General features: G+C 40.3%; 4 protein-coding genes and 1 pseudogene across 4 annotated transcripts; all 5 read left to right on the top strand.

Moving 5' to 3' along the window:
- Positions 1 to 9,381: 9,381 nt before the first annotated feature.
- On the top strand, positions 9,382 to 19,707 carry LOC125881119 (5-hydroxytryptamine receptor 3A-like). Its single transcript, XM_049564135.1, has 10 exons — positions 9,382 to 9,653; positions 10,296 to 10,456; positions 10,891 to 10,935; positions 11,049 to 11,158; positions 13,745 to 13,914; positions 14,018 to 14,178; positions 15,440 to 15,650; positions 15,754 to 15,918; positions 16,152 to 16,237; positions 17,906 to 19,707. The coding sequence occupies exons 1-10, from the start codon at positions 9,614 to 9,616 to the stop codon at positions 18,122 to 18,124; spliced, it is 1,368 nt and encodes a 455-aa protein (XP_049420092.1). The 5' UTR covers positions 9,382 to 9,613; the 3' UTR covers positions 18,125 to 19,707.
- Positions 19,708 to 24,153: 4,446 nt separating this feature from the next.
- On the top strand, positions 24,154 to 42,147 carry LOC125881279 (5-hydroxytryptamine receptor 3A-like; the record flags this gene model as incomplete). The annotated part of the gene is given in 12 exon segments (XM_049564367.1): positions 24,154 to 24,208; positions 24,991 to 25,151; positions 28,064 to 28,108; positions 28,253 to 28,362; positions 30,438 to 30,607; positions 32,024 to 32,212; positions 33,069 to 33,392; positions 33,486 to 33,662; positions 36,464 to 36,549; positions 36,647 to 36,793; positions 40,789 to 40,863; positions 42,124 to 42,147. Coding segments are annotated over 12 exon segments (1,563 nt in total), but the record flags the coding sequence as incomplete, so codon positions are not given.
- Positions 42,148 to 42,551: 404 nt separating this feature from the next.
- On the top strand, positions 42,552 to 51,067 carry LOC125881280 (5-hydroxytryptamine receptor 3A-like; annotated as a pseudogene).
- Positions 51,068 to 54,417: 3,350 nt separating this feature from the next.
- LOC125881281 (5-hydroxytryptamine receptor 3A-like) lies at positions 54,418 to 68,443 on the top strand. The gene is made up of 14 exons (XM_049564368.1): positions 54,418 to 54,508; positions 54,930 to 55,007; positions 55,214 to 55,291; positions 55,528 to 55,581; positions 59,192 to 59,352; positions 61,692 to 61,736; positions 61,919 to 62,028; positions 63,055 to 63,224; positions 63,431 to 63,591; positions 64,730 to 64,937; positions 65,058 to 65,237; positions 65,441 to 65,526; positions 68,084 to 68,218; positions 68,408 to 68,443. The coding sequence occupies exons 1-14, from the start codon at positions 54,469 to 54,471 to the stop codon at positions 68,441 to 68,443; spliced, it is 1,542 nt and encodes a 513-aa protein (XP_049420325.1). The 5' UTR covers positions 54,418 to 54,468.
- Positions 68,444 to 82,270: 13,827 nt separating this feature from the next.
- Positions 82,271 to 99,427, top strand: LOC125881141 (5-hydroxytryptamine receptor 3A-like). Its single transcript, XM_049564164.1, has 8 exons — positions 82,271 to 82,456; positions 83,958 to 84,002; positions 87,703 to 87,812; positions 90,890 to 91,059; positions 91,260 to 91,420; positions 95,308 to 95,518; positions 95,634 to 95,813; positions 99,320 to 99,427. The coding sequence occupies exons 1-8, from the start codon at positions 82,271 to 82,273 to the stop codon at positions 99,322 to 99,324; spliced, it is 1,068 nt and encodes a 355-aa protein (XP_049420121.1). The 3' UTR covers positions 99,325 to 99,427.
- Positions 99,428 to 101,467: the final 2,040 nt, after the last annotated feature.

Genomic DNA, 101,467 nt, shown 5'->3' on the forward strand with positions numbered 1-101,467 from the left:
AGAGGAAGCACATAAACTAAAGTCACACACACACACAGAGAAATGTATACAGCCATAGGTTACTGTGAACTACTAATTTCTACTAACAGGATGGCAAATTCTTTATTGTCTATAGTTTATAAGAACCTCATTTTGCAAAGCTGGAAACATAAGGGAGCACCTCCACTTTAACAATTGAAAGCTTTAATGAAATACTGTCTGTGTATCGAAAGGACAACATTGGAAGACGGCAACAAAGAGAAAAAATTTATAAAATATGGAGCCCAGTAGGGATGCACCGAATATTCGGTAACCGAATATTGCAAAAAAACACACATTCGGTATTCGGTGGAATAAGTTAAAAGCAAGGCCGAATAATAGTGGTGTGTTTTGATAACGCAATCAAACAGCACGCTGTGACGGGCGGAGTAAAATGTCGGCAGTGTGGCGATCCACCCGTCACCGCACTCGCATTTGCGACTAAAAATAGTTTTGAGCAAGCAAAATAGGCTTAAATCATTCAGCACGCTGTGCGAGCAGCCTACAGATTTCAACCAGCAGCAGAAACGAAAGGCGAATCCCATCGGTTGTGGGTTGAACAGGGGTCACAGACACAGACAGTACTGTATTCCTGTCAAATACGGCGGCCATCGGCTTACCGGCGACGGAGAAGTCAGCTCCAATAATATCCTCTTCTTGGTGTCATGACTGCCCAGAAGTACCTGAACAGCCGAGCCAGCCGAACACAGGTATGTGATGTGTCAGAGGAGAAACGAGCCGTTCACGGTCCACAAACCTCACCGCATTTTAGGGACTGTTCTTTACTTCTGAAGGGACTTGTCAGGGGAGGAGGGTGGCTGGTTGATTCTTATTTTATTTATTTATTTATTTTATTTTGATCCCCCCTATGTTCATCACTCATTGATGCTGAAGTATGAATAAGTCAGTAAGTAATTTATTCCATTGAAATATCATTGATGTATTATAGAAAAGTGATTTATCTTTTTATAAATGACAAAAGGCACATCTGCCTCATTTTTGCTGTGGTATCGTGATACTACTTAGAACCATGATATTTTCATTGGTATCGTACAGTGGGTCCCAATTTTGGTACCGTGACAACACTAATTTGGAGGGGGTTCATCTGCAAAAACTAATGAAAAACTAAACAACGGTATTCGGCCAAGCGTTTAATATTATTTGGCTTCGGCTTCGGCCACAAATTTTCATTTCGGTGCATCCCGAGAGCCCAGTTTATGAAGGCGGGTTTTGAGGCTCATGTAACCACTGCTCATACTGTGGAGAGTTTTATTAGTAAACTCTAACTATAAAATGAAAGGATGTTTTGCTGCCTCTTGCAGCAGCTGGAGTCGGAGAAAAGTTGATGACGTGAATCCATCAGCACACCTTAAATTTCACTGTGACAACTTTGACCATCACTTTAGTTTTTATATGACATACACTTTTAGTAATGAGTGGATCTTCAAGTGTTTATGTATTAATTTTGACCGGGTTATGTGAGCTGGGTCTAGGTACCATGTCTGAAGGGTTACTGTTGGTTCCGAAGGTATCATACTGAAAAAGTTTGGTGGGAATGAGGTTTCAGTGTGGGTGTCTGTATATGACTGCATTGTATTTGTGGATGGAGCCTTCCTTCTTCTCTTCATCCCTGCCCTTTGGTGTTGTGGTGCTTCATTGCTTCTTCAGTACGGGTTAGCTGTGCGTTCTCTCCCTCCTCTCCCTCTTTTAGCTGAAGCCCTGGTGTGTGTGTGTGTGTGTGTGTGTGTGTGTGTGTGCGTGCGTGTGTGCGTGTGTGCGTGCGCATCATGTGGTGTGTTTGAGCGCTCTCTGCATGCTGGTGTTTTCTGTTTGTGTGAGTGTGTGTGAGGGAGAGAAAAGAGTCGGGTCCATCCCAGAGTTTGAAGTTCATGTTCAGCGTCTGCCAGCTCCGAGCCGCTTTGCCAAACATCTGCAACTCATTACCCACCGCCCTCCATCTTCCCTTCCTCCTGTCCTCTCCTAATCCTGCTCCCTGCTTCCTAACACTCGGCGGGTCACTGTGATGAGAGCTCCAGTTTCTAAGTTTTGGGTTCAGACTTGCCTAACAGCCTTTAGCTCTGTATCCGTCTCGCAGCTCTGTTAAACCCTGATTTACCTTCATCCCCTCGAACCTGACGTCACCCCGTTGGTCTGTGATGGTGTGACATGTTTTCTCTTTCTGTGTCGTAAAAGTGTTCTGTTATCTCTCTGTTTCTCTCCTTTTCCCCCGTCATTCTTCACATCTTCTGCTGTCTTTTCTTGGACATTTTCCTTCCTTCCTTCCTCTCTCCTCTCCTTTGTCTGCTTTGTCTCTTTCTTCCTTCTCTCGCCTTCTTTTGGATGGACAGATGAGGAGTCGTGCCCAGTGCACATTGAGGACTAGGTATGGAGTTATGGCTAGATGGTAGATCAGACTTTAGGGTCATATATGTGGTTTGCATGCACAGTTTTATTCAAGAATTTCTCTCCTAAAAAATACAGTATAAATATTTTCTCATTGCACAGTGACAGTTGAAGTGAGGTAGCTTTCATTGCTGATGTTATTCATTATTCATATTCTCTGTGGTCCAGTCCTGAAAGTATCAATAATTAATTTTATTCACTGGCTGATATTTACCGTTATTCACTGTGAGTCAGGACCATGTTGGCTGATGAGCGTTTGAGTCGCTTCGAACTGACGTGACCCTCAGTACAGGACAGGAGCTAGAAATATGATACATGTGATTATTGTGAGTCAAAATTACAATAATTTAATAATTTCAACGAAGTGCTGTGCATTTTAAGGAAAGTAGAGTATCATGTACTGTGCAAAGGAACAAGTCAAGCAGCCTAAGTTTAAAGGGTGATAACTGATGATGTTTTTATCCAGATATGCACACTGGTCATTGTCCTGCCTTTAGAGAGTCCAGGCTGCTGGTTTCTGGTCTGCAGGTCCAAACAAGACTGCAGGATGAGTCAGCAGCCTTTGATTTATGAATACTGAAAACTGCTTTAATATATTGACGTGTGCCAACAGGTAGCCAAACATTTAAAGCAGAGACCAAAATGAAACTGTGCATTTCAGTATGTCTTGTAAGTGTAAGTGTTTGCAGCCAGAATTAATGAATTTAGAAGCACATGAGCTCATCACAGGGGCAAAAAGGCGAAACTACAAAATGGCCACTCTGTCACATTAGGTGACTTAAGTGCGTTTAATTCAGCCGTGACGTGGTGAGACACATGTCAAACTACATGTGAAAAACATGACCAGTCAGTGCGATCTTTAAGAACCTTAACATGGTGGTTGGGCAGGAGGCGTTAGAGACAAACATCTGGGATTAAACACTGTGCCGTAGGGCATTAACAGAAAAATCGATTTGTCGACGTCAGTGGCACAAGCCGACACCCCCCGGGAGGAGTCAACAAGTCGTGTGTTTTTCCCTCTCTCTCGGTGTGTGTTTGCTTTGTTGGCTTACACTGATACTTTATCCTTGACTAAGTGAACATACTCGGGTGTACTATAAGACTCAGCTTTCACAGTCGAGCGCACTTTCGCGTTGTAGTTTCCCGTAAAAATGTCCTTGAAAAATCCCCGCGATGTTAAAAATACATGCCGAGCAGTCACTGGTGCGCGGAGCGGAGTCCGCGCGGTCGTAAAATCTGAGCTTTGCGCACACAGGGCTTGCGGACGGCCGCTTTGAGTCCGCGTGGAAAAATCTAAATAAAATGTGAAGTAATGTGTTTATCTTCCACTGTCATGTGAATATCAGGAGTCGGGCGCATCAAGATCAATAGTTGGTGACGCTAACTCTACAGTTAGGTGTCATTATAACATTTCATAGGTAAAGGGCGACACTTGTGGAAATCATGATGTAAATATAACTTATGTTTGTTTTTAATTTATTGATTTAAGGGACATTTTAGTCTCTTCGTGGCTCTACACAGATCTCATGTTTTCATCTCTTCAGTGTTTGTTAAGGTCACACGCTTCAAGACTTATTTAAGTTTGTTCTTAATGCACTTTGTTGTATTTTATTTTTATTGAAACACCAGATTTTCCACCTCATCCAAGCTTAAAAACTTGCAATATTTCAAGTGCGTCTGCATTGGTGACACCCATGGTAGGAGGCATTGTGTTTTTGGTGCTCCATCAGTCAGTCCCATTCTAGTACAGTATCAACATTTAATGCACTATTAGCTGTTTCCTAGACGACACACTTTGCGGTGCATGAGGCGATAGTAGAGTAAGCATGTTAGTCTAGGTCAGCCTGCACCCTCCTGTAGAATACTTGATGATGGATCACTGCACACACAGAAAACCGGACCATATCCTTCTGCAGTGTTATATATCTGTTGCTGGCTCCCTTTTCCCTCGACCCCAAACTGTTAGGGTCAAGAGGACTGCACTACTATATCCAAGCTGCAAACAGTCACGTGATCACAGTCCGAATGTGTCGATGAAGCTGTTCTGTGGCACCGGTCGCAGTATGATATCAAAGGAATGGGTCCCAAATCTGTAAGACCTCCACTTTTCTAGAATTATGAGTGAAAATGTCAAAGAAAACATCAAATGGATAATAAAGTTTTTGAAACTAAACCGTCGCTGAGTGATTTCCTGTTTATTTTAAATGGGACAGATTCATTAATTAGTGCAGGATTTTGTTTCGGTTCATGTGCCCGAACATGAAACGCTGCTCTCAGATGTTTCCTTACATGGTCACCGTCGCTGAAAGCTGCTTCATACAATCATTTTTAAAAATATGCTCTGTAGCATTTTCCCACCACGGAGCTCAGTTTGCATTTATGTCACCAGTATAAAAATAACAGGGCTTAAAATGACCACCATTCCCACAGAGGAAATTTAATCATTCGTCTGATTAGCATTATTTGCATTTGACTCAAAATTGTTTTATTAAACAGTTTTATCAATCCCCTTCTCTCCATACGCACAGTTTTCTTCCCACTTTAATCTCCAGTTACCGAAATTTAATGTAAAAGAAAAACAATCACGGTAAAATGTTAAAACAAAGCAAACTGGTCCAGTATTCAGCAAGAGACAGGCTGGAATGTCAACACTCAAGGTGTGTTTGCACTGTCAACATATGTGCACTACAAGTACGTGTTAAGCCTTTCCACTGACAAGCTCAGATTATTATTTTAAGTGTCTGACAACATTATGGAGGAAGATCCTTTTTTTTTCACCAGAAATGGCCCTGAAATCATTGATGCCAAACTCACCAGACTCCATTTAAATAATCTGTAATTTTAGGTTATATAGAATCAGCATGTTTTTACATCTGAGTGGGTCAATTAAAGGTTTATTTCAACAAACCAAAGCCAGTGATCGTTGGAACAATGGAAAAACGAACGAAAGCAGTTTTTGTATTTTTTTTTCTATCAGCTTTCATTGAAGCGTGTTAAAATGCTATGTGCTAAAATTACTGATCATTTAAAGATAGTCTGGCTGGTTTGGTGATAGTGATTTCAGGGCTGTTTCTGGATAAACAAAAAGGATGTTATTCTTTAACAAAAAGGTCTGTCTCTGTAGGGATCCTTTTCATAATGCTGGCTGACACTTTTCATGATTATCTGAGCCTGTCAGAGGGGAAAACACGCACTTAGCGGCTGCTGGCGGCAGCCCTCTCGCTGATGACTGGATGAATTTGGACAAATTTCAAAAATTGTTTGCCCCATCAGCCACTTGGGTTGCCTTCACACCTGCCCCATGTGGTTCCCTTCAATTGAACTCAAGTTCGTTTGGGCAGGTGTGAACAGAGCAATCACACTCAGGTGCGCTCCAAAACAACCGGACCAAGACCTTCTTGAAGAGGTGGTCTCAGTCTGGTTACAAACAAACTCTGGTGCGGTTCGTTTGTGGCAAGAACGTGTTCCGACCTGGATGTGAACCAACTGCAGTCACATGACACATTGTTTGGGTTAAACATGAGCATGTTACAGTCCTGGAGGATTATTAATGTGCACCTCCTCCTGTACTGCCTTAATATGCACATTCAGCACATCCAATGCATCAAAACATTGTTTTCTAGTTGGAGCCGCGCCTCGTTTTCAAACTGTATGGTTTGACTAAAATGAACAATGACAGCAATATAGTCCACGATGAGCAGCGCTCAAATCAACCTGCGTAGTTGTCCCTCCATTGTGACATTAGAAAGTGTTGTATTTATCTTGCAAGTGTACTCTTCTTCAACGTTTGCTTTACTTCCTGGATTTTTCCCACATAGAAATTCTGACCAATCAAGAGCAGCTTTCTCACACAAGGCATTTGATCTGGTCCGCTTGTAAATGCTGCCTTTGAACTCACGAGGTGGCCACATACTTAATTCAAATTAAATGCTAATGTAGCTCTCTGTCTACTGGACATGTAAATACACAATCATCTGCTTTCATGTAACTTTATGAGGTGATAATATGTCAGTGTTGTAATGACATTGTGTAACGCTGCTCCCAAGTGGCCAAAAAACAATGTATACAGCTTTAAACATGGATCAGGTCTTTACATATGAGAAACTTCCCATTAACCGTATCTTAGATACTTAAAAAGGTAAATGTATTTCTTTCTGTTTCTTTATAGACGCCCAGATTATCCCAGGTACCAATGTTAAACTTACGTTCTTGTTTACGGGAATAACCTGGAGCTCTTTTGAGAAGTTAACCAAATGTTTACTCAAATTATTTTTATTACCAATCACTGAAGTCAGTAATCAAAATAGTGGCAAAGCACTGGCTGTGATTTCAACATCTTTAGATTATGAACTGTTGATCAGAGAAAACAAGCTATTTTGTAGACATGTATCACTATTTGCAACTAACGATTAATTAATGGAAAAAATCATTACTTTGTCAGAAACTACAGTGTGAGCACACAAGTCCATTAAAATACAAAACCATTCACTCAGAATTAAAACTGCATCAGCGAATTCACTTCTGGTCCAAAAACAGACTTTTTACATAAATAATAAATCAGCTTTAATGCCAGGCTGCCCGCCATGAGCCTTGCACAAGATGAGTGGGTTTAAATGGTGTCAGTGTTCATAATGTCATTACCTCGTCGTTTTAGTGATCAAGTTCCGCTCTAATTGAATTTTATCTTCTCATCTGATGCGGCCTGCCCCGCATATGGTACAGTAAATGTCTTGTTTTGTAACTCTGTGTCCTCACATGTGCAGACTGAGATTCTCTATCCTTTCGTCCCTGGTGTCAAATAAGATGTGAGCCAGCTGTAAATTCACATTATGTCTTGTTCCAGATGGATAAAGCCTCTCCACTTGCCTTTCCCTTAGTTTTATTATTTGTTACCTTCAATCTCACTTGCCTCAAGAGTCAAGCCAAGGCCTGATGTACACCACATGTCCCCCCTATCCAATCAGTGTTGATGTTAAATGCAGCCAATTGAAACAATACATTTCTCAGTGTGCGCAGTATTGACCGAGGAAACTGAGTTTTCTTCTTGCATGGCTGTTACTGCAGTGTCTTCAGGATGCATTGTGGCCGGGCTCCTGACGCTCAACCCCCAAATAGGCAGTAAGCGTTTCAAACTCTGTTTACAAAAAGTAAAGGTGTCTGAAATATGTTACTCCAGTGTTCGATGAGAATGTTGGGCAAAAAATGTATTAACAACAAACATGCCTTCTTGTATAGTGTCTGGAAGCTGTGTATCACCACCCCAGACAAGAGCTATTACTTTGGTGGCCAAAACATTGTGCTCGGTGAAAAAAGTACTCACTCAGGTGTTATCTGCCCTCTGAGCCCTGTCTTCAGGATCCTGAAGAAGGTCTCCAGTGATTTTCCAACAGGAAACAGTTCACCTAACAACCGGTTATTGCTGATATTAGGTGTTCCCCCCGGCCTAAGAATTTTCCTAGTTGACCAGTAGTCATCATTTAGGGCCATTAGTCAACTGGTCGCCCGCATGTTTACGATATCAATTTAATTATTAAATGATATATTTTGGGCGGGGGAACACAATGGTTTGAGTTGAAGGTGTGTGAAAGAATAGTGTCAGTAACATTGTTAACACTGTGCTACATTACAGAGAAATACAAACCGTACTAATGAACCTTCATTAATATAGGCCTGTATTTTATCTACAAGTGCACGTCACACACTGAGCGAGCCGCCTGTTAATGACGCTGTGGGCTAATGGGCATGTAGCTACTTCCATGTTTCAGATGATACGTCATGTTTGTAGTCGACCAATGACGATGAGTTTACATATCACCTTGGGTTTGTCCTTCACCTTCTCAAAATGATCCCACACTTTGGATTTCCTGCCCGACATGTTATTAACTAGCTTGTGGAATAACCGCAGGTACCAGCCCTGGAAATTAGGGGCCGCACACATGCTGTGTCTTTAACCGCCAGGAAAATGTGAGGTTGGGCGCTTGGACCTACTCTTGTGCCTTTTTTGTGCCAGTTTTCAAGAGCGTGGCGGCAGGTTGCATCTGAGGTTGCTAAGCAACCTTAACAAGCACCGTATAGCCTATTTACCTGAAATCCTGAGTGCAGAGCTGATCTTCTTCCAGCCGCTGTTTATAAGTGTGTAGGCCTGTCGTCTGTGGGACAGATGCAAAGCTCTGGGTAGCCCTGCACTAACATGATCAACTTTTCCGTATTTATCAGACTGAATATTTACAGAAGAAGGGAAAGATATCTGTGGGCTGTGATTGGTTTGTAGCGTGACTCCTGTCTACATGGTCTAGTCATATAGGTTTTGATTTATTTTAACAAGGCGCAGCTCATGTTTCATGTTTGGTTGTTGTTGTTTTTTTCTGCGACTAAGCGACCAATGAGATCTTGTGGACTAATGACCTTTCTGGTCGACTAAGGTTTGGTTGACCACCTGCACACCTCTGTCCAAGTGAGGAGCAAAAGTTTCATAGATAATAACGCAATACAGGCTCTTTGTGTTGTTGTCAGCTCTGTTTGAGCAAAGGTTCTGGAGGGTCGCCACAAACTGTATCCACATGAATGGCAAACACAGCTGCAGCCTCCGAAGCTCTCCACTGGATTGCTCCGTCATCTTGCCACTGCATTTCTTCAGCTGTGTAGTCTGGCTCGAATAAATACCTTGCCTGAGTCTCTGTCTATAACATCCTCCGCACTTATATCGCACGATGCCAATGTGCTGTTAGACACGCAGCTAGTTTGCAATGAAGCAAGACAAGAGGGAGGATTTGTTTTTGAGATGCATCTAGAGCACGCCCCCTGGATACCCAGAGTAGTTTTTCCGAGAACCAATGATGCCACTGGTTTGCAGAAGAACAGTTTGAAGCAGCCCCCAGAGACACACAGAGCATTAGAAATAAATATGTTTTTTTTTGTCACAGTGTATCTCTAAATCACAAATCTGAAGATAGGGTTGAAAAACAGTAAAGTTACTCTTTAACCGATTGCAACGTCAATCCTTGCTGTCCACTGTGGGAGGGGTTTCTCATCTCAGGCAGAGGTCATTCATCCAGCCCAACCCTCCTCTGCTCAAATCAAAGGACTGCATCACACAGTGGGTCTGGTCGTACAGCAGGGACACACTCTCAGCTGGAGGCTGCTCTAACACACACACACACGCACACACACTCACTCACTCACGGCTGCAGATATGATACATGTTGCTTTTCTCCTCCTGATCATCTTCACAGGTAAGACTTTGTGCTGCACAAGCATGTTTGATGTGTGTTTATGCCTTTGGACTTTGGAAAAGTGTCTAAGCAAAGTGTCGGTGATTGCTTTAGTTGGAATAGTATTTTCCATCGTGCCAGCACTGTTTATATTTGGGTTATAAACTGTTTAAGGGTGTGGAGGCGGTGAGGGTCAGTGCAAATCTTGAACCAAAAATGGTCACCTTTTCATCAAACTCAAACCATGTTATGACGTCTTTGGTTTGCCTGGTTCACGCTGCTGTGGAGAGAAAATAGTGCTTCATTTAAAGGAGGAGGGGAAACAGTAATGCAGATGACTCCAGAAGCCTTCCTCTTATCATAACATCTGTGTTTAAAAATAATGTACACAGAAGATTAGTCTAATTGCTCTTCATTAGCCAGCTTAGATTGCAATAGAAAGAATGGGTTTTTTTTTGTTATGAACTTGCAGAAGGAAAAAATCAAACAAATCTGAGGATAAAGAATCTACCCTGGTTTTCATACAGAATCAACTTTTGAGTATAAGATAAATCAAGTTAAATCAACAATAAACTAAAAAAAACTGCAATAGGTTCAACAAAAACTTCTTATTGAAGTTGAAGTTTTGGGAAGAAATTGTCTCTGATAACTGTTTTCATTCAGATGGGTTGTCCTCTGAGAAAGTGTGCAGTTACCAGGATATAGTGGACTACTTGAATCTTACCACAAATAACGCCGCGTTTAAACTGACCCGGCCTGTGTTGGACTACACGCACCTCACCATGGTGGAGCTGGACATCATCCTCTATGCCATCCTGGCCGTGGTAGGTGCTAGATGCCTTTATTTTGAGTTTCAGCCAAGTTTAGTGCCCCTGGTAAATTCTTGGCATCATTTATGGGCTTTTATTTTGAAAATCCAACCTGGTTCAGTGCCCCTGTTAAACACTTGGTACCATCTGGGGGCTTTTATTTTGAAAATGCAGCCTAGTTCAGGGCCTTGGTAAACTCTTGGTACCATCTGGGGGCTTTTATTTTGAACATCCAGCCTTGTCCAGGGGGCCTGCTGGTAAACTTCTATCATACGGGGGCCAAATTGCATCCTCTTTGACCAGAGCAACCACTGTGAGCTCGTTACCTGATTGGTCCATTAGCTGAAGTAGCGAAGAGCTGATACTGCCAGAAACACTGGAAGCTAAACTGTAATACTGGACATTGAGATGATTTGTTCTGATGTGTGTGTTTGTGTGTTTATCACCAGATTGAGAAAACACAAACTTTTATTCCTTTCATCTGGGCAACAATGGTGAGCTCTGATTTTTTTTTGGATCTTTTACATGTCTCTTTTATTTTATGTCAGCTGTCTCTGCAACAACCTGTCTCTTGTCTGTCTGGTATTTCACCTTTAATTTCCTGCAGATGTGGAACAATGAACGCATCTCGTGGGACCCGGCTCAGTTTTGTGGAATCACTCATATTTCAGTTCCTAAAGAAATGCTCTGGAGACCAGACCTCTTCATCTATGAGATGTGAGCCTGCAGCACACACGAACACACATGAAAAGTTACACAAAAACTGATTTTAAAGGAAGAGATGGACACACAGGCGGATTATAAAACAATAGGTCTCTGGGCTCAGATGCGTAAACCCCCACAGATGACTGAGCCATTTGACTGCGATAGGTGATGCAAAGTTGATGACAGCCCCTGAGCCTGGTAGGCCCATTCGATAATCCACCCATGGAAAGACAAAAATAAAATAATAAATATACACTCACCGGCCACTTTATAAGGTACACCTGTACCTAATAATCAGCCAATCACATGGCAGCAACTCAATGCATTTAGGTATGTAGACATGGTCAAGACGACCTGCTGAAGTTAAAAACTGAGCATCAGAATGGGGAAGAAAGGTGATTTAAGTGACTTTGAACGCGGAATGGTTGATGTTGCCAGATGGGCTGGTCTGAGTCTACTGGGATTTTCACACACAACCATCTCTAGGGTTTACAGAGGATGGTCCAACAAAGAGAAAATATCCAGTGAGCAGCAGTTCTCTGGGTGAAAATGCCTTGTTGATGCCAGAGGTCAGAGGAGAATGGCCAGACTGGTTCAAGATGATAGAAAGGCAACAGTAACTCAAATAACCACTGGTTCCAACCAAGGTCTGCAGAAGACCATCTCTGAACCAACAACACGTCCAGCCTTGAAGCAGATGGGCTACAGCAGCAGGAGACCACACCAGGTGCCACTCCTGTCAGCTAACAACAGGAAACTGAGGCTACAGTTCACACAGGCTCACCAAAACTGGACAATAGAAGACTGGAAAAACATTGCCTGGTCTGATGAGTCTGAGTGACGGCGCAGCCCCGTCACTGAGTGCGGGCAGTGCACACATACAGTACACATACACACAGACACACATGCTACGCGCTATGCGCTACACGTTACACCCCACTCATCAAACATTTCCGAACCCCGTTCTGGTCCACTACATTGGTTGCAATTATCGCCATAATTCACCGCCCCACTGTTCTGTAGTTCGCATGAGGGTGCACACTCGCCCTTCTGCACGCCTGTTCATACCCATCCATATCACATAGACACTCACCGCAGATGCCGGGTTGTCCTCCCCGCTGCCCTCTGTCAGACGCCAAATTCGCCAAACAGGGCGTATCGAGTTCCTGGGGTTTAAAGGGGACATAGCGGGAAAATAGTCACCTGATTAATTTAAATGTGTGTTTGCGCTAATTATGTTTATTTTGCAGTATTGGAGACTGTATGTTGACATGTTGAACAGTGAATATTTAAAGGAGGTATTTCTCTGTATGTAACTATTTGTCAATACATTTTTGGTTGTTTCTATTTGTAGGGAAACACTGATTTCAAAGTTAATTATTCTTTTTGTGTCATGCCCAGTGGGAGGGGCATATGATTTATAAGGCAGCCATCTTGTCCATGTTGGTGTGGAGAGTTGGTGGTACATGGCAGGTATTTGACAACAAGAGAAAGTACTGAGTGAGCGTGTTTTTGGACGATTGTCCTTGTTTTTCGGCCGGTGGTCCAGCTGTAATTTTGGTTACTGAAGAACTCTGAACCCAGGGTACCTTTTTGTAAATATTTTGTTGTTACTTTGTACATATTTTTTTTCACTGTTTTGGTTGGTTTGGTGGAATAAACACTTTAAAATGTATCTTCCCGACTATGCCACATTTTTCCCGGAAGAACCCCGCTACATTCTGGATTTCTGCTGCCACATTCAGATGGTAGGGTCAGAATTTGGTGTAAACAACATGAAAGCATGGATCCATCCTGCCTTGTATCAACGGTTCAGGCTGCTGCTGGTGGTGTAATGGTGAGGGGGAGATTTTCTTGGCACACTTTGGGCCCCTTAGTACCAACTGAGCATGGTTTAAACCCCACAGCCTACCTGAGTATTGTTGCTGACCGTGTCCATCCCTTTATGACCACAGTGTACCCATCTTCTGATGGCCACTTCCAGCAGGATAATGCACCATGTCACAAAGCTCACATCATCTCAAACTGGTTTCTTGAACATGACAATGAGTTCACTGTACTCCAATGGCCTCCACAGTCACCAGATCTCAGTCCAATAGAGCACCTTTGGGATGTGGTGGAACGGGAGATTCTCATCATGGATGTGCAGCCGACAAATCTGCAGCAACTGTGTGATGTCATCATGTCAATATGGACCAAAATCTCTGAGGAATGTTTCCAGCATCTTGTTGAGTCTGTGCCACCAAGAATTAAGGCAGTTCTGAGGTCAACAGGGGTCCAACCTGGTAGTAGCGAAGTGTGCTAGGTCCAGCACTCATTATGTAGCTGTTCAACATTAAGTAATTCAATAGCTCGATGTCTGCTGATTCCACACACCCTGTTTGTTTAGTAGGTTAATGACTTCACTGTGTGCTCACCTTTATTAGAGCACATACAACACTATTGTTAAGCAGAACAACAAGCAAACACATGGTCCTGAGGTGGTGCCATGAGGCGCTCCATCATTGATTAATTCAGTTCATGATTAATGTGATATACCGTGCAGTTTGAATGCACCACAAACATAACATGAAAAGATTTTGTGTGTTTGTGTCTCAGGACACAGAAGGATGACTCGCCTCAGAATCCGTACATGCAGGTGTCCCACAGTGGGGTGATCACTTTGGAAGAGGACATGAAGGTGGTCAGCAGCTGTGAGATGGACGTCCACAAGTTCCCCTTTGACATACAGAGATGCAACATCTCCATTGGATCTGCAATACACTGTGGTGAAGGAGCGAGTGTGTGTGTGTGTGTGTGTGTGTGACTGTGCTGAAGTCAGTGTTTTTACCCTCACCTCCTTACGCTCAAACTTTCGTCCTCTCTCCTCAGTTGAGGAGGTTCGTCTCTTTCCTTTCTCCAACTCGTCACGAGCCACACAGTTTTCCAGAGAGCTGATGATGACTCAGGGAGAGTGGGAGTTCCTCCAGCTGTCCGTCACCAGCCGCAATTTCAGCATTGACGATAAACAATGGGAACAGCTCATATACACTGTACGTTTGTGCGTATATTATTTTTATTATTATTGTTGTTATTATGAGACCACAAATTAAGTAATTCAAGAGCAAATCATTATTCCTCTGCACAAGTGAAGAAGTTTTTTTAAAATGTACTTTGGACACCTGGGCCCTGTTTCAGAAAACCGGTTTAGTGAAAACACTGACATAGTTGACCCTGAGATGAGAGAAACTCTGGGTTTTCTGTTTCAGAAATAGAGGTAACTTAAACTCTGAGTCAGTTACTGTGGTAACTGATTCTATGAACCTACCTTGCTTGCTGGCAGGTTTTCTTCTCAAAGTCAAGGAAGGATCTTTAAATGGCTGAATTTCAAGGAGGCTATATCATCAAATTCCGCTAAAGGACTGTTCCAATGTCAAGGATCCTTAAAATTCTACCGAGGACTGCGTCCTTCCTTCAGAGAATTTTCAAGGATGCGTGTTGGTGCTTCTCAAAGTCAAGAATGCTTCCTTTGTAGGTAGGGTCCTTCCAAGTTGGGTCCTATAGAGGCAAGGCAAGACTCCTTCCTAGCATTCGGTGAACACACATTGCAACAGGCTAGCAAGTGCCCAGGTGTGAGGCCCCACCTTCAGTTTTTTTTTTTTGTTTTGGTTTGTTGGTACCACCTAATGCTACCAGTAGTGACGAGGACATTAGCAGAACAGAAAACTAGAGAAGAATCAGTCAGGAAGGATAAGCACAGAGCAACTGTCTGTGGACACCACATGTAAAGCCATTCCCTTTTTGTAAGTTGTCTTGCTTTTGCCTCTCCATTGCACCTGTTGTCACTTTGATTTACACCAAAGGACCTGAAACTGATTCACAATCACTTGTGCTTCCTAAATGGACAGATTGATATCCCAGAAGTTTAACAGACTTGGTGTTAGACTGTGACCACAAAGTGTACCCTTAATTTTTCTGAGCAGTGTAATTAAAATATAATGTAGTTGTGGCCTAAATGATGAATTAATGGACATCACTGAATAAAACTTAATTGTATTAACTGACTGACACTTTTTTTAAGATGAATGTGTACAGGTCAGATATTTATACATTAATATTTCTATGCATGAGCTTAGCTCAGAGTTGACTGAACTGATTAAACACTCAGAGTTTTTCATCTCAGAGTCAGCGTTAAGGGTTAGACTCAGAGTTTGTTCCGAAACAGGCCCCCAGAGTAAGTTTGTAACTCCAGAAATTATAATTTCTGTTGTCATTTGGTCGATCTAGTCTGACCTTTGAACCTGTTTTTTCTAGTTCACCATGAAGAGAAGGCCCCTTCTCCATGTCATCAACTTCCTGTTGCCCATCCTGTTCTTCCTAAGTCTGGACCTCGCCTCCTTCTTCATTGCAGACCATCGAGGAGAGAAGCTGGGCTTCAAAGTCACCGTACTGCTGGCCATCTCTGTCCTGCTGCTCATTCTGAACGACATCCTGCCCTCCATGTCCAACAAGACACCACTCATAGGTACTGACTCCTGCTGTAAGGCCATATTGTTAACTGGACTATGATTCATACAGTCAGGAGCACCAAATATGAAAACACGTTATTGCCTTCTTCTTTCTCTCAGCGACCTACTGCATTGTGATTTTTGCTCTGATGCTGCTCAGCCTGCTGGAGACGATCTTGGTTACGTATCTTATGGAGAAAGACTCTGCAACCCAGGAGGGGCTCAGGCTGAGGGACGACTGGGAGGACAAACAGGAAAAAGTCAAAAAAGATAACTGTAACACAGGTGAGACCCAAAAGTGTTATTTGTTACTTTAATGGCCTTAAAACCAATTTTCTGATGACAGTTATTGGTTTGACTGCTTATGTTGCTGAGGACGCGCTACTGTTGAATCATATCCGGTCAAATCTCGCCCCTAATAAAATAACACAGATTTGAAACTATATTTTCCAGTGTTGTTGATAGGCAGCATGATTGTGAATCATATTTTCTGTGACTAACCTGCTGTGTGTTTCCAGAGGAGAAAAGACAGACCTGCTGTTCATGCATCAGCAAAGAGTCCAGTGGTGAGAAACCGCACGAACTGCTGCCCATGGCTGAAGAGGTACGTCATTAGAGGTTCTGATATTATCACAAGGTGGGTGGACAAAATTGTGTCGTTCTCATGGGTGTAATCATGTAGATTCAGATTAAGACACATTTATTAATCCTACCAGGGGCAATTTGTTTGAACAGCTTGCCCTGCACAGATTCACACCATTTACTGGTCCATCTACGTCCCAACCCTCACCTATGGTCATGAGCTCTGGGTAGTGACCGAAAGAATGAGATCGCGGATACAAGCGGCTGAAATGAGTTTCCTCCGTGGGGTGTCTGGGCTCAGCCTTAGAGATAGGGTAAGGAGCTTGGACATCTGGAGGGAGCTCGGAGTAGAGCCGCTGTCCCTTTGTGTCGAAAAGGGTCAGTTGAGATGGTTCAGACATTTGATCAGGATGTCTCAAGGGCGCCTCCCGTTAAAGGTGTATCTGGCTAGCCTGGTTCCAGACCATAGGCCCCGCCCACTCAACTGAGTAGGCTTGCATCTCTGGTCTGGCATACTTCAATGAATTTGCAATTTATCTCGTCCAAACGCTGGACGGACCAATGAACGCTGGGGGTCTAGAGATTAGCCAATCAGTGCCACACTGATGTCAAGCTGTACGCCGGTGGGTAACTGGTGAGGATAGCAACAATGGCGACCGCTACAGATCCTACAGACCACATTAACGATGCTATCGAGGTTTTTCGCCACTACTCGCGTTAATGGAGGACCAAATTAAGGAAGCTGCTAAACTGGATTTAACGGCGATGCAGTTGGGCGTGCACGACGACGGAGACATTTTAAACGGGCAACGCTCGCTTGTTATCGGCACCCCCGAGGCATGGATACTAATGACGTCAGATTGATCTCTACCGATTGGTTAGGGAAAAATCAAATTCCCTAACCCTTGTAAATCGCCTTCAATGGAAGCCATGTCAGACTGAAGGTTCTGGGAGCTTCAGTCTGACACTCAGGCTAGTATCTGGCACGTCCCACTGGTAGGAGGTCCCGGGGCAGACCCAGAACACGCTGGAGGGATTACATATCTCATTTGGCCTGGGAGCTGGAAAGCATTGCTGGGGACGTCTGGGGAGCTTTGCTTGGCCTGCTGCCCCCGCAACCCGGCCCCGGATAAGCAGATAAGGTTAAACTATAGACCAATGTTTGGGCTGTGGAGTCGGAAGCATCAGTCAACACTGTTTAGATAAAATGGCAAAATCCAACATGTTAACATGCTTTAAGGAGGCTGTTCTCATAAACTAAGTTTTCCTACCAAAGTAATGCACCCAAATTCGTACATATCCCTCCAGAGCAGTCTTGTGAGAAGGCAGGTTGGTGTGGTGGATTGGTCACAAAAGCACTGGCTTTCCCCAGAAGGCACATGTTCGAATTCGTGTGAACTTTGAGTCATTTTAAGATATGTCCTCACCATGTTTCCTTCCCTAAACCTAGCCACAGTAACTTTACATTAATTATATACTTTACATCAAGGACATAACGTCATTTGTGGGCCGCTGAATCATAGACCACACGAACCGTTCCATGAGGATATGTTGTTTTAAGAGACCCGATCCAGCCTGTTAAGAAACGTTAACTTCGGACACATCACAGTTTTTGTCCACCTGACTTGTAGGACAATAACACATGAATCAACCCATTCTAATTTGACTCTGTGTCTCCTGGTGTGTGCAGGTTAACAACAGCATTCAGTCACGAGAGTCTCGCGTGTTACTGCTGATCCTGGAGGAGCTGAGGGAGCTGCAGAAAACTCTGAATCTGCACCTCGGCTGCAGACAGGAAGGAGGGAAGTCCGGTCTTTGGGCCTCAAGAATCAACAGAGTTTTCTTCATTTTCTACATCACCATAGTGTCACTGTTTTTACCCCTCATCTTCATTGCATGGAACACTTAGAAATGTAAAATAACACCTTGCAATACTTTGGTTGTTGCTCTATTTCTACAGGTGATGTCTACAAGTGTCGTGTTGTGCTTTTAAAAGCATCTTGTGAATCTTTTTTTTTTTCCTGTGGTTTAGATGAGATCATTTTTGGACAATCCTGCAGACGTGTTGTGTCAAGGAAAGCTTTAGTCAGACATCTTTACTGTCAAAGCCAGTTCAACTGACTACCTTTGAATGATTGTATAATGTGTAGTGAATAATCATATGGATATATACCAGGATAATAAATGTTTAAAACATTAAATCCTAATACAAACCACTGAATGTTTGAATTTAGAAAAGAGAAAGGACAAACATTGTCTGCCTTAAAGCTACTGAAATCTTCGGCAGCAATTGTTAGTTCATGATCAATTTGTAGGCTAAAATAAACAAATAATAAATGTATAATCACAGTTATGATTCACTGGAGAAAAAAAGTCCTCACTGTGGCTTAACCCACAGATACATCAATAGCTGCATTGATGTCATAGCCAAAAAAAGGTGGATATAATTGTATAAATGAAGGTGCAGCTGTGTTCAATGACTCACAAGCTCCCAAAATCTTGTGTGCAGTGTAAACATAGACAAATCTAATCTGATGTAATCCAATCTGGACCATCGATTGTAAAAGATAAGAGGAAACTTTCCTGCCCCCTAGTTCAATTCTTCACTGACCTCACTGATGTCATGATTTACACTGTAATATTTCACATTATCTCTCCACTCAGACAAACAGATCTTTCCCTCCTGTCCTGTTTCAGCCCACTCTCAGGTCACAGCTCATCTGTCACTCAGACTTTAAACCAATCACGTCCGTCCTCACTGGCATGATAGTCTCTATGTTATAAACACATCATCAGAAAAGAGGGTCTGGTCTATCACTGGATGCTCGTCACGCAGGCTGCGTATAAAAAGTACCCTCAGGACTTTTACATGTTTTATTCTTTCACCACATCAAATCACAGTGGATGTTATTTTTGTTTAACCCTGTTAGCAGGCAGTGATGGTCCGTCTGTCCAGGCTGAAATATCTCAGCAGCTATTGAATGGATTGACATTCATTTTCTTAAGAGGATGAATCCTAGTAACTCAGATGAAGTGTAGATCAAAGGATGAGCTGTAATAACTTAAGAGGTCCCTTTTCTTTTCTTCTAGGGCCATCATCAAGTCAAACTTTTAATTTTTCCAGTGTTTTGGTTTACGACCAAACACATGCGGAGGTAAAGACGTTCTCATCAGCTGGACTTTGTTTCACTAATTAGCACATCCTGCCTGTCCGTCTCTTCCTCCAACCACATTCCCACTTCCCGTTCATTGCCATTCCCTTCCTGTCCAACAGATGCCCAGTGACTTTTCCCCTCTGCCCCAGTAACCTGACCTTCCCCACTCACCTATTATCACTTTCCTCATCAGCCCTGCAGATATTCAGCCAGTCCTTTCCCACTCTCTCCTTCCCAGATCATCAGAATTGTTGTGGTGTCTTTGTGCGCATGCCTTTGATCACTGCATCCTGTGATGCAGAAACTGTTACCTAATAATCCAGACCTACTTCTCGACTCTCACTTTCAGTTTGGACTTTAAACACATGCCAGTAAGACTATATAACTACACCTTTTCTATGAATCCTTCCTGTCTGCACATTCTGGTGATATTATAGAGCAACAGTGTCCACGTAGGGAGGAGGTGGACGGGTGAATAAAACATTGTAATGTAAATTTTGTTTCCTGTTTCCAACTGTCAGTATTGTTTTTTTTTTTTTTAAAGCAAGCATGGTGACGACTGTTTCTTAACCCTGCTCATGTGTTTATCGAAACCATGTGGACAAAGGTCCCCTCAACTTAATGACCTTAACCCAAGCCATAATCTTTGCCTAAATCTATCCAAACTTTACCCAAAGTGTTGTCAAATGATGAAGTCAACACATTCTCACTCCGACCTCGTCACATATTGAGGTTTGGGTTATGGACTTTGCACGTCAGCATACGATGCCAACGCCAACAACCAACGCACCCAGGGTGGTTGCGTTGGTTGTTGGCGTTCTGGGACACTGTTTCAAGTTAGGGTTAGGGTTCTTTCAAGATACACTTCTGTTTTCACTGGAAATTTAACATTTACATACAGTCTCTTTCAAAATAAACGCACTACGTTGGTACACCACTGCGAACACCGCTCTCTCAGATGAAAGTTGGTGTTTCTTGTACCCGTCCACCATCCCTTCCGACCTGCCCCAATTGGACTTTCTCCGCCGTAACTTCGTTCTTGTCCTGCCACGTTTTCTCCTGACACCGCCGGGCGCTGTTAAACTATAAGACCAACCGGCCATGTATCATGTCAAAGGACACGTTTTTTTATTTGGTTTCACTGCCCAAGCGCCAGATTTGAAGAACTTCGGAGTGAGACTGTGCTCATAAAACAGATTTATTTTTCATTAGTGGCTTTTTAAAAATTATTTTTGGAAGGCACGGACTAAAGATGTTCTTCTGCTGACTGATGCATCAGATCAGAAAACTCTTTCTTTGTGTCTTTCTAGAAGGCACGGCCATTTTATGGCAAGAAGCAAAGTTGGACTTGAAGGACATCCTTGTCAACTTCCACACTTTATACCACACAACTATAACAGGGACTGTTGTTATTTATGAGGGGAGGAAGGGTTAGGGGGAAAAGGGGAAGGCATGACAAATAATTTTTTAAGCACTGGAGAGGAACTGAAATCTCTAGGGGAGGAGCATAAAAATTTAAATGATTTTTATTTTGTATTTATCTTACTTAAAGAACACATGTAGGTTTGAACAGCATGTTCTCTTTAAAAATTGCCAAAATGAAAATTTCCTCAGCTCAGTAAACCTTTGACCAAAAAGGAGTCACGATGTTGACATGATCAACAGAAAAAGACTTATTAAAGGTAGATTATGCAGGAATGGTCGCTTACCCTAACCCCCTAACCCTAACCCTAACTCTTTGTAAACACAACATTTAAACTTGCAACATACTTTTGTCAAAATGTTGTATTTGTTATGATGGCAGGGCCGATAGTTTAGCAAGCTAACTGAGTTGACCACCGGCACCTACTGTCCAAAAGAAGACGGGCCAACTCTTCATCGCCATCCTCTACTTAAGTGCTCGCCAACAGGTAACAGCCAATCCCAGATTCACTCTTGTTTTTGAATCAGCTTTGTCTGCTTGGTTTTTCTTCTTGCTGTATTTGCTTTTTTTTTTTCAAACACAGTAAAATAAGCATAGAATGAGAAAATACAGAGAGTCTCTGCAAGTAAATACATCGCCACACACTTGTTATAGGTCATAAGTGATGAGATTTTTCAGGAAAATAACAGTAACAATAACTTTATTTATACAGCATATTTCATGCATAAAGTGCAACACAAAGTGCTAAACATAAAAGACAAAACATTAGTGACAGAAAAAAAGGTAAAAACATGAAAAAGTACTGCATGGTTTATCTTTTAAACACAAAAAGCTCCACAGTGTGGGAAGTGATATAATTAAATATTTAATTAAATTAATTTTAATTAAATTATATTAAAATAAAAATATATTTCGAAAAACAGTTGTGGCAAATTAATACACATCCTAAAAACATCTCTTTTACACTGCACATATGTCTTGAACCCTTGTGAATTTTTTTACAAGTAATTCCAAATTTCCAGCAGGCTTTTACTAACCAGTCCCTGACCTCCTTCACATATAAAACCCAGCAGCGTCTGACAGTGTCCATGAGCCACCACAAGGTGGTGACCTTTCCTTTTTGCAGACAGACGGCTCCAGTATGAGCGAGATCAATTTGATGATAACAAAAGCAATGCTTCACTGTAATGGCAGCTCCAAAATGTAAAACAAAAGATAACTATACCTTTAAATGCCAAGTTTAATCTAACCTCACTCTCTTAATGACACACGACTATCATTCAAGCTTTTATTTCCTGACAGTTTGACAACTGTTACAGTTTTAACAGGTAAAACAAAAGGCGACAGCAGGAAATAAGAGCAGATTACTCCAATTTTAATGTCCTCACAATGGCTGCCAATCTGTTAGGATTGACTTTAAGATTTTACTTACTACTTTTAAAGCTTTTTATGGTCTCAAAATATATATCTGAACTGCTGTTCCTTCACCTGGAACCGGCTGACATGCTCAAAGACTAAAGGGGAGAGCGTTTAGGGCTACTCGGATGTGGAACCTTTCTGAGAAACTCTGGCTTGCCACATCAGTATCTCCTTTTAAATCTTTTGAAGACTTTATCAAGAGGCTTCATGTCTCCTTTAAATTTGTAGATTTGTTCTTATGAACTACTGAGTTGCACTGTACTTTATTCTTGATGGTGCATGTAAAGCTACAGTTTTATAAAAATAACTTTTCGTCATATTCGCTGAAACCATCTTAATATCCACACAGTAGTACATGAGACAGTCAAATACGGCAGTGATGATCAAATATGAGTCACGATTCTGTTACTACATTGTCTATTTCTAATCTTAAATGTTTTCAGAAACATAGCTTCGCAACTCGATCTCACGCCCAAATGGCCAGATACCAAAGCTTGGTCAGTGGCCTGTCGCTGTCAGACACTGACGCACAGAGGAACACTTAAGCAGCGATATGAGACGATCGGGGGGGTGGCAGCATCTGTTGACTCTCTGGGCGACGACAATGGTAGGCTATAAAGAGCAAGACAGTCTAGATTGTTTGAGCCGGGAGGGGAGGAGAATGAGTCCAACAAACTTTCACACAGCAGCCTGCTCTAGAAGTCCAGTGTGAAACCAAAAGTCAAGGAGTTGTTCTAAGAAAGGCGTCGTGAGCTAGTACGTTGAGTAATATGCTAGTGATGTATGTCATGTGACATTTAACAAACGTAGTTGTTTTTAGTCAAACAGTGTTTTTTTCAAAATGGAACTATGTTCTGTAGTTGACTAAACTTAAGCAAGAAAACTTTTACGGCTAACCGAACAGTACATTCCGACAGCGTTATGAATTTACGAACGGTCCAGTTTGTGCCAGAGTGCGCTTCAATGCTCAGTATTTCTGAATGCACCACTCGCATCATCTTTCGCTGTTGTCTAAATCAAGCCAACAGAACTTGTTAGCTAGCGCTGGCTAATGTCTGTGGAGAATTGTTTTGCCTCCAGCTAAGCCCCGCCCACTAAAAAACATCATTTACAGTAAAAGGGTCCATTCAGCCAATTTTAATGTATTCATGGAAATTAGACAAATAAATAAATAAATGCAAACAAAACCAAACCAAACTTTTTATCCCTGTTTTTTGCCCCCCCCATTGGCCCCACTGTGACGCCCCTGCTTTTACGACTCAGTTTTAAGTTTAAATTCAGCCATTGTTGTTACATTTTTCCTTAATTACACCTTTTAATCTATTGTCCTTCAATTTTATTCCTCTGTGTTCCTAATGCTTGCACAGTCAGTCAAACATAAAGTGTATTTTATTGTAGTGTTTTATGTGTAAAGCACTTTGTAATGCTGGTTTTGATTTGTGCTGTAAAATAAACTGCATTATTGTTGTTATCAGTGACAACAGATATGTATTATAGTTAATCGTCAGTTGTAGATGAGCCACATCAAAGTATCAGGTGGCTCTGATACATCTCTAATGTATTTTTCGCTGGGATGTGTGTGTGACATGTTAATTATCTGCAGTAACTCCTACTTACTTTTACCATTAAACATCATCATGGCACATTTTGGTCTCCAAAGTGTCTCGCCTCTTCCTCTTCCTCCCCGAAGAGACCACTGAGCGATACTGTGATGACCACTGTGGGAGTGACCACTGTCTCCAGATGGCTGTTGGACTAATTCATTATTTAATAAATGAATAAATAAATAAATAAAAGATTGGTGATCCAGTTTGTCCGGCCCTCTTCCAGTATGAGACAGTGGTATTATTACCGGAACAGACTTGGTGACATTCTCAGACAGTACTGGGAGGACGGGGATACACATTCACCGGTCAGGCGTCTCACTGACTTTGGGCTCTTACAGGTGTTGGAGTCATGATGCTTGCTGGTTTCTTCTTCCTGCTCTTCCTTTCAGGTAAGCATGGACAATGTCATGCATGATGCGTTCAGGTGTATGTGCCCAATGTGTCCCAGTTTCGAGAAGAGCTAAACTTATTTCCTGAACATTCTTGTGGCTTGTTAATTCAATCAAAATGTTTTTATGGTCTCCAAAAATTTACGTGTTTAATTATGCTGATGCATGTATCTGCTTTATAGTTAAGGAATGAGGGAACTTTCCAACTTCCTACTGACAAATGTGACAAATAAAAACCAAGAAAAGCACATCAATAAAAATGATTTGTTTTTGAATATCATTTTCAAAAAGATAGCAACAATAAAAATGGAATGTTTGAGATCTTTAGCTAGCATAATTAGATTTTTAAACCCAGATTTGAGCTGAAAAAATGTGCCTTGATTTGAACATGTACTTCGCTGACAAATAGCAGATGGATCTGAAACAGAGCCGCATTAGAACTGAAATTACTGCAATAATGCTCACATTTAAAAAATCATTAGTGAAGTGATTAAATAAAACCCTGCTGTCCTGCCAACGCCCATCCTATAATAGCCTTTCAGTGACCGCAGTCACTGGATATTACTGCAGATATTGCTGGTGTTTTTTCATGGTTACATTATAGATTTAGCGGCAGTGGATACCCACAGACCAATGTTTTGGTCTAATAATTATACATCATTAACAGCACATACTGCAAATCTGATAGGCAGACAGACAACAACAAAGCTAATAAGAGCATAAGATAATAAGAGCAAGGATAATTTTCTGATTTTGTGTGTCTTCTTGTGTTTCTGCTGTAGATGTTGTGTCGCCTGAGGGTAACTGCAGTTATCAGGATGTTTTAAACCACCTGAACTTGTCCACAAACAACGAGCTGTTCTTTATGACCCGACCCGTTAAAAACTACAAACACCCCACACAGGTTTCCCTGGAAGTACTACTCTACGCCATTCTAGATGTGGTAAGTGTTTAATATTTTTATTTTGTCAGAACAGGTTGCGTCCATTTTTTTGATATCTCAGTTTTACTTGAATTACCAGATTGTTGTAGCACACTGCCATAACTCTTGAACATATTTGGCATGAATCAAATGACACATGGTGGCACGGTGGTGCAGTGGTTAGCATTGTTTCCTGACAGCAAGAGGGTTCCTGGTTCAAACCCAGGGTGGGGGAGCCCTTCTCTGTGGAGTCTGCATGTTCTCCCCGTGTCAGCGTGGGTTTTCTTCAGGTACTCCAGCTTCCTCCCACAGTCCAAAGACATGCAGGTGACTCTAAATTGTCCGTAGGTGTGAATGTGAGTCAGCTGCGATCAGCTCCAGCTAAGCCGTTACAGATAAGAGATAGGTTGAAAATATTCCAGCTGGCCATGCAAACTTGTAGAAGTCATGTAGCTCTGTTGTAGTGCTTTTCTTTAATGCCTTTTTATTACTCTTTTTAACCTGCAAAACCAACCTGTGTACATATAATGTAACACCTAAAATGTTCTCTGCCTTTGGGAAAATTCATTGTCTACAAACTAAACATGGTCTTGACTCTGTTCAGTAAGTTTTGATTTAGATACCAGAATCAGAATATGATTTATTATCAAGTAGGTTTTCATTACAAGGAACTTGCCTTGGTGTAGGCACATTGAAATATACATACAATGACATATTAAGAAGAACAAAGGCAAAGTACAGCATCAGCCAAAAAAATAGCATATATATCAAAAAGAAAATAGAAAATAAAACTAGTCCATACCCATTGAGTGCACAGTTGCCCACATACAGTTTCACGTGATGTGTGTTTGGGATACAGGTCATAGGAAATTGCAGATTAAGTAGTCAACTGAACCCATTAGGACGAGCAATGTATTCAGACAGAGTTTTTGTGAATTTGACAGTACGATTGCAGCCACAGCAATCTGTCGCATTTTAGCCATTTTTCTGTTGTTATAGCGCCACCCAGTTGTCAATTAGAGTTAAATTTCTCCAGTCACCTTGAGGCGTCCTGTTCTACATATCTACCAAGTTTAGTAAAAATCCATATGGCAGTCAGGCCTAGATAAGAAATGAGCTCTCTAGCGCCCCCATTTTGTTTGATGGGGTCAATAATGGAGGGGTCCCCTCAGATTATGTGTGGTCATATGCCTACAAAGTTGCGTGGTGATGGGTGAAACCCTTGAGATGTTATACACCTTTATGTGATGAGCCACGCCCTCCGCAATATTCATTGCCTTATAGAAGCTCAGTTTTAGTAAGTTTTCCAACTTTTGCCAAGAGGGAACTTTGGATATTGGTCCCTAGATTATGTTCACCCAGTTTCATGCAGATCGCTCAAACTTCCTAGGAAGAGATCGATTTTAAGTGTTTTTCAAAAAATTCAAAATGGCGGAAAATCTATATAAGCGGAAGTTATGGGTTCTTGAGGCAAATGTGTTCCCCATGAGGAGAGGCATCTCTGTGCAAAGTTTCATGTCTCTACGACATACGGGGCATGAGATATGCCCATTCAAAGTTTGCAATTTCAATCCGTTGCTATAGCGCCCCCCTTTGGCCAATTGATGTAATATTGCTTCATTCGCATCCTCCCATGACCCTCTACCACTGTGCCAAATTTCACATGGATTGACCAAGTCAGTGAGGAGAAAAACGTGGAACAGAGACACAGACACACCCACAGACAGAGTTTTCATCATTATATAGTAAGATATGCGAAAGATACTATAAAATAAATTCTATAACAGATATGTGCATAGCTGCTTTAAAAATGAAAAGCTGTAAAGTTCTGTGCAGGATGTGCAAAAGTTCATCATATATTCCGGCCTCTTTTTTGTCTTCACAACAAACTCAATTACAAAACAGATTTTTTGAAAAAAAAAAAAGTATAAATAATAAATAAGTATAACAAAAAAATGACCAAATCTTTAGTTGTGAGTATATCTCACACGCTTTGACTTGATATTGCCTTCTTGCTTTCTCTGGCTGTTCCCGTCTAACAAAGTGAAGTGTGACTGAGCCCAGATATTTATCACCACACAGAGTCAGAGGGCAGGCTCTGCAAGGTTTACTGCAGCCAAACCACTAATCTTTTTAGCCCCGTTTCCGTTGAGCAGTACAGTATGGTACAGTTCGGTATGCTTTTTTTCTGTTTCCACTGTGAAACAGAGACTCGGGTGCAGACTTCCATCTGTGTCACAGGTAATGAGGAAATACAGTGATGGAGCAGTGGTGGACGGAGCAGTGAGTGACAACAACCCCACCCACATTTAAGAGTACTGTTTGCAGTGGAAACTCTAGGGTCTAGGTACCATGTCTGAAGGGTTACTGTTGGTTCCAAAGGTACCATACTGAAAGTGTTTGGTGGAGACGGGGCTAAGGTCTCACAGAGGTATTTCCAGACAGGACTTCCAGGCCTGTCTATCACTTGATACTTGACACTTTATTATTATTGGCATGCAACACAGTTGGTGGTGAAAGTTTTTGTACAGTGCGGTAGCTCAGTTCCAATTCAAAGAAAAGAGCTAAGAGGAAAAGAAACAAGCAACAGGCAACATAAACCATTACAACAGCACGCACATAAGGGAAGCACATGAATGGGAAAATATGTACAGTGAAAAATATGATGCGCACAGTTTAGTTCAGTTTCCCAGGTTGTGAAGTAGCCCAACAGGCCAAAGGTACAATGACTGATGTACCAGTGTAAAACAGTGCGTACTGTAAATGTAGATTGAGATTTAAATGTTATAATCTATTATTTCAGAGCATTGTGCAGTCTGTGTGGAGGTATGTGTATGCATGTGCTCCCTGAGAGGTTTCTAGTTTAGATTTGACGTTGTCTGAAGTGTTCGTCTGGCTGGAAACATTTTCAAGATGTATTTTTGTGTTTACAGGTTGAAAAAGATCAGAAATTCATTCCTTATGTTTGGACTGTCATGGTGAGTGAGATGATAAAGACTGGAATTCTGTTGGGAAATGTTTTTCCTTTATTTTTTCCTGTCCAAGTGCCTTTTTAAATTGTGTCTCACTTTCTTTCTTTCCCTTTATGTTCCTGTTATGTGACCCCTGGTTTTCATCTGCAGAGGTGGCACAATGAATACATCTCCTGGGACCCAAATGAGTTTTGTGGCATTGATAATGTTTCTCTTCCTACTGACATTTTGTGGAAACCAGATCTCACTATTGAAGAAATGTAAGTCACACACACACACACACACACGCTGTTGTCTGCTAAATGCCTGTGTGTTCCTCTGGGCTATATTCAGTGTATTATATTGTGTCTTATTATTTTGCTGGCTGTTGTTGTCGGGTCTGTTGGCTTGTCTTTGAAATACTCATGGTAGGCTAATCAGAGTTTTATGGTGGTCGTGTGTCGGTGACATTAATGTTATTCTCTTGCTTGCTCACTGAGTAGACTGCGTATGTCCATGCGTGGAATCCTACGAGTCAAAGGAACCCTTCAAGTGGGCAAGCGGTTCCTGTATGTACTATGAAATATAATCTTACTGGCGCCACTACAAACACACACACACACACACACACACACACACACACACACACACACACACACACACACACACTGTGAGGACCCACGTTGAAACAGTTCTTTCCCTCACCCTAACCTGAACCCAATTCTGAGTAAATGTTCTATGACATTTTATTTTACTTGTAAATATTCTTCTAACCCGCTAATAACACCTTCATTTTAATTTACTACTTTATGGTGTGTGAGTTTTATTTTGAATTGTTCTTTTACTTATTTTACACTGATTTCAAAACGATCTGATTGTTCTATCAGCAATAACTGGTCCATGTTTTAACGTCCTTTCTTTGTCAATGTTGTCATAAAATTCAGTGTTTACCATCAAGCTGCCAACTCATCATTAAAGCGATCCCTGACCACTTATAGAATACATCCTGTGGATACCCTGGGATGCATCGTCAGTGATGTGTTCTAGGGTCATCGAGTGTTTCGGGTCTCTTCAAACACAAAACAAACACCCTCACCCAGGTGACCCAGCCAGGGGTGATTAGTGCCTGTCTTGCATCCCAGCAGCAGTTGACCGTGGGGCCTCCCTCCTCAGCCAGAGCAACCCAATGGCTCCCTATATTCTTTATGGCCCTCTTCTTAGCCAGTCCCACTATCCCCAGCTTTGTGAGTACTCTGCAGGGTGACCGGCCTGCAAAGCCCCAACATCCCAGCCTAACAGGCTCATACTGGGTATTCCAGTCCTGCCTCCTGCACCTTTCCATCAGCTCCTGGTACTTGGCACGTTTTTGCTCTTTGGCTTCATCCATGCGCTCCTCCCAGGGTACAGTTAGGGTGCTTTCACATCTGCCCTGTTTGGCTCAGTTCAATCAATCTCAAGTTTGTTCGCCCCGTAAGTGTGGTTCATTTGGGCAGGTGTGAACACAGCAATCGCATTCGTGTGCCCATTAAAACAACCGGACCAAGACCGTTTTGAGGAGGTGGTCTCGGTTCGGTTATGAACTCTGGTGGTGTTCCGACCTGGATCTGAACCAACTGCAGTCACATGACACATTATTTGGGTTAAACATGAGCATGTTACAGTCCTACAGTACAGTTTTTCTCTTCAGCCTAAACAAAGGTGATCGTCTTTGGGCGATGGTGTTTGCTGGTGGGAATGGCTGAGGTTACAGTCTCTGTAACTGCTTTCAGCACTTGATCATGCCACTAGCGGTAGCGGTCTTGTGCTATGGCCTTTGGGCAGCTACTTAAGATTTGCTTAAAGGATCCTCTTCCAGAGCACAGAGCACAAGATGGCGTTGTGCTCTTGCCCCAGATATGGAGATTTTCCGTGCTTGGAAGGTCGATGTACACAGCCTGGATCAGAAGTCGGACTTGAAGTAGTCTGCCCGCAGGATGTTTTTCCTTGAGACTCTACGCTGCTCTGCAGATTCCCACTTCGTCCATGCTCCCTGCTGTTTTAGACCCACCATCTTGCTCACACTTTCTTCTTCCACAGCTGCTTGAACCTTCTCTTGGAGAAGAAGACGCCTCTCTTTGCCCTTGGCCTTCCCGATTAGAGTCCTGGGGAAGTAATCAAGGCCAGCTCGGTCTCTGGCAAGTTACCTGACATAAAAATGATTTCAGTGAGTTCCACATAGTGAGGCATACAGATTTTGAATTTGGAAAAAATGAAGCAGTGGTATTGGATTGACATCAGTGCATCTCTAGTTTTTAAAGCCTCCTGAAGCCATCATGTGTGTGTCTCTGTGTTCACATGTCTGTGTGTTCTTGTACAGGACAGAGAAGGACAAAGCCCCTCCGAGCCCTTATCTTACCATCAATAATAAAGGATATGTTGAAGTCCAGAACGACCAGGTGCTGGTCAGCACCTGCAGGATGCACACTTACACATTCCCCTTCGACATACAGCGTTGCAACCTTACCTTCAAGTCTGTCATATACACCGGTGAGTGAGTTGTGTTCTCTACTGACCAATCAAAGGACTGTTTCTAGTATTTCTAGCTCCCCCTGTTAGTACCAAATCAGTATGCATGGTACCCCAACAGAGGGTTGACCAAAAATAGGGATGTAAGGAACCGTTCTATTGGTATCATCCAAACCTTTTCACAATGGAAACAGAAAAAATGTGCACTGAACTGAACCAGACTGATGGGGAAGCCATGAGTGGCTTCAGTTCCCCATGTGTGCTCTTGTCAAAGTTACCAGACTTCAATGAGATAAAAAGTGATTTAAGCTTGTTGAACACAGGACCTGCTGGTCTACCGCTGCCTTGATCAAATAGTTAATTTGTGTCATTGTATGACTTAAATCCCAGCTGAACCTGTTAATAATAACACAAACCAACTAAACGAGGCAGCAGGAGATCAGCAACTGCTGTTTCCAGCGATGGTAAATTTTTGTATTTCTCAATGGAGTCGAAGAGAGTGATAAAACGGCTTTGCGATGGCGCCCCCTGTCTGTGCATTAAGCAGTCTCAATACTGTGTATATGGAGACAGAAAAAAATCAATTTAATTTTGCAGAAAGCAAACACCTATCATTGACTGACAGTGACGCTGATTGAAGCCGGATTTATGGTCAGTGCATTGAGTTAGTGGGAATCCTACTGTAAATCCCAACAGCGCAAGTTATAAATTTTGGTTTGCATTGGATTTTCTCCATTGATAATCACCACAATGCTAGACTAATGTATCATGCATGGTCATTGTAGTCTGAAATATATGTTTACGTTCCTTCATTCACTTTATGATATCAGTGACAGTGAGAGGGTTAGCCTTGTTTCATTAGTGAATACGGGACTATTGTTTTGTGGTTGCCATATTTTTACACTGTACGTGTCATTTACTGTGATCAGAGATTTTGCAGTGGAGATGGCTTTGCTAAATGTATGTTACTGCGTGGACACAGTGGGGCTTCAGCAAAAAACAGAGGTCCTTCACTGTAATGCAGCGTCTTCCAGCAATTGACTGCATTGTCCAATCAAATACACACAACTGCACATTCTGTTCTACACTCGGTAATAGCCAACCTGTCACCCTTTACAAAAAGAACCTCAGATTTTGAACTGTAAACCAAAATGACTTTCTTTCTAATGCTTTCTACTTTTCTACAAGTATGACAGCATGTCTTGTGGTACACCTTTGCCCGCTTTCAAAATCAATTGGTTTGGATGCTAAATGGTGTTCTCCTTATGCTAACAAAAAGTGGTTTGTCCTGGACTTACCCCTACCAGCTTGGCTGTGAATCAAACTTACACCGCCTCACTGTCTCCACCACACACCACCAAACTCCACTTATCATCCATTTCTTCATTGTTATCTCACCTCAAACAACCTTAGATGTTCTTTTATCTCCCTCCTCAGCAAAGGACATTCGGCTCCAGTCGACGGACAACTCTTCAGAGGCCACAGAGTGTTCTCGTGAGGTGATGCGGACCCAGTACGAATGGCTATTTCTCAACATGACAGTCACTACCAACAACGCCAGCAATATGTTTGGCCAAGACATCGTCATTTACACTGTGCGTATAACTACATATAGATGCACACAGTGTAAAAAATAACCTTGTCATCAAGCACTTTATTATCGATATTTTTTGATATTCATATTAACATGTCAGATGTCTATGCTGTCTATGCAACCGAGACATGCACATACTTTAGAAATTGGTTGTTAGGTTAAGACAAACATTGTGGTTTGGCATTAAATAAGTACTTCTTTTTTACTACCATAATGTGACATATGCTGAATGACATATATCACATACAACATGTCACCGACATCACTTAACATGCTACACATCCTCAGCATCGTACATTCCCAGGGATATCAATGCTGATTGACTATTGCGGCATGAATCGGTCACTGAAGTTAAGATTTTTAACTCTCGCGAATAAGCGTATGACCTGAACTTGCTTCATTCGTGCTACTGAATTTTCATATTTTATGTCATTCGCATCATGTTCATCGCACTGCCCAGCGGGAATTCGCATCTAATCTGTCTTTATATTGACATGTAATTTACTCGCGTTATCTGTTTTATTCACGCCCTGTGTGAACACAACATTAGTAGCAGTGCTATGTTGCGTCACTTTCTCTTTCTGCTCCTCTAATAATTATCACTGCCACTAGAGGGCACCAAATTACAATTAATGCAAGTATGGGTTGCACAGTGGGAGCAGGCTGGAAAATACAAAAAAACAGTCTCTACCTTGAGCATCAACCCTACAGCCAGCAAAAACCTGCCGGATGATGTGGTGGATTTGAGCTGGGAGATGAGCAGGGAGATCTGGGCGCTGGTAAGATTAAGGGAAGTTCATGCATAATACCCACACTGTTGATGCAAAGCTGGTTAAAAATTGGCAAAGTATCCCTTTAAAGACTTTGTTGATTCTTTTGACACTGCAGACTTAAGCACATCAGAGCAGATCACTATGTTGTTGCAAGCTGTGTACTACAGATTATTTCAAGCTGCAGGAGGAGGAACATCAACCATCTGACGCTTTGACATCATCTCATAGATCACCATGAAGAGGCGGTCTCTCCTCTACATTGTCAACTTCTTGGTACCCGTCTTGTTCTTCTTGTGTCTGGACTTGGCCTCCTTCCTGATCTCAGACAACGGTGGCGAGAAGCTCAGCTTCAAGGTCACTGTGCTGCTCGCTGTCACTGTGTTACAACTTATCCTGAATGAAATTCTGCCTGCCTCATCAAACAAGATTCCTCTCATAGGTAAAGACCATCAAAGTCAGTCCTTTATTGGAGCACACACACTAACTCAATGTAGTAGTTGTCTACATTAATGATGCTGCCTGCCCCTCCTAGCGGTCTACTGCATTGGGATTTTTGCTCTGATGCTGCTGAGCCTCCTGGAGACAATTTTCGTAATGCATCTGATGGAAAAAGACTCTGCATCCCGAGAGGAAGAGGCAGATAAAGACCGAAGTGTGAGTGAAGACTGTAATAAACAGGGCAAAGCCAACATCCGCAGCTGTCATGGGGGTAAGACCTGTAGCCAGTTGCATCAGCTGTTTTTATTTTCAAAATTGGCCTTGTTAGGAATAACAAGTGTCCTTAGTAGTTACTTGTCCTTATCAATGACTGTATATAAAGATGGACAACCTTCTTCAACTTCCTCCCCCGTTAAAAAAACAGATCCTGAATATCCTGGATACAGCAACTGCCACCATGTGCTGGTGTTGTCATGTGGAGCCAGATTCTGCAGAGTCGCGATCTCCACAGTATTAAGTTCCCACCATGGGACCCATAGCAAGCAGGGCCAACACACTGATTGGCACACATGGCTGTCAGTCATGGTGTCAAACCCCCCTTTTTACAGCATCAAATAACCAATTAAAATCAAACTTATCAGGAAAATGAACACTCGAACATACATCAGCCTGATAACGTCTACCTAAAATGACCTCCAACAGGAAATTTTGAGCCTCAAACTTCATTTCTTGCATTCTGGTGAATGTTTCTGCATCAGTTTATGGTGGAAATGTACTCACTTAAAGGAAAACAGATTTCTGGTGGCAAGTGACAAAAGAATAGATTATAATGCTGTAGACTCTCAGGCATTATGTGCTACTTTCAAATATGTATTCTCCTGTAGATCAGCTTGTCTTAATTTATGTTGTCTGCTGAGTCAACACAAGTCTTATACTGTGTATAAATAAGGAACTGGTTAAAAGGTTAAAATAGTTCTGGATGTACAGAGTAGATGCTGCTCTGACACACTGACACACTGAGGATTATTTCTACCCTGAAGTTCTTCAATGTGAAGTTGCAGAGATAGAAAACAGGTAGTTTGGTTCATACAAACATGGTTCTTTTCTGAAGGGCTTAATTGCAGGGCTTATTCAATATTTTCTCTAGTTGTTAGTTTATCATCGGAACCCTTTAATTTAACCACCAATTTAACTAATTTAAATGTTTTGTTTCCTGTTGGTCCAGAAATTAAATTAGATTTGCTTTTTTTTAAAATTCAATCCACCATCCAAGAATTTGTAAGCAATAAAATTTGTGTGTAGGAGAAAACCGCACTGACGTCATTTAATAGTCACGTACTAATACTTGAAATTATCCTCTAAGGCCCTGATCACACAGGATGCATTTTAGCAACTGGAGGCGCCTTTTTGTAATTGCTTTAAATGAGAATGAAGCTTTTTGCTCATGTTTTTCGCGATGCGCTCTGGTCTGGCGTTTTTGCCGGAATGCTGTGAATTCCTTGAATTGAAAAACCTTCAACTCAGAGTGGAAAAATGCCTCATGTCATCTCCGCCATTTCCCCATTGTCCAATTGGATGATTTGAGAGGCGGGCCTTCTTTGGTGGTCACAACAACAAGTTTACAGTTGGTAAACAATGGTGGAGAAACTGGTGGTAGCTGTTGCTGGATACCCAGAGCTATACGGCCCGAAGATAGACAGCAGGTTGTCAGTGTGGTGGTACTCCCCATGATCCACCCTCCTTTTTAGGGTCTCATGTACCCACACAGATCTCTCTTTCCCTGTGCCCAACAAACTATTTACTGACAGCCTCTCGCCCTCAACCAGCTATAGCAAGTACCCTCTGCCTCAACATTTTCTGGACCAGATACTAATTACTACGAAATAGATAAATAATCAGTACATCAATTACACAGGAATGTTAGGAGGTGATGAGGTGGTTTCCTGGCAACAATAAAAAGGTGCTGCAGGGTTTCGGTTTGTTTTTACTACGAGTGGTATTTGGTTAAAAAAAAATAAATAAAAAAGCATTTCGGCGTGCCTAGCGTCCTGTGTGACCAGGGCCTTAAATATTCATAAAGGATCCCAGAGGACAGTTGCCTGCAGCACAAGGCACGTGCAGCACCAAACTGCATTTCAGATTTATTTAATTAAATTATCAGAGCCATGGTGTGGGAGATCTAAAAATCATTTTGAGTTGAGTTTTGGTTTTAAAAGGCATTTGGAACTGGGAAAGCAATTCGGCATCAGTCTCCACTCATGCCGGGCAGTTGGTGAACCGGAAACAGCCAGATAGTTTGAGTGAGATGGTGTGATTTTACACCAGACTAGCTTGCTTGTTGTGAGGCTTGATGGTGGGTTATTACCTAAATTCAACTAGCAGTATTGTGATGTTTTCAGTAGTTTAATATCGCAGCAGCTCCAAACACTACTAAGGCTTAGGGCAAACTCTTTTGTTACCTGGCTGTCCATGAAGACAGACCTCAGGGAGACATGGATGCTGCTCTGCAGGGCGCTTGATTAAAGTGCGTTAACTGTGGTGACTCTCACAAAGGGTTTTGGTGAGGGACGGGCAGGGGCTCTTGTGGTCTGGCAGAATGCAGATGTCGGGCATTATAACACACTGTTAGTGGAGAATTGATGGCATGGCCAAATTTAAAAACTAAAATAATAAATTAGAAAAAGAAATAGAAACGAAATGTCTTGCAAAAAAGGGGTCTTATCTAGTCAGAGGACAAAAGGGCAAGTGCCTAAGCACCACCTGGGGTCTACCTGTGCATGTGCCTGCTGACTTGACCAGATGATAAAACTAACCTGTTAAAATATGACTTGTTTACTGTAATTAAAAGCGTGTAAGAAGTACCTTTGATGGAACATGGTCGACAATGTGACCTGACAGTTAACTGAAAAATTGTTTAACAATTATGTAAACAAAGAGACCTAGAAATGGATTGGCGAAAAAGCTGATGCAACCCCATCTAGAGGCATATTCTTCTATTTCTTTTGCTGTTATATGTTTTTATATATGCTTTTTAATTGTATTATTTTAATTTTGGCAAAACTGTCTTTTCAGGGGTGCTCAAGTGGACTGACTGTGCGTGTATCTTTGATGTGTCTACTCGTGAAACTCCGTCTGAACTGCTGCCTGTGGCCAAAGAGGTTAGAATGCTGTTTTGCTTTAATCACACTGGACACAAAATACTGAATGTCTGCTGATAATGTTACAATCGATACTTGTATAAACCCTTTTTTGCAGGGCAACAGCAGCAAACTGATAGAAGAGTACCATGCCTTGGAGAAGCTCTCAGATGAGCTGAAGGAGATGGAGAAAACCCTGTCCCAGCTCCTCAACAACAGAAAGGAAGAGGAGAAGCCTGGCTACTGGACCGGAGTGGCTAAAAAAGTCAACAGAGTTTTCTTAATTTTCTATTTAACAGTGGTGTGTCTGTTTTTAATTGTTATCTTTATCAAATGGAACACTGCGTAGAGGTGATCGTTGCTACATCATGATAACATGGTAATTGTTTCCTTTGTCTCTTTTTTGCCTCAGAAAGAGAGAGAGGAAACACTTTTTTGCTTTCTTTGCATTTAGCTGTATCATCCGCACATGGACCCACAGGGGAAAATCAAAACTAAATTTATTTGCTGACTAACGACAAGTCATTCTGTAATTCACTGTTCTGATTACAGAGCCTCCACCCCTCATCAGTGTCAGTAACTATCACACCTGCTCCCACCTGGATCTATCCTATCCACTGATCCTGTGTGCTCAGCTCTGTTTAAGCGCTGAACACTGAACAGTGGTTTTATTTTTCATTTTTTGCTCTGCTGGAAGATGTGCACTCACATACTTGCATGCATGTTGTACACAATGCTACATCAACATGTGTCGCATATACACAGAATGAACTGGCCTGGTTGTTTTGTAAAATCAAAGTACACTAATCCGACATCTAATATTTACATGTCTTTAGCAAGTAATATGCACAATCTTTATGTATTGTACATGCTTTCACAGGTTGTCTAGATTCTTGCAGAAAACTTAAACTTAAAGAACCTTTAAATATTGATGTCACATGTTTCCTTCTGAGGAAATGTGGTGCAGTGAAGTGAATGCTGTTTACTAAAGGCCCTGATCACACAGGACGCGAGGCACCCAGCATTGCCTTTTTTTAAAAAAATAATAAAAAAAAATCAGATGCTACTAGTAAAAAAAACCCTGCCCACTGCAGCTTCTTACTGTTGTCAGGCAACCACCCCTTCACCTCCTAACACTCCCGTGTAATCAATGTACTGATTATGTATTTATTTATTTCATAGTAATTAGTATCTGGTCCCTAAAATGTTGAGGCAGAGGGCACTTGCTGTAGCTCTGGTTGAGGGTGAGAAGCGCCTCCAGCTGCTAAAACGCTCGCTGTATGATCAGGGCCTAAGCCGATGTTACGTCATGATGTATTGAATAAATTTTGTGATCTGTTGTATGCACAGTAATGGCTATGAAAACATGCATCAGACTCTTGATATCGCACAAATAAACAACTAAATCATTTATTTTTTCCCTCATGAAATGCACACACACACACACACACACACACACACACACACACTTGTACTTGTTTTTGTCAGTTATGGGGACCGCTGTTTTTGTAATTGCTTGTAAGGACCACCTATTTTGTGTGGACACACAGTTGAATTTTACTGTGTCAATTACAGGTGTGCTCGGCAGTAAGTGGAATCACTGTGTACAGACCGAATCATCAGGACGTCGTATTAACAACATGAGTGACTTCCTGGTAGACAACTGGCTATTTATTACAAGTGTAGTGATATGTAAAATCGGCAAACGTCTTTGTAACTAACCACCAGCCATACCAGTGGAAGTTAGCAGTCAATTATATCAGTGATCAGTTACAGTTGTTGATATCTGTTGTCATTTTCAGTCGTAACTGTAAGGTTTAAAGATATAAAGTCAAACACTGTAAGCCGATCTGATGTTTCTGCTGTGCTTATTTAATGTACTGTGTTGCGTTGTTATCATCTCTGATGAACCAAATTTGCTGGCATGGAAGCTGAGCAATGCACCGCTGTGGATGGGGCAGCAGCAAAATGTATTTTAGCCAGATAAAACAAATATCAGTGTAAGTGTATGCTATATTTAAATAAATTTTCTACCCAGACGCTATGGTAAAAAGACACTGTGTTTCAGTCAGTGCAATTGCATGAGCTCTAAAATTCACTTTGGGTTCCAAGTTGCTGTGGTGTCCACTGCAAGCGTGATTACTTTGTTAGGATAGCTGTTACGGTAGAAGCACACCTAAAGTAGCAAGCTAAGCATTACTGCGGACTGATGATCATTGTCTATAGAGTTGTGAATTGGCAGTATGAGATCGCTGCTTGTTCTCGCGATATTTCGGCCGCACTTTGGGAAGCAGAGCTAGATGATAAACAAACATGGCACCACACCGGTAAGGTAAGACAACACGTTTACATGTCGTTTTCTATATGTTCTCTGACATTTATCCTAACGATATGAGGCGGTCTTTGTGGGAAAAAAAGCTTGTTTAGTGGACTAACTTTGCACTTGAAGTATGCCCGTTCACTTACGTTTTAACAGGTCTGATGCTACTATGCGCCCTGGCTCTATCTAGGCTAACGGCTAACATGCTAACTATTATTTTTATGTCACTAGTCACTTGAAACAAATTTAGGACGATAGGAGACAGGTTGAAATAAACCTAAATTTCCCTTTAAGCCATGTTTAATGTGTGTTTAATGTGTGTTTTGAATCAACTAAACTTTACAGCACTTCATAGAAACCTCCACCGCCGACTAGTGTTTTCGAGGTGTAACTGCAGAGTGACACAGACACATCACAGCAAGTATAAATGCTCACAATGGCGTAGGCCATGTGGGTAGGTTCTGCCACACAAGTATAAATCCTCCTTAAGGTGGCAAGAAATTAACTGTGCCTTGGAAGGGATGGAAAAACTTGGCGCACTAACTAGTCACACCTGAGAATTGTTGTATATGGGTACGTCCCAAGTCTCTTATTTTATACTGCTAACTCCTAACCACTTGAACCGGAAGTCGTTCCAGCTCCGCCATCTTTAAGGCCGTCTCATGTCTCTTATTCCTGCCGGTAAGGAGTTAGCGTTAGGCTTTAGGAGGGATCTGTTAGGTGCGATGAGTAAGGTAACACGAGAGGTTCTTAACAGGAAGTCTTTTTCTATTGCACGTCTGTCCGTCCTGGAAGAGGGATCCCTCCACAATTGCTCTTCCTGAGGTTTCTACCATTTTTTTTCCCCGTTAAAGGGTTTTTTGGGGAGTTTTTCCTTATCCGCTGCGAGGGTCCTAAGGACAGAGGGATGTTGTATGCTGTAAAGCCCTCTGAGGCAAACTGTGATTTGTGATATTGGGCTTTATAAATACAATTAAATTGATTGAGGTAGACAGCTTTGATCAGCGGATATAATGTGACTTGGGATGTACGCCAAATGCTGGCTCTGTTATGCAGCAGATCCAGCTGTGCCGCCCATAGGTGCCGCTGTCATCAGAAAAGGACGTCGCTTTACGTGACGCTTCAGAGTAAGGCCGTCTCATGTCTCTTATCAGCAATCCTCGCTCCTCACTCCTAACTCCTGACTCCTTAAATGTTTTCCTAAGTGGGAGGGACTAAACAGTTAGGCAAGGTGGCTAGGTTAGGTGGTTAGCAGTAATTTTAAGGGACTTGGGACGTACCCCCTGTATTGTAAATAAATCTAAATTGTGTACGTTAGTGTATACTTCAGATAAGACTTCTAAAACAAATTAAACAGCCACAACAGTGGAAGCAAGAAGAAAAAGCTTTTGGTTTGATGGCATCATCAGTCATTAGACTAATGAGATTGATGGACATTAAATTCCTCCTACTGCTCTTCTTCACAGGTAAGCTGGAACAATTCTGTATGATGCATGCAGCTGTGACATTTCTGTTGTCACCCCAATATGATGGAGGTGAATGGAGCTTTGTTATACAAACTAAAATAATACTGTTTCCAAAAAAAAAAAAAAAGAAAAAAAGAAAAGAAATCTGTTCACAGTTTGGAGTAACAGGAGCACATTTCCCGAGGAGGCCTTGCTGTTGATTTTTTTTTAACTGTCATTTTGATCTCCAGAAATAAAATCCCATTCACATTAATTATTTCAGGGTTCAGGCAAAAATCTCAGAAAGGGATATCTTAAAACCAATTTAACCAAGCAGAGCTAAGTGAGAAAGTATTTAGTAAATCTGATTAATGACCCTACTTTTTTATTTTCAAAGTTACATGTTTTAGGATGTCAATAGACACTGATAAAATATCAAAATTGTGTTTTGAAAGAGATTTTGCCAAAGGTTAAAGCTTTATGCTCTTCTGTCAGGTGGAAGTGCCTCAAATTACTCAGAGCAGCAGGAGCCTCTTCATGATCAACAGTCCGATCAGAGCTCTGAGGAAGGTAAGTACAGGAAATAAACACTCCAAAAGTGCAGAGTAATTACATAAATTGATATTTATTCCTATAGCACTGGCACTTTAGACACTCACCTGGTCATAACTATTTTGGATCTTTTTGAAGTTGGTTGTTTTTGTGTGTAGTAATAAAACTAGAGATGTATGACTGGTGTAAACTGTAAATGGAAAAAGCACTTCACAGAAGATGACATGGTCTGTTTTGAATGCATGAGGACTGGCCTAGACTGATATTGTGATTCCAAGCCTAGATTATTGTCCCATTGCAATGCTGGTTTTACTTGCCCATAAAATTGTGCTCCTGGCCTTAATTCAATCAGCATCCATTAAGACAATGTGTAGCAGATCAATCTCAAATGGAGTGCCCTTTTTAAACTTAACTAAATGTAAAAATGCTTACATTAATGAATAAATAAATAAATAAATAAATAAATAAATAAATAAAATGAAATCATTAGTGGTCTGATGAAATAAAACCCAGCAGTCCTGCCAATGCCCATCTCATAATGGCTTTTCAGTGACCACAAGCACTGGATATTATTACTACTGCAGATATGTGAGCTGGTGTTGTTCAGTGTTTGATAAAAAGTTCAGAGGCAGTGGATCCCTCCCCACAGTGACTACTGTTTGTCATTTCTGTCAGTTAGAGCACATAGAGCACATAAAGTAAATCTGATGTTCACAAAAAACTTGAGATCTGGTGCGAAGAGTCGCTCCTAGTGATGAAATTCTAAGGAAATTCTTAGAATTGTAAGGTTTTCTAAAAAAAAATCCCTTTAAAGTTAAGACAAGGTCCTTCTAAAGATAAAAGTTATTCACAAAGGATCTTAGACCTTAAAAGAGCTCCTAAGGTGAAATACTGTTAGGAGCAGGGAGGAGGACTTTTAAGAGTCTTAAGAGTTTCTTAATCAAAGGAGAAAATGGTGGAAACACAAAGAAGTCAGAGAAATATTCTCCAAACGCTGGATGACAGTGAGGAAATTAAATACCACAGATTAGATTGTGCAGGCATAATATATATTGTCGATGTCATTAGGGATACACACACATTTCCCACCTGACACCATAACGGCAAAAATAAAATGATTACAACAAGATATTTGAGAAACTGGAAAAATGCAGCAGTGCAGCAGTGATGACTTGAATCTGTCTCAACCTTCCATCAGCAGAGTGTTCACACTAATAATGGCGACATTTTCACAGTCAGCAGTTCATTTCATTTCCACTGGGTGTCCACACCTTGCAGGTCAGCACAGGGGCGTGTCTGTGACAACCAATCATATATCTTAAAAGAATGCATCATACCTAGCAACAGGGTCAACCACACCTCCTCACTGAGGTAGAAGTTTCTGTCCCTTCCTCGCTCAGAGTTGCTCTAAGAACTTTCCTAAATCACTTTTAAGCTAGGACTCCTTACCAAAAGTTCTTAGCCTAAGTTAGGAGCTTTCTGAGAGGATTTTCAGAATGTTTGTAAAAATTAATATTTGTTTATTTACTACCTTTAATAAATAAACTCAATGTGTCTTGATGTTTCTGCTGTAGATGGGATGTACTGTGCTTGCTCAACTGCACAAATCAGGATCTCACATACAATAACCTGATGAAGAACATATACTGCAGCATAATGGTCTGACCAGTTAAACACTACAAAGTTACTGCATGGTTGACCTCAAAATGGTGATCTATGGCATCCTGGATGTGGTGAGTTTCCTGTCTTTATGTCTTTTATGTTTTCGGGTTGTCCGTCCATCCATCCATCTGTCTGTCCTAAAGTGATTTAAAAAAAATAATTCATTATGTTTTGACCTGATCACATTGCTATCAATGCATCAATGCTGACAGCCCTATTACTAACTAAAGTGTTGTTTGTGATATATGGTATATGAAGTGTAATGTCTGCGAACATGTATTTTACATTAAAACTGAAAGATTTTTACACACATTTATATGGTTTATATGGTTTTATATTTATATGGTGAGTTCTCTCTGAGATAGTCACTTTTGATCATTCTCACCTGTTCATCATTCTCAAATTGTTTACTTTAAATTAAATCTCTTCATTCTTTCTTTCTCTCTCTATTTTCTACCTTTGTGATCCCCTCCCTCGAATGTTTTCCTGTTTAGAGTTGGAACAATTACCACATTAGGTGGCATCCAGATATGTTCTGTGGACTTAATCATGTATTATTTCCTACTGAAGTTATGTGGAAGCCAGATCTAATTGTTGAAGTGATGTAAGTTTTGAATGTGTGTGCTTGCTCTCACACTCACAAATCCACATACACTCACAACAATAACTGTTGATAGAGCATCATATACTGCAGCATAATGATGCAAAACTCAGGGCCAAAACATTTATACAGCAGGGTTAAACACACGTGTTTTTATCTAATAAAATCTATCACATAAATGTATTGTATTTCACTGTGCACTGACTTCTAAAAGTCTGAAACACAACTCTATTAGAACCATTCAAGATTTAATCACACCCACTAGTGGCTCCATCACGTCAAACTCTTGTATTAAAAAACTGTTCCAACACGCAGATTGTAGTGGACATGTTATCAAAGATACCCTTTGAATGTTTTTAATAGGTATGTCAGGCAAAATTTAGGAGAAATGTTACATTCAGAAACAGAATCACTTTAACTGTACATGTAGAAGAAACTTTACTCTCAATGTTCTTACATAGAAAAAGACATAACACTATGAATGAGGACCACAAAGCTGAGCACATATCGAACCATTATGTTTATACAAATACGACATATATTGGAAACGGCTTATAATGATCGTATCTGTCTGGGTTAAATTAATTACTGTGAGTGGATGATAATTATAACTGATTTTTTTCTTTATTTCTCCATCAGATTACCATCCAACTTACATTTGTATATTCATATATATATATATATACAGTACAGGCCAAAAGTTTGGACACAGCTTCTCATTCAATGCGTTTTCTTTATTTTCATGACTATTTACATTGTAGATTCTCACTGAAGGCATCAAAACTATGAATGAACACATGTGGAGTTATGTACTTAACAAAAAAAGGTGAAATAACTGAAAACATGTTTTATATTCTAGTTTCTTCAAAATAGCCACCCTTTGCTCTGATTACTGCTTTGCACACTCTTGGCATTCCCTCCATGAGCTTCAAGAGGTAGTCACCTGAAATGGTTTTCCAACAGTCTTGAAGGAGTTCCCAGAGGTGTTTAGCACTTGTTGGCCCCTTTGCCTTCACTCTGCGGTCCAGCTCACCCCAAACCATCTCGATTGGGTTCAGGTCCAGTGACTGTGGAGGCCAGGTCATCTGCCGCAGCACTCCATCACTCTCCTTCTTGGTCAAATAGCCCTTACACAGCCTGGAGGTGTGTTTGGGGTCATTGTCCTGTTGAAAATAAATGATTGTCCAACTAAACGCAAACCGGATGGGATGGCATGTCGCTGCAGGATGCTGTGGTAGCCATGCTGGTTCAGTGTGCCTTCAATTTTGAATAAATCCCCAACAGTGTCACCAGCAAACACCCCACACCATCACACCTCCTCCTCCATGCTTCACAGTGAGAACCAGGCATGTAGAATCCATCCGTTCACCTTTTCTGCGTCTCACAAAGACACGGCGGTTGGAACCAAAGATCTCAAATTTGGACTCATCAGACCAAAGCACAGATTTCCACTGGTCTAATGTCCATTCCTTGTGTTTCTTGGCCCAAACAAATCTCTTCTGCTTGTTGCCTCTCCTTAGCAGTGGTTTCCTAGCAGCTATTTGACCATGAAGGCCTGATTCGCAGTCTCCTCTTACCAGGTGTTCTAGAGAGGGGTCTGCTGCTAGAACTCTGTGTGGCATTCATCTGGTCTCTGATCTGAGCTGCTGTTAACGTGTGATTTCTGAGGCTGGTGACTTGGATGAACTTATCCTCAGAAGCAGAGGTGACTCTTGGTCTTCCTTTCCTGGGTCGGTCCTCATGTGTGCCAGTTTCGTTGTAGCGCTTGATGGTTTTTGCGACTCCACTTGGGGACACATTTAAAGTTTTTGCAATTTTCCGGACTGACTGACCTTCATTTCTTAAAGTAATGATGGCCACTGGTTTTTCTTTAGTTAGCTGATTGGTTCTTGCCATAATATGAATTTTAACAGTTGTCCAATAGGGCTGTCGGCTGTGTATTAACCTGACTTCTGCACAACACAACTGATGGTCCCAACCCCATTGATAAAGCAAGAAATTCCACTAATTAACCCTGATAAGGCACACCTGTGAAGTGGAAACCATTTCAGGTGACTACCTCTTGAAGCTCATGGAGAGAATGCCAAGAGTGTGCAAAGCAGTAATCAGAGCAAAGGGTGGCTATTTTGAAGAAACTAGAATATAAAACATGTTTTCAGTTATTTCACCTTTTTTTGTTAAGTACATAACTCCACATGTGTTCATTCATAGTTTTGATGCCTTCAGTGAGAATCTACAATGTAAATAGTCATGAAAATAAAGAAAACGCATTGACTGAGAAGGTGTGTCCAAACTTTTGGCCTGTACTGTATATATATATATATATATATATATATATATATATACACATGAATTCATATATATATATGAATATACAAATGTATATGACTATAAAGTAATGAAATGGACAGAATTGTATTGACTGCTTTAAAACACAGCACAGCTGTTTCATTATTGGAGCATTATGTGACTGGGTATTATCAATTCACTTGACTTGGCAGTATATTTGGAGCTATGGTCTGTTTTATTCAGCAATGTCGCTTGTCACAATTTGGCGCTTAGAGTGTTAACAAATGTATCCTAACTGGTAACTATATACAGATGTGGAAGTGTAAATGTGTGTGTGTGTGTGTGTGTGTGTGTGTGTGTGTGTGTGTGTGTGTGTGCAAAGACAGAATGGCCGCCTGAACTCACAATGTCTAAGGTCTGTAGGACAAAATGGGGGGACCAGGTAAAACTACAAAGAAAAGGGTGAAGTCACAACTAGGGAGGCATGTGGACGGTCACATGACAATAGGGCATGTGTCGAGCAGAAGCTTTAACTTCCTTCTCCGCACATGTAATCATGTTAAAAGCCAAATTAGACTATATGTGTATATGATCTATGATGTATAAAGGTGCCAGGTTAGTAAAAATGGAGTTTAGTTGCATGGAAGACTGTCTATGTGAAGCATATTGTGGCCAGCCTAAGGCACACCTGTGCAATAATCATACTGTCTTATCAGCATCTTGATACGCCACACCTTTGAGGTGGAATGGATTATCTCGGCAAAGGAGAAGTGCTCACTAACACAGATTTAGACAGATTTGTGAACAATATTTGAGGGAAATGGTCTTTTGTGTATATAGAAAATGTTTTAGATCTTTGAGTTCAGCTCATGAAAAATGGGAGAAAAAACAAAAGTGTTGTGTTTATATTTTTGTTCAGTGTAGATTGAAGGCTCCTTAACCACTGCATACACAAATAGATTGCCTTTTTTTGCAACTTGTGTGCTTTGTTGAAATATATGAGAAGAAGATTAAACAATTGAAATTTGAAAAAAAAAAAATTACAATCACAGATCTCCATGAAGAGGCGGTCTGTCCTCTACATTGCCAACTTCATACTACGCATCCTGTTCTTCTTCTGTCTGGACTTGGCCTCCTTCCTGATCTCGGACACTGGTGGTGAAAAACTCAGCTTCAAGGTCACTGTGCTGCTTGCTGTCACTGTGATGCAGCTTATTCTCAATGACATTTTGCCTTCCTCTTCAGACAGGATTCCACTTATAGGTAAAGAAACTCATAGTCATTGCTCTATCTGACTTTGTTTTATATGAGCAGGAACAGCACATATGTTGAGTCAATGTGTGGTTATTTTCATCCACATTAATGATACGGCCTTCTCTCTTCAGCGGTCTATTGTATTGGAATATTTAGTTTGATGCTGCTGAGCCTCCTGGAGACAATTTTGGTGATGTATCTGATAGAGAAAGACTGAATCCAAAGACAATGAGGAAGATGAAAACCAGAGCCTGAGTAAGGAATGTGGAGACAAACAGGGCAAAGCCAATATACATAAATATGATAGAGGTGAGATTAAGTGCAAGTTAAACCTCTGGATATTAACTCTGTCTCCCATTGTTGTTCAGTTTTCCACTGCTAGTATCATATTTTACTAATATGATTGGAATGGAGACACACTTACAACTTGCATTACATCATGTTGAATATGCTACAACTTTCTGTGTCGATCATATCCTTTTAGGAGGGAAGAAACGGATGCACTGTGCTTGTGTCTGTGATGTGTCTGCTGATGAGCCTCCATCTGAACTGCTGTCGGTGACCAAAGAGGTTAGAATTGGATTTTATTTTAAAATTCAAACAAATAATAAAAAACAAAACAAACAAAAAACAGGACAGCATAACAGTTGTTGACAGTATGTTCTTTGGGTTATTCAGAGTAACACTGATTTCTGGAAAGAGATTTTGCTAATGGCTTTTTTAACACGATTATTTGACCACAATGAGCAAAATATGATTCACACCTATTGTATTGGGAAGGAGGCAGAAATCTCAGAGATATCTCAAAACCAAAAACTATCTCAAAACTGTCTGCACAACAAGATATCACTAGAGACACCAGAGAAAATATGTTTGTAATTTGGATGAACCAACTCTTCTATTCTCATTACAATGGACATAAAAACTGGAATGTCAAATGTAGTACCTTACAATCTGATAAGGTTCTGTATCTTGTTAAAGGGGAAGTTTTGTTTTTTTACGACCAGGGGCCTCATTTATAAAGCTTGCTTACGCACAAAACGGGGCTTGAAAGTGGCATTTGCCACTTACCACGCAAAGGTTGTGATTTATAAAAATAAACTTGGCAGGAGAATGTGCGCACCTGTAAGCAAACTCTGAGGCATGCGTGCGCACATTTTGGAAGACACTGGGAAGTGGCGATGCAGACAGCGAGGTGGAGAAGTGGAGTCAGATTTTTACTGATGTCTCACACAAATTTAATGTCACGCTATATCCACCTTAGATCCATGTTATCATTGAAATTAAATCCAGCAGCCTTATGTTGCGCTTGGAGTGAGTGATAATTGTTTCATAAAAACACTGTAAAATCCAACTCAAATCCTGAATTGAAATTCTTTCTAAGTACGTATTTAATCCGCACTGCCTCTAACGTCTGATTGTCCACTCTGTGAGCGCAGGAGGGGGAGAGGATGGTGTGACTGCATGGAATATATTTATTTATTTATTTATTTATCTAAATATTTCCAGTGCATTTATCATGTCTCGATACAAGTAAATACAGCCATTAAGCACAACCGTTACACTCATTTCATCAGCCCTACTTAGACATGTGCTGTTCATGACAAAACCCGCATGAAGAAACGTGTTCGCCTATTACACTTTCATCTTTGAATTGTATTTCAAATTACACGCTGTATTTTGGGACCGGGATACCACTGGTTCATGCTGTAATTCAGGCCTTGAGTCTGATCAGACTAATTGCCATAAACGTATAAATACTGCGGTGACCCTCGTGCGTAATTGCGCAAGATGGCACTGGCACATACTCCTTTTTGCCTCCACCTTTAATAAATGTGATTCTTTATGTCACACATCAATGTCAAACATCCTCAAATTTAAACACATTAACTACATGTTGGTAAAGGAGTAGAAATATTTGGTCTGCCTTTAGATCAGACCACTTTTTTTTTTTTGTTCTGTCACTGTCGTGCAGTCCCACAGACACAGCTGACAGTATCAGCAGCGTTGATGTGTTGCCACTTTTCTCGCTTTCTTTTATTAGTGATCCCGCTGCTGTGGCCACCAAATAAAATCTTTCATCAGTCCTCCACCTCCCATTAAAGGGTCTCTAGCTCAGTCTCGGAGAAATTCCGTTTTTTGGTTCGTTTCTCACCCGTCGCCTTGACTCACACAACGCTCGCATGCCGGCTTATTTATATGCAGATCGCATTCATGAGGTGATTTGCATGACCATTTATGGTTGAACTAGGGCGTGTAGAGGGCAGAATATGAGGCGGACCTGGGTGCGCACAACTCCAGGAGGTCTGTGATGTATAAAGAGAACATTGCGTGCAAGTGTGCGTGTGCGCGGTTTTATAAATCAGATTATTTTTTGGCGCACGCCATTTTCAGCTTTTGGGCGCACGTCAACTTTTAGTATGAATCCTAAGCACTCTTTTATAAATGAGGCCCCTGGACCTTATTCCTGGCATTACATACAGTTGTTTACTCACCCAGATAAGTTTGGTGTCATTTGGAGTCCTTTGGAAGATATTTAGATCCGCAAGAGCCGCGTACATCCATATAGTGGGAATGATCGGGGCACCGACAATGAGGCTCTAAATAACAAATTATCTGCCGCGAAACTGTTTTTATGAATCGCTAGAGTTGCTTGTCATCATCATCCGGGTCATTTATACCGACCTACTAACCTCTGACCTGGATGATGTCAGAGGCAATTCGTAAAGACAATCCTCTTTATCACCGAAACGTTCACCTTTCTGTTTCTCACTTTTTGCCACTGAGCACTATGTAATAATAAATTCACGTTTTGCATAAGTAGTGCCTCTGCTTTTTGTGCAGTGTGCGGGCCGTTCTACACAAGCGATGAGAAGAAACTAAAGAAATGTAAATTCTCATAGTTATTTACTTATCAAGCAAACAAATTCAAGGAAAATAAACAACTTATGCATGTGTGTAGGCTACTTACTCAATCAAAAGTTGCCCGTTCGGTCCTGCAGGCTTTGGCTGGGTCTTCCAGTTTACTTTTGGGACACAAAAAAAAGTCTCTACAACAGCCCAGTTGATCATAGAAGTGAAATCCTCTGTAGTTGTGAGACAGTCATTTCTGGAGACATCCAGACATGTAGCCTATCTCCTGGCCTCAAATCCCACTCAGAGCAACAAAGGCATTTCTCCTCTGTTGGCATAGAGGAACATTGTCCCAAGAACACCACCAGTTAGCATCTATTCTTGGACGTGCAGCGGTTTGTTGTTCTCCGGCCAGCTGTTCCTCTCTCTGCCTCCGCATCCTTCCTTCAAAGAGCTCCTCATCCGTATACTGTGGCTCAAAACGGTAAGGACGTCCATCATATTCAAAGTCGTCGTCCACAGCCTCAAAATCTGACAAATATTCAGCCATGTTTCAAAAAACTAACAGTAGCAAAAAGCCGTAAACAGAGTGTAGTATCTGACGTGCCACATGTTATGTGACGACCGGGGTTTTATATGATCAGTTAGAGGCCCAGGTCAAGATTTTATTATGGCTTAGGTCAAGGATAGATAAGTAAGATGAAAGGTTGGATTCCATCTAGATTGTCTCTCTGTCACTTGTCACATTTTGTCTCAAAGTTCATCAAAACAACCAACCTATATATGCAGGGTAAATTGAGCCGTTATTCAGAGCAGTTCATATTGGCTTCAAACTCTCTCTCAGGCTTCCTAGGTGCTTGATTTGATGCTGTACTTCTTGTAATAAACCTTTTCTATATACAAGCAAGATGGTGTCATCGGAGTCTCCTTCATCACCTTCACATCATCGCTATTTAATAAACGACAAGAGCCTTGCCGGGTGTGCGGCGGCGCGATGACATCATCCAGGTCAGAGGTTAGTAGGTCAGTATAAATGACCCGGATGATGATGATGACAAGCAACTCTAGCGATTCATGTTGGTGAAATGAACGAGTTTTGCGGCAGATAATGTGTTATTTAGAGCCTCATTGTCGGTGCCCCGATCATTCCCACTATATGGATGTACGTGGCTCTCGCGGATCTAAATATCTTCCGAAGGACTCCAAATGACACCAAACTTATCTGGGTGAGTAAACAACGGTATTTAATGCCAGAAATAAGGTCCAGGTTGTAAAAAATGGAACTTCCCCTTTAAATACCAGTCCATTAAATCACTTCGGCAGGGAAGCAGCAGCCAACTGACAGAGGAGTCCAATGCCTTGGAGAAGGTCTCAGATGAGCTGAGGGCAGTGGAGAAAACACTCACTCTGGTTCGTAAATGCAGGATGGAAAAAGGGAAGCCCGGCTACTGGACCAGAGTGGCTAAAACAATCAACAAAGTTTTCTTTATTGTCTACATCACAGTGGCGAGTGTGTTTTTGGTTGCTATTTTTTCAATATGGAGCTATGCAGAAGATGAGTAGAGGTTAAGTTTAAAAATATGACTAATGCTGGGCCCACACTACACAACATTTCTGTCACTGTGTCAGATTATGTGATTGTGGAGTCATAATTGTGTAATTGATTGTGCTGTGACTTGGTCGACAGACATGACAGACTTCACACTGGTCCACACCAATCATCCCCGATTGTCTTTCATGACGTCTGTGAAGTCATCAGGTTAATCTTGTCTTATTTTTATTACTATTTCTATTATTTCAGTCACTGTGGCTGTTCATGTCCCAGCCGAAATGTTGTTGTAGTAACATAAAAAGTGCCACCAGGAGGCAGGAGCTAAATTTGAATTTCATACCGCATGCAAACTATGGCAGTCACTGAGTCTTCCGCAACAAGTTCCTGCAAATGTTTCACAATAATAGCCTGTTTAGAAAATTAAGGGATTCTCTCAACCAAAGTTATAAGGGGTTTTTAATTTAATACAGATACAGGAAGTGTTGAGTTTGAAATGATGGCACGATGCATTAACTTTATCAAGGCAAACAGGAGCGGATAAGAAGTAAAAATAGAAAAATACAGAGGGAATAATAAACAGTGGCCCATTTCTAATGTATGAAGCTGGTAGCCTCTGCAGTTGTGGTGAGTAAAAGTTAATTTCATTACTTTATATCCTCCATTATGAAGAAATAACACTGTTTGCTAGCTTGATGCTAATGGCAGTACTCACCAAGTTGATACAGTGCCTCTGTTGTTCACACCATCATTTTTCCCTTTTTTACTCTGTGTGGTAAAGTCTCTAGAGGAAATAATCAAAAACCCTGGGGTGTTGTTGTCATACAGTTATCCATAGCAGCAGATCGCTCTGTATTCCTATTGGTCAAAGTGATGGCTGTGATGGGAGAAGTCCAGAACAACAAAAAAGAAAATCAAACATGTTAGACTTTCTGTTGGAACATCATGAGGTGTCCCAGATGTGGTTGTTGTTCACAATCTGAGCTATAATTGGGCTGATGTCTTGTAGTGTGAACCTGACATAAGTAATTTTTCCATTTAACATGGATGTTAACACATCCGTACGCTGTGTTCACACCTGTAGTTCAGTTCCACAGGTCTGGACCAAAGAAAACAATGACCCACTGTTGCTCAGTACCGACTACTGAGGGTTCGCATTGACTCGTTACAAACAAAATACATGGACCCACGGGATAATCTAAAATAATTTCTCTCTAATTTATATTATTATTAATGTTATTAATGGCAGACACTGTGCATTCTTATTTATCTTCAACATCATCTTCCCATGATGATTCCAATAGTTTTTTTTTAAACAAGATGTCAACAACTACGTCTACAACAAGACAGAAAAGCAGCATTTCTTTGTGCTATTCTGCTACGACTATAAATTGGTGTGTCCTGAACCAAAGTTCTGACATATGTAGTCCCTCAGTAGTGCTGCATGTTTTACACACTCCTACATGACTAACACATATACTTAAGCAATATCACACTCGAGCTCGTGATGTTGTACTGTGATATAGGCACGAGGCCTACAGAAATAGTTCTGTAGTCTGTAATCTGTAAACATGTCATCTGAAATAAACAATATAGACAAACTTTGCATGTGTGTGCATGTGTTACAAAACACAACTTCCTATTGCAGGTGTGTAAACGAAATTTCAAAACAAGTTTTGCCTCCATAATGATTCAGACCTTAAAGACAACACACACAGGCACACACACAGACAGACAGACAGACAGACAGACAGACAGACACACACACACACGTACACACACACTTCAATGCACAATTCCACAACCACAGGTGTGTAAACTAAATTACAAAAACAATGTTTGCCTACAAAATGAATCAGAGCTACCACACAACACACATGCACACACAACCACCCAAACAAAGACGCACACACACACACACACACACACACACACTCCCACACACATGTACACACTTCAAAGCATGACTTCACACTACAAATGCGATACTAAATTTCAAAAACAAAGTTTGCTTACATAATGAATCAGATATTCCAAACAACACACACGTACACACACACACACACACAGACAGTGAAAAGTGAAACGCATGATTGGATGATAATTGATACTTTAAGCTTTATAAACAGCCAAACAAAACTGTGTTCAAAGTTGCTTTGATCAGGTGTGGATTGGCCATCAGGAATCAGCTAACTGGTGAGCTCCATTAAGGGGGCGATCACACAGAGATAAAACAATAGAAGTGCGACGCCAGTAACACAATTGTTTTCCTATGATATGGCACGTGTGACTGGTCTTTTCAAATGGGCGTTTTTCCGGCGTCTTTTAGACACGTTTTTGTAGACACTTCTTTTTAGATGCGTGTTTCTAGATGCGCGTAGACGCTGAAAAGTTAAAATATTTTCAGCTTTTTTGAGCGTCAGATGCCAGTAGCTTACACTCATTGAATAAGCGCTTCCAACGTTTCAAGCGTCTTTGAAGCGTCTCTAGCGTCTCATTTCTGTGCAATCACCCCCTAACTTTCACCACATGAGCAAGCCAAGCACTAACAGTATCATCTGCTTAGAAGTTGTCATGTCTCATTCCCAGCTGCCGGCAGCTACCTTCTCATTTGTACTTTCAGTCCGCTTTCTCCAATCTTCTGTCTTGATCCTTGAAGTCTGACATGACATGATGGACAGATCCACCTAAAGGGATGGGGGAGGTGACCACGGCCAGTACCACTGCACCTGCCCTACTATAGGTAGAGTATTGACAATTCTGGGACCATGTAACCACTAATCAGAAGGGTTGTTCCAGCATCAAGTCATCAGGTCTTTCTTTTTTTTCCCTACAATTATTTTTCCCAACATTGCTGGCGGCGACCTTGCAGCCTACAAGGTGGGCCGGCCTATCTGGTATTTGCAGAATTTGCAATTTTATCAAAAGGGGCAACTGAGAGGAACAAGATGTTCAGTGGTAAGAGAGGTTATGAAATTGACTATGCCCTGGGAGGTTTGGGAAAACTCAGCACGACTGTCATGACTGAGAGCAGGTGTAGCCTATTTACTGTTAATAAATGTACACTGTAGTTGTTAGTGTGTGCTTCACTGAAGACTTCCATAAGATGCAGCTCCTACATTAAACTACTTAACTCGGTAAACTTAACAGCCACAGCTGAATCAAGAAGCTTATGGTTTGATGGCAGAATTGATTTGCCCACAGGCGGCTAAGTGTCGGGGGTGTTGGCAGTTCCTGGCAGCTTTGTTGCATAATGCTATGTTTCTATCAGTAGACCAATGACATCCCCCCCAGCCCTAAATTTGCCCAGCCCTCTCCACTACAAGGCAATGATATTGTTATTGCCATGCACATTTCCAGACATCACAGTTAATGCTCAGAGGACGCTCACTGACTGTGCAGACCTCTCACAGTCATGATGCTTGCAGGTTTCCTCTTTCTGCTCCTCCTCACAGGTAAGCTGGAACAATTCTGTATGATGCATGCAGGTGTGACATTTCTGTTGCTACCCCAATATGATGGAGGTGAATGGAGTTTTGTTATACAGCATGAAAAACAAATGAAGAATAATAATTCTACAAGCAATGTCTCTTTTAAAAAGATCTGTTCACAGTGTGATATGTGGATAATTTAGAGTAACAGGGACACTGTGCCTGGGAAGAGAGATTGCTGCTGAATTTTTAATTGTCAGTAAAATCCCATTCACCTCCACTGTTTTGGGGTAGAGACAAAAATCTCTGAGATGGAGAATCAGTTAAAAACCTTAACTACAAAACTATCTGCAGATGCACTTAATCATGCTGTGTACGAAGGCAGAAGATGTGTGTTCATGAAAATGATATTAAATCTAAAGAGCTGTTTACTCTTTTCTTTCAGATGGAAGTACCTCCAGTTACTCAGAGCACACAGAGCTTCCTGATGATCAACAGAAGTCAAATCAGAGCTTTGAGGAAGGTATGTACAGAAATAAACACTCCAAATATGCACAGTAATTATATATATGTGAACATTTATATTTCTCACAGTTATTTAAGACTCTCAGAACCAGTTAAACATCAACTTCAAAACTATCTGCAGATGCACTTAATCATGCTGTGAATGAAGGCAGTAAATGAAAAAAAAGTATTAAATCTAAAGAGCTGTTTATTCTTTTCTTTCAGATGGAAGTACCTCCAGTTACTCAGAGAAACCAGAGCTTCTTGATAATCTACTGAAGTCAAGTGAAAGCTCTGACGAAGGTAAGTACAGGAAATAAACCTCCCAAAAGAGCACAGTGATTATATGTATAAATATTTAACTCTGTAGCAGTTATCACAGAATCTCAAAGCCATTTCAAAATTACATTTTAGGATGTTAAATGATAACATTGATACGATTTCAAAACTGTTTACTAAGAGTTTTTGCTAAGAGTTTAACAAAACTGTGAACTGCTTCAGTTGAATCAGGGTAAGACCTGTATACTCTTTTCTGTCAGGTGGACAATTTTTTGATTATCAACATTTCTACTACTACGATGATGGTGCTGAAGGTACGTACGGGCAACAAACACTCTGAAAGTGCACAGTAATATGTTATATGAATATTTATTCCTGTAACTTTAATAATCAAAGTCTTGAAACTTCAGGCACTTTTGAAACATATTTTAGTGGTGTCAACAGCAAATAGACAAAATGTTTAGAGGTATGATATGCAGGATTGTCAGTTACTGTTTGTAAACATGCTCACCAGCAAAAACAAAAGTAATAGCCAACCCCAGATTCACTCTTGTTTGGCATTCTGTTTCACTATATTCTTGTTTATACGGCACTGTGCCTCATGCTGCTTGCGGTCTGGCACCTGGGGCCTGTATCACGAAGCAGGATTAATGTCTTAGCGAGGTAACTTCAGAGTTAACCCTAGGTTTTCGGTCTCACAAAGCCGGTTCAGTTCTTATCGGGGTAGATCACTATGGTAACTTACTCTGAATGGCTATTCTGCTCCGGAGTAGGGTAAGTTCAGGGTTGAATCTGATGCTATAAAAAGCACCACCCACTGGCCAATCAGCTGTTTGGAAAAAAATGACTCAGCTGACAGAAATGCAGCCCAGTCATGATGGGAAGTTTAATTCATTTGATTGATTTTGATTTGAAAGTTTATTTTGAACATTAAAAAAGAAAAGAAAGCAACAACAACAGACAATGAAAAGATTGTTCAGAAAGGAGTGGAAAGAAGTCGAAATTTCATCCCACCCCTTCATAAGAAAGAAACTGATAATTTGCGGACACTTAAAAGCACCATTAATTAGTGGCAACATTTTGTTTTGTTGGAGGAAATGATCCCTGTTAAAGATAATGGGCCTAATTGACAGCTTTGCTGCTGGAAATGTGGAAAGTAGCCTATCATGTCTACACTTCATGGTGTTTGAGGATTTTCCTTTTGTTTTTAAAGAGGAGACTAGGTATATTTTTGCGCTGTTAATTTCTAACACAGCTCAATATCAGGATGATTTTATTCAGACTATCAATTTGGTGTTGATATGATTTAATTGTGGCGTCAGCTTTAAGCTTTATTGTAGCATATATAACGTTATGACAGAGAAGACCAATTTATCAGACGCAATGATGTTAGACGATAATTGTAATACATGCAATTCATCTGCGCAGCATTGATTTCATGGGATTCAAGTACATGTACATCTGTACATCTGACACTGATCACACCGATCAGTGTCAGATGTACAGGTACAGGAAATGTAGCTACTTGAACCAGTGATGAGTAATTTAACCTACACATCATTTTATTTGCTACCTTGTTTTGTCTTGATTTTTCCCTCTCTCCTCCTCTATTTCTTCTTTCCTTACCCGTTTTTTTTTCTTCTCTATTATGTGATTTCATTGATGTTTTGACAGGGGAATTTCTTTGATACGCTGCGCTTCTCTCATGATTGTGATTGGTCCGCTGCGTGCGCGTTCACGGCTCTTGATAAAGCAACCCTGGGTTGAGTTACCGAGTTGATATCCAGCATCGTGATACCGATTATCCTGATTGCCATTGTTAGGGTTTGTCAACCCAGGACAGGTTGATCTCGCTTCGTGATACAGACCCCTAGGTTGCTACCTTTGTAAATATCTCCGCCCTCACCTGAGGGGTATTCCAGGAAGGAGGTTCTATAAACTCTGAGTCTAATCCTGAACTCTGAGTTGACTTACCCTGAGCTGGGAAACTCTGAGTATCCGGTTCCAAAACAGCAGGTTCTAATTAGTTCAATCAACTCTGAGTAGGTACACCTTGGCCCAATCCCAAACCACTCCCTACCCACTACCACTTCACTACCGATTGTCACTCCAAATCAAATTACACTCGCAGCTACGGAGGGCACTCCTGGAAGTGTATGGCCCGGGTTCGACTCCACCCTGTGGCACCTTGCTGCATGTCACTCCCTCTGTCTCTCTCCCCCTTTCACGCTTAACTGTCCTGTCAATTTAAGGCAAAATGCCCCCCCCCCCAAAAAAAGAAATGTTAAAAAAGAATTCTTATTTTTCTAATTTCAGCAGCTATTTTAAGCACATATAGATGGTTGATGACTTATTTAAAGCCCCCCCCCCCCCGCCACCTAGCAAAAATCTCACTCTGAACTGACAACATCATGGCATACAGGTCAAAAAGTGGTGGAGTGGTTTTGACTAAAAATGATTTTCATGTAGGTGCAATTTCACGGGAAAAACACACTTGAAAGCAGCAATTAAATATAAACACATCATTCAAACAGGTAAGGCATATTTTATTTGGCCATGACTGTACCTTTCTTTAGTTTTATTCATATTTGATTTATTAAACAAAGTAGCTTAAATAAGCTATCATTCAGTGGCTATGTCATTATCTATCAATCAATCAATCAATCAATCAATCAATCAATCAATCAATTTTATTTATAAAGCCCAATATCACAAATCACAATTTGCCTCACAGGGCTTTACAGCATACGACATCCCTCTGTCCTTTGGACCCTCACAGCGGATAAGGAAAAACTCTCCAAAAAAACCCTTTAACTGGGTAGAAACCTCAGGAAGAGCAACTGAGGAGGGATCCCTCTTCCAGGACTGACAGACGAGCAATAGAATATGTTTGAACGTTCAAACAGATATTCACTGGGGAAAGACAACACATCTAAACGAGGTCTGAAGATCCTCCCCCGGCGTAAAGCATTGTGAATTAATTCTGCCTCGATATCGATCAGACTTCCTACATACGGACAACCCATGTCTATCTGCCAGCTTGCTTGAGGCTCCGCAGTGGAGAGGAGACAGGGTGAACTCAGGGTTTCTTAAAGAAAACCTGCTCGCTGGTTCACAGAGTCAGTTGCCATGGTGATTGACTCAGAGTTTGACTTACCTCTCTTTCTGGAACTGGAAAAAAAAAACAGAGTTTCTCTCATGTCAGGGTTAACACACTCAGAGTTTTCACTAAACCCACTCTCTGGAATACCCCTCTGGTTGCTGTGAGGGTACACAGCAGCACCGACTGCAGAAAAAAATAAGGAAATAAGAAAATACAGGCAGAGGGCAGTCTCTGCAGGAAAATACACAGCCAAACACTTCTAGGGTCAAAGTTGATGATTGAAAGACACTACTTCTGTGTGAGTCCCTACACCGTTTATTAGAAAAGTCCTGCATTGTACTGTATGTCTTTAATCAGACTTCGACTGTTGTGAATGCATGAGGATTGGCGTGAGCTGATGTAAGATGCATTTAGACAATGTGTAGCAGATGGATCTCAAATGAAGAGTCCTATTCAAAGTTGATTTACTGTAAAATGCTTACATTAAAAAATCATTAGTGGACTGATGGCATAAAACCCTGCGGTTCTGCCCACGCCCATCTGATAATGGCCTTTCAGTGACCACAAACACTGGATATTATGGAAGACATTTGTGAGCTGATGTTTTTCAGAGTTTGATAATGAATTCATGAGCAGCGGATCCCTCCCCACAGAGATTACCATTTGTCATTTCTTCTAAAATATACATTAGAATGAACAGTTGCCAATGAACAGCATATACAGTAAATCTGATGTCCAGAAAAACAAAAAAACAAGCTTTTAAGTTCCAGTTGACAAATGAACTCTTTAACTGACAACATGTCTTGATGTTTCTGCTGTAGATGAGGTGTCCACTAAGCTTCAGTGTGGTTATGACGATGTTTTAAAATTCCTAAACCTGACCAAAAACAATGAACTGTACACCTCAGCCCGACCTGTTAAACACTTCAAAACGAATACATCAGTATGCCTCACAATGGAGGTCTATGACGTCCTAGACGTGGTAAGTTTTCTGTCATTTTGTCCTTTTAAAAGATATACTTCACCCACAGGATGATCATATGTATATCAATTACAACGTGTTACCTTAAATTCATGAACTAAACTCAGGTCTTCTCGCATGCCTCCTGCCCGGTGAGTGTAGAATCCAAAAATGAAAAAATTCTTGATGAACTGAAGTAAATGGGCACCACATTTGACAACAATAAATCTGTATCAAAACATCAATTTGTGCAGCGTGATCCAACTTTCATTTAATAACAACAACAATAATAATAATGATAATAATAATAATAATAATAATAATAATAATACATTTTTACATTTACAGAGCGCTTTTCAAGGTACTCAAAGACGCTTTACAGTGGTTTATCCAGTCGTATGCAGTGTTAGGCAAATTACTAGTTATCTCCATTTGCACACCTTACAATATTACTCTCTGCGTAGAGCAATGCATTACCTATTTTATAGTCTGAGTGGGCGGAAGTTCGCTGCATAGATCAGCCTCTCATTGGGCGGAACGAGCCACCCGCTGAAGTCCCGCCCTAACGCCTCCGGTTGTGTTGCAGTTTTCAACACGTCCTTTACTAACTTTTGCGGTGTTTGATCTTGCGGGGATGTTTCTGCCATGGTTCACATCCTGTAGGTGATATTTTTGTGGGCGTGTTACACCAAAACCTGTTTCCCCCCGGCAATATTTTTGCAAGCGCACCATTGCTGTGGCACCGCCCAGAACGATTGTGATTGGTTGAAAGAAATACAAGCAGCGGGGCGTTTTTTCTCCAATCTTAAAGTGAGAGTCGGCCCAGCCAGACCTTTCTTTTCTTGAGAAAGGTCTGGTGAGCGAGACTACCTGTTTTATTACTTTTGCATTGCTTTCACCAAAATGACCTCAGAAGAATGACTAGGTATTTTAAATTAATGAGGCTCCTTTTCATAGCTGGTGATCAAAATAAAGAAGCTTGAGTTTATTAGAGCTTATTTCATACCCATCTCTATATTCACAGTTCCACTTGTTATTGAAATCCCCTGCTTACATTAATACGTAGTAGTGTGATGATATAAAATAAGTAAATAGCCTATATCTTGTGTACAGAGGGATGAGCAGACACAGGATCAAAGTCTGATCAGTTATGAGATAGGGATTATATGGAGCACAACAGACAAATGCTGAGGTTAGATACAATACAGCGGACCTGGAAGATCCATCCAACAGTTCCCAGTCAGCCGCAGCAGCACCAGAGAGAAAGATTTGCATAAGAACGGGACTGTGTGCTGGCATTGCTCCGCAGCTGTAGGGGATGTGAATGGAAAAACATCCAACATACTAACGCACATTCTATAGCATCACCCAGATGTGCTGTCCACTGGGACAAAGAAAAAACAACCAGTGCTTTTAAGTTGCCATAGGACACAAAAGCAGAACAGGATAAGTTGTAGGTATATAAATGAAAACACACTGGACATGCTAACACACAGTACGGCATGACCCAGATGTGCCAATCACACTCACCCTTCTATAATGTAATTTGTAATGACATGATAAGACACAAAAACCTTCATGAGGTTTATTTTATTTTCATCCCCCCTGTAGCCACAAATATTTTTCACTTCACTATGAATTCGATTTTTAAAATTTAGCTGAGTTCATCCGATGAACTCAGCTAAATTTTAAAAATTGAATTCATGGTGAAGGGTCATAAATTTTCCACCAGTCACTTCGAAAAGCTCAAGGAAAAATATTTGTGGCTACAGGGGGGATCAAAATAAAATTAAAATCAACCAGCCACCCTCCTCCTCTGATAAGTTAAGAACAGTCCCTTCAGTGCATAAACCACACACATCTTGCAGCCTGGTTGGTATATTTTAGTACACTCCCTAATAGACCCACAGTGGGCTGGGTGCAAACAGTCACTGTGGAGCATGACACCTACGAAGAGGAAATTATTGGACCTGGAGCCGGCTTCTCGGTCGCCGGTAAATCGTTATCTTGCCAGTGAGTGAGCGCATGCATACTACTTGTATGCATGTGTTTTGGAAGTTGGGAAGCACTATTATCCAAATGAGAATTGGATTATAGTGTGAGAGTTTGTAAACTGATGTTTTGATATAGTTTTGTTGTTGTTAAACTAGGTCTCTCTTTAATTCAATTCATCATTCTCTGTTTTTGGATTCTTCTTGGAGGTAAATTTTCTTCACCAATACAAGGCAATCAGGTTATGACTGAATCAGTCTTATCAGGTTATGATTACAAACAGTCATGCTGATTGGCAAATGCTTACACACCTAATGTCTGTGAAAATGTAAAAGATTTTCTCACAGACTGTATTTCTGTGCTCATAGAGAGAGATCGACCAGACTTTGGTTCTTCACGTTTGGATTTATATGGTGAGTTCTCTCTGAGGCAGACAGCACTTTTTTTGTTGTTGTTTGTTTGTTTTTGCTTTTACCTATTATCACCTGTTGATAATTAGTAGAAACTCACATTGTTTCCCATAAATTGGATCTTTTTATTCATTCTGTTTTCTTTCTCCTTCCTGATCCCCTGTCTCCCTTGTTTTCCTGCGTAGAGCTGGCCAAACGAACACATTGGTTGGCATCCCCCTATGTTTTGTGGACTTCAACATATAGTAGTTCCCTCTGCACTATTGTGGAAGCCAGATCTCATCATTGAAGAGGTGTAAGTTTGAATGAATGTGCATGCTCTCACATTCACAAATTCACATACACTTACTACAACCACTGGGGACAGAGCGTCACGTTCACTTTTGACAAACACCAGTTCTTCACATAGTTTGTGGACCAATAAAACATAGCGTCTTGGGTTTTAATAAATGGTAACATTTTCCAATATAGCCTGCCACTTACAGTGTAATTATGATGTACATTGAGAATCAGTAAAACACTTAGTGGGTGCAGACACTGGGGAGGTTAGGGAATTATTGGCTAACAACTTTGTAGGGACTTAAATAATGCTTTAAAGGGAAATTTCGGTTTATTTCAACCCGTCTCCGTCCTAAATTTGTTTCAAGTGACTAGTGACATAAAAATAATAGTTAGCATGTTAGCCGTTAGCCTAGATACAGCCAGGGCGCATAGTAGCGTCAGACCTGTTAAAACGTAAGTGAACGGGCATACTTCAAGTGCTAAGTTAGTCCACTAAACAAGCTTTTTTTCCACAAAGACCGCCTCATATCGTTAGGATAAATCTCAGAGAACATATAGAAAACGACATGTAAACGTGTTGTCTGACCTTACCAGTGTGGTGCCATGTTTGTTTACCATCTAGCTCTGCTTTCCAAAATGTCCACCTGTCATTTAGCCATTTGTTATTGTTGCTGGGATAAAAATGCATTTTTAGGGTCAAATAATGGATTTTCATGCTTAACCCAAAATTACCCCCCCTTGACAAAATCGCCCCCATGACCTTTTGTTGGACACTTTCTAGAAAATGGACATTTTTGTCCACTTGAAGGGTCATGTATAGGATAAAAATGCATTACAGGGTCAAATAATGGATTTTCGTGCTGACAGTTGAGATTTTGAAATTTCATCCAGAATGACACCCCCAATCAAAAATCACCCCCCCCCCCCCAGTGACCTTTCATTTGTCTGTGAGGGAATTTTTGAATTTTGGAAATGGACAACTGTCTGATGGATTGCTCTGGAATTTGCCATAATGTGTCTATTATGTGTTTTCATACAGGACAGAGAAGAACAAGGCTCCTCCGAGTCCTTATATTGCTGTTAGATTTCATGGTCTTGTCGAGCTTGCAAACAATCAGGTGCTGGTCAGTACCTGCAGGATTCAAGTTTACAAATTCCCTTTTGATATTCAAAGCTGCACACTCTCCTTCAAGTCTGCTTTACACAATGGTGAGCTGTTAACTTATTGTGTTCAAAAGTTTCTAGACATTGATCTAAATCATGTATGTTTTGTGTTTGATTTCAAACATGTGTGCTGTGATCAGTTTAACAGTTAATTGTCACATGAACACACACCAGCAGATATCACTACAGTCAGCCCTTCTTTGTTTACCTGATTAGAAACTTAAGTGTTTTGTTTTTATTTTTCACATCAGATAAAGAAATAAAGTTTGAAGCCATGTTAGATGCTTCAAAGATCAAGGTGATGGAGAACCAGTATGAGTGGCTGTTCGTCAACATGACAGTCAAAAAGATGACAGTCAAACAGAAAACCAGCAATGTCTTCAAATACAACCAAAGCATGGTTGTTTATACTGTAAGTATTGAGTACATTTTATTGCTAGTACTTATTTCTTTCAGCAAAAATCTACATGTAGACTTTTCCTACCAGTTGGATCTGCTCAGAGCACCTCTAACAGGAGGTGCCCGGGAGGCATCCTGATCAGATGCCAGAACCACCTCAACTGACCCCTTTCGATGGGAAGGAGCAGCGGCTCTACTCCCTCCAAGCTCCCTCTGGATGTCTGAGCTTCTCACCCTATCTCTAAGGCTGAGCCCAGCCACCCTAAGGAGGAAACTCATTTATACTGCCTGTATCCACAGTGTCGACTTGTAAATCAAAAGCTTTGCCTTCTGGCTAAGCTCTCTCTTCACAACAACAGTCTGGTGCAGCACCAGCATCACTGCAAAAACCGTCGATCCGTCTCACACTTTGTTATAACCTCACTGTGATCAAGACCCCAATATACTTGACCTCCTTCACCTGGGGCAGTAACTCCCTGGGGACTACATAGATTCCTTTGTCAAAGTATATTTCAATCAGAAGAGACAAGTAGATTAATCAAAGATATTGTTCAATAAAGATTACAGGTGTGCAGATAAACAGATGAAGTAATGACAAAGAGTTCACAGAAAGTCTTTAGTTGTACGACTACGTGCCGTGGCTTCACACCAAATCCATTCCTCAGTAAATAGGCTAATAAAGTTTTTTTGCAACCATTTTCCTCTGTTTTAACATATTCTACCCATAACGTCACAACAGTTTGTTTTTAAATATTTTTCATGTTTATGTTTCAAAGTTATTCCAGAGCGAAAGATGCATTGGCTGAAGCCACCACTACCTTCCTGCGTTGATGCCACACACTACTGGTGGTGGTGGCTGATGAGGCTTAGATTGATTAGGCTGATGAATCTGCAAAGATTGGTTGGTGATGGGGAAGTGGAGGGTGTGCACAACTGCAGCATGGAAGAACTAGCAGTAAGATGATAGGCTAATTGACAGCCTTCGACAATGACAAGAAAGTACAAGGGAGCATATGTGTGAGGAGTGAATAACAAATGGTATGAGAAATAAATTACAGATCTAAGCATGTGAAAGTATTGTCTTCCTGGCTGAACTTTCGTTAGAGCTTCATAAACTGGAAGATCAACCACATGACCTTTTCAAATCACAGATCACCATGAGGAGGCGGTCTGCCCTCTACATGGCCAACTTCATACTACCCATCCTGTTCTTCTTCTGTCTGGACTTGGCCTCCTTCCTGATCTCAGACAGCGGGGGCGAGAAGCTCAGCTTCAAGGTCACTGTGCTGCTTGCTGTCACTGTGATGCAGCTTATTCTCAATGACATTCTGCCCTCTTCAGACAGGATTCCACTGATAGGTAAAGACTTTTAGAGTCTTACCTTTATTGGACTGCACTTCATATGAGCACGAATAGCACAAATACTGAGCCAATGTCTGGTTGTTTGTCAGCATTGATGATAATGGCCTCTCCCTTCAGCGGTCTTCTGCATTGGGATTTTTGGTCTGATGCTGCTGAGCCTCCTGGAGACGATTCTGGTGATGTATCTGATAGAGAAAGACTTTGCATCTCAAGATAACAACGGAGATAAAGAACAAAGCCTGAGTGAGGACTGTGGAGACAAACAAGGAAAAGACAACATACAGAGCTATGATGGAGGTTAGATTAAGTATAAATTCTACAAACCTCTGGATCTAAACTCAACCTACCATTGTTATTCAGTCTTCCACTGCTACTATTATATTTTACTGATTTGATTTTAATATTTTCATATAGACACTTTTACAACTTATAATACAGGCTGGTTGATATATCATTTTTAAAATGCTTCAACCATCTTTGTGTCAAACATATCCTTTCAGAGATGAAGAAATGGACCCACTGTGCTTGCATCTTTGATGTGTTTTCTGATGAGCCTCCATCTGACCTGCTGTCGGTGGCCAAAGAGGTTAGAATTTGGTTTCTCTTTAAAGGGTCGGTCCAAAAAAACAAAAACAGGACAGCATAGAAATTGCTGACAATATGTTATATGGGTTATTCAGAGCATTGCTGACTCTGTTTCTGGGATTTTTCAGATGGGATTTTTCAATTCTTTGAGCTCAGTGAGCTAAATTCCATTCACACCCATTGTATTGAGAAGGAGGCAGAAATCTCAGCGATGTCTCAAAACCAAAACAACCCTAAAACTGTCTGCACACCAAGATATCACCAGAGGTACCAGTACCATACCACTTTTATGATCCATGTAGGGATAATGCCCGATGAGGTGTCCATTATCAGGAATTAATGGCTGACAAGCAGGTGTGAACCGTCAGACTGAAAATGGACACCTTGAAGGGCATTATCCCACTTATACCATGGTTACTTGCCAATGAAAAAAAATGTTGTCCACATCATTCAATAATATTTTCATGTGTTTTGCAATCACAATCTAAAGTTTTTCAAAAGCCATAACTCGTTTTTCCTGGTAACACCTGAGGGTTTACGTGATACCTGGAGGAATCATTACCATCCCATAAGGATGTTATGCAATGAAAACATTGTTCACTGCTGCAGTAACCAGAACAAACTTTAGATATGACTTGGCAATGGGAAATACCTCTAGTCTGCTCAGCTCATAGATTCCCTTGATGCAGCTATGAGCCAGAAAGCTAACGTTATGCTAACAAGATTCAAAGTCAGAACATTGTGTACAGCTGACAAACATCATTATCCCCAAATCAATATCGAGATGTTTACAAACACTACACTACTGTCAGCGACAGCCTTAAGTATACCTAAGAGTAAAAGTGCATCAGGGATGATGTTTTTTGTAGGTAAATGCTTCATTTAGCTTCACCCTGGTCCCCTTAACAAAAAGTCAATAGGATTTTTTCATTGGATTTTGGATTATTGCAGAAAATTAGCTCTAGGGCAAACAAAAGTTTATTGCATTTACATGTTTTGTTCAGTGAGATTATCTTCTTCAGGATTTTTGAAGCACAAATGCAATCACCAGAAGTAAAAAGCTAACATAAGCCTATAAATGGACCACAATATGACTGCATGACTTAAAATCCGTGTTCGACGTGATGATGTTCTGTAGTCTCAATTAATCACTTGCTAGCAACCACCCTTTTCAAGACAAGTAAAAACTTCAAAATTCACAAGTGGGCCATTTATTGATGTGTTTTACGTCGCAGAGCAAAACATAAAAGTCTCTTAAGCTTGTGGAAACCACAGACCTTATTTCAAGCATCTAACCTAAAACCCATTGACTTTGAGACGAGGGAACCAGTGGTGCAAAAACACTAACTAATTTCCGGGTTTTAGGACCTCTCTAAAGAAAATGGGATGTGGGACGATCGCTTCTATGATACAAAGTGTTAGTAAGTTTAGAGGGCAAGTGTACTTCTTGCAGCTAGTGTGTTATAGTCTCCTCTGTTGTTCAGAGGATGAGGCACTGACGGGCTGCACTTAGTGTTGGGAATAAAGAAGGAGGTTATGATTACATCCTAGTTCCTATGGTTACCCATATTAGATACAGGGCAATACTATTATGTAGCCAGCACCTTATGCTGGGTTCACACTTGACAACATTTTTGTCTGTTCTGACAGTCACTATGTCAGATTAGGCGATTATGGTATCATAAGATTGTGCTGTGAATTGGCCGACAGACATGACAGACCGCACGCTGGTCCACTACCAATCATTCCTGTTCGTGTTTCATGATGTGTGTGATGTCATCAGGTTATTCTTGTCCTATTTTTATTACTATTATTATTATTTCAGTCACTTTGTCTGTTCATGTCTCAGCTGAAATGTTATTGCAGTAACGTTAAAAAGCGCCACCAGGTGGCAGGAGCTGCATTTGAAGCATGCAAACTATGTAGGTCACTGAATCCTCCACAAGAAGTTGCTGCAAATGTTTCACAATAAAAGCCTTTTTAGAAAATGAAGGGATTCTCTCAACCAAAATTTTAATAGGCTTTTTATTTTAAACAGATAAGATGAGTTTGAAATGATGGCGTGATGCATTAACTTTATCAAGGTAAACAGGAGCAGATAAAAAGTAAAAAAACAAAAAAATAAATAAATAAATAACAGCCTGTCTGTCTGTTTCAAATGAAGCTGGTGCCCTCTGCAGTTGTGGCAAGTAAAAGCCACTATATTTTAATTTTCTTACCTTATGTTCATCTCCATTATGAAGAAGTAACATTTTTTGCTAGCCTGATGCTAATGACAGTACTCACCAGGTTGCTAAAGTGCCTCTGCTGTTTCACACCAGCATTTTTTCCTTTTTACTCTGTGTGGTTACGTTCCAAGGGGAGAGAAAAAAAGATTGGGGTTTTGTTGTCATACAGTTGTCCATAGCAGCAGAATGCTGGCAGTGTCATCCAATCTACTTAGTAAGTGTCTATTATGTGGTTTTAATAGACACCCTGCAGCCATTTAGAATCAGGGATTCACCCAGACCATGGTGTTAAATCTTGTTAATTATCAGTGCATTAAATCACTTCTACAGGGTAGCAGCAGCCAGACGATGGAGAAGTCCCACACTATAGAGCAAGTCTCAGATGAGCTGAAGGCGGTGCAGAAAACTCTGACTCTACTCCTCAACAGCAGGAAGGGAGAAGGGAGGCTCGGCTACTGGACCAGAGTGACTAAAACAATCAACAAGATTTTCTTAATTTTTTACATCACATCAGCAAGTGTGTTTTTAATTCTTATCTTTTCAATATGGACGAATGAAGATTACAAGTAGTGCTCAAGTTTAAAAACACAATTCAGTAATTTTTCCATTTGTTATGGACGTTAACACATCCTTACTCTGTGTTCACACCTGTAGGTCAGTTCCACTGGTCTGGACCAAAGAAAACAATGACCCATTATTGCTCAATACAGACCCTTGAAGGTGTGCACTTACTCTGCCATCACATTATTCAATTATTTATAATGGAGCGAAGGTTACTTCCTGGATATTACTTTGGCTGGCTGAGAAACCCTTTATGATGCCCTGATGCAGTTAACGTGTTTTTACTGATGGTGGAATGAGCAGTGTTACCAGTGGTCTGCAATAAACAACATACAGGAGTCAGTGAAATAATGTCCTCTCTACAGAAATAGTATCAAATTATACTTTTACTCCTTAATTACTATATATGTTAAACTAAACACACACACACACACACACACACACACACACACACACACACATATATATATATATATATATATAACTGAATAGGCATTCACCCACAGCAACACTGTTTTTTTGTTTGTTTGTTTTTTAACCACTCCCCCATCTTCTTTCCTAAATTAAAGTACTTCTCAAGCAGCATTGGTCTCAAACACCACCATAATCCTTCTCTTCTCTTCCCACAGTACAAATAACAAGCAATTCTCATATGTATAGAACAGTACCAACAAAGGAAAACATCGGTTGTATTTCATGTCAGAGCAACCAAGTTAGAGGTTTATGAGAAAAAAACATACATACACTCATAACATGCATATCATATTGTCATAAAATAGTTTTGTGTAGCAGTGTTTTATAACATCTAAGACATATACTCTGTATTAACCTGTGACACCAGTGCGGTGGTGTTATAGTAATATATGCCTTTTGAATTTAATATATACATTTATACTGTTCAGTAATTCCATCAAATACATAATTGTATATAGTAAAATTTGGGTGTACCTCTTTTTAAATGTATGTTAAGTTTAACAAATGTTTTTGTTTCCGCATCCATTTTACAAAACATATACATATACCAATTTTTTTTTTTCTGAATACCTGTATTTTTTTTTCATAATGCCGTTGGTAAATTGTCAAATTTTCAGATTTTCGAAATGAACACTGCATCTGCATTTAATATACATTTTGTACTGCAAGATGGAATAAAAGTTCTGTAATCTGTAAATGTATCAGACTTCATACCACTGAAATAAACAGTATGGACCAACTGTGTGTGTGTGTGTGTGTGTGTGTGTGTGTGTGTGTGTGGTCACAAAATGGTTAAGTGAGTATAAAAAGTACATGAATCATAGGTTGTAGTCTTCACAGCCACCAGATCCTAATATGACATCTAATATCTACATCTTGAGATGTTGCGTGTTATATGCACATTCTTTATGTATTGTCCTAGCTCTCACAGGTGGTCTAAATTCTTTTAGGAAACTTGAAGATAATTTTAATATCAAGTTGTAGGAAATATATGCACAGTACTGGCTTTGAAGGCAAAATCTTTGTATCACACAAATTAACTAAATGTTTTTTTTCCTCTTAAAACACACATATTCTTGTTTTTGTTTGTTGTGGGAACCACTCTTTTTTGGGTTGCTTGTGAAGACCGCCTTCACAGCAAGGACGCACAAGTGGGTTTCACTGTGCCAGTTCATGGTATGTTTGGCAGTGAATATTATGTTCATATCCTTTTTCATCTTATCTCTGTGTGCTCAGGAAGTGGAATATCTTTGTGTGTCTAAGTCTCTAAGTCATCTCTTATGCTGGGTTCACACTACATGATATCTGCCCAATTATAGCCTGATGCAGCGTCATACAGTGTCAGCTCGGATTGTGATTGACGACGAGTGTCGTACTCGATGATCCATCATTTCATCTCGAGTAGTGTGTCATAGTAGACGACAACTGACGCTACATCTGGGACACCTCACGATGTTCTAACAGAAAGTCTAGCATGTTTGATTTTCTTTTTGCTCACAACTTCTCTCGTTACAGCCGTCACTTTGACCAATAGGAACACAGAGCGATCTGCTGCCGTGGACAACTGCATGACAACAACACCCCAGTCTTTTAGATATTTCCTCTATGGATGATACCATGACAGAGTAAAAAGGATAGATTATGGTATGAAACAGCAGAGAAACTTTATCAACCTGGTGAGTAGTACCATTACCATCAAGCTAGCAAACAATGTTATTTCTTTATAATGGAGGAATTCAAGGAAGAAAATTAAAAATAGTGGCAGGGCTTTTACTCACCACAACTGCAGAGGGCACCAGCTTCATTTGAAACAGACATTATAGACAGGCCATTATTTATTATTCCCTCTGTGCGTTTCTATTTTCATTTTTAATCCACTCCTGTTTGCCTTGATGAAGTTAATGCATCGTGCCGTCATTTCAAACTCAACACTGTATCTAAGATTAAAAGCCCCTTATAACTTCGGTTGAGAGAATCCCTTCATTTTCTAAAATGGTTTTTATTGTGAAACATTTGCAGGAACTTCTTGTGGAGGATTCAGTGACCAACATAGTATGCATGCAGTACTTCAAATTCAGCTCCTGATATCTGGTGGCAATTTTTACGTTACTACTATAACATTTTGGCCACAGTGACTGAAATAACAGTAATAATAAGAAAAATAGAACAAGAATAACCTGATGACATTACACACATTGTGAAAGACGACAGGGGATGATTTGTTGTGCACCATCATGTAGTCTGTCATGTCTGTTGGTCAAGTCGCGGCACAATTTTATGACTCCACAACTCCACAAATAATCTGACATGGTGACGGTGAGCCTCCTGCGTAGCCACGTACCCTACGACGTAGGTACGTCGTTGATTTAACGCAGGACCATAAATCAGGCTTAACGGTATTTGTATTCATCCTGTGCTGGTAGGGGCGTCACGGAGTCACGGAGCACGCAGTCATACGACCCATACGTCTGAGTGAGTATTAACAAAAAGTCGAGTCCTCACTTCAATCCAGGAATTTGTTATTTACGTGACAACACCTGAAAGCAACACAAGCTCCCCTCCAACTGACTGTGTATCCAGCGCTGTGCTGCGCTGTGTGCGAGCAGCCTGTTACATTGTCGTAGTAATAACTAAAACAGGTAACAAACTGCGCCGGACTCTTCTGTCAGGAAAATGCGTCCCGAGCCACGCTCTAGTGTGCTCACCTGTAAGTGCGTGCATGTGTTTGTGTGTTTGTTTACACACTGGGGCGGAACTCTGCCGTGCGACATACAGAGAGCAGAGGAGGATTGTAAACGCGCACCGTATAGAGACAGAAATTACATGGTTGTGTTAATAAGATAAATAACATAAGGATATTTAGTTTGTTTAATAAAAGGACAGGGTATAGACCTGTTCTATAGGAAAGGTAACCTTACATTACTTCTGTTGTGATCTGGTGCTATATAGAAAATGAAATTTAAAGTGCAACTTGCAGGTTAATTTTTTTTTAAAAAAAAAATATATATACATAACCTTGTCTGAAAATTACCATATGAGAAGTTAATTCAGAATTTATTATGGTTAACACAACGTATTTTCGTATTTTTTTGTAATTCAGAGGAAAAAGTGGCTCTTTTTAGCTCCTCTTCTAAAACCGCTTTTTTTTCTTCAACATCGCCTGATACTACGTCACAAGAGGGACTCTGCGTCCTTGACCCTGCCTCTGTCAAATGCGCAGTAGTAGGTGGTAGTGAGTCTGAGCGGTAGTAAACTTGTGAGTTAGTATTTTTTTGGTTGTTAACAGTGCATTTCACCATTTGTGATTATGCCGAATTATTGTGTTTGTGCAGGTTGCGCAAACTCGAGTCTGTCAGGACATGGAGTCCACCGTTTTCCAGACAGAAAAAGAAGTGGCGTTCGTTTTCATGCCTGGCTGCGTTTTGTGCAGGTGAAGAGGAGCGATTTCACGGCTTCATCTGTGACCAAAAATGCTGTCGTGTGCAGCGCTCATTTTGGGGCGGGCGGGCTCCGCGGAGAGGGAGGCCTCCGTGTTTGAGACGGGAGCGGGTGGTGTGAGGGTTGATGGGCAGTGTGAGGCATGTTATGTCAGGTCTGGGGGTCAGATTCTCCACCAGAGCCCAGAAGGCATCCACCTCCCTGCAGCACATGCTCTCCACAGCTGAGGACATGGGCTGGCAGTTCCCACACAAGCACCTATCATACAAAAAATTATCAGGAAATCTTCGTGTCTCTCTCTCTCTCCCTCTCTCCCCTGCGGACGTCAATACACCGTAATGCGGAGTTATAACACGCATAGCATAATATGTTATATGAATATTTATTTCTGTAACTGTAATTATTTGTAATGAAATGTCAGACACGTTGATATATATAGTAATAAAACTAAACCATATGTTACTGGTGTAAACAGCAAATAGAAAGTGTTTAGAGGTATAATATGTAGGATTATTAAAAACGAAAGTAAAAGCTAACCACAGATTCATCTCATTTGGCATTACATGTATGTTCCACTATATTCTTGTTTTTATGGCACTGTGCCTCATGCTACTTGTGGTCTGGCACCTGGTTGCTACCTTTTTATAAATCCCTGACCTCACGTGGGTGCTGTAGGGGCGCCAAACACCTCTAGGGTCATAATTGATGATTCAATCAATCAATCAATCAATCAATTTTATTTATAAAGCCCAATATCACAAATCACAGTTTGCCTCACAGGGCTTTACAGCATACGACATCTCTCTGTCCTTAGGACCCTCACAGCGGATAAGGAAAAACTCCCCAAAAAATCCTTTAACGGGGGAAAAAAACGGTGGAAACCTCAGGAAGAGCAACTGAGGAGGGATCCCTCTTCCACGACGGATAAAGAGACACTACTTCTGTGTTAGTCTACACAGTGTTTATAGACAAATCCTGAAGTGTATGTCTTTAAACAGAAGTAGACTGTTGTGTATGCATAAAGACTGGTGCAGGATGTCATTTAGACAGTATATACAGTAGGAGATGGATCTCAAATGGAGAGCCCTATTTAAAATTATATGGCATCATTAGTGGACTAATGACATAAATCCCTGCGGTTCTACTCACGCCCTTCTCATAATGGCCTTTCAGTGCCCACAGACACTGGATATTACCATAGGCATAAGTGAGGTGGTGCTTTTCAAAGATTGATGATAAATTCATGAACAGTGGATACCTACTCACAGAGTATGGGTATATCTCAAAATGGAGGACATGGTAAGTTTTCTGTTAAACTACATCAAAACATCTGTTTACAAACTCACACAACTTGTGCAGCATAATCCAGGTCTCATTTATCCAGTCGTATGCTCCGTACTTCCCAAACACTTACATTTACGCTAAAACCTTGTGATTTAAAACATTTAGGATAGTCACACTCACGGATGAATACACACCTGGCTCTCTCCTCTCTCCTCTCTACCTGTCTGTACCGATGTACATTTTCATTTTCTGTTTTCCACTCTCTCTGCCTTGATATTATTTATTTCCCTGTTGATCTCTGACATTATGGACCGATCCATTTAAAGTGGTGGTGGGGGTGGCAATTGTGAAGAGCAAGATGCTTGATGGTAGGAGAGGGCAAGAAATGAAATGGGCCCTGGGAGGACTGGGGAAATCTCGGTGCAGTTACCACAGCATAGTAGCATAGTTGTATATTAATTGTCAATAAATATAAATTATAGTCCATTAGGTTACACCTGACTTAAGACTCCTCTCAGACGCAGCTCCTACATTGAACCACTTAACTTGGGGAACCAAACAGCTGCAACAGTGGTAGCAAGAAGCTTATGGTTTGATGGCAGAATTGATTTTGCCACAAGCAGCTAAGTGTCGAGGGTGTGGGCAGTTCCACACCTGGAACTCTGTTGCATGAGTTTTTTTTTGTTTTGTTTTTTTAATCTGTGGACCAATTAGGAGGAAAAAAAATTGGGTTGGAGACCCAATGGTAATCTGAAGGTCAGATCACAGAGTATCAAAATAAATGATAAACTGTCACCAGCACTTAGTTGTAAATTTGGTGTACCTCAGGGATCAATTCTGGGGCCCCTGCTGTTTAGTCTGAAATTGAAATGAAAATCTGAAATTTTAAGTGTGCTGTGTTTTTATGTTTTATATATAAATAAACTTTTACTGTTGTCCCTGTTTATATCTTATGGGCTCTTATGAAGTGTACTTTGTTCTATGAGCAGTACTGTGATGCTGTTGTATTTTTTTTGCTGTAGTTGTCATCACACATGCCCAGAGACTACGGTTTAAAAAAATTGCCAAGCTGGCTAAATTTACACAGATTTACACATAGTAAATTAATGTGCACTGTCCCTGTAATTTTAAACAGTATAAAAATAAAATAAAATAAAATAAAATAAATAAAACTGCTTTGTTTAAAAGTTCCCAGACATTCATCTAGTGTTGGAATACATATGAGTGCTGTAATCACTTTTAACAGTGTATTTTCACGTGAACACACACCAAAATATGCATACAATCCTTCTTTGTTGACCTGAGAAGAAACATCAAAGTTTTATTTTTATTCTATTTTTTAACTTAGATAAAGAAATAAAGTTTGAAACCACCCTTGATGCTTCAAAGATCACACAGTGGTCTCATGAAGTGATACGGACCCAGTACGAGTGTCTTTTCATTGGCGTGACAAAAGAAAAAACCATCAACAATTTTAGCTCCAACCAAAGCATGATCATTTACACAGTAAGTACTTTTTCTTTTAACATTTTACTTCCTACTTTTACTTAAACCTGCAATAACAAATTATCCTTTATTGGCCAGTTGTGGGAAGCTGGAACAAGTTGGGGAAACAGTTTCTTATTTACTTATCCAACAGTTACGGAGCAACATATCAGTCATTCAGAATCTCGTTTCTGGCAACCTCGCGTAGGAAGATCAACCTCCTAACCCGAAAAACATTTCATAGATCAAGATGAGGAGGCGGTCCGTTCTCTACATCTTCAACTTCATACTCAGAGAAGCTCAGAGTCATTACTCTCTTGGACTGCACTTCATATGAGCAGGAACAGCACATACTGATTCAATGTCTGGTTATTGGTCCACATTAACAGTATGTCTTTCTCCCTTCAGCGGTCTACTGCATTGGGATGTTTGGTTTGATGCTGCTGAGCCTCCTGGAGACAATTTTGGTGATGCATCTGATAGAGAAAGACTGAATCCAAAGACAATGATGCTCATAAACACCAAAGCCAGAGCGAGGACTGTGCAAACAAACAGGGCATAGCAAACATACACAACTGTGATGGAGGTGAGATTAAATATACATTAAACCTCTGGATCTTAACTTAGTCTCCTGTTAGTGTTCAGTTTTCTATCTACTCTTTTACTGCTATGATTTTATAACAGACACATTTACAACTTATAATACATCCTTTTGAATATGCTACAACTTTATCTGTCCATCATAGCCTTTCAGAGATGAAGAAATGGAATCACTGTGCTTGTGTCTGTGATGTACCTGCTGATGAACTTCCATCTGAATTGCTGTCAGTGGCCAAAGAGGTTAGACTCAGGTTGCACTTTAAAGGTTAAAAGAATACTTAACTTAAAAAATGACGATTTACATATTAATTATTCACCCTGTGTTACAGTGAATTTGTGAGGAAAACTTTGCTTTCCTTGCATGCCCCCACAGACAGTGACTAAAGAATCTATAAGTAGAGAAGAGTCTTGCTGACTTTCAGTAAAAGGGGGCTGCATTCAACAACAGCCAAACTATCAAAACATTTGCTTACAAATTCTTAAACAATTCATGCAGTAAAATACAAGGCCTAGTCTACATGCACCTGGGTATATTTGAAAGTACAGTTTTTCCTCCTTTATTCTCAAGAAAATTCACTTCCACGTACACTGTTCTAAAAAAAAATCAGTGTCCAAATGAAAACGCAAAGAAACAACTGAAAGGTGTCACAGTCTGACCCTATATCCAGAGACTTTCTGTATATTACTATTATCTTTTAGTTTCTAACATTAATTTATTTGTCTTGAGTTTAGTGATTCAAGAGGATTTTGGTGTTGCTGGAGGTCTGTCATATTTCTTGTTTCATTCATTAGTTTATTCATATTTGTTTCTTGTTTTATTTTGTCACACTCCTCGTGTCATTTTTATTTAACTTCCTAGGATTTCCTACATACGGACAACCCAAGTCTGTCTGACAGCCTGCTTCAGGCTCGGCAGTAGGGAGAAGACAGGATGAACTCAGGGTTTCTTAAAGAAAACCTGCCAGCGAGCAAGTTAGGTTCATAGAGTCAGTTGCCATGGTGATTGACTCAGAGTTTGACTTACCTCTCTTTCTGGAACTGAAAGCCCAGAGTTTCCCTCATTTCGGGGTTAACATACTGAGTTTTCACTAAACCCGCTCTCTAGAATACCCCTATGGTTACGTGCATCAACACACAAGCCATGCGACAGAAAGTAAGCCATGCTGTTAATAAAATACATATTGCATACATGCCCATGCAGAGTTGGCTGCCTGGATGCACTATTTAATTTCACTGTGCCAGTTCATGGTGTGTTTGGCACTGAAAATTATTTTTATCTTCTTTTTCATCTTATCTCTGTGTGTTCAGGCACAGATTGGCCATCAGGAAGTTAGGGTGTTTTTCCGGTAGGCCGTTTTGGTGAGAGCTACTCTTTATTTCCAACCCTGGCATTATATACCCTGTGTATTTAAAAAATCAGATGAAGTCACACATGAATCCCTCCACCGACTGTGCCACATCCATTGGTAACTCTCCCCGTCAGCTCAGTCTTGGCTGTCTGAATGCATTTACCATGAGTGTTGGAATATAGGTGCAGTGCAGTTGTAGCATCAACTAATTTGACCACTGAGATGTGAGCAATGGGTTGGCTCGATTGTAGCTTTTTTAAAAATGTATGCCCTGTGGCTGATTCGCTAGCTCCATGTGGTTGACCAGCTGCTTGTGTTGACCCTGATATGGCATATAATATTCCATTACCAGCCCAACAATAAAAATGATTTGCTAAGTACTCACTCAGTTTAAATATAGTGGGCTTTGTGTGAATATGTGGTGTAAATATAGTGTGGTCCTGTAGATAGAGTCTGCTGATGGATGTTAGGGTAGAAACACACCTAAAGTAGTCAAATGAGCTGCTGCTGACATTCATTTTCTATAGAACTGCAAATTACTATTTAAAACTGATGGCATGTTGCAGTTCAAGCACTTCTGAGTTCTGAAATTCTCCAGCATGAATTATCCATACAAACCTTTGTACATAGAATTATGAATCCTAAAGGAAGTAAGAATTTTAGTATCATTCAATCACCAAGCTCAAAATTTGGACAATGAATGTCGCAAGTGCCAGTTCATGTAAGTAGAAGCCAATTATTAGGCTTTGTAAAAAAAAAAAAATGCCAGTAAATTCAGGGGTGCACTTCAGTACACTCAGTTGGATCCTAATGACTTTGGCGGTTCTCTGACTTTTCCCCCAGTGCCACGATCAGGTTGACTATAGTAGTTCTGAGTGAAAATATCTTAACAACCATGGGATGGATTGCCATGAAATTTGGTTTAAACTATCATGTCCTCCTCAGGATGAATTGTAATAGACTTTTACTTTAATGTCACCATTAGGTCAGAAATACTTCACTTAATTCATCTAATAATTTGCTTCTATACTTCTATACTTTGTGTTTAGTGCCCAGTCACAAATGTTAGTGTGCTAACATACTAATTATTCTATTATTTTTGGTAAATATCAGCATCTGAATATAGTGATTAGAATTTAGCTCATTGCTGCCTTTGTACAGTGTCACAGATCATTGAGCCTACAGTAAACCAAAGAATTCTGAATTTGGTACAACTATTTTTGCTGCTCACTGTATCCTTAAACAGCAACGGTGGTCGAGGCTCATGGGTACCAAAGTATTTAGAGCCATCTTGATGATGGATGAAGATGTTCAGTGTTAAAGATGGGCAAGAAATGAAGTGTGTCAACAATTTATCCTTGATCAATTGATCGATCATCAGTCAGTCAGTCAGTCACACTCCCTTCACACACAGCTCATCCATTAAACTACTTAACATGGGAAATTTAACAGCCACAACAGTGGTAGCTAGAAGCTTGTGGTCTGATGGCAAAATTGATTTGCTCACAGGCGGCTAAGTGTCGAGGGCGTTGGTAGGGATGGACATTAAATTTGCCCGGCCCTCTCCAATATAAGGCAGCAATATTATTACTGCAACATACATTTCTAGTCGACATAGAGAAGACAGGGACGCTCATTTAACTCTACAGTCATGAAGCTTGCAGATTTCCTCTTACTGCTCTTCCTCACAGGTAAGCTGGAACAATTCTGTATGATGCATGCAGCTGTGACATTTCTGTTGTCACCCCAATACAATGGAGGTGAATGGAGCATAAAAAACTATATAATAATTCTACAAGCAATATCCCTTTCAAAAAGTTTTCACAGTGTGATATGTGGATAATTCAGAGTTACAAGTGCACTGTTCCTGGGAAGAGTGGTTGCTGCAAAATGTTTTCCTTGTCGCTTTACAGTGCTGTGAGATTGACAGATGAAATCCCATTCCCCTCCATTGTTTTGGGGTTGAGACAAAAATCTCTAACATCATAAAACCAGTTAAAACCTCAACTATGAAACTATCTGCAGATGCACTTAATCATGCTGTTTATGAAGGCAGGACATGTGTGTTCATGAAAATAATATTAAATCTAAAGAGCTGTTTACTCTTTTCTTTTTTTAGATGGAAGTACCTCCAGTTACTCAGAGCACACAGAGCTTGATGATCAACAGAAGTCAAATCAGAGTTTTGGGGAAGGTATGTAGAGAAAAAAATGCACAGTAATTATATATGTGAATAGTTATACTATTTATAGCAGTTATTAAGGAATCTCAACACCAGCTAAAACCAACCAGAGCAAAGCAGGAGAATATATATTTAATGAAGTTGGTTTGCTGATCCTTTTTGTTTTTAAAATCACATTTAAGGATGTTAAAAGACTACAGGTAAGATTTGAAAAATGTGTTTTGAGAGTATTTTGCTAACAGTTTAACAAAACTGTAAACTGCCATAGTTGAATCAGGATAAGACGTGTATACTCTTTTCTGTCAGGTGGAAATACCTGCGTTAACTCAAATGATTATGGCGACTATACGGAGAACAACAAAGGTATGTTCGGGTAAAAAACAATCTACAAGTGCACAGTGATTGTATGTTTTCATTTTTATTCTTGGTCCACTTTATTAGTTTGTTAGCAGAATTATACAAAAACTGCTTGACCGATTTTCACAAAATTCAGTGGAGGGATGTAACACATGCCAACTTAAAGTACATTAAATTTTGGTGTTGATCCAACTCAGGGGGCGCGTCCACGGGCTGCCCACATGTGCCTGCCCATTCACCTCCATTCATTTTTTGGATGAGGATTATATGAAAACTTTCCAACTGATTTTCACAAAAGTTGGTGGAGGCATGTAGCATGGTCCAACTTAGAAGCCATTACATTTTGGAGTGGATCCAATCCACGGGATGGGTCCATGGGCAGGTAGGATTCAATTGCCTGCTGTGGCCACCAGGGGGCGAGTTTCTGATGCCCCAATATCTAGATTTGTTCTAATTATATTTGTCAACACATCTGCCAAATTTGGTGCTTTTATCACAAAATTGAACGATTCTAGAAAAATATTGAGCTATGCTGCCCCACCAATCTGGCAAATGATTAAAATATTTTCATTTTTTGCTTTTTAAGGAGCAACACAGGAAGACAAGCCAAAGAGGAGGCCGTAAACTGTGAATGAGAAGTTAATAAAACGTTTTTAAAAGCTCTTGTTCTGTTCTATTACATGTTTATAAAGCTTTTTCCAATTTAATATGCCTCTAAATTATATTTGTGGCACTAAAAACATGAAACTGCACCTATAGGATTATAGCCAAACCATTCCATGCCAGTAACCAACGGCAGCCATTTTTGGTTGGTTGGTTGGTCGGTCGGTCCATCGGTCCACAAAGCTTTTCTTGAATAATTCAAAAAGTACTTGACCAAAAATGTTCGAAATTTGCATACTGCAAGTAGAGACCATGAGTTACTATGCCAGAAAAAATGACCAGGATTCATTCATAGGTGGTGCTATACTAAGCATTTCAAAATGAAAATTTTGCTTTTCTTGAGGTTGTGTGGATGCATGTTGTGTGGATGCATGCATGTATGAGGTCGCAGCTATTGCGAATTTGCGCTTGTTCTTAATTTAATGTGAAGTGAGTGTGTCTAACTGTATTTTTCTTAGTTTAATATATATTTACATTTTTTAAATATTGTAATGAATCGTTTAAATATTTTGATTAATTTTATTGAATAAATGGTTGCTACGGCAACTAGGGTGTGTTTTTGCGATGCCCCAATATCCAGATTTGTTTGAAATATATCCACCAACACATGTACCAAATTTTGTGCTTTCATCACAAAATGAACAATTGTTGTGATATATTGAGCTAAGCTGCCACACTACTAGCGAAACTGACCATTTAGAGCATTTTGAAACAAAAATCTTACATCAGATGTTCTCAAAGATTTGATGACTTTTTAGGGAATCAGCATATGATTGAGGACCACACAGGAAAAGTGCACACACATTTTTTATTATAGCTTTTAAAAAAACACAAAAAAACCCCAATTAAATTACATTTTTATGACATATTGTATGAAGATATTTTGTAAGATAAAGTGTTATTACTTTTTTTTTTTTACAGCGTATTATACTATATTTTTATGACATATGATACTATGATTTTTTAATTTCATTTTCATGACATACTATCAACATCAATTGTGATATACTACATAATGCTCATATCACATTCTAGTTTTCCACTTCTTAGCCTAATACATTTGAAAGTAATGAAATGGAGACAGTATGGTGTTTGACATTGATTATACCCACAGCAGTCGAGCCACAGCTTCTGCTGGTAATAGTGAGGTGTCAAGTTTATTCGAATTTGCGAATTTGCTCTTGTTCTTAATTTAATGTGAACTGTGAGTGTGTCTAACTGTATTTTTCTTAGTTTAATACATAATTACATTTTTTTTTTTAAAGATTTTTTTTGGGCATTTTGCCTTTATAGATAGGATAGTCAAGCGTGAAAGGGGGAGAGAGAGAGGGGATGACATGCAGCAAAGGGCCACAGGCTGGATTCGAACCCGGGCCGCTGCGGCAACAGCCTTGTACATGGAGCGCCTGCTCTGCCACTAAGCCACCGACGCCCCCATAATTACATTTTTAAAATATTGTAATGAATCATTTAAATATTTTGACTAATTTTATTGAATAAATGGTTGCTATGGCAACTAGGGTGTGTATTTGCGATGCTCCAATATCCAGATTTGTTTGAAATATATCCACCAACACATGTACCAAATTTTGTGTTTTCATCACATAATGAACGATAGGTGTCAAGTTTATTCATGACAACATCTCCATTTTTGATCATTTTGGGGCTTCTGTTTGATTTTAAACAAAGTCTTGTCTTTTGGAATATGAAACCTTCATTACCAAATTCAGACAATGAACACAATTTTAAAGATTGTAAAGACATGATGACAAGTTGTGAACACTTTTGAACTGCGCTCTCATCCCACGCCTAAACATAGCCTAGACTCAAATGCTTAAAAATGCTCACAATTATGTATTAGTAGTGGACTGATGACAGAAGGCCCTGCAGTTTTGCCAACACCCATCTCATAATGACCACAAACACTGGATACTACTGTAGATTTTTGTGAGCTGGTGCTTTCCAAGGTTTGATGATGAATCCAGAGGCAGTGGCTACCTGCAGAGACTACTGTTAGTAATTTCTGCTCAATTACATGTGATTAATTACTTAGGTTACAATTTAAAAAAGGAGCGCGGAAGTCTGCATTTCTCTTCCTTTTAAGAGAAAAGTGCTTGATAGAAGATGTGTGTTGATGTTTCTGCTGTAGATAAGGCGGACTCTGAGGTTACCTGCAGTTATCAGGATGTTGTAAACTACCTGAACCTGACCAAAAACAAGGAGCTGTACACCATTACTCGACCTGTTACAGACTACAAACAGACTACAAAGATACACATCCAAATGTCGATCTATGGTATCCTAGATGTGGTAAGTTTCAAATGAAGCTTTACATTTTCTGTCAAATTTTCCTTTTTAATGATGATGATCATTTCCACTGTCAAGGATTGGGTTCATTGATCTTTCTTGTTTGAAGAGTTCATCACATTCTGTGGAAATGAAGGCCATGTAAGGACAAAATGATTGAACAATACTTTTGTATTCTGAAAGTTCAGTTTGTATCGTGTCCACACTAGAACATACTGGCTCCAGGAAATGGCCATATACGAGCACTATAATACTGGCATTCTGCTTTCATATGTTAGCAAACTAATTGGCAGCCATATGAATTAAGTACTGTGGGTGGTGACTGACTGATGAAGGTCCCTCGGGGGCTTGCCCTGCTGAAACCATCTAGTGCTACTAATCTGTATACTCAACTCAACTTGGCTGTAGCCAACCATCTCTCTTACAGACTCACCCTTGACACCTCTCGTACCTGCTGTACCACCGCATATCAACTTAATAGTCTTATCAGTTTAATGCAGTCATATCCCAAATTGGGTTTACACAGTTGTGTGTCCTTATTCATTCCAACTTTTCTGGCAGAAGTTACACCGCCATCTAGCTGACACCTACCACCAACATATAGAGAGCATGATTGTCTGTAATCATTTTTGTTTAAGATTTAAGGTGTATTAACTGGACACTTGTCTAAAAGTCTGATGTTTGTGAACATACATTTTATATTGAAGCAACTAAAACAAACTTTTATTTTGTTTATTTTCGTGGGTTTCCGCCGAAGTGTTTCTGTGAGCAACACCACCTCCTGTCATAAAGATCTTAATCTGGCTAGCACCATTTCCTTTTTTAAACACAGCTGTTTGCAAGATGCATAGCAATGAGGTCATGTATCTATTTGAGGTTATGTAAGATTATTAACTGTCATAAGACGGTGGTGGACAAAGTAAAAACTTGCCTCTAACATAAATTTATATTTATTGATATAAAACCAAGTCTTGCAATGTAGCATATTTCATAAATAAAATATTACATATTACATACCAGTCTAGGAGGAAAAAAGCAGATTCAGGATCAGTTTGCCTGCACTCAAGCACCATGCTTTTTATGTTATTTTTGTTCTTAAGTCAATTCTTTTCTCTTTCCTTGCTGATCTTACTCCAGTATCAGCCCTAACCACAAAATATAATGTCCAAAAAAAAAAAAAAAAATCAATGTATTTCCTTTTAACTGGCTAATGTACTTACTGTGAAATGTTGTGTTTAAAAATGTAAACATAGGCTCCTCCAGCATTAAGGCAAACTATTAAAAAATAGCCACTGTTCTTGCTGATGGTCTCATTTGCTTATGTAGATCATATAGCGTCATCAGTATTAAAGTCACACTTTTTTGTAACCAGTCAAAAACTCCTTGTAGCTGCATTAAAAACTCCCATAGTGTTATGCTTTTGACAGTTCTGCTGTGTGCATGGTCAGAATATAACTGTGCTGCTAGTAGGATTTTCACCCATACTGTATTTCTTTGCTCATAGAGAGAGATCGACCAGACCTTTGTTACCAACATTTGGGTTTATATGGTAAGTTTTTTTTTCTGATGAAAGCATTTTTTAAAAGAAAAAAAAAATCATTCTCACCTGTTCATCATTAGTGGTATGGAGCTTTATCCCTATCTTTATTCAAGAGAGTGGTCTATCAGTTTGAGAGCATTATTTATTGATTTCACGTTCAAAAACCCTGCCCTCACACTCAAATAGCCACTGCTTGCGCTTGGATCTAATCTGTTTCTGCTCAAACTGTGTGCTCGCACTCAGATACCATGTTGGTTGCACTCAGATACAATGTTGCTTGCACAGATTTCCTGCTCAAGCTTCGGCTTTTCTCCTTGCGCTCAAACTGTTTCTGTGCGCTTGCGGAATTTCTGCTCTCAGATTTCTGCCCTGTGCTTGGATTTTTTTGTGTAACAACCCTGTCAAAATCCCCCAACCAATAGAATGCCAGATTTACTGCTGACCAATGAAATGATCCCTGCCTCCTTGTGGGCGCGCTCGCTTTAGTATTAGAGCATTCTGTCCGGGCGGGTAGGCTACTCTTTAACCGGGTTCATCCACTCCCACCCTCTTCCCCTGTCGGGAGTTATTTTTCAACAGTCACCGGCTCACTATACATTATCCCTTATATATATAGCTATATAAGCAATAGGCCTATCTCACGAGAGGGAGTGACGTTCTGTATATCGTCACGGCTGTGATTCGGTCGAAGACAATTACAGCTGTGATGATATACAGTACAATGTCACGACCTTGAGTGTGATATTGCTTTTATACAACAGTTCAACAACAGCTTAAACAACAATGCTGAGTAAGGAAATGTTAACAAAAAGTGATGAAATAAATTATTTAAGTATGTCATGTAGCTCCGCGAAAAAAAACCCAGTTCCCCCACTCTGTTGCCAGGCAACGCAACACACACTCCAGGAACTCACAAGCTACTTTATATTTACATTGATCTACAACTGTGTAACTTCGTCCAGTTTGGCTGATGAAACGTTGGCAAACCTGGATGTTGGCACGGCCAGATTCAAACACACCTGGAGGTCTGCACTGAAGAGTCCTGGCTTTCCTTTTCCTCGTCCTCTCCTGACGACCACTCATAATTTAATTCAAATGTAATTTTGGGGAAAATATCCATCTTCTTGGTGTAACGCTATAGTGTCGGTTTTGCATCAATGTAGTGAGTGTGACAGCTGGTTAATTAACGGTTGTATTCATATTTATAACACCTGTGAGCGGAGCGATTTTACTGTTATATGTCCCAGTGATGTTCTACTCTATATCAGCACTCACGAAATGCCTCTCGTCCAATCAGATTACTCAGTCGAAACTAACTGTTGTATAATATATATATATATATATATATATATACAGTACAGGCCAAAAGTTTGGACACACCTTCTTATTCAATGCGTTTTCTTTATTTTCATGACTATTTACATTGTAGATTCTCACTGAAGGCATCAAAACTATGAATGAACACATGTGGAGTTATGTACTTAACAAAAAAAGGTGAAATAACTGAAAACATGTTTTATATTCTAGTTTCTTCAAAATAGCCACCCTTTGCTCTGATTACTGCTTTGCACACTCTTGGCATTCTCTCCATGAGCTTCAAGAGGTAGTCACCTGAAATGGTTTCCACTTCACAGGTGTGACTTATCAGGGTTAATTAGTGGAATTTCTTGCTTTATCAATGGGGTTGGGACCATCAGTTGTGTTGTGCAGAAGTCAGGTTAATACACAGCCGACAGCCCTATTGGACAACTGTTAAAATTCATATTATGGCAAGAACCAATCAGCTAACTAAAGAAAAACCAGTGGCCATCATTACTTTAAGAAATGAAGGTCAGTCAGTCCGGAAAATTGCAAAAACTTTAAATGTGTCCCCAAGTGGAGTCGCAAAACCATCAAGCGCTACATGAAACTGGCACACATGAGGACCGACCCAGGAAAGGAAGACCAAGAGTCACCTCTGCTTCTGAGGATAAGTTCATCCGAGTCACCAGCCTCAGAAATCGCAAGTTAACAGCAGCTCAGATCAGAGACCAGATGAATACCACACAGAGTTCTAGCAGCAGACCCATCTCTAGAACAACTGTTAAGAGGAGACTGCGCGAATCAGGCCTTCATGGTCAAATAGCTGCCAGGAAACCACTGCTAAGGAGAGGCAACAAGCAGAAGAGATTTGTTTGGGCCAAGAAACACAAGGAATGGACATTAGACCAGTGGAAATCTGTGCTTTGGTCTGATGAGTCCAAATTTGAGATCTTTGGTTTCAACCGCCGTGTCTTTGTGAGACGCAGAAAAGGTGAACGGATGGATTCCACATGCCTGGTTCCCACTGTGAAGCATAGAGGAGGAGGTGTGATGGTGTGGGGGTGTTTTGCTGGTGACACTGTTGGGGATTTATTCAAAATTGAAGGCACACTGAACCAGCATGGCTACCACAGCATCCTGCAGCGACATGCCATCCCATCCGGTTTGCGTTTAGTTGGATGATCATTTATTTTTCAACAGGACAATGACCCCAAACACACCTCCAGGCTGTGTAAGGGCTATTTGACCAAGAAGGAGAGTGATGGAGTGCTGCGGCAGATGACCTGGCCTCCACAGTCACCGGACCTGAACCCAATCAAGATGGTTTGGGGTGAGCTGGACCGCAGAGTGAAGGCAAAGCAGCCAACAAGTGCTAAACACCTCTGGGAACTCCTTCAAGACTGTTGGAAAACCATTTCAGGTGACTACCTCTTGAAGCTCATGGAGAGAATGCCAAGAGTGTGCAAAGCAGTAATCAGAGCAAAGGGTGGCTATTTTGAAGAAACTAGAATATAAAATATGTTTTCAGTTATTTCACCTTTTTTTGTTAAGTACATAACTCCACATGTGTTCATTCATAGTTTTGATGCCTTCAGTGAGAATCTACAATGTAAATAGTCATGAAAATAAAGAAAACGCATTGAATGAGAAGGTGTGTCCAAACTTTTGGCCTGTACTGTATATATATATATATATATATATATATATATATACACATATATATATGTATATATACATATATACATATACATTCACACATATACATATACGTACACACACACACACACACACACACATATACATGTATATATACATCTAATAAAGCCCTGGAGGGTGGGAGTGGATGAACCCGGTTAAAGAGTAGCCTACCTGCCCGGACAGAATGCTCTAATACTAAAGCAAGCGCGCTCACAAGGAGGCAGGGATCATTTCATTGGTCAGCAGTAAATCTGGCATTCTATTGGTTGGGGGATTTTGACAGGGTTGTTAAACAAAAAAATCCAAGCACAGGGCAGAAATCTGAGAGCAGAAATGCCGCAAGTGCACAGAAACAGTTTGAGTGCGAGGAGAAAAGCCGAAGCTTGAGCAGGAAATCTGTGCAAGCAACATTGTATCTGAGTGCGTGCAACATGGTATCTGAGTGTGAGCACACAGTTTGAGCAGAAACAGATTAGATCCAAACACAAGCAGAGGCTATTTGAGTGTGAGGGCAGGGTTTTTGAACGTGAAATCAATAAATAATGCTCTCAAACTGACAGACCACTCTCTCGAATAAAGATAGGGATAAAGCTCCATATAGTGGAAAATAAAATTGTTTGCAGCAAAGTGCATTGTATCACTCTGTCTTTCTCTTTCCCTCCTTTCTCCTTATTTCCTCATCCCCACCTTCCCTTGTTTTCCTATGTAGGGCTGGCAAAATGGACACATTCAGTGGAATCCACTTAAATTTTGTGGAATTCAAGAAATAACAATTCCAAAAGATTTATTATGGAGGCCAGATCTAACTATTGAAGAGATGTAAGTTTTAACATGTTTTCACACTCATAAATCCACATAAACTTACTAGAGCATCACTTAACTGTTTGGAAATGACACAAAAACTGAAGCACTCAGATGCCAAAACATAAATGCAAAAGGTTTAAATATGCTGACTATATGCAATATTTATTACATTACGTTGTTGTTGTGTTTAGCTTCTAGTGGACATGCTAAGGTTTGAATACATTTTAACACTGTACTTTATTTCCAGCAAATTACAGTGTACTTATTATGTACACTGAGAATCAATAGAACTCTGAAAGGGTGCATGCATCAGGGAGGTTAGGGATTAAGGGAGTTACAACTTTGTTGGGGGACCTAAAAATCAAAGGGTACTTAAATGTTGCTACTAGACAACAAGGCAGGAAAAGTGGGAAAAACAGGCTAACTATGCTAATAACTTTTTTTTTTTTTTTAGCTATGCAGGCAGCATGTCTCTGGATAGCAAAAGCACATGGGAGAAGTTTGCCTAAAGGGCAATTCCGTAACCTAATCAAGAAATCCTGTTCTTGAAAAAAACCTGCAGGAGAACAGCCCCCAGCAGCATGTTAATGCCGGTCTGCCAGAAACTCAGTCCACCACTTATGTCCAGACTGAAATATCTCAACAGCTGTTTGGTGGATTATTATGCAGTCAGGTACAAATATTCATGGTCCCTGGAGAATTAATTCTACTGACAATGGTGATCCCCTGACTTTTTTTCTAGCAGCACCATGAGGTTGACATTAAGATTTCAAGTGAAATGTCTTGGCAACTATTGAATTTGGGACAGACATTCATGTTTCCCCCAGGATGAATTGTAATCAATTAGCTCACCTCATGACTTTTCATGTAGAGCCACCATAAGGTAAAACAGAAAAGCATACTCACCACCAATTTACTTAGTTCCATGTTCCGTGTTCATAGTGGGGGTGTACTCTAAGTCAAATATGTTATTCAGGAAAGCAAATCATGTAGTGGAAACCAATATGTCCTCTACCCGGCACTGCTTGTTATTGTTCACTTTCACTGTTATTCACTGCAGCCTAGCTCTTAGCACATGAAGACCACTCAAAACTCACAGCACAGAACTCTTTTAAGTGGTAGATGAGACCAGAAAGTTAGAGCCTGCAGCAGACACAAAGTTTACAGACTGACTTTTTAAACAAAGGAGAACAAAGCTGAATAAGCGCGATACTGGTGACTCTGTATGGCAAAAGAACAACCAGTATCCTCTGTCCTGCAACACTGAAATACAGCACAGTGAAGACTATACTAAAACCACAATTCTTTCCAGCCTTCCTTATCCCCCATGATGGCCCCCAGCTAACAAAAGCAGTACACCATAGTGTCTGTTTTCCCCTCCATTCATGGACTGTTAACATAACAACTGGGCCTATCTAACCATAGCACATTAACGGTGCAAGCTGATTTTATGTTGTTCAGTGAATTCTATTGTGATTTCTTTGTAGTCAGGTTATTGGGTTATTGGATTTGCTGTTAGCTGATTTGGTGTTAGTAAGTTAATGCTTCACGCAGACCCAGGGTTCTGCATTATGTAAACTAACCCGGCATCTTTATACAACATAGATCACAAACATATATACCAAATTTGGCTACCTGAAACAACTACACTCAGAGAGGGATTTCAGGGTTTCCACTTTACATGTTTCAATTGTTCTATTATTAATCTACTGATCACATATTGAGGCATAACCTTAGCAATCTTTGATTTGGCCATCTTCTTGTTGTTTCTTATGAATAAATACTTTTGGAACATAAATGCTGTGGATTTTTATATTGCACAAAGGGAATATTTTCAACCTCTCCCATGTCAAGAACTCCAAAATCTTTCAATCTTTACTATTGCTATGCTAATTTTGATATTGTTCTTATTTTAATTATCAGAGTTCCAAATTTAGGTCATTTTGTATCTTTTATGGGACTGAATTAATTAATCAGCCATTATTTGTATTATTTTATCATTGTTAATAATGATTTTGATAATCATTAATCATTTCTGATAACCATTTACGTACTTTCAATCATAAGTTCCCAACACTGTGTCAGCCATTATGTATTTTCAAATCAATTCATATCATTTTGGATGACCACGAGGTAAAATAATTTAGTTTATCACAGGTTATTGAAAAAAATAGGGGAACTGTCCTATCTAGGATGAGGCGTCATGTGCAGAAGTGTTTTGACAAAAGCCCCCAACTGAATTTCTTTCAAAATGAAGCTTAAAACCTGTTTTTAGCCACATGTTTTCAATTCCTCCATTTAAAAGCTTAGTCAAAAGATTGAAAAAAATAATAATGTAATATTTTACCTTGTATATTAGTCAGTATTAATATGCTTAAAATGAAACATGCGGCCATAGGTTTCATAGAACTTTAACTTAGTGTTCACTAACACTACCAAGCATTTCATGGTTATTTAAACAGATAGCAACAAGGTGGTTGGTGCGTTCAGCCATTCAATTAAACATAATTCTGAGAAGAAGAAGAAAAAAAAAGAATTACAAAAGACAGAGAAATGAAAAGTACAGCATGAGGATGTGAAAATATACTTCCTAATTAATTATATGCCAATATTAAATGAATTTAATGCTTTGAAGGCCCAACAATTGCAATGCCAGTGAATATTAGCTTAGAAAATACATTTGCTTGATTACACATAACTTTTGGTGTAAACTGTACCCACTTCTGGTCACAGATCATTTTATTGGTTGCACAGACACACATACAGAAACTTACGTCTTTGTACACCAGACACTGTGCCTGGGGCAGGAGTGTGATGCCGGTTGATACTCTTCTGATAGTTATTGGAGGTACAAAAGTGAACTGCATGCTGTTGCAGCAGGATTGAGGGATGAATCCCTGAACTGACAGAACATTGGCCTCTCGTTCTAGTGGTAGATCACAGGAAATTAAAGAGTTTGACTAAAATAGTCAATTGAATCTATTGTGGGTTATGTAGATTCATACTTTGTGGTATAATGGATCATACGCTATGTGAAATTCAAGTAGAGGCTTAATGCTTTCGCCATAATATCTGCATTTGTTTTCTTACAGGACAGAGAAAGACAAGTCCCCCCCAACTCCTTTTCTCACTGTTAAATGGCACGGTCTTGTTGAATTTAAGAATGATCTGGTGCTGGTCAGCTCTTGCAGGATGCAAATTTTCAAATTCCCTTTCGACAGTCAGAGCTGCAACCTCTCTTTCAAGTCTGGTGTATACTCTGGTGAGCCCGTAACCTGCTATGTTTAAAAGTTTCTAGACATTCATCTAAATGTGTATATTTTGTGTTGGAATTAATATGTGTGCTGTAATCACTTTTGACAGTTTATGGTCACATGAACACACCAACACATACATACACTCCTTCTTTGTTGAGCTGATAAGAAACCTCAAAGTTTTATTTTTATTTCATTTTTACTTCAGATAACGAAATAAAGTTTGTAGCAGAGTCCAGTGCTACAAAGAACACACAGTGGTCTCTTGAAGTGATGCGGACCCAGTATGAGTGGCTCTTCATTGGCATGACTGTCAAAGAGAAAACCATCAACAATTTTAGCAGCAATCAAAGCATGATTGTTTACACTGTAAGTATTAAATGGGTTATACTGCTAAAACTTTTTTTTTTTCCCAACAAAAATGTATATGTAGACTTATTAATATTTCACTTGCTACTTTTACTAAAACCTGCAATAACACATTATCCTTTTTTGGCCAGTTGCAAGAAGCTGGAACAAAAGTTTCTTATTTACTTATCCAACAGTTATGAAGCAACATATCATTCCTTTGCTGACCTTTGTTCCTTGGTGACCTCCAGCTCCATCCAACCAGGAACCAGCAAAGCTGAAATGCAGCACATTTACAGCACGGCAACAACACTCAAGCCCTGGCAGATGCCCTGGGCTGTTATAACCAAAACAGTAAAGTTGCAGCTGGACCTCAAAGCAATGACCTGAACCTTGCGATAAAGCTCCACAAAGCCAAGAAAAGCTGCACCCTCTGGAATTAATTCTCTATAGGTTCATCAAGCAGCACTACTCATGATGCCACATTGTTTTTATATAATCATGTATAAATGTTACATTGCTGTTATATACTGCTCAAAAAACCTAAGCAACAGTTGAATCACACATCAGAGCTTGACAAACAAATTATTGAAGTTGAAAATCTTTACTGATGTTTATTGTATAATTTGTTGAGAACAAAATAACATAATAGTGGTCAGTGGAAACCAACCTCACTCAGTGAGGGCTAAATCCAAAAATGTCACTGAAAATCAAAGTAAAAAATTTAAATGACAGGCTGATCCAAATTGCATGATTTTTATCACAGCAACTGATAATGTGACTCAGTATTGTGTATGGCCCCCATGTGCCTGTATGCACTCAGACAATGTGTGGGCATGCTCCTGATGAGTCAGTGGATGGTGTCCTGGGGGATCTCCTCCCAGACCTGGATCAGGGCATCAGTGAGCTCCTGGACAGTCTGTGGCAGTACTTGGCGGTGTCGGATACATCGACACACAACATCCCACAGGTGCTAAATTGGATTTAGGTCAGGGGAACGAGAGGGCCAGTCAATGGCTTCATCATCCAGGAACTGCCTACACAATCTGGCCACATGAGGCTGGGCATTGTCCCGCACCAGGAGGAACCCAGGGCCCACTACACCAGCGTAAGGTCTGACATTCACTCTCAGAATTTCATTCTGGTACCTAACAGCAGTCAAGGTACACCTTGCTATTACATGTAAGTCTGTGTGACCCTCCCAGGATATGCCTCCCCAGACCATCACTAACCCATCGCCAAACTGGTCATGCTGGATGATGTTACAGGCAGCATAACATTCACCATGGTGTCTCCAGACTCTTTCATGCCTGTCACATGTACTCGGTGTAAACCTGCTCTCATCTGTGAAGAGAACGGGGCGCCAATGGCGGACCTGCCAATTCTGGTGTTCTCTGGTGAATGCCAAATGAGTTGTATGGTGCTGGGTGTTCTGCTGTGAGCACAGGTCCCACTAGAGGACGTTGGGCCCTCATGCCACCCTCACCATCAGGATGGTCAGAAACATGCACACCAGTAGCCTGCTCAAGGCCATTTTGTAGGGCTCTGGCAGTGCTCCTCCTGTTCCTCCTCGCACAACGGAGCAGATACGGTCCTGCTGCTGGGTTGATGCCCTACTACGGCCCTGTCCACCTCTCTTTGTGTAACGGATAGTCTCCTGGTATCTCCTCCATGTTCTTAAGACTGTGCTGGTAGGCACAGCAAAGCTTGCGACAGCACTCATGGATGTGCCATCCTGGAGGAGCTGGACTAGTCTTGCCACCAGACAATCAGAGATCTCTGCCTTCTGATAGTCTGGGGACACTCCTTTCTAAAGTGTGTTTAACACACCGGCGAAAACGGCCGGCAACAAAGCAACGCCTCTTGCATTTTTGAAAAGGACACGCCTTCTCGGAAATGTGCGCTCCCCTTTTCTCGTCTGCAAGGAAACAAACACACAGCTTGAAAATGGATGCCGAGAGATTAAACTCTGTTTTATCAAACGTGTGCTCATCCATGAAGAAAATATTTTTTCCAGCGGATGTCTTAGTTACAACATGATTGAGCTAACTGGAGTAGTTTCATGTTGTATCCGACAACGGGAGGCTTTTAACAGATGACGTCCTGATGTTAGCTTTGCTGCTGCTGTTAGCTGTCCCTGTCAGCTGCAGCCACTGATGCTTTCTAGACATCGTGATTTCCCAAAACTGAATAAATACCACACACAGCAACACAAAACTGCTTTGCTAGCTCAATCATGTTGTAACTAAGATATCCGCTGGATAAGATATTTTTTTCACAGACCGTTTAATGAGTTATTACCTATTACAGACACCGCTAACGGCTAACAGGGCTAACAGCTAACGGTTAGCCCAGCTAAAGTAAACATGCACACAGAAATAGTAATGTTTGTTCAATCATTGTGTTTATAGACTTTACAAACATTGGATTAGTCTAAACGGTGATACAGTGATGTGAAAAATGTGATATATATACATATATATATATATATATATATAAATATACGTGTATATATATACGTATATATACATATATATATATATATATATATATATATATATACATACATACATGTGTGTGTGTATATATATATATATATATATATATATATATATAACTAAAAGCTCTGCTGGTTTTCTACCCGGAAGTATTTGTAAACAACAAGGCGATTCCCTCTATAGTCTGGCCGGATGAGTCATGGCCTTGTAAAGGATTATGTTTGTTTCTTTTAGTTGGCAAGAATGTGTTGCCGCAAACACGACAAACATCCACTAACTTTGACGACGTTTTCTGCAAGCACGGCTGAGCTATTTTGTAATGCTACACATGTTTCTAGTGGGACTATGTTTACAAGCACAAGAGTTCAGCGAGCTACCAAAAGACCGCCCTGCAGATTTACTATTGGTTCTGCAACGTAGGGAGTTTTTTTAAACTCTGAAATTGTATCCGCCCATCTAAACACAAAATCAGGGAGAAAGTCATCAGTCTTTAGTTAAGCAAAGCGTCTAAAGACTGACTTGTGACTGACTGACTCACAAGTCAGTCTTTAGACTGACTCACAAGTCAGTCTAAAGACTGACTTGTGAGTCTAGAGCTGGACTACCTGTGCAACCTGATTGGGCTGCAGGTACTGCCTCATACTACCAGTAGTGTCAAGGACACCAGCAGAACAAAAATCTAGAGAAGAATCAGTCAGGAAGGATAAGGAGTGAGCAACTGTCTGTGGCCACCACATGTAAAACCATTCCCTTTTGCTTTTGCCTCTCCATTGCACCTGTTGTCACTGAAAATGATTCACAATCACTTCACAGATTGATATCCCTGAAGTTTAACTGACTTGGTGTTATACTATGATGATTAAAGGACAACTTCAGTATTTTTCAACCTGGGCTCTATTTCCCCATGTGTATGTGTGCATATGATTCATGGGTACCACTCGTGCTAAAATTGGTTCAGTATTGAGCCGCGAAACGAGGTAAAACAGTAATGGGGGCAAATGCGTCCCGTATAAAAGTGCTTTTTTTCGCCACTGACCAGTTCAGATTGCCAGTGCTATCTCTGTAAATACCATATGGTAGCGGCCCTGGGGCAGTGCCAACTGTGAATGAGTGGAGTCAGCTGTCAGTCAGTGTTGGAGCAGAAAGGCGGAAGTTGTCCCCGCTTGGTAATGTAAATGAGTATGTGTGTGTGTGAAGTGTTCCCTTAATTTTTTTGAGTAGTGTACGTTGATCACAATCACTTTAAGAAAATCATTTCAAGGCTTCTTCAACCACTGCAGACATGAGCAGATTCTTTTTTTTTTGTTGCAACCTGGGTACTGTTTTTTTTTTTTTTTTTTTTTTTTTTTTTTTTGGCGAAAGCCTATGAGTAAAGAGATCAACCTCCTGACCCTTAAATACATTTCATAGATCACTATGCGGAGGCGGTCTGTCCTCTACATCGTCAACTTCATACTACCCATCTTGTTCTTCTTCTGTCTGGACTTGGCCTCCTTCCTCATCTTGGACACAGGGGGCGAGAAGCTCAGCTTCAAGGTCACTGTGCTGCTTGCTGTCACTGTGATGCAGCTTATTCTCAATGACATTCTGCCTTGCTCTTCAGACAGGATTCCACTTATAGGTAAAGAATATCAGAGTCATTACTCTATCTGACTTCACTTAATATGGAACAGCACAAATACTGAGTCAATGTGTCGTTGTTTGTCCACATTAATGATATGGCCTTCCCCCTTCAGCATTATACTGTATTGGGATGTTTGGATTGATGCTGCTGAGCCTCCTGGAGACGATTTTGGTGATGTATCTGATAGAGAAGGACTCTGCATCCCAAGACAACAAAGCAAATAATGTCCAAAGCCTGAGTGAGGACTGTGGAGGTAAATGGAGCAAAGACGACATACACAGCTGTGATGGAGGTGAGATTATAAATTCTACAAACCTCTGGATCTAAACTCAATTTACCATTGTTATTCAGTTTTCTATCGCTACTATTATATTTTACTGATATGATTTTATTACATATACATTACCATTATAATACATCATTTTGAATATGCTACAACTTTCTGTGTCGATCATATCCTTTCAGAGGTAAAGAAATTGAATCACTGTGCCTGTGTCTGTGATGTACCTGCTGATGAACCTCCATCTGAACTGCTGTCTGTGGCCAAAGAGGTTAGACTCAGGTTGCGCTTTAAGGGTTAAAGAAATACTTCACCAACAAAATGACCATGTGTACATCAGTTCCTCACCTTGTGTTAGGTTGAACTATTGAAGAAAACTTTACTTTTCTTCCATGCCCCCACAGTGAATAAAGAATCCATAAGCAGAAAAAAATCTTGATGAAATGAAGTAAAAGGGGGCCGCGTATAAGAACAACAAAGCTTTATCAAACATCAGTTTACAGACTCTTAAACAATTCATGTAGTACAATACAAGGCCTAGTCCACATGCACGTGGGGGTATTTGAAAGTGGGGTTTTTTTCTCCCTCCTTTATTCTCAAGAAAATTTACATCCGCGCACACTGTTGTTGGCATTTGACCTAGTAACAGATCTCCAATTATTAGGGACTTGTGGTTCAAAGTATTAAAACGGCTATCAGAAATAATAACTATTGATAATAATTATTAATTATGTTAAATAATGTGACTTCATTATATTAAATCACCCATTGTTACAAATATGCCCATTTGTTACATTATCAATCTTTCCGTGGAGAGAAGAGTTGCTTAGTGCTGCTTTTGTTAGCTAGGAGTTGAAGGCTGGAAAGTACTGTGGTCCCAGATGCAGTCTTTGCTGTGTCCTTGCTTCGAAGGTGCAGATCCGAGGAGACCAGTTGCTCGATATCCTTGCAGAGTTAGAGGTCTGGTGCTAACTCAGCTTGGTTCTTCTTGTTGTTGGAAAGTTAATTGCAAACCTTGTGTTTGGCACACTAACTTTTGTGGGCATCATGTTCTGTGTCTGCAGTTAACAGGCCACATTGAGAGCAGAGCTCCTGCTCCTGCTGTGAGCATAATATAGAGGTGAGAAAATGGGAAAGGGCATAGCAGGCCCTCCTGTGTGATGTCGTATCTCTTCCGAGGTTTGAGGCAGGAGCGTTCAGTGGTTTAGGAGCAAGAGCCCCCTTCAATGGTTGAGGGGCAAGAGAGCACAAGAGTCCCCTTTGGTGGTCCAGGAGCAAGAGAGAGATGAAAACAACACTTAACCTAGCCAACATAAGGCTTGGTGACATCACAGAATCACATGTCACTGTCACAGTAGTGCCCAAACAAGTTTGAAAACTGTGTCCCTGGGACAGACTCTCACTTAGGTGTGACAGTGAGGCATCCTGTGGAGATGAATGCTGTTGTTTGTTTGATGAACAAAGAACATGCAGTCTCTGCCATCATTTGAGATGGCAAGACCCAGAGGAAAAGCCTCTACATGTCCAGTTTCGATCTGCACAAATAACAAATCATCTGTGGTCCAACAGTGAATCCCAACACTGTTATAAAAAAAAATCTGTGTCCAAATGAAAATGCAAAAACACAATTGAATGGTATCACTGTCCGCTACTGTATCCAGAGACTCGTTGTTTATTATTATGTGACATCATCTTTTATTTTTTCATATTACTTTATTGGCCTTGAGTTTAGTATTTTAAGAGGGTTTTGGTGTTCTGTCATGTTCCTTGTTTTGTTCATTAGTTTATGTTTGTGTCTGGTTTTATTTTCTAGCTTTTTCTTCATGTGTAATATTCAGTTTACTTCCTGTCATTGTTTCCCTTCTGATTTCAACACACTTACAAACTGTCATTTCTCCAACAACTACACTCACAGATAACTGACCCTCCTACTGTACCTGCCTGTCAAACAGCATCAACCTGTAAACCTTTTCAAGACAGTCTGGATTGAGTGGAGTCCTGCGGGGATCAACAGATGCTAAGTCTGGTGGCCGGTGGCTGCTTGCTCCCTGTAAAGAGCAGGGCCACGGTAGAAGATGCTGGTGACTGACATCCAGACATCTCTCCACAACCTTTCAATGCTAGTGTGATCAGTAGAAAATTATGGGGTTTAAGATTTAGACATTTTCAGCACAGCATTTAAAAGACCATTTTATCGTTAAACAATAATAGAAAATAAACACACCTATTCATAAAATATATTTGTATTCATAAGAATGAATAAAAATGCAAAATTTAAATAAAAGAAAATACCAATTATGCTATGAACAACAAATGGGGTGAATGATTACAATAAATGCAATGGTAAGTGAAACATGACACAAGTTATCTTTTACAGGTTGGATGGTACTGACTTCTGGTCTATTTACAATGTATAAAATGCTGCACCCTGATTTCTTCCCCCCAGCCCGCAATATGAATGTTTACTGTTGCCATGGCAACAGATCCTGTTTCAGTAGCTAACATTAGCTTAGCGCAATCTACATATCAACAGTGAACAATAAAACTACAAAATGACATTTCTAAACAGAAACAGTCACCAACACCAACAGCTGTTCTATCAAAGACCTTAACCAGGGTGTTGCCACTTGTCATATCTTACAACAGTTAACGCAACCTCACTGAAACGATGTAACCTAACTAAACATGGTGCGATTCAGCAAAGACATTACAACTACATTAGTAAGAGTACACTAATAATAAGATGTGAAGTGCTTTGTGACTTTAATCCTACTCGAAAGAATAAATGAAAAATATGTATACTCTTACTTTGACATGCAGAAATAACGTCATCAGCCGGGTGATCACGTGCTATCCGAAAATGGCCGAGTGATACGAGTGCATTTTCGTTCGGACCGGCAGAAAGTTTGTTTCAAAACTCTGTGTGTGTAAAAAGCAAATCCACATGTGTACAACTGAGATCCACAAATGTTTTTTTGATTCACAAATATAAACTGAGTTCACAAATGCCTTTTTGAAAGTTGTAAATGTTAGGAAGATATTCACAAATGCTTTTCATTTATTTGCAAATTAATTTAATGTATTCACAGTTTTTTTTTTATTTGTGGAATGTATTTGTGTATTTGCAGATCTGTTTTATACTTGCAAAATATTTTTGTGAGTTTACAAATCTTTTTTTTGTATTTGTGGAAGGTGTTTTATATTTACAGATTACACATTTACAGTTTTCTTGTGATTTGAGGTCATCTGATACCAGCCAGCTGTAATTTCTTTTCCTCACGTTTCAAAACACCCAAGCTCGCAAAACATCACCCACCAACAGGAGCATTTATTGGTCCAGTGCAGCACAGTGCATTTTGTAGGTTTTCTACCTCTTGGGCAAAAGCAAATACCACAGCCCTTTTTCTCTGTGTTCTGTAGCACCAATTTCAAAAGTATTTATGTCTTTCTACTGCATAGAAAACCGAGTTTTATAAAAATACTTTTTAAATTACCAGTCCACTTTATCATGTCTGCAGGGTAGCAGCAGCCAATTGATGGAGTCCATTGTCTTGATGAAGGTCTCAGATGAGCTGACGGCAGTGCAGAAAACATTGACTCTGCTCCTAGACAGTAGGAAAGAAGAAGGGAAGCCTGGCTACTGGACCAGAGTGACTAAAACCATCAACAAATGTTTCTTCATTTTCTACATCACATCAGGAAGTGTGTTTTTAGTTCTTATATTTTCAATATGGACCAATGCAGATTACAAGTAGTGCTCAAGTTTAAAAACGCAATTTGGACATTTTTTTCATTTAACATTGACACTAACACATCTGTACTCTGTGTTCACACCCATACTTCAGTTCCACTGGTCTGGGCCAAAGAAAACAATGACCTATTGCTGCTCAATGAGGGTTCACACTGACTTGTTACAAACCAAATATATGGACCCACAGTGGAAAATCTAAAATAATTTATTTCTGATGACTGACTGCTGCAGTTCATAGTCTTCATTACAAAGCCTTTGCAACCAAAATATGTATATTGTTATTACACGAGGCAGACACTGTACATTGTTATTTATCTTTGACACTGAAAGCAGTCACACTGAACGTATTAGCAGAGCTCCCACTCACTTTGTCCAGCGACAATTCCAATCAAGTTTTTTCATCAATATGCCCACATCTTCAACAATGTTGGCATCAAAAAGAAAATAAAAGAGAGAGAGAAAGGCAGCATCACACTGGGCAATTGTACTATGAACAGATTTTGGTCTGTTCTGAATTGAAGTTAGGGCTGGGCGATATTTTTAACCAAATACATCAATATCGTTACTGAGATGGTATTGTAGAGTTCGCTATTACTACATTCTCAAAATGGATAAAGGCAAATAACAAAAAGGCTGCAACAGTCTGGCATTTTCAGAAGATTATATCACTTTAATGCAGTCTTTAAAACCAGAAAAAGTCAGTGCTTACAATATTATGATATCCAAAATCGAAGGCGATATCTGGTGTCATATCACCATATTGATATATTATCATATATTATCAGTGTATTACCCAGCCCTAACTGAAATTCTGACATATGTAGTCTTTCAGTAATTCTGCATGTTTTACACACTGCTACACATCTAACACATATACTCTGTATTAACCTTTGACACCAATGTGGTGGTGTTTTAGTAATATACATGCCTTTGATGTGTATTGTGCACAATTATGCTGTTTAGTGAGTCGATCAAATACATAGTAAAATTTGTTAAAATTTAAATGTAGCTCTTTAAAAATAAACTTCTCTGTGAAAATACAATGTGGTTGGATGTCTGCTGTTTAAGTGTTTTTGGTTTTGTTTCATACTGATACATTATACTAAGCATATACATATACTATATACCAAGTCTTAATTTTGTAAGGACCAGTAAATGTGTTTTTTCTTCCATAGTTTGAGTCATTTCATATTGTCTTTAATGGGATTTTTCAAATCTGCATCTGCATTTAAGCTACATTATATATTCACATTGCAGAATAAAAGACTTGTCATCTGTAAACATGTATCATGACTTTTCATACCGTTGAAATAAACAATATAGACAAACTTTGTGTGTGTGTGTGTGTGTGTGTGTGTGTGTGTGTGTGTGTGTGTGTGTGTTAAAGGTAAGTGACATCTTTTTAAAGCAATTAGAGGTATCCCAACTTTTTGGCAGGGAGCATAGCAGGACTTGTTGGCTTGTGTTTGTCAGCTTGGTGTCCCTGCCTGGCTCTGTTTGTTTCCTTCCATTGATATGTTATGAAAAAATTTTCCCTGTTGTATCTTAAAACAGAGAGGTAGAATACAGATGGTTGAAACTTGTTGTGTTGCAATCCTGTCACTGTGGTGTTTGGTTTCCAGTGATGTCCCCATTGCATCCAAGTGGTAAAAAAGAGGACTACTTTCATGAAGTGGAATTTCAGCAGCGCAGTTCACCTTAAATTCATTGCTTCTTTTGGATCAAGAATATCCCACTAATTGATAAAAATCACAGATGAAGAGGCAGTTCAGTTAATGGACATTGTCACATTTGTGCAGCAGCATTCAAAGCAACATTCAAAAACTTGTAAAAAGAAAAAAATAATGTTGCCATTTCAGTTTTCCCAGGCCAGCATCCACTAGAGCATTTATATGTCATGGAAAAAGTGATGAAC

Source organism: Epinephelus fuscoguttatus, linkage group LG20 (genome assembly GCF_011397635.1).
Source record: "Epinephelus fuscoguttatus linkage group LG20, E.fuscoguttatus.final_Chr_v1".
NCBI lineage: Eukaryota > Metazoa > Chordata > Actinopteri > Perciformes > Serranidae > Epinephelus > Epinephelus fuscoguttatus.

Excerpts from the sequence above, each read along its gene's own strand:
- LOC125881119 (XM_049564135.1), top strand. The coding sequence starts at position 9,614 with ATGATACATGTTGCTTTTCTCCTCCTGATCATCTTCACAG. Across the intron at positions 10,936-11,048 it reads CTTTCATCTGGGCAACAATG|ATGTGGAACAATGAACGCAT; the intron begins GTGAGCTCTGAT and ends AATTTCCTGCAG. Across the intron at positions 16,238-17,905 it reads TGCTGCCCATGGCTGAAGAG|GTTAACAACAGCATTCAGTC; the intron begins GTACGTCATTAG and ends TGGTGTGTGCAG.
- LOC125881281 (XM_049564368.1), top strand. The coding sequence starts at position 54,469 with ATGATGCTTGCAGGTTTCCTCTTTCTGCTCCTCCTCACAG. Across the intron at positions 55,008-55,213 it reads AAATCAGAGCTTTGAGGAAG|ATGGAAGTACCTCCAGTTAC; the intron begins GTATGTACAGAA and ends CTTTTCTTTCAG. Across the intron at positions 59,353-61,691 it reads TCTATGACGTCCTAGACGTG|AGAGAGATCGACCAGACTTT; the intron begins GTAAGTTTTCTG and ends CTGTGCTCATAG.
- LOC125881141 (XM_049564164.1), top strand. The coding sequence starts at position 82,271 with ATGTGTGTTGATGTTTCTGCTGTAGATAAGGCGGACTCTGAGGTTACC. Across the intron at positions 91,060-91,259 it reads CAAGTCTGGTGTATACTCTG|ATAACGAAATAAAGTTTGTA; the intron begins GTGAGCCCGTAA and ends TTTTTACTTCAG. Across the intron at positions 91,421-95,307 it reads AAAGCATGATTGTTTACACT|ATCACTATGCGGAGGCGGTC; the intron begins GTAAGTATTAAA and ends TACATTTCATAG.